Genomic DNA, 144,179 nt, shown 5'->3' with positions numbered 1-144,179 from the left:
AACTAAATCAAGATTAGGTAAAAGATAATCCTTTTTTAAATGAATTATGAGGGAGAAATCTGTGCCAGAAACTGGGAGGAGTGAAGGCAGTACATTGTTTCTACATTCTGTTTGGAATATAGAAACAATGTAATATATATGTTGAAATGTTGGAAACTTTTTGAACCATTAACATGTTCTTACTTTTGAGCATCATGTACTAAATAATGTAATATAAATGATGAGCCCGGGTGGCTGGGCGCTCCCTTAAAGATAAGGTGAGGAGCTCGGCCACACGGGGGGAGCTCGGAGTAGAGCCGCTGCTCCTCCACGTCGAGAGGAGCCAGCTGAGGTGGCTCGGGCATCTGCTCCGGAGCCTCCTGGGCGCCTCCCTCGGGAGGTGTTTCAGGCATGTCCCACCGGGAAGAGGCCCCGGGGAAGACCCAGGACACGCTGGAGAGACTATGTCTCTCGGCTGGCCTGGGAACGCCTCGGGATCCCCCCGGAGGAGTTAGAGGAAGTGTCTGGGGAGAGGGAAGTCTGGGAGTCCCTGCTCAGACTGCTGCCCCCGCGACCCGGCCCCGGATAAAGCGGAAGAAGATGGATGGATGGATGTTTGTTTCAGATTAAGACTATTCCTAGTTTCCCACTGTAAACGTTGTCATCGTCCATGCGAGTGCCTGGCTCCCATGAAGCCTCACACTTCCCTCTGTGCGTTACCCTCGGTGACGCAGGTCGGTGTCGGTGACAGATGAAGCCTCTCCGCAAGAGTTAGAATGAAGTTTATTTACGCAGTGGAAGACTCTGCAGGAGCAGGACTTGGACGTTTCCCCCTCGCGCTGCGCCTCATCTGAAAGCAGACAATCAGTGAAATTCCTTAACATATGCAATCATCCATTTATATGTTTATACAAAGTGTCATTTTGATCAAGTTCAAAAGTGGGGTGTAAATCAAGTAGTGCGTTATCTGAACAGCGCGTACAAGTCATACAGTAAAAATGTGGTAATGCATATTTATGATAACCTAAACCTACATAAACCTTTTGGCCTCTGTGGGGGTGATAAGACTTTGGCGCCTGAGGAGGGCCGATAGCAGGACGACAGGAAGAGTGATCGCGAGAGAGGAATGAGTCTTTCAAACAGATAAGTGCCCCTCCGTGCCAGCCCCTCCATCACTCTGTGTCAGGGCTTATCACTGCTCTTCTCTTACTGACCCGGCTCATAATATCACTGCTTTTTGGTGAGAGGAAGGCGGTCAAAGGTCCACCACTACACATTTTGAGCTTAAAGAAGACATGTTAGGCTTTTCTTTGATTATTTTGTGTTCGACCATAGCATTATAGATCTTTATTTTACATGTTGTCCATTGTAAACCAGAATATTGATCTAAAACGGCTTAATAATGGAAAGGGGTCCATCGACTCGTGTGTCTATTTCTCTGTGTTAACCCTGTGACGAGCTGGCCCCTGTCCAGGGTGCACCCCGCCCAAGGCCCAAAGTCACTGGGATAGGCTCCAGTCATCCGCAACCCCGAACGGGAACAAGTGGTAGAAAATGAATTAAAAATAAATAAATAAATAATTTTCTTTTGTTTGCTTTTTACACCATGTTAGTTTAATTTATTTGAATGCTTTTACATTTTTATCTTTCGTAATATAGTTTTATGATTTGATTTGACTAGTTTTTTTGCTTAGGACTTGTTGAACAAAAGCTATATTTTGTATTAGTTTCTGTATCTCTTTAGTTTCAGATTTTTTTTTTCTATTGTGTAGCACTTAATAATGAAAATAATGAAATATGCTATATAAATAAAGGATTGGATTGAGAAAATGTGTCATTTTTACCTCTCTTGAATTGGATTTTTGGCCAGATCATTGCAGTAAGAAGTGAAGTGGGCGGAGAAGGGGGGTAGGTGAAAACGGGAATTGTCTGAGCACTCAAGCCTTTAATGCAGGACGATACAGGGTCACTCAAACATGCACAAATCACTCAAAAATAAAACTTATGATGAGAGAACACTGAGGAGACTAAAGACAGTTGGTTAAATTAGGACAAATAAGCATAATAAGTGAAGTTAACCTCAAGAACATGCCTAAATTAGAAGGTGCTTAGTATAAAAGAGGATTTACATTTAGATCATTGATGGCTTGGTTATGATTATTTAGCACAGAGCACACAAAGTAGAAGGTTTGTGAGCATATTTGTGCTATCGTGCTTCAAATCTGGTTCAATCCCTTTTCAGTACTAAATAATACAACACAAAAGTAGAAAAGGGGAAACAGGTGAAATTAAAACACTGAATAGTTCTGGAAAGGAAAAACCAGCCAACAACAGCGATTAAGTGTAGGCGTCAAAAGAGTCTGTGCAGCACATGAGCCAAACGTGAGGAGATCTGAGGAATATATACGTTATTATTCTTGGCACAAATGTAGCCTTGTTAAATTTCAGCTTAAACTTAAATTCACGATTCAGTTTCAGTCCTTGTTAATGGGATTGCCTTCCTCTCATCATTTCATACCGTCTTGTAATGAAGCTGCATTTTGGTGATGACCACACACTGCAGCCTCGGGCCCCCCCCCCCTGCTCCAGAGGCCCCACCTTCACGCCGCCCCGGTCCCAGTGTCAGGGTGATTGAGAGGGGTTATCAACCTGGACACCTCCTTTTCTCCTCTTCCTCCACACACAAAGAAAGCCCTGGGAAAAGACTCAGGAGAAGAGCGTTTCGAGCGAGTCAAGCTAATTCATATGTTCGAAATGGCCAGATTTACTCAGATGTGGCTGTCAGAGAACACAGTAAAACATTGATAAACCGATTACAGCCAATGTTGTTTCGGCTTTTCGAAGTGATTCATTGCTGTCCAATAAGGTATTAGTAAATTTGAAAGCGGCCTTTATGCACACTACTCCATCTGTTCACAGTTACTTATGGCAGGATCATGTTGATAAATGCTGGGATTAGTGTTTCAAATAAAAATCATCTTCAAAGTGTCCTGCATGGCTCTTCTGCAGGAGCGCTCTAGAATGTAGAAACGTGTTTTACATGCACAGCCAAATCTGACCATTATCTGATTTCTGGAGTTGCATCTGTAATAGTAATCAGATTTCTTTGATTGTTCCCAGGTTTTGATGAGGGAAATTATTGCAAAATTAAACAGTTACTCCTTTGTGTGATGTAAACACACAAAGCATTAGATCTAATTGTTTGGTTTTAGTGTTACAGGCCATGTAAATGTGCCACTGATTGAACTGCTATTCTGTTCTGAATGTTTAGATTTCTAGAAGCCACAAAAGTTTGTTGATTTGAAAATATAGACTGACCAAACCCCAAATGTTTATATATATATATATATATATATATATATATATATATATATATATATATATATATATATATATATATATATATATATATATATATATATATATATATATATTTTATGGAGCAACATGTGTTTAGTCCGGATGTGCAAAAGGCTGACATCATGTGGCCAAAGTGTGTAATAACACAGGGAAAGACAGAATGGCTCAGAAGTACATTAGGTCATGAAGTGTAGAGCTTGAGTACATGAGTTGTACTATTTAAACAACTTAAGGCAGACTTTAGTTTAACTGTGAATATACTGAACTTTAAATGTAACAGACTTTATTTGCATTTCTTTAACTCAAGACATCAGTGGGAGCCTGTAAATACTATCCACTGCATGCATCACATGAGTACATCTGATTCTGATCGCCTGAAGTGGACAGTGCTCTTTTCCCTTTTATTGGCATAATGTTTATCTTTGTGCAGCCAGCTCTTATTCTGAAAAAGCAGATGCATGTGGGCCAAAAACAACAGTTTCTACAGCTCATCACACGCAGAGGTCATCGCACACAGAGGTCATCACACGCAGAGGTCATCGCACACAGAGGTCATCACACACAGAGGTCACTCAGCTGTGATAAGAAGCCAAAATACACTTTACTAATCTGCTTCATCTTGCGATTTATTGACGATGAAAACTTCAAAAAGACCAGAAACTCAAGCCACATTCATCTCCCTCACCATGGCCAATGCAATTTCCACTGTGGGTTGGAGGCGAGAGGGAGGGGCATGCTGGGAACTGTTGCATTCAGGCCATTAGGAGCAGTCCGCAACAAAGCAGCTTCTTATTCACTTTTTATTTATTGTTAAATTATAATTTGAATGTATCGTTTTCAATCAAACTGTGTTTAAAAAGAGCTTTTCCAAACCACATCAACCCCAACACATTAAGTATATATACACACGCCCACATTATGCACAATAAGTATACATACACACTACCACATTATGCACAATAAGTATACATACACACGCCCACATTATGCACAATAAGTATACATACACACTACCACATTATGCACAATAAGTATACATACACACGCCACACATTATGCACAATAAGTATACATACACACTCCCACATTATGCACAATAAGTATACATACACACTACCACATTATGCACAATAAGTATACATACACACGCCTACATTATGCACAATAAGTATACATACACACGCCCACATATGCACAATAAGTATACATACACACGCCCATATTATGCACAATAAGTATACATACACACGACCACATTATACACATTAAGTATACATACACACGCCAACATTATGCACAATAAGTATACATACACACACCCACATTATGCACAATAAGTATACATACACACGACCACATTATGCACAATAAGTATACATACACACGACCACATTATACACATTAAGTATATATACACACGCCCATATTATGCACAATAAGTATACATACACACGCCCACATTATGCACAATAAGTATACATACACACGCCCACATTATGCACAATAAGTATACATACACACGCCCACATTATGCACATTAAGTATATATACACACGCCCACATTATGCACATTAAGTATATATACACACGCCCACATTATGCACATTAAGTATATATACACACGCCCACATTATGCACATTAAGTATACATACACACGCCCACATTATGCACATTAAGTATACATACACACGCACACATTATGCACATTAAGTATACATACACACACCCACATTATGCACAATAAGTATACATACACACGCCCACATTATGCACATTAAGTATATATACACACGCCCACATTATGCACATTAAGTATATATACACACGCCCACATTATGCACATTAAGTATATATACACACGCCCACATTATGCACATTAAGTATATATACACACGCCCACATTATGCACATTAAGTATACATACACACGCCCACATTATGCACATTAAGTATATATACACACGCCCACATTATGCACATTAAGTATATATACACACGCCCACATTATGCACATTAAGTATATATACACACGCCCACATTATGCACATTAAGTATATATACACACGCCCACATTATGCACATTAAGTATACATACACACGCCCACATTATGCACAATAAGTATACATACACACGACCACATTATGCACAATAAGTATACATACACACGCCCACATTATGCACAATAAGTATACATACACACGCCCACATTATGCACATTAAGTATATATACACACGCCCACATTATGCACATTAAGTATATATACACACGCCCACATTATGCACATTAAGTATATATACACACGCCCACATTATGCACATTAAGTATACATACACACGCACACATTATGCACATTAAGTATACATACACACGCCCACATTATGCACATTAAGTATACATACACACGCCCACATTATGCACAATAAGTATACATACACACGCCCACATTATGCACAATAAGTATACATACACACGCCCACATTATGCACAATAAGTATACATACACACTACCACATTATGCACAATAAGTATACATACACACACCCACATTATGCACAATAAGTATACATACACACGCCCACATTATGCACAATAAGTATACATACACACGCCCACATTATGCACATTAAGTATACATACACACGCCCACATTATGCACAATAAGTATACATACACACGCCCACATTATGCACAATAAGTATACATACACACGACCACATATGCACACACATTGCAAGAATGAATATAGATGAACCAGTTGTGAAAGCACCTTCAGAGGAGTCACCTGCAGCCACAGGACAAGGACACAGGACCCAAAGGAGATGAGACACCAGTATAATTCCAATGCAATCCAATTATCCAATCATTCTCAATTTATATAAGAAAAAAGTGCATTACGTCATATTTCTAGTACTTAGTGCACTATTGGCACCAAGGCCACCAGTGCAGTGATTCAAATGATAGTTTCATACTTTTTATAGTTTTCAATTGTCAGTGTTTAAATCTGGACAGCAAGCAGCCCAGGGTTACAGGGGTGCAAAAGGGTGCATCATGTAAAGGTGTTTGTAGTGTCCAGTAAAACAAAGACACTTAATGGAAGTATTGTCTTTGCATCTCTTTGAATCTCAGAAACACCCTCAGTCAGATTGTTGTTCAGAATGTTCCACAGTATGACATTAAACCTATCTCCATGGAGACAAGTGTTACCAGGTCAAACAGGTTAGATCTGGGAAGAGGCGAGCAAACCAATCGTGAGAATGAACGCTTTTCAATGTATTTTTGAGATACTAAAAAAACAAAACTATAATTGACTTTGGAACGTTCCAGGCAGAGCAACCGCGTGGAGACAAACAGATGACGGACCTCCACCAGAAAAGTCACATGCATGGTGCACTTTTCTTAAATAATTACGCTTAAACTTCTGGCAATGTTTTTCTTCTTCTCATTCCTGCTCGGACCAGTGGACAGAGCTCTACTTATTGGCTGCATTTAGCACAAAGCTGATTTAGCCTCGATGACAACCCATAGCGAGGAGTGAAAGATGATACACACTCTCCTCTCCCCCTCCTTAAACTTAACGGCCTTCTTTATTAGCGGGCCGGTCCGACATCCATTCTCCTGACACACTTCTTACCTACATAGCTCCACCGTGAGCCAAACTTAGTGCGCCGAGGAGGAATTTAGATCATTTTGGAGAGAGAAAGTCCACGGTGTCTGGCCCGTGGATCATCGCTCACACACTAACTGCCCTTTATGGCTCGCACAGTAGTGAGGCCCCTTATACGCGGAGGGCTTCAAATACTCCGGGATAATCGACCATCATTTGACCATTTGACGTGGAGGAGAAAAATGCTTAGTGAGATTTCCTTAAAAGACAGGGGAAAGTGAATTAGGAGCATTAAAAGGACAGGTCGTTCGTCTTGATTATATATTTATAGATTCATAAACGTAAGTCCATCTCGCCTCTATATGTCTTTATAAATATAAGATAAGAAAAGATAAGATATGTCTTTATTTGTCCACACATGGGGAAATTTCATAGTAGATACAGAAGAAAGGAACACTCTTAATAGAAAACAAAAACTCTTTTAACAAAACTCCTATGTACAGAATCTCTCATATTCTTAATAGGGAAAAGAGAGAAGAAGAAAACTTAAAAAACAAACAAAAAAAAACTAGAAAATCGTCTGCGTCTCTCTCTCTCTCTCTCTCTCTCTCTCTCTCTCTCTCTCTCTCTCTCTCTCTCTCTCTCTCTCTCTCTCTCTCTCTCTCTCTCTCTCTCTCTCTCTCTCTCTCTCTCTCTCTCTCTCTCTCTCTCTCTCTCTCTCTCTCTCTCTCTCTCTCTCTCTACTGGCTCTGTCATAAAATTCTAAAGAATAAAGTCTAAAGAATTCCGCAGACACAACTAATACTTTTGAAAATTCGACAAATCTGCAAAAAGTTCCAAGATCGTAATGAGGTATAACATGTTGAAATCGGTTGAAGCGTTAAGGAGTTGAAACTGGCTAAATGGAAAATCATGGAAAACATAATAATAAAAAATATGTGAAATACAAGAACATATAGGGTATAGGATCTGCGTGACATCACGCAGACACTCAATACAATTAAAATTAAAATCAAAATTAAAAAATAATAAAAAATCAAATAAAAAGATAAAAATAAGCTAACACAGGACAAAATAATACTAATCATAGTGGTAAAGTAAACACTCTTATTTGCAGCAGTTCTATGCACATAAATATGAATATAAAGGGGAAAGGTCAGCGCTGTGAGATACGAAAGGCAGGTAATAAATACAGCTCTTATTGGGATGTTGAAAATTGGTTATTTTACAAACGATAACTAAATGTGCATCTCCTATGACGTAGTCTTTGTAGCGCGGCTGCAAATATCACTCTTAGTCAATACAACAATTGCAGAAAACAATAGTACAGCAGCTGAACCCAAAGTGCAGGAGACGGCGTGGCAGCCAAGCGCATACTGTGGGCCTGAAGATAATTGTGGGATACTTTTGTTTCCAAGGTCATTTGCAAACTTTAAACTAAACGCTGGGGGAAAGTACATGCGTAGCCGGAGCTGTTTTGAGGGAGATTGACAGTAATGTGCAATGCTTTCTACATAAACACATTCATACAGGCAATGGGGGTGAAGTGCCTTGCCAAAGCACACTAACAAGTAAGATTAGTTGCTATCGCTGTCTCAAAAGGCTGATAAAAGGTTGAAACGTTGCTATGAGACCATGCAGTATTATTGATGACTGCGCTTTATATCAATCAGTCAATAACGCTTTATTTCAGACTCAAAGAGCTCAAATAGAACAATTTAAGAACAATATGATAACATTCTACAGTCCATTTGATTCCCCATGTTTAGTCCTGACTCTGGCACCAGCAGGAGGCCGGTCCATGTTTAGTCCTGACTCTGGAACCAGCAGGAGGCCGGTCCATGTTTAGTCCTGACTCTGGCACCAGCAGGAGGCCGGTCCATGTTTAGTCCTGACTCTGGGCACCAGCAGGAGGCCGGTCCATGTTTAGTCCTGACTCTGGCACCAGCAGGAGGCCGGTCCATGTTTAGTCCTGACTCTGGCACCAGCAGGAGGCCGGTCCATGTTTAGTCCTGACTCTGGAACCAGCAGGAGGCCGGTCCATGTTTAGTCCTGACTCTGGCACCAGCAGGAGGCCGGTCCATGTTTAGTCCTGACTCTGGGCACCAGCAGGAGGCCGGTCCATGTTTAGTCCTGACTCTGGCACCAGCAGGAGGCCGGTCCATGTTTAGTCCTGACTCTGGCACCAGCAGGAGGTCGGTCCATGTTTAGTCCTGACTCTGGCACCAGCAGGAGGCCGGTCCATGTTTAGTCCTGACTCTGGCACCAGCAGGAGGCCGGTCCATGTTTAGTCCTGACTCTGGCACCAGCAGGAGGCCGGTCCATGTTTAGTCCTGACTCTGGGCACCAGCAGGAGGCCGGTCCATGTTTAGTCCTGACTCTGGCACCAGCAGGAGGCCGGTCCATGTTTAGTCCTGACTCTGGCACCAGCAGGAGGCCGGTCCATGTTTAGTCCTGACTCTGGGCACCAGCAGGAGGCCGGTCCATGTTTAGTCCTGACTCTGGCACCAGCAGGAGGTCGGTCCATGTTTAGTCCTGACTCTGGCACCAGCAGGAGGTCGGTCCATGTTTAGTCCTGACTCTGGCACCAGCAGGAGGCCGGTCCATGTTTAGTCCTGACTCTGGCACCAGCAGGAGGCCGGTCCATGTTTAGTCCTGACTCTGGCACCAGCAGGAGGCCGGTCCATGTTTAGTCCTGACTCTGGGCACCAGCAGGAGGCCGGTCCATGTTTAGTCCTGACTCTGGCACCAGCAGGAGGCCGGTCCATGTTTAGTCCTGACTCTGGCACCAGCAGGAGGCCGGTCCATGTTTAGTCCTGACTCTGGCACCAGCAGGAGGCCGGTCCATGTTTAGTCCTGACTCTGGGCACCAGCAGGAGGCCGGTCCATGTTTAGTCCTGACTCTGGCACCAGCAGGAGGCCGGTCTGTGCAGAAGAACGTGCCCGTCTCCAGGCCTCCGCTGTGGGCTTCATGTCGAGCTGTGGCTGGGCTTCACCGGCTCTCATGACTCCAGCGTCTCGGGCCCTATCGGGTTACCCACAATCCCCTGCTCGGCTCCTGGTTTCACTTAGAGCGCCGTTTCATTATTTCAGATTTATCACTGCCATGTTTGCCAGTTGCCATGTTTTTCTTCAAATGTGATTCATGGCATTTAATGCTGACAAAGCAGGACATTTTAAAGGCAGGATGCTGGAGGATCAGGGGGGCGTCCAGAGTTGCCCGTAACACGCAGAGGTTGTAGACCCTATGGATTGAACAATAAAACATAATTACTGAGTCGTAGCGTGCCTTCAGGGCCCCACCCAGCCTTTTACCCAACCATGAGAAATGCATGACAATTACAAAATACTCTTATTGATGGACTAATAGCTTTTGGCTTCACCACAACACATTCATTGCATATTTTATTATTTCCAGCCCTTCCAGATGCCAATGGGACTGGCATGACAAGGGAGTGGATCGGTCTAGACTGAAATAATTCATCTTATAGTTAATGATAATCACTTTTGAACCACAAAACAAAGGATGGAATTGTAACAAAAGTAGTGCCTCACCAAAGCACTGGCTCATTCTTGCAACACTTAAAGACGTGTGTGAAGTTTCCTCTCCCTTTCAGTTCATGGATTCACACTGTCAATGAATGCAATCATTTTCTATCCGTTAGTCTATTGAGTGTCGTGAGCAAACCTCTGAACCAGAGGTTACAAGGGCATCATGGGAAACCTGGCCTCATACTTGTGACATCCTCATGGCTCCAGCCTTCAGTGGGTGAGACTCCTTCTGTTTAACATCCTCAGAATCGACCTGGGTAGAAGAGCGACTTCTCACGCAGCTCTTTGGGCTTGAAACAGTATTCAAAGCTCCTGCAGCGTCAGGAACTGATTCTGCTGATTTCATTTAATTCTCTGCTTAAAAAGAGTTTAATTGAAATGTGCAGATGTCATTTGTATTTTACATGTATATATTTTACAAATTAATTACTTTGTTTTCTTCTGTTTTAGTGTTGTTTGACTCTGTTGTGGTGCCAGGTCAAGGGACTTTCCTGAGAAATAAAGGTTTAAAAACACTGAGACATGTTTTCAATCCAAACTAAAATGAACGTTTCAGTCCTGGCCAACTAAAAGTATAATCACTGTTCTATTCTGTTCCATGTAAACCGCAGTCAAAAAGGCAAACCAAACACTAACATTTATCAACAAGCATATGGGAGCGCTAGATGAAGATAAAAGTTACAATTTCAAACTGCTGTTTCACAATCTCAATGACCATCTCCGTCTGGCACAGCAAACATCACCAAAGTCCACAAATCCCCCATTTCTTTACAGTCCGACCATTTAATCGCATCATTATCTCATCTGCAGCTGATTCACAAACAATGCCGCTATTGATAAACTGAAATAAAAACGGGGCGCTTGCAAAACAGCCCAGATGCTTTTATTGGGACATAGATAAACATCGGTGACAGGAAGAAAAGCTAAACTTGTTTTGTAACTTGCTTTCCCCCTGTGTAACCCTGCATTTAATCTGCCAGGGGGGCTCAAGGGACCATTTAACAGCTCGCTCTTTTGCCGGAAGCATTCTGGTGCTGGGATGGGATGGGGGGGAGCACGGGGCAAGCAAGGAAGGGGAAAGAAAGCAAGAAAGCAGGCTTGGATTCACCCTCTATTAGCATAATAGAATTAGCGTGAGCGACAAAGGCGGCATTACAGCGCCCACGGTGGCATTTGGAGAAGATCCAGCTCTTTTTCCTTCTGGGGCCGGACCTGGTCACTTCAGGCAAAAAGGAAAATCTGCTCTTTGTTCCCGTTTTTTCATGGGACTTGCCAGTTTGCGACGAGCGCAGTGAAAAACACATTGTAGATTGTAACGTGCGTGGTGTGCAGGCTGTGGCTTGACCGCCCTGTCCAGAGAGGATTATGGCTGTACCAGGGCGTCTCAAACGGTGGAGCGGGGACGACCGGTGGCACATTGGGCCCGCTTCATCTAGTTCAGTTCATAGTGTGTTGTCTGAGGCGCTTGTTTTGGTGGTACTGTCACTAGGACTGCAACGAATAATCAACAATTACAAAGAGCAGTCTTCACATTTTGATTATTGTAATTCATATCTGGAATGTACAGACTCGACATTAAAAAATACACCTTTTTTGTAAGTATTCTTTACATTTAGAAGCCTTCAGTCACCGTAATTCAACCTTTAGTTGGTTAATTTAAAAAGGCTACTTAAATAATCGTCAGCTGCAGCCGTAGAACTAACAGTGTTAAGCTAAACTATCTTCTTTATCGATAGTTTATAGTCCTGTTTTTACTCTTCGGGCCAGTCCCAACATGAGTAAGGTGTAGCATTTCTGTGCAGTAGCTTGACCGGCCCATCTAAAGGGATTACATCTTCATAACTCAACGGGACGGGGTGAGACTGGCCCCTCCCATGACCTCAGGCCTCCTCTCACTTCTCCTTCTGTCCCGTTCGTTTATGGTCCTGCTCCTCTCCCCTGTCACCCGTCCAACTCTGCACCTCTTTTAGGTTACACTGTCCCTGTGATGTAATGCATTTGCAGAGTCTTTCAGCTGCTCTGCATCAAACAGCACTCACAGGCCTGAGTGACAGAGCCGTGACCTAATCTGGGGTTTGTGAGGGTGTGTTTTCAATGTCCGTGTTGTGAGACTGCAAGAACAAAGAGCTCAGAGACAGCTTCAACTTATTTTGTGTTTATTTGTCTTGACAATTGCATGCAGCACGTTCTCATTTGCATCCAATTATTATCATAACTTCAAGTGAACAGTTTTTATTCCGCTGGCAGATAATTTATCAAGTGAATAAAAATATTGACACCAGTGAGATTCCAAATTGAATTATTATTCTGGAAAAGTCTTGCAATCCATCAGGCTTTCTTTAATGGCTCATTGCTTTACTGATAATGTAAGCAAATTACTATTGCCATTGGTTTAATAAGATTAAATCAAATAATAAATCACGTTTAGCTCTACGAATACAAGTTGAATATATTTAAATCATTAAATGGAATATTTAAAAGGCAAAATACCTAACTTTTTTGCCTAAAACAAAGCATGCGTTTTTCATTGTGGCTGGTTTTAGTTCACAAAAGATATGTGTTCTTACTGTGAACGAGCTTGCATCTCCACAAACCAAGCCTCTGGCTTGTTTCCATGGAAACACTATTTCTTTAGCTATAATATTCCACAGTATGGAATAAAACGTATGGACAATGTTCTAGTTTTAACTTTCCATGGAATTATCCAGGTGATTTCCACCTCCAGAGCGTGACACACTGAGCTTTAAAATGGAACATTCACTCTCTGATGAAGAGGATGTGTGAAAGTGACTGACACAGTCTGTGTGTGTTGTGTAGACCTCTGCTGCCCTCTTGTGGACACATGGCAGTATAATTAAACATGCTGGATCTGTTCATGACTGTAATCTCAGATGGGACATGGGGTGGTCTGTGGAAGTGTTTTAATGGGGCACAGGGAGTGACAAAATGGGATATTCCAGACTGATGTCTTGAGCAGACTCTGTTTAAAGTGTAGGATTCTTGAGTTACTGTAACAGAACATTATAGTCCGAGTCTGAAGGCTGGAGACAGAGAAGTCCACAGCAAAACAAACACATCAATGTCAGGAAAGGGGAATTTGAAGAATGACTTTATTGGCTTAGTGCACTACTTATCCACTTATGTGGCTTAATGTGATATATTCAGCACTTTACATGAAATGTTAAAATGTTTTGAGCATAATTAGATTTAGAGTAATGCACTGCTACTACATTCACAGCCTCAAGATATTTAAGATACAAATGGAAAGTGATTAAAAGTTAACTCTGTTTGACTTTACAGTAGTGCATTTACTCTCTGGGTACATTTTGTGATTACGCAAACAGAAATTCAATGTTTTTGAAGGTTGAGTTTAAGCATCTCACTTGTAGCTCTTTTCTTTGGCCTGAAGGCTTTATTAGACAGGAAAGTTTAAGCATGAAATGGGGATGAGAGTCAGGGGAGGACATGCAGTACATTGTCGGACTTTTAGAGTCGCCATAGCACACCTTTAGTAGTTTGAGCTAGTGAAGGTTTTATTCATTTGCTTTATCCACATAACACAAACATTTTACCAAAGGGAGTTTCTTTTTAATATATGAAGAGTTTAATTGCAAAAACAGATGTTTCTGTCTTGAATGTTTCATGTTGATACCATCTTATAAATATAAATAAGTGATAATAATAGTAGTTGAGGGTATTTGCTCAAGAAGGAATGGAATCATATTTTTAATTGCACTAAAATAGACTTGTTTTCTGCTTTAGAGTAAATTGTAAGACCAAGACATTTTTTCCAAATAGCATTAATCATTTTTTGTTTTTCTTTACAAACTCTTCATATTTTGCATTATTAAATTAAATCAGGATTACTTCGTCCCACTCTTTTCGAGCAAATTCCATTTTGTTTAGAACATTTTCAAATACATATGTGATTTATTATTATATGTGCTTTAAGAACTATATGAAAATTATACCTGATTAACAGCTCGAAATAAAGCAAATCCTCACCTTAATCTCCCTCATTCCCACATAACAACACTAAATAATAGTTTTAGTTCATGTGTGCAGAAGCATGAATCAAACTAAGTAGAAGACGTTTAAACTAGGGCCCTAATATGGAGTTTGTCAAGGAGTTATGTGGACATGTTTAATTATCTTTATTTTGACAGTGGTCCAGAAACACACATGTAAAAATACAGCTGACTTTTGCATAATTTACGGGGGATATCGAGGAGCGGTCTCAGGGGGGCGCTGTCAGGAGAGCAAAGCCGTAAAGCAAAGCACATGACTTACGACCTCAGACTGTAATGTAGATACAATTTCCGTTTGATTAATTGCCGTTTCAACTCAAGCGCTCGCCGGATGTTTTGCTTCGAGGTCCAGGGGGGGGGAGAGAGAGTTCGGGGGTCCCGTTTGGCCGAGGGGGCGCGTGGTTGTACCCTGAGGAGTGACGTCCGAAAGGGGCTGAAGCTCCAGCTGTTCGGGCCTCGCCTCATGGGTCCAGTGTGTGTCCGGTCGCTCTGCAGAGGGGAAACCTGAAGAGAAACACAAACATGGCTCTTGGTGGGACGCGCCCCTCAGTTTGAGACACGGCCTCCACAGCGGGACGGGCTCGGAGGCGCGCAGGAAGGGACGAGTTTGTTTTTTTTTTTTTTAATGAAAATCCTCAACAATCTCTTGATCCACTTATACGTTTGTAACATGTTTTTTACTATAATTATTGTTCTTCATTTCTTCTTCTTTCTCTTCCTTTGTGATTTCTTTTTGTCCTTATTCTTCCTTCATGCTTCTTGCTTTTCCTTCATGTTGTTTCCTTCTTCTTTCTTGCTGGTTACTTCTTGCTTTTTCCTTCTATATTTTTCTTTCTTGCCGTTTCCTTCTTCTGCTTTCTTGAAGTTTCACTCTTCATTCTTTTCTTTTTCACTTTGTCTTTATTCTTCCTTTTTGCTTCTTGCTTTTCCTTCATGTCGTTTCCTTCTTCTTGCTTCTTCCTTCTCTAGTTTACTTTCTTGCTCCTTCTTGTTTTCCCCTTCTTGAGTCTTCTAGTTATCTATATTTGGATGGGACAGTGAGCGGCGGGTAACGGGGGGTGGAGAGTGGGGTGAGACATCCACCTGGGCTGCTAATATTTCATCCGTCATCTAAAGAACATGATCAAAGTCAGACGTACATTGCTTCAGAAAATATATGTAATAAATAATGATAATGACGACCACTTTAGAGCGTTATTTAGAGTCAATACAGAGTCACATGATGCAGACGTAAACTCTGTTTAGCTCCTGCAGCTCTGGACAGACGTGCAGCTCTGGACAGACGTGCAGCTCTGGACAGACGTGCAGCTCTGGACAGACGTGCAGCTCTGGACAGACGTGCAGCTCTGGACAGACGTGCAGAACCGGACAGACGTGCAGCTCTGGACAGACGTGCAGCTCTGGACAGATGTGCAGAACCGGACAGACGTGCAGCTCTGGACAGACGTGCAGAACCGGACAGACGTGCAGCTCTGGACAGACGTGCAGCTCTGGACAGATGTGCAGAACCGGACAGACGTGCAGCTCTGGACAGACGTGCAGCTCTGGACAGACGTGCAGCTCAGGACAGATGTGCAGAACCGGACAGACGTGCAGCTCTGGACAGATGTGCAGAACCGGACAGACGTGCAGCTCTGGACAGACGTGCAGCTCTGGACAGACGTGCAGCTCAGGACAGACGTGCAGCTCAGGACAGACGTGCAGCTCTGGACAGACGTGCAGCTCAGGACAGACGTGCAGCTCAGGACAGACGTGCAGCTCTGGACAGACGTGCAGCTCTGGACAGACGTGCAGCTCAGGACAGATGTGCAGAACCGGACAGACGTGCAGCTCTGGACAGATGTGCAGAACCGGACAGACGTGCAGCTCAGGACAGACGTGCAGCTCAGGACAGACGTGCAGCTCTGGACAGACGTGCAGCTCTGGACAGACGTGCAGCTCAGGACAGACGTGCAGCTCAGGACAGACGTGCAGCTCTGGACAGACGTGCAGCTCTGGACACTGTGGACGGTAATGCACTCGATGGTCTTAGGCCTCTGTCACCGCTCTGACTGTGTAATTGTTGAGACTGCGGTGAGGATTTCCCGACTTGCACTTGACATCAACATCATCTGTAGCTAATTCCCCTCCGCCGTGGACGTTTCCCATCATGCTTCGGTGCGTCGGAGTCAGCTCGTGAACAGGCGGTTATCACACGTCTCCTTGTACTCTCACAGGATTTGTAGTGTCACGTATAAACAGACATAAAGACACAAGACCACACCGAAGACAGACAAAGAAGCCACTGAGTCCCCTTTGCTTCGGTGGGTAAACATGTAAACATGAACAATACAAAGGAGAAATAAGGATCATTTTAGCTTTAAATGTGGTCTTATGAGTTTAACCTCAAAGTCTTATTAAAAAGGAACAAAACAGCACCACAAATGTATAAAGAGCATAAAACATTAAGAGTGTGGAGAGTGAAGGAGTAATCCATGACATTGTGACGCAGAATTGAGCATCTAAGCACAACGTGCGAGGAATACACATTATATTATTATTTATCCTTATCAAATCTGACTTTCCTGTGTGAGTTCTAGACCGATCTCTTGTAACTACAGCAAACACGGAACAAACTAACAAACTGCTTCCAGAAATATATTTTAATACATATTTTGTCATTGTAATCCTGGTTATTAAGTTATTTTGTCGCCCAAAACGTTCCACTTTATATGACATTAAACTATATTACATGTATTTAGTTACACGTGTTTTGCTGAAAAAAATAAACAGAAAAAAAAGAGTATTCTTGGATAAAATAGATACGTTTAATGCCGTACTGTGGAACATATCTACACCAGAAAAGTCGCACCTTTATGTAGAACTTCGAACTTTACTCTCCGATGATGACATTTTCTACACAGGTTGAGCGCTACCAGAGCACTACAACGGCAGTCTCACCCATCCACGAGTCATTTGTGGGAGTTGATAATAGTTTGCGATGGTGTGGTAATGGGGCAGAGATCCGGTGGGACCCCTATGGACCCCCTCCGCCCCCATTACCTCCGACCTACTCCCTCTGCACCATTACTGCGGTTTCAATGGGAGCGTGTTGTACTGTGGCTGGGATACGCCTGGTTTAACACTGACAGTCACTTAGGATCAGAGAAAGAATGAAGCAACGGAACCTTCAACATCACCTGAGGCTGTACTTTAAGGGGCCTGGCAGTGAAGGAGGGAGGGGAGAGAGAGAAGGAGAGAGAGAAGGAGAAGGAGAGAGAGAAGGAGAGAGAGAAGGAGAGGGAGAGAGAGAAGGAGAGAGAGAAGGAGAGAGAGAAGGAGAGGGGGAGAGAGAAGGAGAGAGAGAGAGAGAAGGAGAAGGAGAGAGAGAAGGAGAGGGAGAAGGAGAAGGAGAGAGAGGAGAGGGAGAGAGAGAAGGAGAGAGAGAAGGAGAAGGAGAGAGAGGAGAGAGAGAAGGAGAAGGAGAGAGAGAAGGAGAGAGAGAAGGAGAGAAGGAGAAGGAGAGAGAGAAGGAGAGAGAGAAGGAGAGGGAGAGAGAGAAGGAGAGAGAGAAGGAGAGAGAGAAGGAGAGGGGGAGAGAGAAGGAGAGAGAGAGAGAGAAGGAGAAGGAGAGAGAGAAGGAGAGAGAGAAGGAGAGGGGGAGAGAGAAGGAGAGGGAGAAGGAGAAGGAGAGAGAGGAGAGGGAGAGAGAGAAGGAGAGAGAGAAGGAGAGAGAGAAGGAGAAGGAGAGAGAGGAGAGAGAGAAGGAGAAGGAGAGAGAAGGAGAGAGAGAAGGAGAGAAGGAGAAGGAGAGAGAGAAGGAGAGGGAGAAGGAGAGAGAGAAGGAGAAGGAGAGAGAGAAGGAGAGGGAGAAGGAGAGAGAGAAGGAGAAGGAGAGAGAGAAGGAGAGAGAGAAGGAGAGAGAGAAGGAGAGGGGGAGAGAGAAGGAGAGAGAGAGAGAGAAGGAGAGAGAGAAGGAGAGGGAGAAGGAGAGGGGGAGAGAGAAGGAGAGGGAGAAGGAGAGAGAGAAGGAGAAGGAGAGAGAGGAGAGAGAGAAGGAGAAGGAGAGAGAGAAGGAGAGAGAGAAGGAGAGAAGGAGAAGGAGAGAGAGAAGGAGAGGGAGAAGGAGAGAGAGAAGGAGAAGGAGAGAGAGAAGGAGAGGGAGAAGGAGAGAGAGAAGGAGAAGGAGAGAGAGAAGGAGAGAGAGAAGGAGAGGGAGAGAGAGAAGGAGAGAGAGAAGGAGAGGGAGAAGGAGAGAGAGAAGGAGAAGGAGAGAGAGAAGGAGAGGGAGAGAGAGAGAGAAGGAGAGAGAGAAGGAGAAGGAGAGAGAGAAGGAGAGGGAGAAGGAGAGAGAGAAGGAGAAGGAGAGAGAGAAGGAGAGGGAGAGAGAGAAGGAGAGAGAGAAGGAGAGAGAGAAGGAGAGGGGGAGAGAGAAGGAGAGAGAGAGAGAGAAGGAGAAGGAGAGAGAGAAGGAGAGGGAGAAGGAGAGGGGGAGAGAGAAGGAGAGGGAGAAGGAGAAGGAGAAGGAGAGAGAGAAGGAGAGGGAGAAGGAGAGGGGGAGAGAGAAGGAGAGGGAGAAGGAGAAGGAGAGAGAGGAGAGGGAGAGAGAGAAGGAGAGAGAGGAGAGGGAGAGAGAGAAGGAGAGAGAGAAGGAGAGAGAGAAGGAGAGAAGGAGAAGGAGAGAGAGAAGGAGAGGGAGAAGGAGAGAGAGAAGGAGAAGGAGAGAGAGAAGGAGAGAGAGAGAGAGGAGAGAGAGAAGGAGAGAGAGAAGGAGAAGGAGAGAGAGAAGGAGAGAGAGAAGGAGAGAGAGGAGAGGGAGAGAGAGAAGGAGAGAGAGAAGGAGAGAGAGGAGAAGGAGAGAGAGAAGGAGAGAGAGAAGGAGAGGGAGAGAGAGAAGGAGAGAGAGAAGGAGAGAGAGAGAAGGAGAGAGAGAAGGAGAGGGAGAGAGAGAAGGAGAGAGAGAAGGACAGGGAGAGAAGGAGAGAGAGAAGGAGAGAGAGAAGGAGAGAGAGAAGGAGAGAGAGAAGGAGAAGGAGAGAGAGAAGGAGAGGGAGAGAAAGCAGTGTAAGAGAGTTATCAGGGAAACTTACCTTTTCCTTCCGCCTCCGTGTGATGTTGTCCTGGAGGAGGAGAGGGTGAACTCGGGGGCGACAGAGGTGGAAATGGTCTAAGCACATGTTCAGGACGTCCCACAGAGAAACTCGAGAGAGCGAAAACAGCACTTAAAGTCTAATCAACCAAAATGAGTCACGGATTTACATTTTCAAGTTTTCTTTCACATATCCTTTGACATATATTTTTATAACCCAACCGGATGGATGGCTCGCTAGTTGAATAACTGACAATAGCGACAAAAACAGTAGTATTATGTAGTATTATTGAGTATTATGTCAAGTGTTTTAGGAGTTATGTGACTCACCAGTTCTCTAAAGCTCCTCTTAAAACTTTTGTTAGAAAGTATCACATTTTCTTGAGCTGTGAAACCTACCTGGATGACAGAGGGTGCACAAAGTGCTATTGTAATGTATTATAAAGTGCACATACTGTACATTTAAGACCATATTGAACAAGAAGTACACAAAACGCAATAGCCTATTCAGCATGTTGATGTGTGTGTGACTTTATAGCCTATATACAGACTCATTTACTACTAATAAAAGCCTGAACATGCGAAGTAATGAGGCCATTTCTATTATTATTATTGACTTAATATAAAATAAGTTGTAGATATTAAATAGCTCGTCACTACTTCAACAAAAAAACGGAGAAAACCAAAGCCAAAAATGCCACTGGGATAAATAAAGTATTGAATTTATTTGAAAAGGACATTAAGTACAAGAGAGATGACACTCACAGCCAAACAACTCTCAGGTACAGTACATTTGCTCAGGTTTGGACTTGCCCATCCTCATTACAATCCTCCGACAGCCTCAAAGGATCATGGGAACTCAGTGACCTGCGGCTGCCTGGGTCTAGCTCCACCGATTCATTTACAACAGGCTGTTAATTCCTCTGTGCGGCGCATGCAACACCAGCCATTTCCATCTCTCCTACAGAACGCACTGCTCTTTCGTCCACGTCCAAACACACTTCATCTTGTTTTTCTGTCGCCCTCGTCTTTGAGTCTGAGGCCCCAAAAGAGGTGGACGCCGGCGGGCAGATGGAAGCGATTGTGAAGGGGGGAGAGACCGAGAGAGGTGGAGAAACAGAGGCTGGCACAGAGTTTCAACCAAAGTCTAAATATGAAGCAGTCTTTAGATGTGAAGAAAAAGGAGGAAGAGGGGGAGAAGTCTGGGAGAAAGGAGGAGGAAGAAAAGAAGATTTATGTGAAAAAGGAAGATGGATGAAGTAGTTTGACTGCAGTGCAATAGAACTAACTTTAGGGCTTTTCCTTTCTCTCCATTTTCCTTTATTTTGCTTTTAGGTTAATGCTCTCCCAATTAAAAAAAAACTTACTATACTATGACAGAGTGGGCAATGTGATTGAAATGTATTGGTTTGAATTAGTTGAGAATTAGTTTTTTTGTGTGTGTCATTTTCATTTCAAAATGCCACTGTATTTGTTATATAAAAAGTATTTTGGCATGTGTATAAGATTACTATTTCATTATAAAAAATAGTATAAAATAGTATAGAATAGTTTGCCCAAAGATACAAGCACAAAAAAACTAAATTCAAGACTAAAATTCTAGCATTCGACCGAAAGCTGTGATTTGTGTGCAAATGCATAGTCTTTCCTCATTTGAAATCACAGTATTCACTCTAGCCCAGATTTTGGCCCCTGCCCTCAATCTGCTGGTCTGGCGTGCCCCTCATCGGCCCCTCCTCGGCCCCTCCTCTGCTGGTGTGGTGCCCCTCGAGGTGCTTGCAGTGGGACAGGTGCTGCATACAGATATCTCACTGAGGTCCCTTCTCCAGAGGCTGGCCCCGCTCTCCGGCAGTCATTCATTAAACCATTACAGCAGCACAATCCACTCATTTGTGTGGCCCGCGAGGGTTTTCTTCTGCTTCTCGGACCAAACAGACGCAGGCCAATGAATAAGTGCAAGGCGCTCAAAGCACAGACCTGGCCAGAAGGCTGCAGGCAGCTGTTGGCGTGGCATCTGAGCTAAAAAGCAAAGCGATTAATCCCTGAAAACCAGTTCCAACAGGAAGTTATTCTTTGGAAAGACAGTTTGATGAATGCACCAACATTCAAACTTAATCTACCTGGCTGCGGACTGGGCCTTGCATGCTTTTGAGTGCTGATTTATTAGCTCCTGTTTTAATCATGGACAGTTTTAATAATGGGGTTTGGTGGGATTGATAGAATGGAAACAGCGCCCTCTAGTGTTAAACAGGTGAAGTTCCTTTTTTGCGTGCCTTTATTTTATCATAGTTTATAGTTTTAATATTGTTATTCATTGTTTTTTTTGTGCCAAAGCAAGTTCAGTTTGTAAATTAATTCACTGACAATGGGAATAAAACTAGTTCTGAGACTTGTGTCCAACTATAGAGCTATTAAAGGGCCCGTATCCAATTTTGAACCATGTCATTTTAGTTTGAGCCCTGCCCACTTAGTCCTTTCTGCCACTCAAACTGTTTCTCATGACGCCACGAGCCGCCATTTTCCCAGAACAACACATCACACCGTTTGCATCAGTGTTTGGATCATGCATTTCATATTCAAAGACATACATTACAATAATATCTAGTGTTAAGTAAGGTCAAAATTGGACATGATTTGACATTTATCACGCATCAGAAGGCAGCTGCGGTCCATCTCGATATTTCTGATGCGTTTGTGAAAAAGGCTGAATCATCCATAGGGTTGAAACAGCGGCGGAAATGAACTCGCTCAACATTGAGGAAAAAGTTATTATTGCTCCATGATACAGAAACAACCGTGTGGGATTGTGTTGTGCAGTTGATTGCATTCGCTTCTCCGATTGCCACCAACTTTTTGGGCATATGTCACTATTGATAACCATCACCAGGACTCAAGTGGCTGGGATAGTGTCAAGCAGATGATATATATATATATATACATATATATATTTTATCATCTGCTCATTCATACCTACTACCCACACATACATTACAGTAGATAACGAAACAGGAAAAAATAAAATGCAAAAAATACAAAACAGCAGAAATGACATAGGACGCAAGGCATAATTATTCAAAAGGCATATTCAAAAACTACTATTATTAAGATAAGATAAGATATTCCTTTATTGTCCCACATGGGGAAATTTCATTGGTGCAACGCAGGTAGATACAGAGGTAGATACAGAAGAACAGATCACTTATGGGAAGTCTGAAAAACACTTTTAGTAGAAGATCTCCTATAAATAAATAAAAACTCCCATAGACAAATAAATAAATAAATACCATTGCATGTGATCCCGACAGTAATTCCACATGAATATGTGTCACGACAGCACATAGATTGCACATGAATTTCACAGTAATTGCACATGAATTGCACATGAATTCCAACAGCAATTGCACATACGACAGAATTGCACATCAGTATTAGGTTAGGTCAGTATTGCGACGGGATAACGTGACGATCTCCTTTGTGTAAACGCGGTACGGCGCCGGCCGGGGGGCGGGGCCGGAGCCGGGGAGCGGGGCCGGAGCCGGGGGGCGGGGCCGGAGCCGGGGGACTCAGAGCCAAGACACATCGCAACGACAAGACGAAAACACTCAATCCAGCCGAATAAAGTCAAAACAAGTTAATTTAAAGCGATTCCAGTGCGTGTCCCGATCGTTCGTGAAGTTCCTCTTTCATTGAGATTTTAAAACGTTGCAAACATAAATTTGAACTCATCTTTGCTCTAAATGTTTTTGGCAACTTACAATCAAAATGCGTCTTAAAATGCATAAATTGTACATTTAGTCAGATGTTTTTGTTGCATTACTTATACTCATAACTATGCATGATGTATTGTTGAGCATTTATTTTAACACATTTAACCCATGATCTTTACATCTTTAATTTTCTAAAGGTTTTTGAGACACTGAAGGCGCCAGTCTGACCTGAGAACAGGCAAGGCAAGGCAAGGCAAGGCAAGTTTATTTGTAGAGCACATTTCATACACAAGGCAATTCAAAGTGCTTCACACAACAGGAAAAATGCATTCAAATCACAAAGAAATTACAGAAATACAATAAAATTAACTAAATAAAAAATTATCAATCCAACTGATTTTCTAAACTAATAAAATCACAAACAAAAGAGAAGAGTGCAAAGAAAAAATCCTTTCAGTCATATGCGCAGCTAAACAAAACTGTTTTTAGCTTAGATTTGAACATTGTCAGAGTAGAACCTGTCTCACATCTTCAGGAAGACTGTTCCAGATTTTAGCTGCATGAAACTGAAACGCAGATTCCCCATGTTTAGTCCAGACTCTGGCACCAGCAGGAGGCCGGTCCATGTTTAGTCCTGACTCTGGGCACCAGCAGGAGGCCGGTCCCTGAGGTCCTCAGAGTTCGAGATGGTTCATATGGCACTAACATATCCAAGATGTACTTTGGTGCTAGGCCATGGAGAGACTTGTACACAAGCAGAGCTGCTTTAAAGTCTATTCTCTGAGCCACAGGAGCCAGTGCAGAGACCTGAGAACAGGACTAATGTGATGGTACTTCCTGGTTCTAGTCAGGACCCGAGCAGCAGCGTTCTGGATGTACTGCAGCTGTTTTACAGCTCGTTTGGAGAGACCAGTGAGCAGGCCATTACAGTAGTCTAATCTACTGGAGACAAACGCGTGGATAAGTCTCTCTAAATCTGGTTTTGACACTATATTTTTGATTTTGGCAATGTTTTTTAGATGGTAAAAAGCTGCTGATGTTATTGATTTGACGTGGCTATTAAAGTTCAAGTCTGAGTCCATTATTACCCCCAGATTTCTAATTTGGTTTGTAGGTTTTAGAGCGAGACTCTGGAGGTGACCGCTAACACTTTCTCTTTGTTTCTGTGGGTCAAAAACGATTATTTCAGTCTTGTCTGAGTTCAGCTGGAGAAAGTTGTTTTGCATCCACACACTGATCTGTTGGATGCAGTGACAGAGTGAATCTACTGGTCCATAGTCACCTGCCGATAGTGAAACATAGATCTGAGTGTCGTCTGCATAATTGTGATAGGACACATTTTCACTGCGTATCAACTGACCCAACGGCAGCATGTAGAGGTTGAACAGAAGGGGACCCAGGACTGACCCTTGGGGCACTCCACAGGTCAGGGTCATGTGGTCTGAGACACAGCTACCAATTTCAACAAAGTACTTCCTGTCTTCCAGATAGGACCTTAACCAGTTTAGGGCAGTGCCAGTGATGCCCACCCAGTCCTCTAGTCTCTGTAAGAGGATCCCATGATCGACAGTGTCAAAAGCAGCACTCAGATCTAACAGAATTAAGACTGAGGCTTTGCCCGTGTCAGTGTTCAGGCGGATGTCATTTGTCACCTTGACAAGAGCAGTCTCAGTGCTGTGATGAGGTCTAAAACCTGACTGAAAAACATCAAATGAGTTGTTTATTAAGAGGAAATCTGTGAGCTGTTGGTAAACAACCTTTTCAAGGACTTTGCCCCAAAATGGCAGATTAGAGATGGGCCGGTAATGACTCAGTACTGCGGCATCAAGACTGCTCTTCTTTAGGAGAGGCTTTATGACCGCAGTTTTCAAAGACATTGGGAATGTTCCAGATTGAAGCGACATGTTAACTATGTGAGTGAGTGGTGCTAACAAACTGTTCAGCACAGACTTTAGAAATTTGGTGGGTAACACATCAAGGCAGCATGTAGATGAACTCAGACTGGTGATGATCTCATGGACAGTTTTGTCAGTTACTGGTGCAAAGTGAGTTAGCTCTAAGTGTCTTGGTGGTTTTAGGGTAATTTTTTGCATTGTGGGATTTATAGCATTTTTAATGCCCTGAACTTTGTCATTAAAGAATAATGCAAACTCATTACACTTGGATGTGGAAATGAGTTCTAATGGCAGCTGAGCTGGAGGGTTTGTTAATCTGTTTACTGTGGCAAACAGGACACGCGAGTTGTTACTGCAGCTTCCAATTATTTCAGAAAAATATCTTTCCCTAGTTCTACATAAGATTAGGTTGTACATGTTCAGCTTTTCTTTGTAAATCTCTTTTTGAACCTGGAGCTTTGACTTGCGCCATTTCCGTTCGGCCCTGCGGCACTCCCTTTTCTGTGCCCTGACCGAATCATCATTTCTCCACGGCGCCTTCTGCTTATTTTTAACCATTTTAGCCTTTATAGGGGCGATGGTGTCCAGAACATTCAAAACACTAGATGTAACAGAGTTCAACAAATCATTTACATTAGAACATGAGATATTTTCAAAGTTTATCATTTCCATAAACAGTGCACCTGTGCCATCACTTATGTGTCTCCTCTGAACCACTGCAGGACCAACCGGAGGTTTGGGAGAAACAGACAGGTCGAAGAAGACACAGAAATGATCAGACAGAGCAACATCGATCACATTAACATTTGAAATATTTACCCCCTTTGTAATTATGAGATCTAGAGTGTGTCCTTTGCTGTGGGTGGGGCCTCTCACATGCTGAGTAAGACTGAAGGTTTCAAGGACAGCATCAAGCTCTTTAGCGTTTCTGTCACAAATATTATCAACATGCACATTGAAATCACCTGTAATGACCAAACCATCAAAGTCTGTGCATATGACTGAAAGCATCTCAGTAAAATCATCAATAAAACTTTGGCAGTGCTGGGGAGGCTTGTATAAAACAATGAAGAGAATGGATGGAGACCGTTTTAGCTCCATTTTAAAGGATACATACTCAAATGATGAAAACACCCCAAAAGACAACCTGCGGGTAATTATTTCATCTCTAAAGACAGCACAGACTCCACCCCCTTTTTTGTTTTCTCGTGTTTCAGATTCAAACTTAAAGTTGGGTGGAGCAGATTCTACCAGAACTACATTTCCTGTGTTTTTGTCAAGCCATGTTTCAGTTAAAACATAAAATCAAGATTATAAGAAGAAATAAAATGATTAATTAAGAGAGATTTGTTACATAAGGATCTGACATTTAGCACAGCACGTTTCAGACTAGTTTCAGTGAGACTGGGCTTTATCTTTTCACAGGGAATATGAATCACATTTCTCAGATTGGGCCTGACTCGCATTTTGTTTTTCCATCTGTGTGATGATGTGACTACAGAAATAGCACTAGGGGGGGGGGCTCTTTTTACATAGGGCCCCGGGTTGGTTTGATTTTTAATGTGACAATAAGTCCCGGCAACGCTGAGACCCAGTGCATCCTAGCTATGGGAGATACCAGGTAAAAGGCGAGGTTGGATGGGTGGTGGGGCTTTTGTAGCCAAGGAGAGTTTGGGACCAGGTGAGAGGCGAGGGGGGATGGGTGGTGGGGCTTTTGTTGGTGTAGTCGGCATAGCCCTTGCTATATTGGGCGTGAGTGGAGCCATCTTAATGCCTGATTTGATCAGACTTTCAAAATGGCTGGGAAGGCCCATGGGTGAGAGTAGAGATGAGAAGGAGAATGATGAATCTTTAGTGGGAGTAGATGTTGCAGGGGGAACCCAGGGCTGGTGTGAAGGCAGGGGCGATGACAGGGATGTTGTTGGGCTTGTCACAGATGGGTCCAAGGCCTTTGAAGATTGTTCCTTTGCTGGAGGCGGTGGAGGTGAATGTGGAGCAGCTGGAGCTGAATCCTTTGCTGGTGGTGGTGGAGCAGCTGCTGATGAATCCTTTGGTGGAGGCTGAGGTTGTGGTGCTTTTGATGTTGAAACATTGGCTCGGTCTCTGGCTGATGGAGCAGGAATTCTTCTCTCATTCCTCTCTTCTCTAACTATCTGCTCAGGACCCTGTCCAGGCCCAGTCCAATGCCTCAGAGCGTGGAGCAGGTTCTCTGTCAGCACCCTCACTCCACCTCTGCATAGGTGGGGGCCATTTCTCTTAAACAGGTCCTCTCGTTTCCAGAATAGATAGAAGTTCTCAATATAGTGTAGTCCTCTCGGGGAACACTCTTTGGACAGCCATGTGTTCAGCTGAAGAAGCCGGCTAAACTTGTTTATCCTCCTGTCGATGTTTGGAAGAGGTCCACTTATGAATGTTTTGATTTCCATTTTATCAAGCACGCCGAATAACTTCAAGAAGTCTTTTTTCAAAACTTCAGTCTGTTCCCGCCGCATGTCCACTGCACCCACGTGCACAATCAGCTGTTTAGCTCCTCCATGCTTAGCCATAATATTTGGAAGGAGTGACGTTATCTCAGAAACAGTGGCGCTTGGAAAAGAATGTGTGTTTATCTTTTCATGCGTCACGTGACTTATCGCGCAGTCCCCAACTAAAACAATCTCCGTGACCTTGGCTTGTGGCACAGTTCCTCCTTGCTGTATTTTGGCCACGTCATCTTTCCTTTTTTCATTTAATTCCATCTCTGAAAGTGGTAAAAATCTGTTGGTGAGCTGTATTTTAGGTGACTTCACGTTATCTTTGTATCGTTTAGGCTTTGCTCCAAGTTTGTTCCAAGAAACAGCCTGGTCTTTCTGGTTTTTAGACAGTTGTGGAAACGACACACAGTCACTGCGGTTTAGGTTGAAAGTAGCAGTTTTTCTTGTAAAAAGTGTGCTCTTCTTACCGTCGGTTGACACAGGAATGGTATCGTGAAGAACTTTTTCAGATTCCAAAACAAATATCCGTGTTTTCAGCTCATTAATTTCTTGTTGATATTTCCGACAGCGTTCACAGTCTTTCTCCCTTCTTCTCACGGACATGTCGCTGGCGTCAGATATGTCGTTAAAACTGGAAAAATGTTCTTAAAATCCTTGGTTTACTTGAAAAAGTCTAAAGCAAAAATGTTTGGAAGACAAAAACTGATTAAAAAGCAAAATAAATAAGGAAAGCAGCGATAGCAAGCGGAGCGAGCAAAAAAGCGTGTGCACTCTTCGGAAGCAGGATACTACAGGGACAATATACAGTAACAGCTCAATAAAACAGTTAAAGAGTGTTCTGAAAGCCATAAATGCACAATTATGACAAGCCAAAATGGACAAATGTTAGGGGGAAAAAAGGACTAAAGATCAAAGTGTTAATATCATTTTATTGTACTCCATATATACATATATCTTTTCTCTTGTTATATTTTAGTTTAAAGCATCAGGCTCGTAGTAAACAATGAACAATAAAAAATAATGACACTGTTACAATTCTTCTTTCAAAATATCCCATTCCAGGCGTTTCTCCTCCAAAGGCCGGACAGTAATATTTTGTTTCTACAGACGAGCAGCAGAGGTTAAAATGACACGAGCGGCAGTTGTTTTTACAGTGTGGCTGATTCAAAGTCAATGGATTTTTACAACATCAGTATGACATTTCAGGTTGATGGGCCAAGTCAAACATATACTACATATATATTCTGAATTCAATAACACACTGTACATTTTATCCCACGTATGAAGTCTCCATTCAAACACAGCACTGAGTTTATAAACCATTTCCGGCGTGATGAGACCGGCTGCACATGTATTTGGAGAAACATTTGTGGCATTATTCATATGTCATTATTTATCCGATCATACAGAAATTATGATATTGTTGTATTAAATAAATTACTTTGATGGTTTTCACTTGTAAATAACACATTTTCCCTAATTTTGTATCAATATTGTTCTATTAAAATGTATTTTTTTTTCTATAAAGACACATTATAAGTGGTGTTCAAGATTAATTTCACTAATATAAGCGGGTCGGATGTTAAACGTACATCTCGATTTGATCAAAATTAGATTCATTACACATTCTATATAAGATACTACTTATAGTTTTGTTTACAGCGTGTTCAATTTTGTAAACATGTTTATTTCTTTAGCAATTTTTTTTAAACAAATAGTGCATTGATTGTCAGTTGCCAATGACATTAATCTTTTCCTGTAGCTAATGTTAGCGTAATAATGTATTCACCATAACACATGTACAGCCATATTGTAAAAATGGTCTATAGTGAATCATGTAAAATGTATATATAAAAAAATAAAGACATTAGCCTGCTGATACTTGACAGATTACTTATCGTTCGATATCTTATTAAATTACTTTTGACAGCTTATCTAGAGGACAATCTCATTAAAGAACAGCAAGAATGACAGGGATGCAGTGAGTGTCTTCTGCAATACAAAATTAAACACCTAATTTGGATTGATGGAGCCGGTCAAGAATTAGCTGCATTTATTCAAGAGCTGCAAACTCCCAAACGAGGCTAATTAGAGGACATCACTGGAGCAGTAACGGTCAGAATCATCTCTGCAAATATAGATATAGTGCCTCCTGTGTGCAGCGCGGGCGAGTTAATGACCTGCACAGCCGCAACGGAAATGTACGGCAAGATTAAACGATTTCACAAGGCTTTGGTCACACGAGAGCTACTGGTTATGAGAAAAAAATTATAAAGGATTCGACATTTTCAAAAAATGCTGTCGATTTGGTTAAAATGAAAAGTGCAAAAAGTAAACTTTCAGGCATTTGGTGCAAACGAGCTTTGCTTCCTCCAGCAGATCCAGCATCATTCAGTTTAACACGATATGATTGGTGAAGTATGGGTATTATTTAAGATTATATTCTTTTATGTACGGCATTAATCCCTCTTCTTTTTGTCTGCAATGCCAACGAATGGAATTGAAGTTTGAAGCAAATTTGTTTCTCTAAATACCGTATTTTCCGGACTATTAGTCTCACCTTTTTTTCATAGTTTTGGCCGGGGTGTGACTTATACTTATATATTTATACTCCGGAGCAACTTATACGTGATATTATTTGTTATTTTCACACTTGCAACTGCATTTCATACTCCAGTGCAACTTATATATGTTTTCTTCTTCTCTATTATGCATTTTTTGGCTGGTGCGACTTATAGTCCGGAAAATACGGTAATAGATCTGGTGTATTGTTTCAAGTCAGATGAACTTAACAGTCCTTATTGATTAGAACCAGGCTGAATCTATCAAAGTGTTCAAAACCATTCTACACATTATAACAGCTGGAAGTGTAGAAAATAAAGCATAGTAAAAAAACATTCAAGAATCAATTTCATCAAACAATAAAACACAATCATAAACAATAATAGTCAACGATCTGTGTGTCCAATCGACCTTTGAGAGCATTTAAAGTGGGGAAAGTGTTTGGAAAGTGTTGCATGCAAACACAACGCACAGTGGCGATATCAAACAGCAAAAACACATCAAACCACAACCAGACTTCAGTGACATGGACAAAACGCATCTTTCTTTTTAGTAGGAGGTGCTGTTCCTAAGGTTACCACAAGGGTCCATAGATACTGTACACAGAAGGTGGCCTGCACCGGTAAGTACTACTCCCACATCGTCTTGTAAACGCTGAAACTGTGCGTGCTTTTAAAAGTAGATGAAAAACCTGCTGATATGTTGAGATTTCCATGTGATATAACTTGTGTCCCATCAGCATTGTATTAAAGATGCACTTTGTAACATTTTTGTGTGGAATAAAACACGCATTTGTACTGTTATCTAGGTCACCTCTCCATAGATCTGACCTGACAACATCACCTGCTTGCCTTCATGAAGATATATACGTTTAGTGCCATTCAGTGGGACTGTCCAGGGTCAAAACTTTACATATAATTCTTACAAAAAGTGTACATACGACAAAAACAAAACACAAACTTCCTCAGACTTGAGTATTTATCTTTAATTTAATTAATTTCTTTGAGCACAGATCAACTTCTTTCTCGTTTCTGAAAGCTCAAATGTGCAAAGTTTGGAGTTTTGGGACCAGACCGCTCATTTTGTGTAATGTGGACAGTCATGTACTTACTCTTTGTAAGCTTTATAAATGAGATCCCGGATTTTATATGGGCAAAGCATCTCCATGAAGACAAGCAGGTAGTAAATCCTCCTCCAGAAATGTTACGCAGTGCACCTTTAAATTCAGTAGTTTATCATTATGAGCCAAATTCTTCAATAAAAAATGGCTTAATTTGTCACATTTTACCTGTTGTTTCTCTGTCATACTGGTCATGTCATATGCCAAAATAATCTTGATTTGGCCGTTTTGACGTGATATCCTTCATTGAAAACGTTGCAATCTTAACTTATGGCACCGAAAAGCATCCACAGTTTACGTTGTTTACAATATCCTTCTCCCGTCCTCACTCGGTGCTCTCCGAACCCACTTCCACCTCGTCGTCTGGCAGTAGATTGTCCAGGACGCCGCCTTCTCCCCGGAACAGCTCCTCCATCAGAGCCTCTCCCGCGGCGCCGGCCCGGGACGCCCACAGAGCGGCGCCCTCTCTCAGCCCCAGCGTGCGCAGCAGCCGAGCGTAGTCCAGGAAGGCCGCCTCGATCAGCTTATGTGCAACGCAGGTCAAGGACATACGTGTCTCAGAGGTTATAGCACAAAACCTCTACAGAACTTCACGTAGGAGTGGGTACTGTCCTGATGCTATACGAATCCCGATACAGTCCACAAAATAATGAATATCACTGTGTCCGAAACGTATCCATCGAGCTCCTTCTTTGAACCACTTTTGACTGGTGACATCTCAAAAGAGTACCGCACTATAAGGCGCACTTAAAAGCGTTGAATTTTTTCCAAAAAAAATACTTTATAATCCAGTAAAAATAAGTGCGCCTTATTTATGAAAAATTATCGAAAATAAACCATTCATTGACAGTGCGCCTTATAATCCAAGTGCGCATTATAGTCCTGAAATTACGGTAAACATTTTGGAGCTGCGCTGACCAATTTGTTTGTCCTTGTCGAATTCACGTCTCAAAGAGAAAATGCTGACAGTATTCTTTAATCATTTGTGTACAGCCCTCGCCTTCTTCAAGGTCCATCCTCACTCGATACTTCATTTAACCTAATTTATAGTGACAAGCTTTGCCCAGCGCTGTCCGGTGTTATTTATCACTGTGTGGAAGTGAGCCAAAACTGACCGATGAGCAAACCAGGGGTCAAGCCTTATATCCACTGAAGGCATTAAAACATCAAGATTAAATACAGTTTGAGGTGGACAACAGATTTAATCAGCTGAGCCTTTCCCAGGGTACTTTATTTATGAGGTGATGCGAATTGTAATATGTAAAACGGGTTGCACGAGGATAAAGTGCAGGTCTAAGGTTTTAAAACGCACAAATATGTTCATATTCAGACTCATATTATACTTATTATGTTTGTGCAGACTGATGTGTCATACAAGATGCAGAATAAGGAGACATATTATGGCAAAACTATGCTATGTTTAAGCAGGGCTGTCAAAAGTATCAAAAATCAAGTACTAATCGATACTAAAACTAGCATCAAAACTAGATACTCAATTGAACAAGTATTGACACAAAAAAGTACATAGTTTTAGAATTATCTCGAGCTTTATTAGTATCAAAATTGAGCGCTTTTAACCTGAAGTGAGCAGACCAGTTTCTTTTATTATATTTGTTTTTTTTTTATTTAAATGGAATAAGTGTTAAATACTTCTGCTCTTTTGCATGTCCCAGGATGTATTATTATTTCTGTGAGCTTACATTTTGATCAAAGACTAATACAAATAAAAAGTAGACAAATGACTAAGATTGCGCGGAGCATTTTACTTACCAACCGCTGGAGTTTTAACTCTTTTGTCACATCCTATACTTTTGATTATGTTCCATTTGATCTAGTTTTATACCACATCTTTTAGCCACATCAGAGTTCTTCTTGAGCTAAAAATGAATAAATGACACGATATAAAAGCTAAAGCGTGTTATTAGTGTCCAATGCAGGAGTTTCATCAGCCTCCATTGTGTAAAAGCTTTCCCGTGTTCGCTCGGCGCTCAGTAAAGAATTAAGTAAATACCTGTTCTAAATGGCGTTTCGTAAAAAAGGATATTGGTCGTGTCGTTGGCCTCCATCACCCCAGACTTCAGACAGGCCTCGATGAAGAGAGCGGCCCGATCGAACTGTCGCATGCTGCCGCGGAAACACAGAGGGGTAAATGTGTTAAAATATCATCACTGCAGCTTTGAAATGTGTGAAGCTGAAGCATACATCAACCTTGTGTTCTACTAAGTGCTAAGCGGTGTAAGTGAGAGGAAGTATGGCCGATCGATGGTGAACAAAGGACAGATTAAGACTAATTTGAAGCTAAAGAGGCCACATGACGAATGCCAAAACTAAAGTGTATACTGTATATGAACGCTGGTGCACGTTTCCATTAGAAGTGTTCTCATCAATGAACCCCCAGAAAGTGTATTGGAAAAACAGAACTTTGAGATACAAATCAGACCGATGCAAACCGTCTTCATCTTATGTAATTAGAAAGCACTTTATCTATTGCAAACCTTTAAGAAGTCACTGTATGACTCTTTGGGGTGAGTGGCTGTGCAAGGGTGGTCCACATCTGCTTTAATTTTACATCTGAAAAAGCAGTTCTAAAGCAGTTCTAAAGCTGTGCTAGTGGCCAAAACGTCATCCATGTGGATAGTGAGGTGCCAAAGGGTTTGTGAGCTAGATTTAAACACATAGTTCCCTCTTTCCAGGTTTTACAAATCAAGTACATCGACTTAAAAGTATGAGGTTATCCTTTGTCCTTATTTTTAATCAAATCCTCCCATCTAATCCAAGTAACTTAGTACTTTAAACTGCAAATTATACCTTATTAACGCAAAAACTGTACGTTTGGTCAATATTTTACAGTAGTAATTGATAATAGAAATACGTTAATTAGAATCCATCCATTTCTACCGCTTGTTCACTTTCAGGGTCGCGGGTGACTGGAGCCTATCCCAGTGACTTCGGGCCTTAGAATTAATTTCTCTAGTTAATTAGAATACTTTACCAAATATTTTCATAAGTAAGTGTTGAAATTGTACATCTTGGCCCCGGAGCCTCACCTGTGGAGCATCTCTCCCACTCTGAAGAAGCAGCCGAGCGACAGCAGCACCAGGATGGCCTTGGACTTGTGGTTGACCTGAGGAGAGCACAGATGCTCTGCCCAGCGCTTCAGGACGTCCGAGCTCTCGTTGGGGTTCAGACGCACCTGGGAAACGTGACAAAATTCAAAACTGGTTTGATTGTAATCATGTCTCTAAAATGTATGGGCTCAAAACAGAATCATTAAAGGTCCCATAACATGCAAAATCGACTTTTCAGAGCTTTTAACCTTCTTACATTGCTATTTGTGCTTCATATATGTACCCAGAGTGTTTTTTTGATTGATTCCCTCAGTGTTTAGCTATATTACAGACTATCTCCTTTCCGCGAATCTCCAAACTGACGGGCGGTGGGAGCAAGACCGCGTCATAAGGGCAAGCACGCGTCATAAGGGCAAGCACGCGTCATCATCCCCCCTCACCCTCCCCCCTCTCCACCCGCCTCCCCTCCCGCCTGCCGCCTCCCGCCCACTTCCCCCCGGCTCCGCGCTGCTCCAGGCTCCCTTGTCTCCCCATACAAGCCCCAGAGTTTTTTCTGCTTCGATTTACGACGAAACACGGTTCAAAGAGGCCCAAAACTTCATTAATGATATCGCACTCTTTACTATTATCACAATGGTGAAGGTTTAAGATAAGATAAGATAAGATATTCCTTTATTGTCCCACATGGGGAAATTTCATTGGTGCAACGCAGGTAGATACAGAGGTAGATCCAGAAGAACAGAACAGATCACTTATAGGAAGTCTGAAAAACACTTTCAGTAGAAGATCTCCTATAAATAAATAAAAACTCCCATAGACAAATAAATAAATACATAAATACCATTGCATGTGATCACGACAGTAATTGCACATGAATATGTGTCACGACAGCACATAGATTGCACATGAATTTCACAGTAATTGCACATGAATTGCACATGAATTCCAACAGCAATTGCACATATGACAGAATTGCACATCAGTATTAGGTTAGGTCAGTATTGTGAGTGTTCAGTACTAACAGTTTTTGTTATAAAGTCTGACAGCAGCAGGAAGGAAAGACCTACGGAACCTTTCCTTCACACAGCGAGGGTGGATCAGTCTCTCACTGAAGCTGCTCTCCAGAGCGGAGAGAGTGTCCTGCAGGGGGTGACACTCATGGTCCAGCATAGATGTGAATCTAGCCAGAACCCTCCTGTCCCCCACCTCCTGCACCGAGTCCAGAGCACAGCCCAGGACGGAGCTGGACTTCTTGATGACTCTGTCCAGCCTCTTCCTCTCCCTCTCTGTGATGCTGCTGCTCCAGCAGGCCACACCGTACAGGAGCTGATGCCACCACAGAGTCGTAGAAGGTCTTCAGGAGTGGCCCTGTCACTCCAAAAGACCTGAGTCTCCTCAGGAGGTAGAGCCGACTCTGGCTCTTCCTGTACAGTGCGTCTGTGTTATGAGTCCAGTCCAGTTTGTGGTTCAGATGAACACTCAGGTACTTGTATGAGTCCACTCTCTCAATGTCCCTTCCCTGGATGTTCACTGGTGAGGGGGCAGTGGGGTGGCGTCTGTGGAAATCCACCACCATCTCCTTGGTCTTCCCCGCGTTGATGAGGAGGTGGTTCCGCTGACACCAGTCCACAAAGTCCTGCACCAGTCCTCTGTACTCCTCGTCATCGTCGTCCGTGATGAGTCCGATGATGGCAGAGTTGTCAGAAAACTTCTGCAGGACACAGCTGTCCGTGTCATGTCTGAAGTCTGCAGTGTAAAGGATGAAGAGAAAGGGCGCGAGGACAGTGCCCTGGGGCGCCCCCACACTGCAGGTCCGAGTGTCAGACACACAGTTCCGGGCTCTCACAAACTGGAGTCGGTCTGTGAGGTAGTCCAGGATCCACTCTGCCAGGTCATACTCCACACCAGCCGTCTCCAGCTTGTCCCTCAGGAGCAGCGGCTGGATGGTGTTGAAGGCGCTGGAAAGATCAAAGAACAGAATCCTCACAGAGCTGCCAGGCTTTTCCAGGTGAGAGAGAGAGCGGTGCAGCAGGGAGATGACGGCGTCCTCCACTCCGATGCCAGACCGATATGCAAACTGCAGCGGGTCCATGGCTGAGCTCACGGTGGAGCGGAGGTGGTCCAGGACCAGCCGCTCCAGTGTCTTCATCAGGTGGGACGTGAGAGCCACTGGCCTGAAGCTGTTGAGGTCTTTGGGGCGCGGTGTCTTAGGCACAGGTACCAGACAGGAGGACTTCCAGACCTGTGGTACCACCCTCAGCTTCAGGCTCATGTTGAAGACATGCTCCATAACTCCACACAGTTCATCTGCGCAGGACTTAAGGAGCCTGGGGCTGATGCCATCAGGTCCTGCTGCCTTCCTCACTTTAATCCTCTTCAGCTCACTCCTCACCTGTGCTGCTGTGACAGTCAGTGGTTGGCAGGGGGACCGTGTGCTGGGGGGATGGGTGAGTCCAGGCGAAGTGGGGAGCTGATGGTCCGGGGCAGAGAAGTGAAGAGGAACAGATGCAGTGCATTGTCCAGCTGTGGAAGAGGGAGCATGCAGCTGTGCAGGGGGAGGGGCGGGTAACCGATCAAACCTCAAGAAGTGAGCATTTAAATCATCACCCACTGTAGATCCCCCTCTGTCTGGGCAGGGGGGATTTTGAAGCCCGAGATGGTTTTCAGGCTCCTCCACACTCCCTGAATGTTCTTTTGCTGCAGCTGCTCCTCCATCCTCCTCTTGTAGCCGGCCTCAGCCTGCCTGATCTTCCTCCTCAGCTCCTTCTGCACAGTCCTCAGCTCCTCCTTGTTCCCTGACCTGAAGGCTCTCTTCTTCTCCTTCAGCAGAGCCTTCAGTTCACGGTTAATCCATGGCTTGTTGTTTGGAAAACACCGCACCGTCCGGGAGGGAACAATGTTCTCAAAACAGAAGTTGATGTAGTCCGTTATGCACTCTGTGATGGTGTTGATGTCCTCCCCATGTGGGTCATGAAGCTCAGTCCAGACAGTGGTGCTGAAGCAGTCCCTCAGAGCTTCCTCGCTCTCAGCAGACCACATCCTCACCTCACGGGACACCACAGGCTGCCTGCGCACGATGGGTTCATACACAGGCCTCAGATGTACAAGGTTGTGGTCTGAGCTGCCCAGGGGAGGGAGGGGGGAAGAGGAATAAGCCTCCTTGGTGTTGGCAAAAAACAAGTCCAATGTTCTATTCTCTCTGGTGGGGCAGGTAACATACTGGGTGTATGTTGGTAGAACAGAAGAGGGAGAAGCGTGGTTAAAGTCACCAGAGATGAGGAAGAGAGCCTGTGGATGCTGTGTTTGCAGCCTACAAGTGCAGGAGAGCAGTGCTTCACAAGCACTTTCAGCATTGGCAGACGGGGCCACATAGACTGCGATCAAAATCACATGTGAGAACTCCCGGGGCAGATAATATGGCTCGCCAATAGTTCAATATCCTTGTTACATAGCTGCTCCCTCACGGTGCAGTGTTCGGGTTTGGACCAGCTCGTGTTCACATACACCGCCAGACCTCCACCTCTTTTCTTCCCGCATTCTCTCGTTCTGTCCGCCCGCAGCAGATGAAAATTGTCCAAACCTACAATAGAGTCTAGCATTTCTGCCGTTAACCAGGTCTCTGTGAAAATCAAGACGCTGCTGTCCCTATAAATCCTCTGGGACCGCATGAGGCTCGCTATTTCCGTCATTTTATTTTGAAGGGACCTCACGTTACCCATGACTACGGCGGGAACGACTTCCTGTTTTCTCCTCTCTTCTCTCGGAGTTTACGTCCAGCCCGTCTGCTTCGCTGCGTTTTCCTTAGGATGTCCGCCGGGATAACGTGACGATCTCCGGGTAAGACGACTGTTCTCCGCAGTTTCATGAGTTCCTCCTTTGTGTAAACGTGGTACGGCGCCGGCCGGGGGGCGGGGCCGGAGCCTGGGGACTCAGAGCCAAGACACATCGCAACGACACGACGAAAACACTCAATCCAGCCGAATAAAGTCTAAACAAGTTCATTTAAAGCGATTCCAGTGCGTGTCCTGATCGTTCGTGAAGTTCCTCTTTCATATAAACGTGTATATAAACGTGTACCGACGACACGCCGTACTTTAGCGCGGCCGGAGGGCGCGGGGGGGCTGGTGGGCTAGCTCAGAGCTAGCTCACGTCACAACAACACAACGAAAAACGCTCAAATCCAGCCGAAAAAAGTCAAAAACAGTTGAATTAAAAAACTATTCCAGCGCGTGTCCCTATCGTGCAGTAAAATAGAAAAAGCATACTAACTATATTTACAAAATATAGGAGATAAAGCACAATAAGTGTGAGAAAGAAGAGAGAGCGTTTACACCGGGCTGCCAGCTGTACCAGCGCCTTATGACGTATCTTTATGTGGCAGTTGATGCAGCAACCGGGAAAATAAACGGAGAGAAGTTCTATCCGATACCGAAAAACCAGGAAATAAGAGCACGATGGACATAAGACTTATATATATGCGCACGCTGTAGAATAACAGTTTTATTTAATCTCAAAGTAGACTCTTTCTCACTCAGTCGCGCGGAGCGGCGCACCGCGGAGCTGACAGCTGTGGGGCACACACTACGTCACGGGTGGGCGGGGCACACACACGCTCTGAGACTACGTCACGGGTTGGGCGGGGGAGCCAGATCGCTCTTCGCAAGGGTGGGGGCGAATAGCAAACCAAGCCGTCTGCATTTCCGGGTTGGTGAGGGGGTCCAAGGTCTGGGTGATATTTCTTAACTATTATGTTAAGGGTGTTGCACAACCCTTATTATGATCAATTATACACTTGGGATAGACTACGAAACGTGAAAAAAGCATGTTATGGCACCTTTAACAATAAAACGTCAAGCTATGTCACGTTATGTTATGATGAGGCATGTGTGTGAAAGCTCTGTGCGTATCCTGGTTTGGTCCAAGTTTGAGCCTGGTTTAGTCCATATTTAGACTTGGTTTGGTCCTGCTCTAGGGCCTGAGTTAGTCTCAGTTTAGCCTCAGATTGACTAAGTGAGTCTGCAAGTGAGAATGCAGCCCGATTATGTATTTGTCGTCATCATATCTTTAGGAAGTTGACAAGAAAGAGTGAGACAAGTCTTCAAATGTACTCAACCACTTTCATATCAATAATAGCCAATTCATTTATCCATGGGTTTCAAAATGTTGGCAAATCTGGACGTTAGAGATTAACAATTTAAAACAAAGCATTTTAGCTTTTGAATGGGGAAAAGTCCTCAGGAAGCTGAAACCCACAAACTGCCCCAGTGTCTGTGTTTATCCAAATGAATGAAGGAACGATCAATGCATTTTCACACAGCCTCTCTTTGTACTCTTATGATACAATCCTGCATGTCCTGGTAAATGTGTGTGCAGTGTAAATATTGCTCCATATCTAACGCTTCCTGTTGATGGATGTGTCACGCTGAGTTACCTTCGCCAGCCAAGCAGCGCGGTTCCACTCCCCGTAGGTCTGAAGGTACCGACACGCATCTGCCGCCTTGTCAATCAAGCACAGCAGCTGGACTCCCTCTGACAGACACATAGAGACAGAAAAGTAGGTCTTATTGATGTGCAAGACAGCAAGACAGTCAATACCGCCCCATAGAACTAAAAAGTGCACACGGAGCAGCTCTTAGGGTGTCAAAATATCAAAAATCAGGCAGGAATCAAAAACTAAAACTGGTATTAAAAGGAAAAAAAGAAGGGATAAATCACAGAGACAGGACCAATTTCGACCTTTTCTGAACAGTTTTAGAATGATCTTTTAATAAATATATTGTGTAAAAATATTATTGTCATGTCAAAATGGTATTGAGTATCAAGTCTTTTCATTAGTATCGAGGTTGAAATTGTTGTAGTTCTCTGGTATTGCATATTTATTTGTGTATTCCTGATAGTTCTGAGGAAGAAAATGGAAAACTACCAAAATATTTTAAATTATTTAGAGCCGTCAATCTATCTTCTTCCGCTTATCCGGGCCCGGGTCGTGCGGGCAGAATCCCGAGGCATTCCCAGGCCAGCCGAGAGACATAGTCCCTCCAGCGTGGGCCCGGGGCCTCTTCCCCGGGGCCTCTTCCCAGTGGAAGATGTAAAACGTAATATTAAAAATACATGTATAGTGTTTGCAGTTGCAATAGTTCTAGTAAAAAGGAACCGTTTCTAGTTTTCAACTAAGTTATAATTATGTTATTTAGCTAGTTATACTATTATGTAATCTGTAGTCGAGAGGTAATTAGATTTCCTAAAAAACAAATCCACTGTACACAAGTATGAAGCAGAACTGTACCTGCGAGTTTGCCGTTAGCGATCATGTTTGTGGCCACGAGCTTGATGGTGGACTGTGAGGGTCCTGACGAGGTGATGGTGGTGACCAGACATGCTTTGAGCGAGTCGCAGTAGTAGCTTGTGTTGTCCGCACTCGTCTCCAACAGCAACTGCACCGCTCGATCCGTCTGTGACAAGAGACAGGAATGATGAAGTATAACAAGTATTATGCCAAGACACGCATAGATTACTATTTTTACATTTTATAAAGAACAAGGTGAGAGTGTATTGGGGGGAAACAACTGTATAAAATAACGTATCAAGCATTACAATAATCTCAAAATCAGGAAAACAATACTTTGCATTGATAAGATTGTAAGATTGTGATGCAGAATACACACTTCTCCAAGCGCGAGTCCAGTCACACTGGCCTTCAACCTAAATCCGCAATGCTCTCCTGTGAGATTCTTTTTCCTCGTAAGCAGCAGTGACACCAGTGACCAGATGGATTTTCGGGCAAGGAAATCAATATCCAATCGATACATTTATTCAGCATTGGTGCGCTCACAATGCGCTGTGTATTAATGCTAATTCAGCATCTTCTGTCTCACCTGTGGAGCTTCTCTCCCACTGTGTAACAAAAGGTGACAGGAAAAACACTAGGAGGTTACGGAGAAGAAAGGACCCAGGCAACCACCGAGACGCTGCAAACAATGCGGAGTGTCCTCGGGAAATTATGCTGATTATCTCCTCTTTTCATCAGAGCCAGAGAATGGCGGTCGGTAGCTCATAGCGGGGTCAGAGGAGTCGCTTATAGGAGGCATGTTCTTTCATCAGAGAGTTTCCTGATTGCCTAAGAGCGAGCACCGCCGGAAAACTGAAAGCCCAGAGCCTTCAGTGAAAGGTGTCTTAACTCCCCGAACAGATGAGGCTCCGGGGACAAAGGAAGCGGCACTTATCCACTCGCTTGCATCATTAGCTTGGACAGAAGACATATATCCTTAGCCCCATAATGGACACAAACACAAACGCACAGCTGAGCGGAGGGAGAGGTTTGTGTAGGCCTGCTGGAGACTGGAATGTGCTGCTGGAGTTTATGCAGCGACCAGTTTTCTGACGCTACACGAGTCATTGAAGTTTAAGTTAGAGTAAAGTAACTAAATTAAATGAGTACCGAACTGAGCGTGTATAATATGCATTTATTTGAAAAGAGAAAAGACAGTGATGGTTGAATCCTACATGGTATAACTTCTTCTTATGTTTTATTTTTTATTCATTTTTTAATATGACCCAAAATAGTCAGGCTTTTTGGCATGAATTATTAGTAGCGGTAGTAAGTAGGGTTGCAAAAAGTTCAGATATTAATCAGATACTAATCAGTTCCAAAACTAGTGTTAAAACGTTACATACAAGACAAAATTGTACGTTTCCTGAACAGTTTTAAAATTATCTTCTTGAGCTTTATCATAACATAATGAAAGTACTGCCATTTTGTGTTGAAAGTTGTATCAAGCCTATTCCTTAATATAGAGTTTGAAATGTTTGTATTGTGACAACACCAAGTAGTAGTAGTATGTCTTCTAAAATATTACTTTTACTTATAAAAAAAATCCTTCAATCCCATGAATATAATACATTTAAAACACATCTTAGAAAAGCGCTGATATTGTATTGTAACTGAGTCAGTGGTGCAGTTCCTACCTGTCCCAGCAGGAGGAGCTGGTCGGCACATTTCTTTGTGTGATCATAGCTGGAGCGCTTGACTTCCTGCAGGTGAACTCTATCCAGCTGGAACTTCTGTGGAGCACAACAAACAGAATGATTCATTCAACCAGCTGCAGTTAAGCAATCAATACAAGTCAATACAAAATAACTGACACTGTGACCTTTTCTGCAAATATGTGGGAGACAAAGATTTCACTGAGATGAAAAGCGAGATTTAAAAAGTCATTTCAAGACTTTTTAAATATTTAAAGCTTTTATCACATCTCGCTCCGCCGTTCCATTATTCTTTTCAAATTATTTTTTTTATTACTTGCTCTCCGTTAAAGATCATCTCGCTTTGTTCTGAAACATCTAATCAAATCAGAGTCAGTAAAACAGGGCTGTGGAAAGTGAAAACGCGACCGATCCGGCTGTGCCATGCAGCGAGTTGTGTGCATGTGTGCGTGTGTGTCTGTGTGTGTGTGTGCATATGTGCGTGTGTGTCTGTGTGTGTGTGAGTGTGTGCATGTGTGTCTGTGTGTGTGCATATGTGCGTGTGTGTCTGTGTGTGTGTGTGTGTGTGCATATGTGCGTGTGTGTCTGTGTGTGTGTGTGTGTGTGTGCATATGTGCGTGTGTGTCTGTGTGTGTGTGTGCATGTGTGTCTGTGTGTGTGTGTGTGTGCATGTGTGCGTGTGTGTCTGTGTGTGTGTGAGTGTGTGCATGTGTGTCTGTGTGTGTGCATATGTGCGTGTGTGTCTGTGTGTGTGTGTGTGTGTGCATATGTGCGTGTGTGTCTGTGTGTGTGTGTGTGTGTGCATATGTGCGTGTGTGTCTGTGTGTGTGTGTGCATGTGTGTCTGTGTGTGTGTGTGTGTGCATGTGTGCGTGTGTGTCTGTGTGTGTGTGTGTGTGTGCATATGTGTGTGTGTGTCTGTGTGTGCATGTGTGTCTGTGTTTGTGTGTGTGTCCGTGCGAGTGTGTGCGTGCATGCGTTTGTATCAAATGCGCGGCTTTACTTTATTATGATGAATCCTTGTGCGAGCCACAGCCCTGAACATAAATTCTACAGAGAGAGGCCAATTGAGTTTAGTAACTTGGAGTCGGGGGTATTAGTAATTATGGTCAGAGTGCTGCCACTGGAGATGTTTTATGACAACAAGAGATGGATGCAGACAGAACTGTGCAGCTATGGGATTACAGTGAGGGCTCAACAACAGCAGTATTGAAAAAGACCATAGTATTTGCTTCATTCATTTGTCTTCCTTCTCTTACAGTGTTAACTTTATTAGCTTGGTCTTATATTGAGAAGTTATGGGGGCTTGGGTGGTGTGCACTCAGGAATGAGTGCCAGAATATCTGCGCAATGCAGCTCAATCTTGAAAATAGTTGGAACAGATAAATAGCTGTGGATTGGGGGAAATGGGCATTTTTAGAGGAATGAAAGAAAAAACATGGCACAAACAGGTACGAATCATTCTTAAAAGATCTTAAAAGTAGGAGCATAATGTCTCCTTTCAGTCTTATTATGATCAACGTTTAATATGCATGTTTACTTTTATAGTGAATAAAAATGAAAAACAGCACAATCTCTCAGTAAATTATTGAAAATATTAAAATTAATTCCTTTCCTAGCATAAAGTGATCCATTATGCAAAACTAGTACCTTACATTTGAATGACAGGTTAGAAAGGTTACAATTTTCATTTTTGCACAAAACTGTCTTCAGGCAGAACACACTTATTTTTCTGAACACATTTTTTTGCATTTGCATTGTATATACATTTAGATGAGTGATTGTGCAGCTGGAAAATGGTTTGGCAAAAGGAATAAATCTATGCCTGGCAGTGCAGATGGTGAGGTTTAATTGTTCCTTTAATGCTTCACTTGGGGAAAATATGGTTTGCTGCTCGAAGCAAATGCTGCAGTGAATAGCACAATTACTTATGAGCGGAGTAACACGTAACTAATAATTATTACTCTTCGTCTTCCTAATTTGTCCAACAATGCTTGCAATAAAAGGAAAACATTTTAAAAAACAAATGTGTTGATGTCTGGCACCTCCTGCGTGCTGACTAAACTGTTGAGTTGAGATGATTTTGGTGATAATAAAGCCCAATAAATCTTCAGGGCTCAAATTCCAATCCCGGAACAGAGTGGATAATTAAAGAGAAAAACAGAAGGAGAAGAGCCTTGTACAGCCAAGTCATCCCCAAGACGGATGAGTCCAAACAGAATGTGAGATAACGTCATCGGTACGACTGTGAGAGATTGATGTGGTCGATGTGATGTTTGCCTTAAAAGACCTAGTGAGACAAGTCTATTATCTTATCCTAGTAGTACATAACACACTATTGCATGCTCCTAACAATAAATTAGGAAATATAAGACAGTTTAATTGGATTTGAAAGGACAGTGAATGGATCAACAATGCTTGGGTGTTGGCAAGTACAGGCCTTTTGGAGAAACGGGAACATTGTCAGTAGTAATTTAAATGTATTTGAGGTTTATAGAATACTTCAAATAGTTCTCACACATAAATATTATCTCACGTTGTAGTGTGTAAAATATATTCAGTTATAACACAGTAGTTACTAGGGTTGTGAAAATGTCGATACAGCGATATATCGTCACAGACTCCGTATCGATACGCATCTTTTTAAATTTAATTATTTTATCGTTTAAAGGACACATATTATGCAGAGATGACTTTGTTGAGCTTTTAACCATGTCATAACACTGTTCCCTCATCTAAAACACACATGGAGTTGTATTAAGCTTCATTCACTCTTGTTTGATGAATCCTGGTTAGAAAGTCCTCTCCCCTCCGAGCATCAAAAACATTCAATTATAAATTTCCCCGATGTGTGACGTCATAAGTCGAGCTCGGAGAGTTTCTGCGCTTGTTTATGAGTCTATAAATCATCACCTGACGTATTCTGAGCTATTCTGCCATCAAATCACAATCATTACAACTGCGTGGCAACATTAGCATGTCTGGTAGCATCTGATCTGCAGCCAGTAGATGGAGCCTATTGTCAATTCCTGGCGTGGGAAAAGCCAGAGTGACAATGTTATTTTAGTCAAAAAAACTAAAAACATTTAGTCCTAAACATGAGGCCAAAGTAAAGGTACTCAGGGGGATGTTGAAAGGCCAATAAGAATCCAAATAATGCATAATATCTGTCCTTAAAATGAGCAAAACGTGTATAATACTCCAGAAACATTTCAACTGCCTCTATTCAAATGACAAATAAGGCTTTAAAGAAGGGGGAAAAACTAAATGTTACCCTTTTGTGAGAATCCATCAGCGTCAAAGGTTATTGCGGTGTGAAATCTGTTCATCAGTGTTAGAACCGAAACCAATTGAGCAGTTGATAGATGAACATGCAGTTGGAAGTGGGCCGCAATGAAAAGAACAAATAAAATGCAGCAGTAACAGTAGAGTCTTTTGTGTGATGAGGGCAGAGCTGTTGACTTCGAAGGTTGACCGCTCTGTCGGTTTATTTGTGGCTCTGAGACTCCTCCAGCGGCTTCTCACTGTGATTGTTTGTTTGCAATGTTCCTGTGCATATTGACTCGGTGAACTGTAATATGGTGCAGTGTTTTGTGATGCACTGACCTGAAAATAGGAGCTCTCACAAAGGACGTCGTGGCAGATGTCCAGGTGAATCTGAGGTGACGGTGGAGCCTCTTCATTTTGGTTCTCTCCGGTCGTCAGACTGAGGAGCCGGGCCTGAGCGAACGACTGCAGGTAATGGGACGCCACGGTCCAGAAGTGCAGGTCAGATTCGTCTCCAAATAACCTGAAAGGAAAAACATGGTTATTCTATATAGTACCCAAGTCCAAGCCAGTGATTCTAAAGCCTTCCACACAAAGTATCTCCTCAGAAAATATAAGTCTTTCACAGTACTGGTGACAGCAACAGGAAAGGGATTTAACTAGAACAGACGAAGGACTAAAAAGGTCTACATCAGGACTTAAGCTGGCCTTACACTGTGCAAGTTTTGGGCTCTTCTATGCGTCTGTGTCGTGCAGTGTACGGGGGTTTACGAGATGCAACGGCTGATCATACAGTCGCAGGGATTTGTCAAGAGTCATAGAGTGTTGCAGAAACTGAGTGAAAAATAAAAGTTAAGTACAGCTGCCTGCAGGCGTCAGTAAACACACTGAGGGGCTGAAGCGGAGCTAGAGACAGGGAGGTGAAACCCGGGGCACCACAAGCGCTACTGACCCGCTTCAGAACAAATCAACGCACACATGAAAGACAGAAAAGGTTTGTGGTGAAAGCCTCTGACTTTAAACAAAGCAGTGCTAAAGTTAACAGTGCCAGTGGTTTGCTAACGGGTTTCTAGGATGTTTGGGGAAATAAACCACTTTGTACGATGAGATGTTGGGACCACAGAGGGGTTCAGAGCGCTGCACACGGGCCTCCTCTGTCTCGTGTCCCTCGTACAGTGTGAGCAGGTAAACGTGTACCTTTATTGCTCCGTACAATAGCTCATACTCCCGTGGTGAGCTCGGGCTCTCCTCGGATGAGATTCAATTGCACAGTGTGAGTTTGAGAGTAATTTGAAACAACTTCAAAATCTTACAAAAATCGCACAGTGTAAGCCCATCTTAAAACCGGTACAATCTTGGACTAAACCAGGTCTAAATTATAGCTCCGTTTGTGCAAGTTGTGCAAAAAAAACATGTTTTGTAAGATCCTCAGCACAATCATCAGTATTTTGTTCAATGGCTTAATGATATCACTCATACGGCCTACTACACTAGCTGTTGCTAGGTTACCTGACCATGTTAACAAGGGCATGAAAACCTGTGCGCAAAAGAACTCAATGCACCTCTACAGTTTGATTCAAAATGTTTTGAATTAACCTTGAGTAAATATAAAGCTTGGTTGATTGAGGGCCTGCTGATCGTAATTCTTAAACAAAACAGGACAATTGTAGTAGTAAAACAGAACTAAGTCATGTCTTAACCAGGACTAAACAAAGTCTTAACCAGGTCTAAACCAGGACAGAACAAACTAGCTAATCATTCAAGTCAGTACAAACAGGCTTGAAAAAGGACCTACTTAACTTGATCCAAACCAGAACTAATGAAAGACTAAACTTGATTTAAATAAGATGTGGCCAGTGTCAATTAAACAAAAAGAGCCAGAGTTTGACACATCAGGTAAAGTGCCTTAAATAAAACAGCACACACGCGGAGGATTCTGCATATTAAGTGAAAGGGCTGCTCCAATTTTCAGATTTATGCTCAGAGGAGATGAGAAGTGGGGCGCGGATCAGAGCTGCTGACACAAGCTCAGACGAGTCATGCCTTAACAGAACACAACTGTAGTTACAGCAAAGATACAGCCAATTATTTTGTTGAGCAATGTAACTACTAAAGTGAGTTAAAAAATAAACCTTAAATGACATTTTGGAGCATGCGCACTTCCGCTTGAGTTCTCAACTCGGCGAAAAATCGTCCATTACGCCTTTAAGGGAATACTTTATTTTAGGCTACATTTATTAACATACACAACTAGCTGGTAATTCTGCATCACCTTTTTCGGCTGCTAATTTGGCATTTACTAACACTTTCCCTAAAATACTATACCACCAACGTTCCCTCTAATTTTTCACATGTCTGGGCAAACACACAAGCTTCCTGGGCACACTGAGGACCACTGTGAGCAACATCAGATGTGCCCCCTGTGGCCACACACCAGTATCACACGGCACGCCTGTTCAAAACCATGGATCATAGCAAGTTACATTAAAATAATCAAATTACAGCAGCAATTTCTATTAGTTTACTTTTATTACAAGAAATTAGGCCTACTTAAAATGAAAAACACAAAAAACCTGTTCATGAGATGTATAGCAGTAATATGTGAGAGTCCTGCTTTGGCCTGGCTGTGGTCCAGTGGCACAAGCCATTCCATCCTAAAAGAACTAAATTTCTTTTTACTTTGGCTTGGTGAGTGGCTGTGTCCCAGGCGCTGCCCATTCGTTTCACCATGATAAGAGTCTTTTAACTCTGCCGCATTATTGTTAGCTAGTGAACCTGCAAGGTGCGTATGGGCAGGGTTATGCACTATCAATGCTCTGATTGGCTGTGTAGTGTCCCCCGCGGTCGTCCGGCGTACCCCACCCGCGGTCCGGGCACCTGTGGTCCGCTGCGCTGGGGACTAATTAGACTAATTTCTCAGTGAATAATATTCACTGAGTGAATATGAGTCTGAGTGAATATAGAGAACACGAGTTACACGACGTGTCCCGTGGACATTGCTACTACTGTCCACTAGAGTCTTCTACAGTGTCAAACACTTGCGCTTCATTCTAGATATTAGATATTAATTAATAAGTTTATGGTGAATAACATTTTCTGCGCGCCATAGATTTTCTTCTGCGCGCACTATGAGCGAGCAGTGCGCAATTGCGAAGGCGCGCAGCTTAGAGGGAACAGTGTATACCACTATTCTATATTATAGCTCATTAGTATAATGTTGTGTTTGTTAATAATGGTGTTACATTATGTAAGTGCTATATAGAATTTAGTTTTTAGCAAAAGCCCATTTTGAGATCCTAATTCATGCACACAAATGTGAAACTAATAAGCTGTAATAAGAAGTTTCAGAATAGTAAATGTCGAATTAGCAGGAAAATGTGTTTTAAATTAATTAGAGATGAATAAATACAAAAGAATCATCAAATTATCCATTTACATGTTGTCGCTGCAAATGAGCCACTTAAAAAATATAATTTTTACCTTATGTGTAAGAGAACGGCACAGGTTACAGCACAAGTTTGACAATTTATGTCCAAAACCAGACCTTTTTCAAAATAGAGCACTTTAAAGAATACAGGGCAAAAATTCATTATTCATAAACTATAAATGTTGTTTTTAAGTTGGGAGTAAGCAATTATGATTCTGAAAAGAGGTCTGTAACAATAAACATGTTGTTTCTTGAACATCCATTACTGGACTCTAAATCTAGTCATGAAAAACACCTCAGCTGTCAGAACATCGCAGTTTGTACAAAGCCCTGACATGTTCAACCCTTCGTACCTGGACACCAGGAGGCAGCGCTGCAGCAGGCTCAGCTCAGGGTCCAGAAGCACACTCTTCATGTCACTGTGGAGCCAACCAGAGCAGAGCGTCACTCACAGCAATAGACAATCACAATCTCCATCCACCAGAGTGACACTTAGAGACAGACAAACATTTGGACACAATTGGATATAGGTTTATAGCTCAATGGATTACTACTCCTCAAATGAATACAAAAGTGCAAGTTAATGTTTAATGTTGAATTAATCAGACAAAAGGCCACACATTAATGCTTTATTTTTCTGTACCTGAGAGATCATAAGATAAGATCATAATTCTTACAGTTAGATAGTATGTATTATGAATATATACAGACTTTAATTCACACACAAACACAGCTTTCAATGTCTTATCTATGTATTAATAAGAAGTCTACATGTTGGGGAATAAAAAAGCACTACTGAAAATATGTTTTTCACACATCCAGAGTGACTCCTTATGTAACATTTTCATAGAAGTGTATTCAGATATTTGAATATTTATTTTACATTTCCAAAATAACCAATATACATTTAACATTCATGATTCTATTTGACATATTTATGATTTCAATAAATAACATGCTACAATAGACAATTCCAAAAAGGAGAGGGAAGACGCAAACACCCCTCATTACAAAAGTATAACAATAATCACGCTTCTGCCAGACTTTATTCTTATTTATTGGTAAATCCATTGGTCTATTAAACTTCACTATACAATATAAATTACTGCATTCCTTAGTATTGCTTTTTCATTCTTCCCCCCAATGCATAATAACATGGCACCACATAAACTATATTTCTTTGTACTTTAGTTTAAACCATTTCACATTTGGACATTGTTTGAGATCTTCGTTCAGACATTTCCATTTTTGGACTCCACAGACAGACACAGAAAAGCTTTTCCAAGTTGTTCGGACTCTGGCCATTTTGAAAAGGTGAACTCTCCTTAAATTATACATATTTTCCCTTTCAATAAAATGTAAAAAGAGTATTTTTAGGTAATAGTTTGTCATTTGCCTTATACATTATTTGTGTGGTCTGAAAGCTAATCATTTCCTTGAGTTTTAGAATGGTTGAAGTAGTAAAAAACTGGATGAAATCATTCTTTTTTTCACAGTTTTTTTTTTTTAGCAATTTTTGTTTTGCTCAAGTTTAGAGATAACTTGTTCCTGTCAAACCAGGTTTTTAATATCAGCATTTGAGACACCATTTCAGAAAGTAAATGTTTTCACCAGCTCAAAATAAATTGGTGTTGTCTGCAATAAGACAGATTAAAATAATTGCAAAAGTATAAATAAATATAAAATATAAAAAAAGTAAATATATTAAATGAAAAGTTTTGTTCCCAAACCAGACCATTCAGACAGACCACATTCAATGTTTGAACATGATGAGCTATACTCATTTATTTGAACAAACTGTGCTCAATTTGTAACTCTTTACCCTTTCAGAGAACATCCAATAAAAGAGAACGAAAAATATCACTTTTATATGGTCCATTAATCGAATCTGTCACATCGGGTCTTTTTTAATCGAGAGGTCGTTAGGCAATCAGTCAGTAAAAGCATGTGGTTTGAAGCAGAATTCATTTAGGAGAAATCCTTTAGCCATTTCTTTGTGTTAAAGGGGACACACATTAGATTCTATTCTGAAATTATTACTGAAAGTCATGTTTTTGTTTTTGCATTCATTGATGAAAAACACTAAAAACATCCAAACAAATATAAACGATTATATGCATTATTATAGGCAGAAATCTTACTTCGACAAAGAGTTGAGCTGCTCTTGTATCAGACCTTTAATCTCATTTTTCTCGCTGTAGTCCCTGAAAAAAAGAAAAAAGTTTAACGTTCACTCAATTGCACCCACTGGCCTGATTAGACTGCTGCTTAATAAGACGGTCTATGATTAAAACATCGCTGTGACACATAACTTCATTCACACACATTATGCTGAGGTCAGATAACACCGTGAGCCGATATCTAAACATGCCGACTTGTGATAAGAAGAGGAACCACTTTAACAAGACTTTATTACTGCTTCTACACTTGCTTAAACAGGCAAAGTGGGGATTATTTTAATTTGAAAGTGATAAATTGTTCACCCGGGAGGTCAACGCTGTCTTTATAATTGCTTCTGGGTGGCACAAGTCACTACGTTGAACATTGTTATAGCTCAATAATGGGAAACAGTAGAGGAGTAATGGGACTTACACTTGAGTGATGTCCATAGTGAAGGTGCCGGACCAGGGCTGAAGGAGCAGGAAGGATTTGAGAGTAAGGGCCGCTCGGGGCAGCAGCAGATACGGACACCACACAGGATCTACAAAAACATGAACATACACAATGCAAGTAAAAGTGCAGCACTCCGCATCAGGGACAGTTGTTCGTTTTTGTATTTTTTCTATTTACAATACACAGTAGATTGTTGCATAATGTTTGCTGTTTGCCAAATATGCACATGGACACATAATAGTTTAATTTGTGTCAACCAAATGATTACCCCTATTCATGAGTTTCAGGCTATTGAGTTGAAGGACTTTTTGAGCACTTTTCCTCATTCGACATATACAATATTTTGAAATGAAATGCTTAATAGCTACAGTAATGGAGGATGGTTGAATAGAGTAATCACTTACAAAAACTACGCCTTCAAATACAATTGGATTTACAAAAAAAGACAAGTTTATATTTGTGACGATAATCCTAGTAAATTGAGAAAAATGTGCCTTTGTATTTGGGTAATTATAATTTGTAGGTTATTGTACCGCCTTAAAACAAGAGAGCCACTGTAAATGAGTGGCTTGTTTTGTAGCCTCACATGTCATATCTCAAAAAATGCAATCATGTTTTTCCCTCTCAGAGCCTTGTCTCACCGGTCAAGTCCTGCTCGTCCATTCGATAACTGGCAGACTTCATGGCCATCTCCAAAACCCTAATGCAGCCGTCGTCAGAGGCCAGAACCACTTTATCTGAAGTGCACCAGTCGATGTCCAGGATCCTGTAGTTTACATTTCGCCCTATTCTCATGCTGCTGACCATCTGAACCTGCAAGGGACCAAGAACAAACAAAACATGTGGTCATTGGAACAGAATAAAGGACATATTTATTTATTTTGCACAGCAACAGAAAATGTATTTGTAAAAAACAAGTCAAATATTGATATTTTAAAATTGTATAAATTGCTCTATTCACCATTCCTTTGTTGAGACACTCCTTTGGAGTTAGCTAGTGGACGGGCAGCGCGGAAGAAGTAGTTGTACACGGACACAAAAATGGCGGAGACGTTAAAAGACGCACCAGCAACATTTAAGTCCAAAGTATGGACTCACTTTGGCTTCTATAGCAGCACAGACGGGACAAAGCTTGAAAAGGACTATGCAATATGCAAGAAGTGTTTTCCAAAGTTCGGTACACGGGAAACACGACCAACATGCATGGCCACCTCTCGCGGCATCACCCGGAGCTGTGTGAGAGAGCCGTGGTTGTTGTTGGCTCAAAGCCGATACAGCCCGGTGTAAACTCCCTTTTACAGGCAAAGCTGCCACCAAGGGCAAAATCAATCACAACTGGGATCACTGTTTACATCTGTAAGGGAGCTACGCTTTGACATTCCCTCTCCAAAATACTTTGCTGAAAAAATTGTTCCTGCACTTCACGACCAGACCCGAGTTAAAGTTGAGTCTGCCCTTGATGTGACAAGTGCACATCGAGGGCCACAGAGTCCTACATGACATGACGGTCACGGTATATTTAATAAACGAGGACAGGGAAATTAAGTCGTATGCTGCAAACCCGAGCAATGCACAAAACCCACACTGGAGGGTGTATTGTATTGTGAGGTACCCAGTGATTCCCTGGAGGAGCTGGTCAGCCGACAGACGGACATGGAGAAGCTCAGAGTTACAGCGGGGCAGCACCATTCAAACAACAAATAAAAGCAATTTAAAATGGATCCTAAAGTGCACAGGCAGCCAGTGAAGGGAATATAAAATCAGAGTGATGTGCTAAAATGTTTGTGAGCCATAAAAAGACAAAATGTGGCTGGACTTTTTTTTGGGGGGGCGGGTTTGAAGTGTTCGTGTCCCTCCTGATGTCTTTGGGTGGAAAACCAGCCTTGCAAAATTTTAGAAATCGACCCGAAGATTCTATTTCAATTGAACAAATAAAATATCTTATCCTTAGAATTAACATTTGTATAGCTTATATTCTCCATACAATAACAGCAGCCATGATGGAGAGTGACAGTATGTATCTTCTTAATCAGTGGCACCACATCAGAGTGGTAAACTGGACCCTGTCGCCTGGTCACCGGTGCATGTGGGAGGTCAACAGATCACTGGAGCATATCGGAGCTCCATCTTGCATTTCTTCCCCTGCTTATACCTTTTCCTCCCTCAGTTTCTGTGCTAAAGCTGTTGCTCTGCAGACCCATACATATGTTGTCTAGCTTCAACCATTAGAGACTAATACCAAGTCTTATCTCGGCTGCCCTGAAGGAATTAGTCTCTGAAGCTTAATGCTAGTGTACCATAATACACTGGCATTTTCATTGATGCTGGGATACAAAATACACCGATCCCAACAAGTGATCAAATTATAAAATTGGGGCAAACAATACTTTTCATTGCACTGTATATTTTATTTATGTACATATCATGTCTATTTTTAACTTTACTTACCCATTTTTAATATCCGGTAGCTATTCATTGTCCATTGTTTTTGTATTCATTGTTCAATGAACCACCAGGACAAGTTCCTATGTTCGTGAATCCTGTTCATTGACAAATGGCAATTAACCTTATTCTGATTCTGATTCTGAATACATTTTAACCACAAAGTCAGCGCAGGTGGATTATGGTTAACCAACATATATATGTTAATATGTTAAATTACTTTCTAAGGTTCAGAGGGACTGCACCTGATTCATATAAATATGGTTCCATGGGTGGTTAGTGCAACAGTATTTATCAAGGCCAAAAAGTACAGACATTTTGTGTTTGTATCTTGACATTTGCATGTTTTATTCGCACATAAGTACACATAAGTACAGACTTGGCAGACCCAAGCGCATTGTGAGGGTCTGTTGGGAACGTCTAGTAGAGCCCTCTGTCAGTAGGGTATTCAACTCGCACCTCCGGGAGAGCTTCTCCCATGTCCCGGGGGAGGCTGGGGACATTGAGTCCGAGTGGCCCATGTTCTCCGCCTCCATTGTTGATGCGGCTGCTCGGAGCTGTGGTCGCAAGGTCTCCGGTGCCTGTCGTGGCGGCAACCCCCGAACCCGGTGATGGACACCGGAAGTAAGGGATGCCGTCAGACTGAAGAAGGAGGCCTATCAGGCCACTCTGGCTTGTAGGTCTCCGGAGGTCATCGACGGGTATCGGCAGGCCAAGCGAGCCGCGGCTCGTGCTGTCGCAGAGGCAAAAACCCGGGCCTGGGAGGAGTTCGGGGAGGCCATGGAGGAGGACTATTGGTCGGCACCAAAGAAATTCTGGCAAACCGTCCGGCGCCTCAGGAGGGGGAAGCAGTGTCTCACCAACACCGTTTACGGTGCGGGTGGAGGCCTGCTGACCTCGACTGGGGATGTCGTCGGACGGTGGAAGGAATACTTTGAGGACCTCCTTAATCCCTCAGTCACGTCTTCCGAAGAGGAAGTAGAGACCGGGGACTCGGAGGCTGGCTCATCCATCACCCAAGCTGAAGTCACTGAGGTTGTTCGCAAACTCCTCGGTGGCAGGGCTCCGGGGGTGGATGAGATCCGCCCTGAGTACCTAAAGTATCTGGATGTTGTAGGACTGTCTTGGTTGACACGTCTCTGCAACATCGCGTGGCGTTCGGGGAGCGTGCCTCTGGACTGGCAGACCGGGGTGGTGGTCCCTCTGTTCAAGAAGGGGGACCGGAGGGTGTGTTCCAACTACAGAGGGATCACACTCCTCAGCCTCCCGGGTAAGGTCTATTCCAAGGTACTGGAGAGGAGAATCCGACCGATAGTCGAACCTCGGATTCAGGAGGGGCAGAGTGGTTTTCGTCCCGGTCGTGGAACACTGGACCAGCTCTATACCCTCCATCGGGTGCTCGAGGGTTCATGGGAGTTTGCCCAACCAGTCCACATGTGCTTTGTGGATCTGGAGAAGGCTTTCGACCGTGTCCCTCGGGGTGTCCTTTGGGGGGTGCTCCGGGAGTACGGGGTCCGGGGCCCTTTGCTCAGGGCTGTCCGGTCCCTGTATGACCGGAGCAGGAGCTGTGTTCGCATTGCCGGCAGTAAGTCAGACCTGTTCCCAGTGCATGTTGGACTCCGCCAGGGCTGCCCTGTGTCACCGGTTCTGTATCTATATATATATATATATATATATATATATATATATATATATATATATATATATATATATATATATATATATATATATATATATATATATATATATATATATATATATATATATATATACATACATACATACATACATACATACATACATACATACATACATACATACATACATACATACATACATACATACATACATACATACATACATATATATATATGATATATATATGATATATATATGATATATATGATATATATATATGATATATATATATATATATATATATATATATATATATATATATATATATATATATATTATATATATGAGATATATATATATATATATATATATATATATATATATCATATATATATATATCATATATATATATATATATATATATATATATATATATATAATATATCATATATATATATATATATATCATATATATATATTATATATCATATATCATATATATATATATCATATATATATATATATCATATATATAATATATATATATATATATATATATCATATATATATCATATATATATATATATATATATATATATCATATGAGATATATATATATATATATATATATATATATCATATGAGATATATATATATATATATATATATATCATATGAGATATATATATATATATATATATCATCCATCAGTAGATTTCCTCATATGGAAGTGTATCAAGTATAGCAGAAAACATACATTTTGCCGTAGTAAATCTGGAATAGGCTGTAAACCACTGTCCTGAAGCAGCCGACAGTTACAAATGGTCCCCTGTTCATCTCTGTTATGGGGCCTAATCCAGTGATGCACAAAGAGGAACCATCAAGTCTGTATGCGACTCCCAAAGCCTGCTGTAGTGTAGATTTACCTCTTTGGTGTCCCAGACCTCCGCTCCATCTGTGTACATCACCAGCAGCTTCTGGTTGCCTTTTCCTGGAGCAAAACGGATCTTCTTCACCCATCCTCTGTGCGTTGGTATGCCCCTAATTTCAAACAAAGGGAATTTTAAATTATTAAACATACATTTTCTCCACACATAACTCTGTTCCTGACCATCTTTCAGAAGCATCTAATTATGTGTTTTATGTTGTACTTATGTTTTATGTGCTGTTAGCATGCTATTGTTGTTACCGTGATGGCAAAAATTCCCTCTGGCCTCCGAGAGATGTAAAAATTGCATATAAACTCATCATGGTGAATATTTAGGATGCTCAGAAGGCATTGGGTAAGTGCTGTAAAAACATTTTGAAGACCGTAATAATCAGCTACAGTGCTTTAAAACTCCAATTCGACGAAGATAGTGATTTATATCGTCACTAAAACAAATATTTAGAAACCGTTTATTAACATAAGTTGAAAAGGAATAATAAAACATCAATGTGAGTAATTGGGCATATGGAGGTGAGTATTCAACAAGAGGGTTGGGCCAAAATAAAAACTATGCTGTATGTACCTCGACAAACGAGCTTTGAGGTCCCAGAAGTTCAAATTGCCATCCACATCTCCAAGCACCAAAGTGTCTCCTTTCCAAGCGATGCAGGCAATGCTACCCATACTCCCCTGTAACAGAAGAACAGAAACATATTAAGAGTAGATCCTACAAGTTCAGTGTCTGTGCCGCTTATACAATATCAGATTAAGGAATGGAACCACGGACTGCAAACAACGCATCTGACAATCAATACAACAAAAACATAAATTTCTCACTTGCTGTACAAATGTTTGTATTGGATCTGGAGTTAGATTGCTGTAAAATGAAAATCATTCAAACCGAAAAAGAAAATGTCAGTTTGAAAACTCATTACAGGCCGTGAAGGGAGAGCGAGTGTTTGGACTTCAGGTCTGTCGTGACATTTTTTTTGTGTAGAACCAAAGGTGATCACAGGATCCTTTTGCAGGGCCCAGAGGACTGGGTGGGCATCACTGGCTCTGCCATAAACTGGTTCAGGTCTAGAAGACAGGGAGTACTTTGTTGAGATCTGTAAGTGTGTCAGACTGCATGGCTTTGACCTGTGGGGTCCCCAAGGGTCAATCCTGGGACCCCTTCAATTCAACCTCCACATGCTGCCGTTAGGTCAGTCGAGTGTCCTACCACAACTATCCAGACAACACTTCTTCACTGACGGGAGGTGAATATGGACCAGTGGATTCACTCGGTCACTGCATCCAAAAGATCAGTTTGTGGATATAAAACAACTTTCTCCTGCAAAACTCCAACAAGACTGAAATTATTGTCTTCAGCCTAAGGGAAAGTGTTATAAAAACCTATAAATAAAAAGTAATTAGGATTCTATTAATAGTAATTAATGGACTCAGATTTGAACTTCAGCGGCCACATCAATTCCATAACATGAATCCACAAAAACATTGCCAAAAACATTGCCAAAAACATTGCCACATTGCTCATGGGCCTCTCCAAACAAGCTTTAAAACAGCTGCGGTATCTTCACACTGCTGCTTATGTGCACTGTTCTGAATAAATAATAAATACATTAATTGGGGTAGTTCAAAACACTTGTCTAACTGCATACCAACAAATATAATAACCCTCTAAATACTCAAGGCAAATCATTTCAGTTTAAATTTTGCCATGATAAAAGATATAGATTCTCAAAAGAATAGTTGCATACACATGAGCAGCAGATAAAGAATTTAAACTCCATATAGATCATTATCCTCTCTGTTAATGTATGAGTGAGCACAAAGTAAATATACAAAATAAACAAGTCAGTGTAATCCCTCATTCTTCCAGAAGTGTGGCACAAAAATGCAGTTTCATTCAGTTCAGTTGTAGTCATCTGGACACTGTTTTTTTGAGAAACAAGATGTTTCGGCTCTCAAGGAGTTGTCAATCTGTGGATCTAGTCAGAGAACTCGAATATTTATCCTACTCTGGGCTGCATACGTCCTGCACACCGGGCAGAACCTTCTGATAGGAGCCTTTGTTTGCATTATTACATTTCCCCATGTGGGACAATAAAGGAATATCTTATCTTATCTTAAACTAATCGTCTTTGTTACCCTTACAGCCATGTAATGGAAATCCTACTGTTAGCTGGCAGCAGCTCCCTCATTACCTCTGGGGTGGCAACGGGCTGGGATAAGCCTTGGCCACTCGGATACTAATCAGGTAAACAAGGTTGAATCCTCTGAGTAAAGCCCCAGACAGGAGCGCGCACAACTGCATTAAGTATCTGAGCATCAATATTAAAGCTGGATTAAAGTTGATGGGACAAAACTTTCGAAGCGTGGTTTCAATCAGTTTCTAGACAAGGAGATGAAGATCCTCGATCATTCTGAAAGCACCATAAAACCTTTGGGCTATGCAAATCTTCTAGCAATGAATCTACAGCCGACGTCGAGATAAGGTTGTATAAATTCCTGGGCAAACATCCAGAGACTGTGAGGCATTTCAATAGACGCAAAACCCAGCGTGAAAAGATAGACACCAGCACACAAATGGACTCCGAAATCAGATGTGTGACAGAAACGTTCCGCTTTCTGCCAATTTAATGTCCAACAATGTCAACAGTTTTGACAACTCAAAATACAGTAGCAGATAAGAATGAATGATACAAAATAATATCCCGCCATTCTCCCCACAGTGCACAGCAGAAAGTTTGCTGCTGTACATCGTGGCTCAGTGAGGAAGCCATTTCCAACAAGTTATGAAAAGATAAATCCAACTACAGCAGAAGCCAGAACTTGAGGTACATGCAATAATAACATAGTTTGTGGCGCAATCGGAGGAAAATACAGTCTTCCGTTGACACAGCAAAACACAGACAAGAGTCGCAATTATATAGTCTCCACAACAGTATCTAAATTAGTATTCCATTAATTAAAACAAAACAAAAGTAAACTCATCATTTGTAGCTGACTCGCTGTGTTGTCACGATACTAATATTTCAAACAGAATTTAGAAACTAAGGGAAAGACTTGATACCCATTTTTATTCCACAACAGAACGTAAAAGCCAACTAAAAATAATATTCTTGATTCAACTAATAATTTAATAAACTTAATTGAACTGAACCATTTATTTGAACTCTCTATTGGTAACATTTAAACAAACAAATGAACAAATGAATACAAGAAAGTACTGATCCATTTAAGAAATAACATGTGTGTTTTGCTCATCAGTTTGAACACCATATCCAGCTGCGAGCATCTGTATGACTTGGATATGGAAGAAAGATTGGACTTATTGTGTGTATTATATTTTGATATCTCAGCCCAAGTGCAGTAATATAAGCACTAAATGCAGCAGCCTTCAGAATCTCCCACTGTTTAACAAAGAAACACAATATGGAACCAGATGGAATTTCACTGGAATCCCACAGAGCTCCCAGGATGATGAAAATAGTGAAACAGGCTCACAGCATTGTATAAGAACTGTGTTTTCTCATGAGAGATGCATTTACAGACAGCACAGTTCAAAGGTGAGGACTGACTGACATGTTCAAACATAATGGCGTCGTGTGAAATTCATATAACATGGGTTGGAGTCACTAAATCACTCCAGAAACTCGATCGACTTGAACTATAAAAATTTTTAAGAAGATCAGTCAGCCACATATTAAAAAAAAAAAAACAGTGCATGACCAGTACATAGTATAAAACTTATGACAGCCTGAAGCCTTTATAACACATGCTCAAAACATATTACACAAACATTGCAGCAGTTTACCAAAACACAACAGTATCTAAATTAGTATTCCATAAATGAAAACAAAACAAAAGTAAACTCATCATTTGTCGCTGACTCGCTGTGTTGTCACGATACTAATATTTCAAACAGAATTTAGAAACTAAGGGTAAGGCTTGATACCGATTTTGATTCCACAACAGAAAGCAATGTTCAACTTCAAGTGATATATATTTTCATCTGTTCTTGATTCAATTTAATCATTTCATCAACTCAATTGAACTGAACCATTTATTTGAACTCTCTAACAGTAACATTTAAACAAACAAATGAACAATACAAGAAAGTACTGATCCATTTAAGAAATAACATGTGTGTTTTGCTCATCAGTTTGAACACCATATCCAGCTGCGAGCATCTGTATGACTTGGATATGGAAGAAAGATTGGACTTATTGTGTGTATTATATTTTGATATCTCAGCCCAAGTGCAGTAATATAAGCACTGAATGCAGCAGCCTTCAGAATCTCCCACTGTTTAACAAAGAAACACAATATGGAACCAGATGGAATTTCACTGGAATCCCACAGAGCTCCCAGGATGATGAAAATAGTGAAACAGGCTCACAGCATTGTATAAGAACTGTGTTTTCTCATGAGAGATGCATTTACAGACAGCACAGTTCAAAGGTGAGGACTGACTGACATGTTCAAACATAATGGCGTCGAGTGAAATTCATATAACATGGGTTGGAGTCACTAAATCACTCCAGAAACTCGATCGACTTGAACTATAAAAGATTTTAAGAAGATCAGTCAGCCACATATTAAAAAAAAAACAGTACATAGTATAAAACTTATGACACATGCTCAGAACTATCACTATAATAAAATAAACATGTGTGAATACAAAACTGAGCAGCTTAACTAAAAGAATAGCATGTCTTAAGTGTGATGTTTGTACTCACATCGGGAGGTATCCGAGCTCCATCTTTGACAGAGTTTCCTTCCACAGTGATGTGGTAAACCTGTCCGTCTGTGTCTGTGAACACAAAGTGCTCTCGGGCTGAAATGGCCTGGCTCGTCTCAGACTTACTCTCTGCGTCCTGGAGGAGGCTTCAGAGGGTAATGAAAACAATAATGTCAGTCTTGGAGGGACCACCCATATAGAGTTCACAGAAAGGCACCGTCATAGAAAACAAGATTACTTGTTTGGCTGAAACGGAAACAAAACACACTCCTTTTTTGATGATATATATATTTTTTTTAATTTAAACCTCACTTAAAGGACACATACAGTATTATGCATGTTGCCTTTTAAACATGCGCTTGAGTATCTTTACATTGTCATTTCATGTTTTAGAACTTAAAATAATGTATATACTGACAATAAACAATACTTTATATCTGTGAGGCGATCGCTCATCAGTATTTGTGTTAGCACACCATTTACTGGTAGCAGAGGCTTAATTACCATGACAAAATAAACAAATGCTAGCTTGAGCCCAACATGCTAATGTAGGCATGCAGTTGTATGTCCAGCTATTATTAATATTACTAAACATGTGTGAATTAAGCTGAATACAAGTATGATTCTGATGAGAGATCATTGTTATAAACATGGTTAAAATAAAAATACATTATTTTTGCATGTTTTTGAGGAAATTGCAGAAATAAGAAGGCTAACTATTTTACCACCTGTGTCTTGGAGGCTAAATAATTAAAAAGCTAGCACTCCTTCTGCTGACCTGATGACTGAAGACTCAACAGTGGTCTGCTCTGCGTCGGACACGGTCTGTCGGGCCATGGCTTCTCTGGCGGCTATCTGCTTCTTCTTCAGGCTTTTCAAGTTATGGGACGGGGACCACTCCTGTTCAACCCATGGACAAAGATAGATATGACCAACACACCAAACCAGCTACGACATTAGACATTAGTTGCGTCCGCCTAACATAAAGCCACTCACACTTTTAACAAACACTATTGATCTACAAGGGAAACTGCAGGCAAAGGATCTATACTTTGTCCATCCTTCAATGTCGCTAGGGCAATCTGTCAGGGGCAGTTCAATATTTTGCTATAACTCCTTCAGACAATCTTAACAGACATCTTAACTTTGGTTGCATGCAGGGTTTTTTGCTACTTGTAGTTTATTGTGTAGCCTGAACAAGAACTTTTCTCCTGTGTGAGATCAAGAAAGTTCAATTTTCATTAACATATCTGAATATTTAAAACAGAAGGGATGTTATACATATATAATCCGTATATTCCGTACTATAAGTCGCACTTTTTTCATAGTTTTGGCCGGGGTGCGACTTATACTCCAGAGCGATTTATATGTGATTATTATTTGTTAGTTTCACAATGGCAACCGCATGTTCCATGTTGATTATTTTCACACTGACAACCACAAGAGGGCGCTCCAGGATCTAAACGACACAGAAGAAGAATCAGCACTTCTTCTACCTCCGAAGTTTGTTTAGTTTGTTTAGAAGTGACACAGAGGAGGAAGAATTCAATGGATTTAGTGATTTGGGGTAAAACTGATGCTTTGGTAAACTTGTTAGCATGTTCTTTATGCTATAGTTATCTGAATAACTGTTCATATGTTACGTTAACATACCAGACACTTACCACAGTTCTGTCTGTGCCTCATGTAGCTGAAGGTGTTAGCGTTAGCATACGTAAACCTATTCATGCTCTCTAATCTGTTATTATTTTAAATTGCATTTCAAGATTAAATGTCAGTTCTTGGTCTTGGATTTTATCAAATAGATTTCCCCAAATGCGACTTATACTCCGGTGCAACTTATAGTCCAGAAAATACGGTATATATATCTTGAAGAGCGTCTGACAACCAGAACCTCAGTACAGTTTCTGGTGTATTTTTGTACTGAAATGGCAAATCAATTCAGTATCTCCAGTCAGCACTAATAGTCAACCATGACATCCAGTATGTTTCCTACTACAGCTAACTCTATAGGGGCAGACGACAATGATTGCACACACAGTAGATAAAACATACAAAGCATGTAGTAAATGCCAGAGGTCCACAGTGGAGAGCCATTTCCCAGCACTCATAGCCTTTTTGTAGGGGCAGTTGTGTGACTTGAGGTTGAAATCAATATGGAAATAAGACAATATGAGTCTTTGGAAGGGCAGCGTGTATTATTAAGGTTATTGCCGGATTTATTCACAGTGCAGGGTGATTTTACTGCTCACTGTAAAGTTTGCCCAGCATAAGTCTTCCTTTATGAGCGTTTCTTTGGCCTAATGAAGATGCCAGTATTGAGCTTTGAGAAATTTAAGGGCTAATCTTTCAAATTGCCTTCAGTACACAAACACAAGCTTGGGAATGTGTCAAAAGAGTGCAAAAGGCCATTAAAAAGAGAAAGTCAACAGAGCATGTTATTATGGCCCCGAGAGTAACTGCTGATGTGATGCATAATATTGGAACCTTTGCCCTTTCGGTAATGACTGTTCACTGTACATTTGTTTTTGGAGAGAACAATTTGTCAATAAAAAAAGTCTAAGACTGCTTTTGAGACCTTAGCCTTGGCATGTCATGTAGTACGCTTTATTTTCAACACAAGATAAAGTTTTAGTTGGTATTAGGTGTGTTCGTGGTTAAACTATTAAACATCACTAAATGCTGAACTAAAAAATGTTGCTCTTGTCTTGTTTTCTACATATAATTAATATACGTAATACAAAATTGTGCTACATTGAACTCCAGGAATAATGGGATTATCTCATAAAGACTGCACAAACCTGAATGACTATACAATATTTATAGACCAATACTAATCATATCATATTTTATTTTACTTGGTTCTCATGTTGATGAAGAGAACGGACTGGAAACTATTGATCTTTTAACAGCTCAAGCTAAACTATTGCTAAGAGTTTCAACAAATGGTTAAACAACCTTTTGAAATGTGTCTAATACAAAACACCAGAGGGAACAAGGATTGCAGTAGATGTATAAAACAACGGTAGCCATCATAAAAACTGCCCAGTGAAGGAAATTTGAATGAATGCATGACTTTACCAGTGCAGTGACGGTGGGGAAGTTCTTAGCCATCTCCCTTAGAAGTGTCCCAGTGCGGATGTCCCAGAGCTCCAGAGGCTTGTCCCTAAACACCACCACCAGGTACTGTCTAAAGATGGCAAAACACAATACAAGGCACTCAAATAAGCTTTCATGTCTTAAATACGTGAATCTGTATTTATTAGTGTATCGGGGACAGTGCATATTAATGAAAATGTCCGTAAATAAGCCAGAATTAGGAACATTAAAGTCAACCAAACACACACACACACACACACACACACACGTTCATGCTCACCAGTTGGGAATCATTGGCCTATAATACTGACTGTGTTCACCATTGGACAAATAATTAAATAAGTTGTTAAAAAAAACTGTTGGGATATTGATAAATAGTGTATGATACAGTAAGTGATCACTAGTTTCTCGAAATCTACGCCGTGGCAATCCGTATCTTGCACCATTGTTTTTAATTATTCTTTGGTGCCGGGACAGTCTAGTAACTTCTGTCATTGTTGGCATGACGATAAACCCATGAAAAACGAGCTCTGAAAACAGCCATCTGCGTATTGTTGTACAGTGAGCCCGTGCCTTTCACAGCATGGACCTCTGGCCAGGCTAAATGATGAAACCAGCTCTGAGGTGGAAATTGGCAAGAAATAATAATCCTAACAAGCTTCCTGGCTCACAGTACAAGACGATTCAGAGGAGCAATCTCAAACCTCCAGCCGCTCCACGGGGAAGCAAGGTATACAAAAAGGTGCTTGGTGAGGAACTTAGCAAGGCAAGTTTATTTGTAGAGCACAATTCATACACAAGGCGATTCAAAGTGCTTCAAATAACAGGAAAAAATGCATTAAAATCACAAAGACATGACAGAAATTACTAAACAGATTAAGACCTAAAAGACAAGAGTGTAAAGAAAATAATTTCTGTCATATGCACAGCTAAACACCTTTGGTTCACTAGAATAAGAACAGTATTATTATTTACAGGGCAACCAAAACTTCTAGCTACTAACAGGTGGCCAAAATAAGTCAATACCCAGATATGAATCAGTATTAAAACAAGATACTCATTAGATACTCATTTGAACAAGTACAGATGCACCTACATAGACAAACACACACAAATATATAAATATGGATATAAATATACATGTTTTTGTTACATAGAAGCCTGGAAAACATTACTGCTTATGTTGTTTTTGTTGGTGCTGCAGAGGTAACTTACTTGAGATGAGACACTTTAATCATCTCGATGGGGGGCTCGTCGTTGCCACGCTCTCCTCGGAAAGCAAAGCACCTACCTGGAAAGCGAGCGAGAGAAGGGTAGAAGAGCCGGAGAAGATAGAAACAGACAGGGAGACAGAGACAGACAGGGAGCGAGATGGAAAGAGAGGAAGAGTGAGAATGGAAAATATATTAAGACTCCCATCAGTACAAAAGCCTCTATCTCACTTCAGTCTGACGCCTGCCGGCTGCAGTTTCATCTGTGTCTGGCAAAAGCGCAAAGTAAAACATAAAACACTTCGGCTGGAGTCCATATCAGAAGAACAAGATGGAATCCAGTCGTAGAAGGTAGAGCTGGAGGTTGAGCACTTTGTTTTTTGTTTATTAAGAGTACCTTTTTGTGCCTCACACTTGCGTTGCATGTCAGTAACTCTGGGATAAATAAAGTGATTTGAATTTTCTAAACTGAAGTATAAATTATGTTCTCTTTGTGTCTGTGTCTTTACTCACTTTAAAGTATGCCATAGTAAAAGTGTAGCTAAATACTGGAGTTATGTTCTATTTCATCACATTTTCAACCAGTATTTGATATGACTAGGTAAAATCAAGCAGAAGAGTAGCAGTGGAACAGTTCTCTGAGGCTTGAAGCTGAAATGGCTTTGACAGAAATGTACCACTTTGGCTTCGTCCCCCCCCCCCAAAAAAAAAAAAAAAAGACTGCAATTAGAGATAGGACTGCAACTACCAGCCATAGCAACCAATCGTACAATCACACAGAGCATAATAGTGATTGTCATATTAAATTCAACGCACAGAGAAAAACAGAAGAAAATCATGAAATGACAATCACAAGATGGGTTTCATTTTCTGGCAATGTGACTGTCACCGTCGTTAGCTGAAAAAGCCAGCACATTGCGTGGTATATTTGTAGTGAAACATTCAGTTAAGAGATTAGACAAAGTCCAATCAAGACAATGTTTGTGTACCTACAAAGAGAGTGTTTTACTACTATTCACCACTACTCTATTTAGTTGTGACATAGCCTGCACCACAAATAGTTAATGCACAGTATAAACACCATCTACAACTGCAATGTCCATTACAACTATGTATTTTACAACTATGGCACCTTGTTCAACTACAATGACTTCTACAACTGCAATGTCTACTACAAACAGATGTGTAAACCATATGTGCCCTACACTATGCCATAAGCATAAAATATAATAATATTATTACTATTAACTTTTTTATTAAAATAAAAAAGTTAAAAGTAAAAACATGTAGTGGATGGGACACGAGGGGGGGGGAATGTGAAAATTTGTGATGGGATGTGTTGGTGGGACCAATTCACAGTTTACACTTTACATTTAGACACAACTCAAAACATCTTCTCTTCTTGTAACATTACTGTCAGTAGCTGCCCAAGACCTCCGACATATTCCCATGTCTCCTCTGTAATGTAGCTATATATCCACAGTGTGTATTATGCAGAGTATCAAGGTGCCCCGTTTAAACTAAGCAACAATGCCCTTCAGGTGTGGCACATGTCCTGATCTGATTTTTGGGAGGTTGGCCTGTTTAAAATTGTACAATTGACAGGATTGCCTGCAGCGTCTGGAGCCAGGGGTGACCTCAAAGTGTGGAGAGGAAACACAACAATGTGTACTGAGCGGCATGATGTGGTTTAAACATACAGACGTGAGGACACAATAGGGATTGAGCGAAAACCCTCTGTGTAACTGTGTAAAGGCTCAAGAATAGTAGTAGCAGCAGCAGTAGCAGTAAAGCAGAGTAGTAGCAAGTAACAAGCAAACTCAAAATATCAATATTGTGGTATATCATGATGAACTTCCTGGCAATACATGTATAGACAGAGAGATGTGTATAATGATACTTATTAAAAAAAAAAAATCATGATAAATTGCGGAGTTAAATAATTATTAACCTGTTGACTGCTGCATAAAGGCTAAATCTACAGCTGAAAATGTGAATTATTCAAAAGACAATTGTATTCTGATATTAAGAACATTGTGAACATTAAATTCCAATAAATGCTGCTATTCTACATAATCAGAACCTCAATTTACTAAACTTTTAATACACTGTTTTAATTTCTTTTATCAAGCAAAGCATATCTTAGTTAATTACTTTCACTGTTCTTAAGTGTCAATTACTGTGATAAGTAGTCTATATTTACATGTCACCTACCGTATGTTCTAATCAAGTACTTTTTCAAAGACTAATGCAATCAAAGGACGTTTTTCAAAGTTAGACCTGTGTTGGCTCCTAATTGTAGATTATGGAAAAGTGGTGCGGTAATGGCACCTGTCATGTCACGCATGTATAAGTAATGTGCAATTGCCATCCGTAAACATGATGAATATTTATACTGCATTTGAGGCTACACCAAACGGGACTAATTTTCACTCCTGACACGTATCACACGTACCTCTCTCCTCCTACAGAAAATATCTTCAAATTTACGAAGCCGAATATTCATCCTACCAGCTGCCATTGTCAAGACAGGAAGCAGCCAGCAGGCACAAGTTTAATGACTGTATAGTTTTCATCATCCAATTGTAATTTTGTCTTATTTAGTATTTTTTCTTAGTTTGAGAGAAACCCTTAATAAACGTTTTGTTTTAAAAGGCTGCACAAAGGAAACTGTTTTTAGTGATTGATTGATTGATTGATTTAAAGATTGATTTAAAGATTGATTTAAAGACTGATTTAAAGACTGATTGATTGATTGATTGATTGATTGATTGATTGATTGATGTCTATATGAAAGCAGCTGGCCGCAATTCAATTTCTTTTGGGATTAATAAAGTTTATATCCATCATCATGAATCATTGCTATTGGCAGTTTCCTACAGGTTTTGCTTCTATAAAACGTTACATTTGCTATTATTTGTGGATATAGCAGTAGCGGCTGGTCCATTAAGGGCGCCCCCTGTCAATCTGCCAACTACGTACATTTTTTGGTGTCTAAAAACAATATAATTTATTCAGAAATATCTTATATTCTTATTAGTGTAAATGTGTTAAATAATAATATATATCCATATATATATCTATAAATAGATATAGATGTATACTTTGTTTGCGCGCCGTGCACTGCTGCCTGGCACAGTCTGCGTCACTTTTCTACGTAGCCGTGGGGCGGTTTGAAAAGCGCCCCAGAGCCTCATAGAAAATCAATGGGGATTTTTAGCCAATCAAATCACGATCAAAAGTGACATACGTCACTATGGTTTTCTCCATAGGAAAATAGCGACTTTGGGGCGCTCCAGAAAGCGCCTTTTGACACAGACATGAGCGCGCGCCTACGCGGAAGTGCCACACGCGCCGTGTTTTCCGTGTTTACGTCTTAAAACTGCATCTACAGAGTCTGTGACAAAAGGTACGTCCAAAACGACTCAGAATGATCTGCTCAACTGTTTCCTGGCTTTATTTGTGTTGAAAGTGGCTGATTTCTTATCAATCCGAACCACATGTGTTTGTCAAACTCCGTGCTCCGTTACCATGACAACAAACACGCAGTTTTTTTTAGTTTATTACTTGCATAAGGCTAACGCTAAGCATTAAGTATCGCTTAACTTCAATTAATAAATACATGCTTTTGTTATTAGAAAACCTAAGAAAGAAAGCCATAAATGACAACTTTCCATACAGCAATAATGGATGTGATGATTAAATATAAAAATGTAAAATGTTACACATGTAGTTCAGGGTAACTAATGCCACTTTTTGTATTTTTTTGTGTTTTTTGCTTGTGTTTTTATTTCCTTTTAATGTAGTAATTGCTACTCTGCACAATAAGTGACAGTGTCACTGAGATTTTTTATTTGCTCTTTTGGAGTGGAAATAAAGTGTGTTTACTTAATTAATTCAGTTGTAAATGTGTATTTAAAATATGTATCCATACAGTCAATGTTAAAAATATCAATTTTGGACATTTAAAAAAACAAAAACACGGTCATGTCATATAGCCCCCCCTATAATTTGTACCACCAGCCGCCACTGGGATATAGCTTGCAAACTTGTTAAACTGCTGACATGGTGTCTAAAATATGTGATTGTTATGATAATCACATTTTATTCTTGATTACATTGTAAGCCAACCAGTTTGAATTGGCTTTGTGCCGCATGACTTTTGTAATCTTTGATGTTGTATAAAACCTGCCGTCTGTCCTCCAAATCATAAAGTCATGAAGCCAAGTGTGAAAGCCTCTCAGCCCAGATCTATTGCAATCCTCTTTGCACTCAGCACAAATTAAATTGATATTGATGCTTTTGTTCAAACTTTCTAGTAGGAACAACTTTCCAAAAAGTTGTAAGAGAAAATACAAAGACAGGCATCACCAGTCAATATCAAACAAGCTCACGCGAGCACACACACACACACACACACACGCACGCACGCACAGAGGGAGAGCAATCTGCCCCGGGACAGCGCTTGCACGGTAAAGGAGACGTGTTCAACAGCGTGCAAGTGTTTCGAACAGTAAATCTGGCAAAACATTTTATCATCCTCCTGTAAAGAACATAGAAACACTTGTTTATGCAGTAAAGAAACTCACATGTGGAAGATATAGCCTAAACTGAACTGAAATATAAGAGCCTATATTAAGCTTTCTAAAAACAGATGCCATAAACTAAATTAGGCAACAGTTGTGCAGTTAATCTATCATTATTTTCAATAAACAATAATTAAAATACAACATTAATTATTCCGGAGGTTTTTTGTCACCAAAGTGGGAATAATGGCATTGAAATTGACATTAATTCAAGAATTGTGACAGAATTGTGATGACTACTACAATGTTTTATACACAGACATAAAGTGAATGAACAGCAGGGTTTTCAGTCACAAAAGCCCATGTAAGAAAAATGACTTTTAATAATCATTTAAACAGAGTGCCCCGAACCTTTTATTTGTAGAAAAAGATTCAGTTGTAGTCATCTGAATACTGTTTTTAGAGAAACCAAAAATAATAATAAAGTATCCAGATGACGACCACTGAATCTTTTTTTTCTACAATGGAATGAGGGATTACACGGACATAAATAATTCAAAAGCAAGTACCATGGGAAATTACTTGTTATACAGGTTGTGTAGTTCTTCTCTTTTTAAGTTAAAGCTTATGAGTAGTTTTTAAGTCTTCAAAGTATTTGAACAAGTATTTGTTGGATTTATTAAAAATGTTATCTATACTAATGAAATAATTAAGTATACTTTGGCTGTGTAACCTTTTGTCCTCTTCAACCTTGCCCTGGTGTCTACCAGGGGGGAAGAGGGGCAAAAAATGGAATACCTTATACGTGTGTGTGTAAGTTTCAACATGACGTAAGATCTCGCTGAAAAGGAGAGGAACAGGTATTTTTCCTCTCCAATTAAGGCAAGGGGCCAGAGATGGCAGACAAATCCCTGCTGAAAGTCTGAAGCAGCTGTTTTAACATGTTATCTTCAGTGTTTTGTCTGAACTGCTATTTGACTCCACCCCCTTAGATCAGTTTCACACCATGTGTTGATGACGGTCTTAATAAAAAAGGGTGAAATGGACAGGGGGCGTCAGAGGGTGGGTCAGTAGAGACTGCAACGCTCTTTCCCCTGATCCATTCTCTCACCAACATAATTTAACTTATTACCGTTTCGTTGTTTCTTCTTCTCTCTCTGTGTGCATTAATGATTGGGTTTGTGCAGAATTAGACCTATCAGTATTCAAAGTAACTGTGCATAAGAAGCTACTCCCTTGTGCAAAACAATAAACAGACTTTTAAGAAGACAAGACGAGAGGAAATGGGACTGCTCCCCTTAAAGTGCTGTTGTTGAAAATGCAGGACAGGTGCTGCCCAGTGGCCGAGTGGTTAAGGCGGCAGCACACATGCCAGGCTCCTCCCTTCTCTCTCATCTCCAGCTAATACAAAGCCGTGTGTGCTCCCTGAGGTGAAGTCGGTAGTGCGCAGACTCACCTGTGGGAAGATCGACATGCTGCAGCTCGTTTCGTACCAGGCCCATATTGTTCGGGGCCGAAGTGGCAAAGGACAAGAAACTGGTCAGGCTCACCCACTCGATGCCCCTGTGCACACATACAAAACAACTTGGTCAGACGGAAAAGAACTAAAGAAAAGAAAACGTCTGCAATGTGGATGACAGAATAAAACGCCTTAAGGTGCTTATAGACATGCCATGGTTAACCGATTCCCCCAGAGAGTGCTTCTCAAACTTTCTCAATTATCCATGCCCCTCCACAGACTCAAGATATTAAATTGGTATTATAACTGAAAAAAATATGTAATATTTGTTTTACTATGTTGCTATGTTTACAGATGCCTAAATTAACCTGAAATAACCATAGCCTAGTTTAATTCAATAAATGCATTTTTAGTACCAGTGTCATTGTCAATATAATAGGCTTTCTCAGATTTGGAGTCTTTCATTGGTTTGAAGCCCTTCGAGGCAACTGCTGTTGTGATTTCAGGCGTTACAAAAATAAATTGAATCAAATGAAGTGACCCAACACAGAGCCTCATCTGCTCCGCTGGGCACTTGCCAGATTTACAGTGTGAAATTAAACACTGAATAGTTTCCAAAAGGTCCTTTCCGATTTTGGTTTCAAAACCCTGAAATGAAAGATGGGTTGTTTTTCCGATTTTGGAATTCACCTTAATTCATGTTTATTCACATCGTCTTATAGATCAGCGTTCCTCTAGAAATATATTGATCCAGGGGTAGATTCTCCTCACATGTTTTTCCTTTTTTTATCATAATAAGACACCTGAGTCACATACAATCATAGTTACATTGCCAAACATTAAAAAAAGAGCCAGGGTTTCTCAGGAGAGTTGTTTTTGGGGTAAGGTCGGCAAATATTGCAAAAATGTTTTTCCGTCCAGAGACAGCAGGGGGCGACGACAGACATTTCAAACGCCCCAAAAATATATATTTAACTATCCCGGGAACTTACAAAGACATGCAAATGAGGTGAAAATGTTTCTTAGTTATACTTTAAATTAAAACAAGATGAGGGCAAAAAAATAAATACAAATATATTCTTCCCGGATACAAAATAAAAAAAAAAAACATTTTAAAAAGTTTTTGGACTCATTTTGGTGAAAATTATGTTTTATTTTCTCCCTGGGTCAACCGCAGTACAATCTTCATCATTGGTCTTTTCTGATTTGTTATTCTTAAGATCCCAGCCTTGTGAGAGGGTTCAGCTAAAGGAACACAAACTCAGCTCTAACGAGATTGGAAAAAGCTGCATGATTAATTAGTGGATTTCTCTGCTCAATGTAAATGAGATGCTAAGTAGCCTTCTCCTCTGTTATTGGCTGTGTCGGGGCCAAGGACTCAAGTTAATTTCCATAAAACACATCTCAGAATTATCCTGCTTTCAACACTTGGATGTGGCTTCAGTGTTGATTAGAGAATTGTTTTGCTTTGGTGGTGAGAGTCTGGGCAAACAATTAACAATTAGTCTACATCATTGATATTTGAAAGCCGGTTTGGGAAATGTGGTAAAAGGAAGAATGATAATGCAGCATAATAGTCTTTACAGTCATGATTTTATATAATTTAAAGGGTCCACTTTTCTGGTTGAGATCAAGCCAACTTGTATGCCCCCATGGAGATGTTATTGCTATGCCTGGAACGTTCCTCAGTATGGCATTAAATTAATCTGTATTTATTTTTTTTCTTTTATTACAGAGGTTTAATTGCTAAATAAAACTTGCATTCTTACTGTAATAGGAGTCACATCTCCATGAGATCCGATATCGATATTGATAATCTAGCTTTATTTATCTATAAGTACCCGGTAGTACGGCTGTGCAATGAAACTCATTTCTATTACGATTATTACGTGCGGCGATTACAAAAAAAATGCGTAATCGAGAGGTGACAATGAATAATGACTGACAGCAATAACACACCCACACGAGAGAGTGTCCTTAACCTGTCTCGCGCCAGCTTGATTTGTGTCTCACTCTGAATTGAGTTCTTCACATGAATCAATCTAAAAAAAATTAAAAAAAAAAAAAACTTCAAGCTGCTTGGTCGAAGCGTCAAAACAGTGTTAATTTAACACTGTTTTAACCAGTGTTATCCAAGCGCTATTGTGTGCATCTAAAACAGGCCTAAGTACAGCTTTAGAATAAATAATTATTGAGTTTGAGCAGTCAACAGGTCTTTGATATCAACATCCATGGAGACAAGCAGCTGGTGTAACCTCCACCAGAAAAGGTACATAGTGCACCTTTAATTATGGCCATGAGATTTATTTTAGTTACTCTCTATGATAAATGAGGTACTCCTTGACGAACTGTCCTTGAAAATTATCCCTGGGTGCTACAACTTCAGCATGCAAAGGACAACACATCTCAATTAACAATCCACAAAAATGCATGTTGTCAAGTCATAGATACAGACAACACAGTTCAACAACTATTACAACCATTTATTGACCACATCCATACCAAAATCTCCTTAAAGGTAATGTTTTACTTACGTTTCAGTAAACATTAGTACCAATTTTGTGGACTCTTCTCATTAAAGTGAATTTGTCTTTTCTCCCACCGATGCTGTTTGCTTCAATAAATGTTCTATCCCTTTTAATTACTTCAGTCTGATGCTTAATTAATCCTAGTTTATTGCTAATGTTATTGTGCTGTGTGTATATGTCCAGTTGTTTTATTGTGGAAGAGACTTGAGGGCTGCTGTTTTGGCATTTCGATTTCACTTTCTTTCAGTGTGACCCATTGACGTTAATTAAACAATTAGATCACAAGAAGTAGTGGGTGGAAGTGAACTTTCTTGCTTGTTGGCCCACATTTGAACAAATAGTTTTGGGATGTTTACTACAATATAAACAAAGCTGCCAATTAGGACGTTAAAACAACACAGCTAAAATGGTCATATTTTAGCTGTGTTGTATTAACAATTTTTTAATGTATGTATTCATGCCTGTAAAGATGGTGGAGGGCTGCTGACAGGCTTTTCATCAGAACAAAGTAAAATTAATATCCACACAGTGTATGCAGGACAAGAAATCAATACGCCTATTTGCTTGTGCACAGTCTGAATGCAGCTGGAACCAATAGCTACACATTGGCTTGTCACTGACAAATTAAGTAAAGGCAACGGTAATGAGTTCAATTAATGACATTTCTATTAATCAAATGAAAATGTATGTTGTAGCACTACAAAAAAGCTAACCCAAAAATCAAATTAAGCATTTGCTATATAGTGTTGAGAATGCTGTGGTGAGACATTTCAAGTCAACAATTCCCTATTAATACTTAGATATCATAATAGTGGTTTGTTGGGATGAATTTAATTACATGCATGGTTAGGCAGCTCAGGGACAGAAGAGGGATAGTGAATAGTGGGCTCTAATGTGCTCTTATTTAGAGCAAAACAAAACAAACTAATGTTTGTGATCAAACCTGCTGCTTAAAGGACACGAGAGAGCGCTATATTCATTAAGAAGCCAGTTACAGTCACTGTAGCGCTGATGAATGAAAAGGTTTGCATCAACCTTGTGTTGGTATGCTTCATGCAAGGTTTAAGAGTTGTTAAAAGGCCACAGAACCTAGCATTGTCTTCTCTGATTGGGTGCGGTAGGGTTATTGGAACCTCACAATTTGAGGTTTGCCAGCTGCGACCAAGTGTGACAGAATCACAATGACCCCACAGACATGAGGAGTGCCACCAGAAATATCCCCTAATTAGAATCACTGCCCGAACTCGTGGAGAGGCAAATCGGACTTATAATCGTGCAAAAAAGTCTCTAGTGTGCAGATGGCCTTAGCGTTGTCAAATGCACAAACAACTTAACAGGAACAAAAGTGATTGTCTATAAAGTGATAGATCCACATATTAGACTCAAGATGAAAAAATGCTGTGACAGACAAAAATCTGCTTTAAAATGTTTTTCATGGCAATATAAAGGTAATTAGACATTTATGCAACTGTAGCTGATTTTGAGCGGAGCCAATACAACAAAGAGCTGCTTAATTAGAATCAGAACAATGTCAGAACCCAATTTACCGTGAAGCTAACTACTCAAACATTACAGGAAATTATTTTCCTTTAACAACCTGCCCTGAGACTCTGCTCTGTAATCATATGAATGCCAATTGCCTGTGCAGACACTAATGAGGCTGAAAACAATCAACACTGATCAATATGCACTCTGACTGTGGACGGCGAGGTTCATTCGACCTGTCATTTCACTGTGCGGGAGTTCTTCTGAAGTGGAGCGAGACTGTTTACTACACGCAGCCGGGAAGACTTCTCCAGGGCTCTGCTGCTGTGAGTCAAGCCAAAATTAGATATGAAAGAACAGTGATCAGTTTGCTTTTGAAAAATGGCACTAGTGTTTGACAACAAAGAAATATATTTTTAATTTGTCATGTTTTTTTTAATTGTGAAAGGGCCACTGCAGAGTCGGAACTAAATAAATGAATAGTAATGTGTAGTTTGATTGACAACAATGATTTAGTATAATTTAAAACACTACACTATTTATAAAGCCCGGAATGAACAACTGCCAGAAAATATTCAAATCATGTTAAGCAATAAAGTATAATTTAAGGAATCAGTTTAACTTTAAGAAACTATTGATTCGCACGACATGGACAAATGTGCATCTCATGACACAGGGTTGATTTATGGAATAGTCTACATGAGGAGCTAAAGAGATTTTTTAATATATATATAGTATTGAAACTTGCTCAAATGAGTATCTAGTTTTGACATTACTTTTAGTATTGATTAGTATTTTTAAAACAAATGTTTCAATAATTAGCAGCTTAATGATAAATTTGAGCCATAATCACCATTTTTTTTTAGGATAAGTTTGATTATCCACAAACTTCTTCAACAGGTACATACCATAATGAATACAACACTTTTATATTTGGCCATTGAACAAATGACATCAGCGGCCCCTAAAAGCATTGCACCATTTTTCACATCTTACCTGACTTCACACGAGTGCACACTGAGTTCTTTGTGGAGCAGCCCACTGGTGAGGTTATAGACCAGGACAGAGCCATTACTCGTGCCTGCAACACAAGACAAAGTGCCGCCTGTGAGAAATATGACATGGGAGTAAAGAAAGGTCAATGTTACTTATCTGAGCACTATCTCCCCTCTCTGCAGCGCCCAGACAGCCCTGTGTACCCCATCACTGTGGCTGCAGATGCATGATACAGGCAGTACATCAGACTCCTGTCACTCAGCTCATAGCCCGAGAGCTCCATGTACATTTTCATCAGCCTCTGGGACCTTCTCCTCCATCTGTTTGAACACCAGCGATGACGTTTAACACAGACGGGAACCGGCACCCAAGAGATTTTATTAAAGACTCAAAACGACAGTAAAGCAAATCTCTAAATTAAAAGAGGGGAGAGTTTGGTACCGTTCTAGTTCTGGTTTAGTCTTAGATAAGGCATGTATGCAGGCAGTGCAGCAGACAGACCTTGTTTCCTTCTATGTTAACATTTTACAAAAGCCCAATGTGATTCTTAGATAACAGTCATATAATAAAATGTGAGTGTTCATTACTGTCCTCAAGCCATTAATTTCACCACAATTTTGTTGTCAAATCAGATTTACCATACCTTTATAAATGTTTCAGAGGGTTGTAATGGGTGTTGCTTTGTTTTAATTATTGATTATAATAACTCCTTATTTGTAAAGTCCTGTTTCTCCAACCTTTCCTTCAACATATCAAAGCTTTTCTTTTACAATCTGGTACCTTGTATACCTTTTGTTACCTAGACCTTAAATCTCAGGTCGGTGCTATTTGGCATGAAACCTTAATAAACCTTCATAAGCAAACCAGTTTTAAAACCTTTGTTTTGGTGATTGATCAGCTCTTTCCATGCCATAAGCACAGATTATCCTCTTCCTCCAGCTGACTCAACCGTTTATTCTCTGCCAATAAGGCCTGTACGGGAACCTCCGGCACAACATTACTCTCAATATTTTTCCACTGTACTTTGTACTCCAGGTCACACCAGTACAACAACGTGATGATTCGAGCCTAAATTAAGTCATTTTTCAAGAAAAGGTAGGCCCAATCCAACTTTTTCTTTTAGTAGTGGTTGAGTTTTGAATTGGATAGATATTTTTAACCATACCATATAAATCTTGAGATTGCAGGAAATTGGCAGAAGCTGGAATAGATCTCAGAAATCTGCGCAAAAAATAACTCAAAATAGTTTAAATCCTTTGACTTAGACTGAAATATTTATTTATAGAGGAAAAAAGGGGGATATAGTTTTCCCCTTACGTCTTTATGGAGGACCACGCCTAAATATTTGAGGGAATCTGTTAGCCATTTAAATGGATCAAAGTAAACAAGAGGGGGGACCAAACACAGACCTGCCTCATCCCTCTTTCCAAAATCAGTGGATCTGTAAATTGTAATTCCTAAGAGCCCCAAACATTTTTATTATTAAATTTTCTATTTGAAATTTGTGGAGCAATTTAAATAAATAAGGTCAGCTAACAGAGTCAAAAGCTTGCTCAGAATGCAAACTTACTATTGCAGCCTTGTTTTGTTGTTTTTGTGTATGGTTAATTATATGTAAGGATCGTCTTATATGTTCGTCTTGTGTTTGTATCATTTTCTAAATTTGATTCACTGCATGAACCTCTGATACAAATGGAGTTGGACGTCTTATAATGAGCCAAAATAATATGTCTCCACCAGTCTGTGGGCCTCTGCTTGGCTTATATTTCAATTTGCAGCCTTGAATTAAAAGATTATGGACACACCTGCTATAGGTGGAAGTCTATTGCATAGTCTATTGTCATTTACACATTTTTAATTGATTGTGTGCTCAATTCCTGCATAAATCTCACTGGTTTCATAATACTTTAGAGACTGCAAATAAATAGAGAACACTTATTTCTAATCAATGGCTATGACCTTGGTGTGAAGCCTGAGATACATCCGGACACGTCTGCTTCTCTAATTATCCTGGGTGTGATAGGGATTGACTACACGTATGTTCACGCTGCACTGGGCGGCCTGGAGACAACCCCATGTGGCTCAACATCTGGAGGCTGCAATAGGCGGTGCTGCACAGTGGGCATCTATTGCCCCACACAAGGGGAACAGCTGGAGGGATCAGGCAAACAGGAAGTCAGTAGGTGGAAATAAACATTCAACACATAATTTACAGAGTTTTTCCAACATCTACCCACGATCATAAAAATAAACTGACTTTATGGTGGTAAACAGCTGTAAAGCTAATTTAGTTGGCTTCAAGATTAAGTTTAGAGTTGAGAATTTAATAAATAGCAACAATATGTTGACAAAAAAAAGAGAGCTTGTCAAGTCGTTTATTGATGTGCCACCTTCAAGGCAGGAAACATGCACTGAGAAGACTGAACTCTAATTAAAAATGAGTCATTGTTCTGTCAAACCTACATCTTGTATGTAGCTGTTGTTTTTTACCAATAACCTTATATATATATATATATAAATATATATATATATATATAAATATATATATATATAAATAACGGTTGGTGGTGGTGTGTGTGTATGTGTGTATGTGTATATATATATATATATATATATATATATATATATATAATGTAAACTTAAAAAGTTGGTGTGCTTTTCAATTCATATTAATGGGTTTCATTCCAAAAGCAATTTTTATTAAAACTTTTGCAATAACATATTAACATATTGTTTGACAACAGTGAATGTCTTTATCTCACCTCAGCTGCACTGGGGAAATCTGAGGAAAAGGAGTTCAAATGAAAGGATTTAAATGGGTTTGTGTGGTGTCAATATTGATAATTATTTTGACAGTCCACTGGCGAAAAGAATGGATCTAATAATTATTTTATTTTCCAACTGTGTTTCCTTTCCAATGCAAATGCTTGTTTTCTATAGTTTAGGCATAATATGAAATGCACTTTCATAATATCTGTCAAATGCAAGCTGAAATGGGCTGTTTGTAAAATCGAAAGTGTTTCCCCTTCATCATTCTGAGGTGACATTTTACAGGTGACGGAATATAACCACCAATGGAGTAACAAAGCAGTAATTTCTAGTAGTTTCTCTACAAACTTTTCTTTGTGCTGTCCAAGATCAACTTTATTTACTCCAGTGCGGGGAACAGAACGGTACCTTATTCATGCCTTTCTTTTTACATTTGCTTTTTCCTTCCCTGAAACTCGAGCAGCAAAAAAAGGCTTTAGGCTTTGTGTAATGGAGCTGTCAGGAATGCAGCAGATTACAGGTTTTCAGACAGGAGAGCAGACACCGGTGCTTGTGCGTACTGTGGTTGGCTGCACACCTTCAATTAGGATTCGTTTGGAGAAATAGGCCAAACAAAGAAAATGTGCCACAGGAAGTGGAGTAAGAGCGAAGAGAAAACAAAGAGTGAATAGTACCAATCTGTAGTGAAGCTCGGAATGGCAGTTTAAACTCTCGCTGCATTCACACAATCAGCGGTTGCCTTATCTCTACAGCACATTGTGTAAAGGTGGAAAAGCGTCTTCACCTTAAAAGACATGGGTTGATTTGGTTTCTTCACATAATGGCAACGTATAGTAAAAGCACAAAGAGACTGCGTGGCCCTGAAATGTTGACATCGATCGATACCAAAATATCGTTATCCTAATATCAATACTTATTAGCAGCCACAACTTTACATTTACTTTATAAATTACTTTATAGTGACTAAGGTGAAGTTAAGTACACTACTGATGGAGACAATCTAATGGCTGATCAAATGAGGCAAAACAGTATCTACATTTAAGAAAAGGTTTGGTGTGAAAACTCTAGTATAGATGCAATACCAGCGCTCATGATTAAGGACAAAACATAACTAAGGCTTAAAATGGCTTCTACAGTTTGTATCAAAAGTACATTCAAAAGTGTCAATATTGGCATCAGAACAAAAAATTGTAATACCTCTAAATCATTTCAAGCAGTGCTCACTCATGCACAAGCTTGTACATTTTCTGTGCACTTTTTCAGTTTGCGCACGGTGACCATACACATTCTGTGGCTGTGACCCAACTCAGAGGATCCTGCTGAATCTGTGAATGGATTTATGAAACATTCCCTAACCCTAACTCCCTCAAACGGAGCACATGAGTGAGTCCTGGGTTTAATGAAGCGCAGAGATACAACATTACATTTGTCTTTACGCACCGCACCCTTTGATTGGCCAAAATGATTCAACCTGACCATGCATGTGTAATGCTTCTGTGTTTTGGTCCTTCTTCCGGGTAGCGCTAGCTCCGCCCGCGCTACCGCCGCCCGCGCACATTCAGGGATTGCGGGGACAGCATCCCTGAATGTACGTAGCGAGACCCCTGCACATGACCACATTCTAATCGCGTACGTTGCGATTAGCAAATCGCATTTGATCACATCGCAATTTAATTGCAAATGCAATTAATTGTTCCACCCGCGCTAGCGACGCCCGCGCTAGCTCTGCCCACGCTAGCGACGCCGCGGCCGCCCGCGCTAAAGCCGCCCGCGGCCGCCCGCGCTAAAGCCGCCCGCGGCCGCCCGCGCTAAAGCCGCCCGCGGCCGCCCGCGCTAAAGCCGCCCGCGGCCGCCCGCGCTAAAGCCGCCCGCGGCCGCCCGCGCTAAAGCGCCCGCGGCCGCCCGCGCTAAAGCGCCCGCGGCCGCCCGCGCTAAAGCGCCCGCGGCCGCCCGCGCTAAAGCGCCCGCGGCCGCCCGCGCTAAAGCGCCCGCGGCCGCCCGCGCTAAAGCGCCCGCGGCCGCCCGCGGCCGCCCGCGCTAAAGCGCCCGCGGCCGCCCGCGCTAAAGCGCCCGCGCTAAAGCGCCCGCGGCCGCCCGCGCTAAAGCGCCCGCGGCCGCCCGCGCTAAAGCGCCCGCGCTAAAGCGCCCGCGGCCGCCCGCGCTAAAGCGCCCGCGGCCGCCCGCGCTAAAGCGCCCGCGGCCGCCCGCGCTAAAGCGCCCGCGGGCGGCCGGCCGCCCGCGCTAAAGCCGCCCGCGTCCGCCCGCGCTAAAGCGCCCGCGGCCGCCCGCGCTAAAGCGCCCGCGGCCGCCCGCGCTAAAGCGCCCGCGGCCGCCCGCGGCTAAAGCGCCCGCGGCCGCCCGCGGCCGCCCGCGCTAAAGCGCCCGCGGCCGCCCGCGCTAAAAGCGCCCGCGGCCGCCCGCGCTAAAAGCGCCCGCGGCCGCCCGCGCTAAAAGCGCCCGCGGCCGCCCGCGCTAAAAGCGCCCGCGGCCGCCCGCGCTAAAAGCGCCCGCGGCCGCCCGCGGCCGCCCGCGCTAAAGCGCCCGCGGCCGCCCGCGGCCGCCCGCGCTAAAGCGCCCGCGGCCGCCCGCGCTAAAGCGCCCGCGTCCGCCCGCGCTAAAGCCGCCCGCGGCCGCCCGCGCTAAAGCGCCCGCGGCCGCCCGCGCTAAAGCGCCCGCGGCCGCCCGCGCTAAAGCGCCCGCGGCCGCCCGCGCTAAAGCGCCCGCGGCCGCCCGCGGCTAAAGCGCCCGCGGCCGCCCGCGGCCGCCCGCGGCTAAAGCGCCCGCGGCCGCCCGCGGCTAAAGCGCCCGCGGCCGCCCGCGGCCGCCCGCGGCTAAAGCGCCCGCGGCCGCCCGCGCTAAAGCGCCCGCGGCCGCCCGCGCTAAAGCGCCCGCGGCCGCCCGCGGCTAAAGCGCCCGCGGCCGCCCGCGCTAAAGCGCCCGCGGCCGCCCGCGGCTAAAGCGCCCGCGGCCGCCCGCGGCCGCCCGCGGCTAAAGCGCCCGCGGCCGCCCGCGCTAAAGCGCCCGCGGCCGCCCGCGCTAAAGCGCCCGCGGCCGCCCGCGCTAAAGCGCCCGCCCGCGCTAAAGCGCCCGCGGCCGCCCGCGCTAAAGCGCCCGCGGCCGCCCGCGCTAAAGCGCCCGCGGCCGCCCGCGCTAAAGCGCCCGCGGCCGCCCGCGGCCGCCCGCGCTAAAGCGCCCGCGGCCGCCCGCGCTAAAGCGCCCGCGGGCGGCCGGCCGCCCGCGCTAAAGCCGCCCGCGCTAAAGCCGCCCGTGTCCGCCCGCGCTAAAGCCGCCCGCGTCCGCCCGCGCTAAAGCCGCCCGCCTCCGCCCGCGCTAAAGCCGCCCGCGTCCGCCCGCGTACATTCAGGGATCGCGGGGACGCCATCCCTGAATGTACGTAGCGAGACCCCTGCACACGAGGCATACGTTGCGATTAGCAAATCGCATTTGATCACATCGCGATTAAATTGCAAATACAATTAATCGTTCCGCCCGCGCTAGTTCTGCCCGCGCTAGCGACGCCCGCGTCCGCTCGCGTACATTTAGGGATCGCGGGGACGCCATCCCTGAATGTATGTAATCTAATCGCGTACGTTGCGATTAGCAAATCGCATTTGATCACATCGCAATTTAATTGCAAATGCAATTAATCGTTCAGCCCTAATTCAGACAGACGCGTGCATGTACTGCATCTATGTGTGTGAACAGGGCAAAACCTTATACTGCTGCATGGAGCGTCTGCTCTTCCCTTTCTATCCCGTGCATCAAACCCAGTGATAATCAGCTTATGTGTAGGTAAGATCTCACTCGTAAGTCACTTTGCATGGCCCTTTTCCATTTTGGGGGTGTGGAGAGGGCGTGATGTGACGTGGGTTCACATGTGCTGATTCGAGCTGCAGGTGGGTTCTATAAAGTGCACGGAGGGTTTTATAAATCAGGAGTTTCTGTGACATGCGCCACAAGAAATTACGCCCTTGCTCAGCAAAATTCCTACACAATCCTATATAAAAGAGGCCCTGATCAAAATTTATTTTTAAATCATCTTACAACCATATCAAAAGTGCTTAGCTCGCAAGTGATTGGCCAACACTTATGCTGTTTTAGTTTCTCAATCAGACAAAAGTTGAAAAACACCATTGTATACATTGTTGTTCAATGCGGCTCCACAAAATGATTTATGTTGAACTATAGCGGTCTGTGAGGACATGTTCAGTAAAAACAATGCATCTCTATGAAACCGCGTTGGGCTGCAGTGATATAATTTATCTGAGTGTCTACTGCACTGAGGGGGGCAAGTGTCTTTGAGCTATGATTAATTTATGTGGAACATGTCATTGAACTAAGCGTAGCCCATTTCACCCTGAAGAGACTCAAAAACAGGACTATATTAGATGTCTCCCCCCAGGGCCTGGAGACTGGTTGTGGTAGATATGAGGAAGAGGGTAGCGGATGATGAGGATGATAAAAGGGATGCCGAGGAGGAGATGGGGAAGTGGTGGGTCGCAGCACACACTGAAAGCGGCCGTACCAACTACATGAGCGTTTGAATGGGGCAGATGGTGCACTGATTGGGAGCAGGGGAAGTGCCCAGTGCCATGGGGGGCGCGTTGATTGAGGCTGGAGAGCAGGTGAGCCCTGGTGTAGTAGTGGACAGATTGGGTGGAGTTAGGTCTTCCAGGCTGAATTTACGCTAGCTTAAAAGGTGGAATGGCCGTTTTTTTGGCGCCAAATCTGAGTCTCATTTCCTTGTCGCGTGGACTGCCGATTAGTACTGCCACGTGTCAATCATAGAACGCACCAGCTGCTCACCTGCAGCCTCGTTCTGGCTCGTCCCCAGGGGAGCAGCACGTTTCCCTGTGTCTAAGCGCATGGATCTATCATAATATAGTTCCCTCAGTGTACAGGACGAAATCAAGACCGAGAAAGAAAGTTTGAGCTGGCTCAGAAGAGACGGAAATCTACAGAGACGAGAAATGTGATGCGATCCGTCGCGCTAATAAACAAACGCACGTCTAGCCGCGAGGCTTTTCTCTGGTTCCGCATGAGTTGAGTGCGCATGCGCAATTCCGCTTGAGTTCTCAAATGGGCAAAAAATTGTTACGCTATTACGCCTTTAATTTCACCCTGGAGAGACTCAGACAAAAACAGAAAGAAGCATTTAGCTAGCTTAAATGCATGGGTTATCTGGCACTCAGATCCGGGCAGAAAACATTGCGATTATGGGCGTGCCATAATAGATGGATAGAGTTTTCACCCCCCTAAAGACCCGCTAAGTGGCCCTGATTTTCAAAAACTGATGCTTAATATCCGGAAGTCGTTGTTGTTGTTGTGTTACCTTAAATGGCAGTTGGCAGCCAATTTAAAAAAAAGTGAGGAACAGAAAGAAAGAGAGAGAGAAGGAGAGAGGGAAAGAGAATTAGAATGAAAGAGAGAATTGAGAAGGAGAAAAAGCGAGAGCTGCAAATGCTCAAGTCACTGGAATGGAACGGCAGGGGTGCGAGTCCGCTATTGATAAAGCGGTAGCCTGAGATGGGCGGATACTGAAATGTGTAGTTGACAGGGGAGTTGAGGGACACGCTGTGACTGCTGAAGCACCTGGAATAATGGCTTCTATTCGCCAAGAGATGTGGTGAATGATATGGGACAGAAAATGAAGCACCCGGGAGTAATGACAAGGGGAGCTAAAGACAAGCAGGGGTTGACTGTGAGATGTGGGTCACAGACGGGAGCAGGACGGGCAGAGGTCGACTGTGAGACATGGGTCACAGACGGGAGCAGGATGGGCAGAGGTCGACTGTGAGACATGGGTCACAGACGGGAGCAGGACGGGCAGAGGTCGACTGTGAGACATGGGTCACAGACGGGAGCAGGACGGGCAGAGGTTGACTGTGAGACATGGGTCACAGACGCGAGCAGGACTGGCAGGAGATGGGCAAAGCAAACATGGCCCGGAAGATAAGGGGACGATAATTGAGAATTGCTAGAACCACCACCAGTATTTGCTGAGAGACGTGACGATTTACTAGGGGTGGAGAGTGTGTCGGGTCGCCAGGATGAAGGCAGTTCAGGACAAACGTACAGGGCATAGTTGGAAGATGACCGTCGCCTTGCCAATACCCCCCAAAATCAGAGGAGAAGGCAGCGTCCATGTCAAAGCGCAAGGAGTCAGAAGACTGAATGATGTCATAGAAAAACAAAATAGTGGTCCAATCGTGGAGGAGGGTAGGACCAGAAGCAAGATCAGACCGACACTCATCGAGAAGGGAGGGGACGGAGTTAGCCAGGTCAAGCAGCCTGGAGATGAAAGAGCAGCCCAGGAATGATCCTCATAACAAAGTTGAGGTGGCCCAGGAGGGACAGAAGTTGATGAATCCTCGCCGTGGAGGAACGCAGCGAGTCGGCTCAGCTGGGAGGGATCCAGGCACTACCCTGGAGGAAGCCCCGGCAGACCCGCGCGCAGGCGGAGCATCGGCCTTCGCAGTGAACATGCGCTCTTCTGAGCCGGAGGATGGAAAAAAGAGCCAAAATCTGACATGATATGAGTCGCAGTCAACTTACAATCGAAGCACAGACTGAAAGCGGCCGGGCAAACTATATGAGCGTTAGCTGTAAAAACCTGTCTAACTTAAAAGACATTTTGCCCTTCATTTGTTTTATAAGGTCTTCTGCGGTTACTCACAACTGAAAAGTAGAAAACCCATACTTTTCCCTCCTCATAACTCACTTAACTATATTTTATGCACCAACATTTTATAAATCAAATGTGTCGTCGGGAGAAACTGTTGCGGTGACTAATGGCCAGAAAGGAGGACATTTTGACAGTAAAATTACATAGATAGGACATTGCAGAGGAGGACCGCAATACAAACTCTTACTGTGAGCCTTGACATTGGTGTCCAAGCAGTCTAGACAAAGAAAAAAGATGTGACGTCTTTCATTTCATAGTTTTACGTTTGTCTCCTTAAAATGAATACGGTATTTTAAATGTGGTTTTGAAAATCTGACCCTGATCAAGGTAGACTAAAACCTCTAAATGCTATGGATGGTCCGATATAGATTTTTTTAGTCAATACCAATATCCAGTATTTGTTTGGATGCTGATATTGGCGTTGACGTTTAAAAATCGACAGCAAGGCCAAAATATTAAGTTTACTCATTCAAAATGTACCGTAATCATGGGGTATTAAAGAATTTGTTGCATGTTTGTCTTCCATTTGAATTTGAACTCAAAATATAAAGCTAAACATCTGCTTAAATCTCAATATAGGAACAATATCAAATACCAAAATTACCACCAATATATTAACCATCAGTAATAAATTTAAGAAAATCTAAAAAGGTGACAGAAATAACCATCTACATTAAAACAACAACATTTACGGAGACTTTTTTTTGGTAATGTGTACCTTTTGTTTTAGTTGTTTAGTTTAGTTACCTTTTGTTGTGTTTGTTTCACTAATTATTAAACCGGCTGGTCCTCCTACACATGTATCATTTCGGTTTAAATAATTAGAACTTTTAACACAGCCCAAAAGAACTGTGTGTGTGGAGCAGAAAAGTTTTGCAAAGCGATTTAGTCAGTACCTTCTGTCTTGATCAGTCTTTAACTAAACAATTAAACACAACAATCAGTCAATGTTGTGTACATCCCAGCTCTTCAAAGATGAGAGCGCTGTCCATTGCGGCTTGTTTTCATCTACTTACCAGAGGCCAGTAACGGTTGGTAGTGGCTGATGTTTTTGGTGGTGAGCGGCGGACACATGCGGAGGGCAAACGGAGGCAGAGGAAGTCCAGAGAGCAGACCAGTCAACAGGAACTTTAGCTGGACCTCGTGTTGGTTTGAGGAAGGAGGCGTCGTCTCTCCGGCTATCAGGGTCTGACCTAAAATAGAGGACAAGGAATTATGAATCCATTGTTGATGATAGTTAAAACGGGCTGAAAGCAACGAAAACCTCCTAGTAGAAGTTAAGAGTTGGCTTCAAGTCTAAATTTGTATCCTGGCAAAGCAGAAAAAAGGTACACAGATTTTAGTAAATGACAGGAAAAGTGAAACTGAATAATGGATCACACTGAAGTCAACTACAGAATATACTATTTAATGTGATGAAACTTTTAATGTTGGCTGACAGAGTACACAAAATAGTACTATCAGCCAAGTTTTTTTCTCATAGAAACCCTTTACTTTTTACTGAGTCATTAAGCTTTATATGCTGAAAATACAAGTTAATTAGAAGCTATTACAATTTGTGGCTGAAGGAGATAAACAACAATTGGCTTTAGTCCATTCAATTAAACTGAACTTCTCAAAGTTTAATTAAATACTATGGATTTTTTTGTTTCAATCATTAAAACTTGAATGACACATTTTCTTAACCACATACTATTTCTTTATCATTCTCTTTTTCGTGAGTACCCTGTCAAATTCAAAATACAGATTAAACAAACAAACACAGGACATCTCAATAAAAATACAAATCAAATAATCAACAAACATAAAAACACACTTACACTTTTGGATAAATTCATGCAAAGCAAGAGCACCGGCACTGTGGGTAGTCCTTAACCAGTGCTTTAAAATCATTAAAAGGCATACAAAAAACTTTTTTCCTGACGAGGTATGTCCTGAGATCTACTAGACTGAGTTAAATGTTTTATGTTTAATTAGCGAGCCATGTCCTGTTGATGATTGTTTGAGTGTAACCAAAAGTTTAATTGTGGTATCATCTCTGTTTAAAATGCATGGCAGCTCCGGGATAATGACGTGTGATCATGATGAAGCTCTAAAACAAACAACACAGGAAAGTCAATGGGTCATGCTATTGTTTCCGTTGTTTATTGTAGGATTTGTAAGTGGAGGCTACATAAACATTTATTGCCAATACATTCAGTCACAATGCTGGACCTTTTTGCTCTAATCATAAGAATATTAAGCATTTAGTAAGTACGTACACTATACTTATACCATACAATATTTTTGTTTTATTTTTAAGGCAACACCATGGGGCTTTCTAGAGATAGCATGACGTTTTATGTGGAATAGTAGACAAAGTAACTACATTTTCTCCAGGCCAAAAATTTACATTTTTGTAACCCTTACCATATTTTCTAACCCTGGCTAAAAAGTTACGTGGTTGAGGTTTAATCTGATATTCTGCATTCACTTTTTGTGATGAAATTTCATATTGATTCATCCCATTTCTATAGAATGTTGTCTCCCTAAAAAAAGGTTGTTTTTTTTTTTACACATTTTCTGACCATAAACAATGCCAGACTTTTAATCGTTGCCATTTAACAGAACAACTAGTTCAGTTCATAGTTCACACATTTTAAAATGAACTAGTTCAGTTCATAGTTCAATATTATGCTATAATGTTTCTACATTATTTCCACAGCCCATATTCAACCACAGGCAGCAATTATTTTATTAGTTTAATGCTGAAACTATGTGTCAGATTTCATCTTCATCCAATTTTGAATCCTTACCCAGGATTTACATTCACATTGAAGGGACAGTCTTCACTAGAGGCAAAGTTTGCACAGAAATGCAAATTGTTCCCATTCTCACCGACATTATCATAAAACTCACGTAACTGGTCGTAGGGCGACCGTGCTGCTTTTTGTTTTGATGCGCATGCGCAGTGCGGTGCGACACGCAAAATCTCTGTCTGCGCTGTCGGCCTCTACAACTTTGGAGCTCTCACACTTGCCAGACATAGGCTCTTTTTGGGCAACATAATGTGTGTTTTTCGCCTGGAATTCACTAGAAATCTGACACCTTATTGAACTAAATTAAAAAGAATGAACATGCCGTTCACAGACACCAGAAAGAACACGTTTAGTTTCGTTCGTCGGCAGTAATACAGTGCGTTCAGTTCACGTTCATCAAAATTATTAAGCACTGACATAACTGAACTAGTCTACTATTCATTCATCATAATCATATCAGTACGTGGTTTTCCATGATGACTGACTAGTTTGTGTCTCTAGTGCCTGGGATGAATAATAATAGTTAAATTCAATACAAACACATGCATCACAGTAACAGTGGATAGGCGCTGTGATTAACATCAACACAAGTATGCAGCAGTAACATCATTAGTTTGTCATTTGTTTATTTGTATTCTCCCACCACTAGCTGCATGCCAGTGTACTGTCAAACAATCTATCAAATTTTAACAAGCTTCTACAACTGTGCAAGTTAAAATTCCACTATCCTGCAGGGTAAACTCTTCAAAACACAGGCCTTTATTCGCAAACTGTCATTCTGAGCTGTAGCTTCAGGCATTCGACGGCCTTGGAGAACGTTTGTGTGTGGCAGAAATACAAAACCCTCCCTACATTACAAGAAGCACTCCACCTCCCCAAGGACCTCTACTTCTCTGACAGTTTGACTCGAAAATTGACTGAATATCGTGCTGCCCGGTGGTCGAGTGGTTAAAGCACAGCACACATGCGTGAGTTTGAATCCCGACCTCAGACTATGTACAGCATGGCCTCCCTTCACTCTCATCCCCCATTTCACAATTTCATTTCTTATCTAATAAAGCCTACGGGCATCTAAATCAGAAAAAATAGAAGAAAAAAACGAATATCATTACAATTTTATTATTCATATTTTGGAATCCTACCGGGAGAACAGATTGTATTGTAATATGTTGCAAGCAAGATTTTGAAGTGGAAACAGAAAGGCCAGAGTACCCTAAGGAGAATGATGCTGTCCAGTCGAGCGCTCCTTTGTACAGCAGCATTAAAAGGGCAACAGAAAGTTACCCGTAGGCCCAAAACATAAGAGGTAAAAACTAGGGAATAGAACACAACTCACATCACAAAATACTAGACTTTGAATTCCCCCTGTGGAGTTTGCAAAAGTTAAAGTGCTTACAGAGTGTCAAGTTAACTATTATAACTTGCCACCAGATGGGACAAGGACAGAATCTGAAACGTCCTCAGCCCAATGACTCTCCTTTTACCATGTAGACAGAAGCACTGTCCCTAGTGGAATATTATTGCTGCGTTTCTTGAGGGTTCTAAAAGGTGTCACAACAGGTGGTCAGATGAATCAACATAGTGGAAGAATAAATTATGATGACAAAATATAGTAGGCTGGGTGCTCCCTTAGAGATGGGGTGAGGAGCTCAGTCAAGGGGAGGAGCTGAGGTGTTTCGGGCATGTCCCACCGGGAAGAGTCCTTGGGGAAAACCCAGGACACGCTGGACAGACTGTCTCTGTGAAGCCTAGGAACGTCTCAGGAAAGGAGCAGGAAGAAGTGCGTGTGCGTGTATAATTTCTCCATTATATGTCACATAATATATAAGTCTTACGGGTAGATAACTGATTGGTAGAGCTGCAACGATTAGTCGACTAATCTTGACTAATCAACTATACTACTATAAATAATCATAGTTGAACTTTGATAATCACAATCGTTATTTGCACTATGCAGACTTTAAAACACATACAGAAAGCCATTTAAAAAAAATAAACAACAGCACCATTATTAAATCAATCATTAAATCATCATTCAAAAAATATCAAATTACATCAATAATTTAATATTAATCATAAATAATCTCTTTCTAGAAGCCTTCGGTCACCTATATTTCTAACTTGACTTTGTTAAAAATGTATCTAAAGAAAAAGGAAACATTTGTTTGATTCGTCGACTAATTTGAAAAATAATCGCTGGCTTAGAAGACTTAATTGCTTAAGTGTGTATTCCTGTATTGTCCAAGTACGATTCTCTTACCTAATTCAGTGGTAAACCTATTCAGGCAATGTACTTGATGCATTTTACATGTTTCTGCAAATAAGATCATTTTCAACACGGTGCATATTTATCTTGACTGCACAATGATTCCAAACACAAACACATTTATATAGAATAAAAAGTTTGTTGAAACAAACATTGACTCGGCATTTAACACCACTTTTATTACCCAGTTGTTTGTCTGTGATGTACTTTAATCTTTATTTGTTGCCCACAGCTGACCAGAGACCGTCGCCATAGAATCATACATTCTGCCTGATAAAAAAGGTTCTGCAATCATTTATTATAGTCAAAAGGCTGACCTTCCATTAGCCTGCTCTAACACAGCAGAGCAGGCTAAAATGTTTTGAATGTTTGTGAAAAGGTTTGATTTTTTGGAGGGTCAGTAAATGTAGCCAATAGTTAGTGTGCGGAAAGACAGGCTGTGGGTTTGCAGCGCATGTCTCACTTCACTATGACTCAATAGAGAATATTGCTGTCCTAGGGCAAGGCATTTCAACCGCATTACCTGTGACAGTCACAGTGTGTGCCTGGCAGCAAATGTCATTCATTTTAGCAGCTCCATGAGAAAAAGGTGTCTGAACATTTTGATGTATGTGCTGTATATTCCACTTATTCATAATGGACTCTGCGACACAACAGGCACATGGGGGTTTAGAGGATTTTTTACAGTGCATAACTGTGCAAGATTGAACAGGTTGGAATTTTACATTAAGGGCTCTTGGCCTTATGTTGGACAGCAGCAGAAAGTATAACGGAAAGTATAAAAGGTATAGAGCGAGTTATCTGAAGATTTAGTATTGAATCATGAGTATAATCTACCTTTTCACATACAAATTCACAGTTTCCTAGTACTTTTCTGCATTGGTAATTGTTTTTGCATTACAGTGGAGTCTGGGTAGCTCATAACATGCTAAAAGCTTGTAAAAGCTTTCGTTGACTAATCGATTGGCAGGACTTGTCTTTAGTCAACCAAGAATTTCTTGAAAGTCGACAAAATCCTAATAAATAAAAATATTTTTAATTCTTGTAAGATATGCCTATTCACAGTCGAGATGAATAAGGGAATAATTTCCTATTTTAACAGATGAACTCACTATTGGACAGTTGAGCCATTTTAATGTATAGGTATCTTTCCATTTGTGTGTGACAAACATTCTATGTTTCAATCACCCCCTCCCTCATAATGGTTCGGTCCACTCCTCCGCCGCTTGGGCATATGAGCTGACAAACCGGAGATAAAGACGGACTGAAAAAGAGGAGAGCGGACAAACATGTGCGTTTATGGTGCTTTAAGTCATTAAAACAAGCAGCACAGAGAGGGACCTTGTCATTATTATAAAACTAAATGGAGTCCGGGTCTTGCCAGGGGCACTCTCTCTCTCTCTCTCTCTCTCTCTCTCTCTCCTGGAGAACAGCTCTGTGTTCGTAATTGCCATCAGCATTCCCAGAGCTACTTGACAGTCTTTTTTTTACATAAAGCAACGGCAAAGAGAAATTATTATAAATATAAAAGGAAATAAGACATTAATTGACAAGGAAAGCAATGTGAGGTGCAACATCACAGTGAGACAATGTGCAAATTACCTCTCAACCAAACGAGCAGAAAACTATCACTATCAAAGCAACATAAAGCAGAAGTTCTTGTTTTACATAGTGTCAACGACAGATAGTTTATTTTAACCTAAACAATATTTTCATAAATTTTATAGCGGTGTGCTGCCCGGTGGTCGAGTGGCTCCAAGTGCAGCCGCAGTATCATGAGTTCAAATCCCGACGACGACGATTTACTGCATGTCTTCCCCACTCTCATTCCCCATTAAACCCTGACCTCTCCTGTGTAATAAAGCCTACAGGCAACAAAACCTTTCAAAATATGTTTTATAGAATTTATAGCAGTGCCTTGTCCTTACCTATCATGCTGTTGAGGGACAGATCCTCAATCATCTTTTGGTTTGGACCCAAAGGAGCTCCACAAAAAGCCACAGGGGAGTAGAGCGGCGACAGGCCAGAGCTGTGGGACAGAAGAGAGTTATTAAACATTACACAAAACATAACATAATTAATGAAATGGAAAGACATAATGGTAGCAGTTAAAATATGAAGTTGTTCTAAATCACAAAAACTGACTGACCAAATGTATACTAGTGGTTGGTGCATAAAGTAATTATCTCCAGTCCAGGCATTTTTTTTGAATATGTCCTATTAGCTGCTGGTCATAAGCACAATAAAGCCTATCTGAAAGAAAAAAGGGTTCAAATCTAGCAAAGTGGTTTCTCCATAAATAACCCACCGTCATTTATCGGCATGTGCAAGGCAAGTGACAACATTGGCCCACAAAAGAGTGTAGCAGGAATTATTAGTCATGTCAGTACAAACAGCCAGTGCCAGAACCTCCTTAAAGCATTTGTTTTAAGCTTTGTGAGCCAAACAGACAGACTGGAAGGCAGAATGCTAAACAACATCGCAGAGAAGGATTTGCATGTGAAATGAATTTACTGAAAAGACAGCTGGCAGCACGGGACCAGCACTGAAACGCAAATAATTCACATTAATTTATGCTATGAGAACATTAAATAGCAAAAGCAATTGTTTATTTTGTTTAAAGAATTATTGTAGTCGTATGAAGAGTCTGTCAATTCGAAATACACTCATTTGTGCTACTCTAACGATCTTCTCCCAAATGAGCAAGTCAGTGACACTTTTATGTTCAAAATATAAACTCGGAAAGCACTTTGTTTGCTTTCCAAAACGCATTAAAATAAAATGTCTTTGAGAGTTTAACACAAATTTGCTCGATGTGCTGAAGGGCACGCGTCTCACGTTTCTATCACAGGGAAATTGCCACATCGCCAATGCTTGTAGTCATCTTAAGTTCACCTCCTACCTGAGCAATTTAGTAAGAAATCTAAACTTAGGTCAAAGGATTATCCCCCTTTAAGCCCCTGTGAGTCATTTTACAAAGTATCTTACAGAAACCTTCCTCACTTCAGGCTGTCACACTCTGACAAATCTTTGAAGTTTTAACATATGTGACATAAATGGGCAATTTAGTGTGTAAAATGTGGATCAGAAATGGAAGGGTTTGAAATTTTCAGCTTATGTGTGTGCCCAAAGACATAACAACTGTGTCTGTACAACAAAGTTCAAACATCTAATCCACTGTGCCCAAGATATGCAGTTAATCAAAGCAAATAAATATAATCCAACCATCGTATGCAGATTGCAATGATCAGGTTTATAAATCCAAATCCTAGGTCTCAATCCTATGCCAGTAAAAACGTGTGGTTTATAGGGGATTCCAGAATATGGAGGAATAAATTCTCAATAACAAATGCATCAGGAATGTTCTACACTGTGTGTGTAAATGTCTTGGTTGAGGTTGAAGTCTAGGAAAATGTGAAATAACCACAAAAGGACAAGGTCTCTTTTGAGGTCATTTTCAATCGTTTCAATTATAAACAATGTGTGTGCAATTCTATTTTTAAACAAACATAAAAAACACAGACATATGACAAGAAGCACATAATAAATAAATAAAAATCTGTCAAAACAATCCAATGTAATTTTTTCCGATATACTTGCTATTCAAATGTTGCTCATCCCCATTTAAAGGTCAACTATGTAACTTGTTCTTTGAATGTTCCACAGTATCACATTTAAGTGTTCTATTCTGCATATATTTAAATACAGATGTTTAATTACTCCATGACCTGTAACTTGGCTTGGTGGAATGACTGGCTTGTTTGTATCTTTAATGCAATACTTTACGTAATCATCATAATATATATTTTTTACCAATACGTATGTATATATGTTATAACCGGTCCCATTTGGGCTGTTGTACCTGGGATTGACTGTGGTCTTGCCGGAGTGCGCTTTGAGCTCCCACAGCATGACTCTGCCGTCGCTGACCATCAGGGCCGCGTTGTTTTCGTTCACGGGGCAGATGACCATTCGATATGGGCGCACGGTCTTGGTCACTCGGATGGCATCGCACTGAGAGCGCAAGTCGTACACGAGCTCCTGCGAACTCTGCTCCGGATCTGAGAGGAAAATGAGAGGCATAAATAAACTACTGTGGAAAAGACAGGCTCGTTTTAAGAAAGCCCGAAAGCCCATATTTTTGCTATGGTTTGGATGTACAGTGATCTAACTTGTACTCAAGATTCAAGAGTCTAGTAGTACAGAGGTAACTTTACCAGGGACACCAAAGACTACATGGTTTTATTATATTTTACAATCGTGTACGGGGATAGTGTGGAATTGTATCATGTTTCCACAATTTCCGATGGGCGTAATTGACAGAGGGCTTAACCAATCAGGCTTGCGAGTATAAAACAAACAAAAAACTAAAAGAGGACTAAGAAACAGCTCAGATTTCTGCAGATAATAAACTAAATGATAAATGTGAGGTAAACAAGTTAAACATATATTATTGAGTGAGCATCTGTGATTGGGTCATCCCTAAATTAGAGGTTGAGGACTGCCTTGCCAGTCAAGAGACTAATGCTTCATCATTGAACCCATTGAACCTTACTAGAACTTCAAAACAGTTCATTTTTAGGGAGTATAATTAAGATTTGATTTTGTAAATGGAGCAGAATACATTAAAGCAAACCCAGACCAAAGTGAATTATTTACAACACAAGTTATTCTCGGATCCCACTGAAACTTTTCCACAATATACTACGGAATGATGGAAGTAAAATTAAATAATAATACATAATGATGTCAGGAATAATTGAGCTGAAAGATAGATACGCTAGGCAGTCCACATAATGAAGCAGCTGGGGAAAAAGAAGACACTTAAATGTAAGGTGCGGAGAAATGAAACAGTCAAATGATTTAAGTTAAGACTCAAGCGCACATTAGACACTCAAAGTAAGTAAATGGTGAAGAATGAAAGAGCAGGTGGGGATAAGTATTCAACCTAATGTCACATGTGAATGAGGTGGAGACATCAGAAGGACAATGAGGTCCCGTTTCAAAAAGCTGGTAAAAACAGTTAGGCCCTATTCAGAAGGGATAAGTTTTACCTAAATGTGAATGACCCCACGATGTCTGAGTTTTTTTTTTTGTGAACATTCGCACGGGAAAAGCAAGTTCAGTAATTCACTCATTTTTACGGACTTAATTCCTGAAATGGCGGACTGGAAAACACATTGAAATATAATACAAACATTTTAATTTATCCATCTTGCCAGTGTTTGTAATAGTTTAAATTACTTTAGTTTGTTAGCTGTGCTGTAGTGTGAGAAGTTTATCTTATGACCACGTTGTTACGATCAGATATCAAAATGACATCCACACGATCAGATTTCTTATGAAACAGCCAGAGCTTCTCTCTTTTAATCCATTCAAGCTGACACAGTCCCTTGATTCAAAAGCATCCAAACTATCCAAAATGCTGCCCAGTTTTTTCCGCAGTTTGTTTGGTTTCTTTTTTTTAGAAACTGTAATACGATCAATATAAGATTCAAAGCAACTAGAATTACCCGAGGACTTCTGAGTTTGCTGAAATACAGTAGGTAAAAGTTAAAGGAATATTTACTGAAAATTTCACAGAGATGGACGATTCGCACGGGATTAGAAACACAGATGATGTTCCTAATTATATCTGAGGTCCCAAGGTAAAACTAATCCCTGATGAATAGGGCTTTAGACTTCTGAACACACACAGGAGCTCAGCTGCAGATTAGCCAGGACAGGTACACTGGGATTTGATAAAAGATCAGTTTGAAACGATCCCTGCAGTCCAGCATGGTTAGGGAGGCAAGGCAATTTAATTGCCTTGCCGCTTAATAATTGAATAATATCTTCTTTGGTCCATATATTGGTCCATGAGTGGTAGAATTTTGTTTTTTTTATCTGGACACGTTTATTTAATGGCAGTAGGCAGTGTAAAATGGGGTGAAGAGCAGGAAGTGACATTCAGCTGATTCTTGGGTGTGGTGCCCCCAGTGGTAAAAGATTTCCGTTTTGAGTTCATGTGTTTTTGTCTGCTCAGAGCTTCCGTAGTTTCCTCATTGACTTATCTACAGTCACGTGCTAGATTGTTTGAGCCTCTAAACTGTCATTTGGTTCTTCGAAATATCTGTCTGTAAGTATTGTACTGTTAGGAGTAGACCTATTTGCTGTATATCATCTAAAAGTTGTGAATATTGGTGAAATTTGCGATAAAATACAAGACGCGATTAGCATTGGCATGTCTATGGCATTTTCAATGCATGTTAGCATCAAGCTAAGCGCTAATTTGACACACGTTTTTATTGGGGTATTTAAGCCAATGTTGTTCTTTTCTACATCATATTTACCTAAAATGTATATATTTATCAAGCTATGCATGTGTTGTGTTCATTCAAATGTTGTAACATGATTGTAATATGCTGCTATTTTTGTATGTTACAGTTCTCTTTCATAGCATTCGTTCGATGTCTCACTATGGGATACGCCCCCTCGCGCGTATTCACAGAAGCACAATACCAATACGCCAGCCCTGAGAGGCTGGCATTGCAGCGTCACCTCCTGTCTCCACACAGGACGGACATTTTGCGCTGACTATTCAGTGATTCCTGTTCTTACCACTCCAGGTAACAACCATGACAGCTGCAAAGCTAACGGTCTCTCCCACCACGGAGATGGACCCGGACGGCGCAAGGTTCTGCACCTGCGGAAATAAAATCTCGAGCAAAGACACACACCAGGTCTGCTCGACGTGCCTCGGGCTGGAACATGCCCGCGTTGCACTTGACAATCCCGGCTCGTGCCCGCACTGCTCCCGGTTCACGGTGAAAAGTCTCCGCCACATACTAGCACGCCAAGCTAGCCTGTCGGAGAAGGACCCGGTCATGACTGAACCCGCTACCGCAGCACACCAGCTCGGAGCCGCGGTTCAGTCTGACTTGGCACCGCTGGGCCGGAGCCGGAGCTGGGGCTCTGCGTTGGAACTTTATACCCCGCTCGAAGACGAGCCACTTCTCCTCCACTACGAGGAGGATGATGGCTCCTTTGGGGACGGGTGTTTGGTCTCAGAGGACGATGAGGACTCTTCCTCCTTCGTTCCCTCGGCCCAAGGCTCTCCGCTCACGGCCCAGGTCAGAGAGGATAGAGGGGCTGCACAGCCGCCACTAAATTCAGACCTTCACGACGTGTGTAAACGCACCGCGGAGAGACTGGATATCAAATGTTGCAACATGATTGTAATATGCTGCTATTTTTGTATGTTACAGTTTTACAGTCAACGCTGCAGTAAATATCCAAAACGGCAAGAGGCTTCCTGGTGTTTATTGGAGCAACTGTTAACTATCTGTAAAGCTAGTTCCTAAACACTAGTGGAGACAGAATACTTGGGAATTTATTATCAGTAGAGATATATATATATATATATATATATATATATATATATATATATGTAGTATATGTCTATACTGGAGCTATCATGACAGGGATGGTATATTATTTAACATTGATATCAGAGGCTTTCCATGTTGGCATCGCTCTAATATTGAAAATGAGTCGGTGCTGCTCGGTGGCAGAGTGGATGGCACACATGTTCTCTATGTAGGTTGCTGTGCGTCCTTTCCGGGTCACATCCCTATTTCATACTATGCCGTCCTGTCTAGAGGTGGTGTTTATGCAAGTTTCAGAAAATCTAATGTAATCCTTTTTTAAATGGTGCACTTTGAGATCTTTAATGTCATAAACTGATGTCAAAACAAGATATTTAGGCTTTTATTATGCCAAAACTAATAATACGGGCTTGTAACTATTCCATTGGGCAACAGAATAATGTGAATGTAATGGACATAATTTTCAGGAAATAAATTGAAATGAAAGATTTCCTCGTGAAAAAATGGTCTTAGATGCTGATTGTGCATAGAAAGAACAGCTGTTTAAATAAAAAGACACATTAAGCATTAGTGAAGTGCCTATATTTGGATGTTGGGTTTAGGTTGTTTCCACCTCACTGAAATGCAGATTGCATTTGATGCTTTCAAAGGTGAAATCCTTTTGTCAAACAGTTTTGTTTTGTTTTTATAGATGGAATGCCTGTGGGAATTGAATTAATTTGGTTCTCATGTTTTTCCAGGCCATATTTTTTGCTAAATCAATTTAATGACTATTGGGGCTTGCTTTAATGAAGCCTAAGGGCCAAAAAATCTATTTTAAAACAAAAACCAAAACAAAGTTTATTTTTTTTAATGTTGCAGATATTTGGCACCAATTTCTTTCTGCACTGTTCACGTCTCTGTGCCCAAGTGTCATTCCCAGTTTGTCCTTAGTGCATCAGATTTGACTTTTTGAACAAACTTTTAATACATAAAAGTAGAAATAGAAGAGCAGTTATGCTAAAAGATGAGATTATATCCCAGATAAACACATGGTGTTATTTCTTTACAAAAGTGAAAACTTACTTTGTGAACTTAACTCCTATTTGTGATCTTAATACCGGTATCGGCAAATATCGATTATTTGCCGAAACAGAAAGACAAATATAGGATATTGGGATTTGCTCCAAAAAAAAAAAAATCAATGGATACATGTACTTAGCTTGTTTTGTTTTTAGGAGCATTATAACTTACATAACAAATGCCATACATAAAATAACGCCTCTACTTAATAACAACAGACCTGATGCATCTTCAGTGGTGGTGGAGCGACACACACGGAGAGTGATGCACCCGTTTTCATGGAGACAGTACAGGGCGTCCCGTTGAGCACAAGGGATCACCTAAAATCACACAGAAAAAAAGAAACAACTCGCACTTTAATAACATTTTGCAAAATGTTCAGTAATAAGAAAAAGTCACCTTCAAAATAATAACAGTGTTTTAGTCTGGCAGGTTACAATGTCAGTAGCCACAACAGCAGGAGGGGCCCCTGATTTAATGGCACTATCAAACATGTGGACTACACTGATTTACCATTAGACGTCGCAGGAACCAAAGATACATTTAAATTATAGTTTATTGTGGTAAGGCTGACAGTAAGGCTGAGCTAAATATTGACGACTTTGACAGGGTACTGCCAAGATACACTGTGCTAGATTCAGCCTTAATGCAATAGTCAACTGGTACTTGTGTGTATAACTGCAATGTAATAAATTAACATGATAGCCAAGAAGTCTGTCATGATACATTGTCCATATTTTGAGCACATCCCTATTGATGACAATGACTTAAACCTTTAATGAGATTGCAAATCTTTAACCCTTTTTGTCAATAGTCAAACTCAGAAACCACATACTAAACCAGGTCTGTACTTTCGTAAGCTCTACGTCGACTTGACATGCTGCATACATTCCGCACACTCTGTTCATGAGAGACCTACATTTGTTTGCATTTCCAAGTCTCTCCCAAGCCCCTAAATCTTCCCCGCTTTCACCGAAGCCGTGTGATCATTCATGCAAATTGGCTGCATGACAAGCACTTTATAACACTTAGAGCGAATATGCTTGGACCAGGCTCGGACAAGCTGAATAATACCAGCCCAGCCGCTCTCAAGCTGGGACTTTAGGGCCAACTCCTGGACAACAAAGCCTCGGCACCTTTGAATAATAACAAGCGTGTAAAAAGATTAAAACTAAATTGCTGTCAAGACACATAAGATAAGATTTGTGGGTAAACAACCATACATAATAAACTATGGATGCGAGTTCATGACACAAAAGTCATTATTTTGACATTTTCTTGCCACTTCCGCTGAACAATTTTGTCTGTCACGCTCCGTATTTTAAAACATCTCGGGCTGTTTTGTCAGGGACTAGAAAATGCTGCAATTTTCTTGTTAGGGCTTATCATTTTGTACAAATTTGAAAGTGCAGCAATTTATCAAAAGTGTCGTCTGACATGCATCTGCTAAGTTTGCATATTTGAATGTATTTATGGAAAGCCCCTGGAGACTCGTTTTCAAGGGGGACCAGAAACCTGCAACAGTAATAACATTGTGCCACAGAATGCCTCGGTGACATCTGAAGACTTTTCTGTATACAGATTGTTCATATCTACCAACGTAAATCATACGAAAATTAAAAGGTTCACCAAATTCAAGAAACAAATGTAACTAATTTAATGCAAGCACCGTTTTAATGCAATAGATATCCAGTCCAAAACCAGGCTACAAAGTTGAGTCTCAGGTAAAACTAGCTTTTCCATTACCAATGTGAAAAATCCTCCATTTCCTTGTCTTTCTGCATTTATCGTTTTCATCTATTCAAGTAGAAGACATAGGAACCTTCAGTTTAAAAAGGTCAGTGGACTGCTGGCATTGGAAAAGAAAAGTGCAAGTAGTTGGCGCCAAACTTAAGTTTTAATCAGGACTGGGTCGACCTGCTGAGCCACTATCAGAACGACATTAGTCGAGAGGGAAGAGGGGTTTATCAGCCACAGCAGGAGGAACTACAGCCTGGTGAAGAAAGAACTACAGGAGCCTGATTTCTTAAAAGCACCTGCAGAAATTCAGCAGAAACTACAAGAAACCGCGACGATGGTTCATCTGAGGGAATAAAAATTATGTTGACGACCACAGACTAAATCCGGCAAAGTCTTAGCTACTTTTATCTCACCTGCAGCAGGGAGCTAACCCATTTTAAATCTGCACAGTAAGGTTCTTTTATAAGCAGGGCACAAAAACAAGAGCTGGGATAATATCTTACAAAACCAAACCAAAGACAACCACAATAACACAAAACATGGTATACAATTATATTTTAGTAATGATTTATGCAGTATTCTTGCATAAAGAAGAATACTGCGCCATGCTTTGTATTAGGGCTTCAAAATAAATCACAAACAGCTGAGTTGAAGCAAATATCAAATCCAAAAGGCTGCAATTATTTAGATAGGTAAGATTTAAATTGAAATCCTCTGCAAATAACAAAATATCCTCTTTTTATCCAACAGCCCTGTACTAGACTTCTACAAACATGTTCTGAAAGTCATGGGATTCTTCTATTAGTTTATGAGTTCATATATTAGTCTTTCCTCAAATGTTGACGCTCCTGAAGCTGTTTATAAAGTGCACTCTGAACAGAATCCCATTGTTTAACCATATTGCAAATCTAACTGTATTGCAATACTTCAAATAAATTTATTATAATTCTATTTTTCCCCAAAATCGTGCAACCCTACTCAGTAATCTTTTCAACAGTTACAATAATTAGTCAAATTAAATACACACATCTGTAGATATTTTCTGAATACATGAACATTCTGATTTTTTTTTTTTTTTAAGTTTTTAAATGATTAGACATTTGTGGCTGATATGCAAACCATTATTATTTGTATTACAATGTATTTATATAGTGCATTCAGGGCACCCAAAGCACTTAAAATCCCTTGACAAGTCTTTGGTACGTATGACCAATGTATATTCCAAAGACATATTTAAAAAAAGCTAAAAAAATAATAAAAAAAATCACTGTTTAAATTTATGTTACATCCCAATTATAAATACAAGATAAAAACCCCACATGAGAATAGTCCTTTTGTTCCGACATGTCTTTCCATGTCTACAATAGTCTAAATGTAACAGTACACAAATATTACACATTTATAACGTGTGAGGAAAATGATTCAGACAAAAACAATCCGTAGTCCTTTCTGATACCAAAGTTAAGGCTCCAAACCTGTGTGAAGGGCACACCCGAGCGCTCGATGGCCACCACTCCCACAGTCTGGCTCAGCTCCAGGTCCAGGATCAGGATCTCTCTGGGGTAAAGCAGCAGCATGTGGTTCCTTTTGGATGGAAGGTAGGACAGCTGCAGGCAGTCATTCAGCGTCACAGCCTCCGCACTAAAAACACAAAAGCGAAACAAAGATCAGTTTATTCATTTGAGAATATGGCACGGAACAGTTGATACGTGGACTTAAAATCCACATGGGAAAACGGTTATTGCATCAAATTACATCTATCAGGTAAAGCATAAACACATCAAGCTCGGTCTCAAAACAACAGCATGAAGAGGCAGCATGAATCGTTATAAGAAAAAAATAAATCATTGTGCTTTTTTACTTTTATATCATACATCAAATAATAGCTGAAGTAAAAAGTTCCAGATTTTTTGTCTGTATTTTGGTGTTATGATGTAATTTTACAAAATACATTTTACACATTATTGAATAAGATACACTTTTTGAGCCCTATGTATATGACATACAAGTCTTAATATTTCAATTAAAACTATCAACTAAGTATTACGAAGTACAGGGATGCGGGCGGAGTAAATAATAGGTGAAAACTGAAATTTTCAGATAATACAGGATTACTCAAAATACAACAGGACAATTTTGCATATCATGTCCAATTAAATGATAACAGGAATTGCTCTGGTGTTGTGGTCGTATGAAAAACGTTAGCGCTTCAGGCAATTCATTACATACAATAAAGATATACCTGATGGAAAGATTAAGAAATTACAATGCAACACCTTTAATACAGAATTATTTTATGTCCCACCCACAGACCATTACAGAATACTAACTTTAAAAACATCTATACCAGGTTGCCCTCACAATAATGTTTAAGAGAGAAACACATAGAAACAAGGTAAAAAGTAGATCTAGGTCCATCAATCACTCCTCCACCTCACAAAAAAATACAAACTTTACAGCGCCTTTGGGATCATTATCGTCCACAGAAAAGACCCGGTGGATAAAAAGAACTCGACGGGAGCACTGGAAAAGATGGTGTACTAAATCACAGCAATAACAGTGGAAGCGGCTGCAGCAGCTTCCAGTGGAAAGGACAGAAATATCTTAGAGACGTACGAGATCTTAAGAAAAACCTGCGTCGGGGATTCGAGGCTGAGATGCAAAACAAAAGAAATGAGTCCTTGGAAAACAAAGTTACTTTTTGTGGCAAGCCCTTTAATTATCCATAGAAACCATTGTATTAACTTCAATAACCACATCCTTAAAATAAAATGTTTGATTTTGACTGTGAACCAGTGGAAAGATTTTTAAAATGTGTTCAATCGTCTTGTTAATATGTTTTTAAAGAATTGCATGAAAGACAGATTTCAAAAACATATGGTATGATTTATTTTCTAGTGGATGATTTAAGGGATTACATTTTGCTGCAGCATGAATGTTGTACGTGGATCCCACCGAGAGCTTAATTACTTTAATTCTGGCTCAAAGACCACCAGCAGCAGAAAAAGCAGCTGGAGATGGTTCGCTGCATGGGAAAATTAAACTAGATTAAACAGACCAACTTCAAAAGCAAGCACAATGTCGTTTTAGGATTATAAAAACAAGCATTATTCAAATTGCCTTGCAAAAACGACAATTAGTTCCCAATTAAATTATTGTTTGTAGCAACTAACTCAAATGAGATTTTCAGAAATGATAATGTTAATTGTGCTTTGTCATGGGGTTGTCAGAGCTTAAACACTAAAATCAGATTGCTATTTGACTGCGATAAATTGCTGGGGAAAAATTATAAGTTGAAGTCTTGAATCTTGTTGAATGCAGGAAACCTTTTTCTAAATGTACAATATTGTTAAAAAGATGAGCTGCTTCCACATAGATAGCGGAATGAAACACTTTTGTTCGTATCCATTACAAGTTGTAGTTACTTAATCAACCTTTAAAGCTCAAGTCTTCATGTATTACAACAAAATAAGATAAGAATTCTCCACTAGTGCACATAAAAAGTCCCCACAGTGAATACCGGGACGAGTCACAGTGAGAATGCATGTTTTTCAAGGTATTAGGCAATAAAACCACCCTTAAATTATGATTAAATGCAAGATATACACTTAACGCCATGCTGTGGAACATTCCAGGCACAGCAAAAACCTCAAACAAGAGGTTACAAATCGACCACCAGAAAATGTCAATGTCTAATGCCTCGTCTTTCCTTCATATTCAGTCCAATCAGTATTGGACAACATGATTACTTACTGAAATATTCAAATCCCCACATCTGCTGGTGGCGGTAAAGTGGCAACGATCAAAACAATCCTGCGGTTTTGAAATGACACTAAATGCTAAAGGAGCACATATTTTACTAGATTATCGGCTGCTAGGGAAGACAGCAATTTACATGATATTGTGTTGGACAAAGCACGTGTCTGATAAATGACAGTACAAACCGTGCCGTGTCTCAAATCCTCATCAATCCTTTGAAGCACAACAGGGGGAAAATAAACAACCTTTACATAAGGTGGGATTTTATACAGCAATTATATTTGACAAGACAGAGCTAAGGAAAGAAGTGTCACAAAGAAAAGGACTGCAGTGAAACGGTGAGAAGGAAGTAAATGAACAATGACATTTTGGGTTTGTCATTAGGAACACTGCAGCGGTGGGCATCAGATGTGGAGTTTTTGGGAAGAATTTATCTCCTTTTCACTGGCGCACAGAAGGCAGATTAAATAATGTGTTGGATGAGACCGCACAATTTGGACAAGATACAATTACCATAAAACAATTCTGTATACCTATCGCAGAGTGTGAACCAAGTCATTTTAATTCCAACCGTTTCAGCTTCGTTATGAATATATTTTTAGTAGTTTGAAGCTGGTACGGTAGTCAAGAATCAAGAATCAATATATACTTTGCACTTTTTTAGCGTACAGGGTATTTGCCTTAAATCTCCAACATGTGCCTACAAGAAAAGACATTTAGCTTTTTCTGAACACATTAGTGTGAAAAAGGAACTGCAAAAATGTGATTACGCAGTTCTATTATGGGATTGTAGTAGGGTTGTGGATTTTGGAATTTGCTGAATTTCAAATGAGATAATTTGGGGGAATTTATCATTATTATATTAACACTTATATAGCACTACATATCAGCTTAAAAGTTGCTCTGTTCCTCTGAGCTGCTCTGGTTTCTTTACAGCAACGGCCATGCAAAAGCCATATCAGCTGTAACTAGGGCTGCACAATATTGGAAGTTATTTCAGTATGCGAAATGGCCCTTAATCACTGCAATAAGGATAATATTATGACATTTGAATATACAATAGATAATATAGACACACAAAAATTACAAATAATGTTTGTACCCTATACCGATCAAGACGTAGCGTTTTATAGCTAGAAATATTCCGTGGTAAATATTGCAATATCAATCTGATACTGATAGCAATTAGTTTTGTTCTAAATTGATTTGAAACTTCTTTACTATGAACTAGGAACAATTTTAGATTATCATTATTTTCTTTCGACCTCAGTTTGAACTAATATGAATACCGTAGTAAATATTTGAAGAAAACCTAAAATATGAACAATGTATTACAGAAAATGTTGGGTTTTTGGGGGAGACATTTTAAGTATTAATATTTTTGCATGAGTATCAATACCTCTGTCAGTAACAATATTTGGTAATGATCTGCCCATCACTACTATCCTCATTTCGGACTCACGCTCCAAACTTGGACTTGAGCAGAGACGTGAGCAGGGAGAGAGATGAGTGGCGTTGGGAAACACGTTGAAGAGGAGAGACGGTTTTGTGGACGTTCGAGCAGTGCTAAATGTGGTGCTAATGTGGGGCTAACAACAAGTAAACAAACCTCTGTAATAGAAACATCCAAACAAGTGCAAACCAGGACAGATCAGGAGCTACAGATAAAGACACAGGTCAGGTCTCACTGCAGTGTAATAAAGCATTAACATGACAGTGTGAAGCTGCTGTGAGCTCCTGCTGGTGCCAGAGTCAGGACTGAACATGGGGAATCTGCGTTTCAGTTTTATGCAGCTAAAATCTGAAGATGTGAGACAGGCTTCTACTCTTGACAATGTTGAAATCAAGGCTAAAATCTATTTTGTTTAGCTGTGCATATGACTCAATGGATTTTATTTGGACTCATCTCTTTCATGTCTTTATCTGTTTGGAGAGTTGAATGCATTTTTTTTTCCTGTTGCGTAAAGCAGTTTGAATGGCTTTGTGTACAAATTGTGCTCTAAACTCGCCTTTCCTTGCCTAAGCCTCACTAAAGAACTAAAGCACAACCTCAAAATAAAAACATGTTATACATAGAGTAAACTGCAATTAAGAATCAAAAAATATGTTGATCATCTACAAAGTAATTCTGGCTGATTCAACATTCATCCTCATTAAAATTACTAATTAAAAAGGAGGCAATATCAGACAATTCCAAATAAAACATAATGTCGCAGTGTGAGGAAATGCCCTTGATCATGTGAAGTATAATGAGTGTTTCCATCCATAAGACCATCTCAGAACTAACATTTCCGCCTGGTGTTTGACGTCTCCTGTTACATAATAATGAATTGGCTTAGAGTCTCTGCATTAGTCGTCTCACACGTTCAAAGTAAATCCAGTTCCATTTCAACCTAAACCCATTAATCTCATATTAGCGCTTCCTTTAATCATCTGAGTAAACTGGAGACGTGATGAATCGTTCGGCCTGCTACAGTGTTCCTCCAAAATAAATAAGCTGTCACGATTTCCCTTCAACAGATCCGTTTCCGTGCCAAAAACGAAGTGAGCAGCAAATTGGGGAGTGTTTAAGAAGTGGCGACCTCCACGCGCAGCAGCTGAGTCAGCATCATTACGCTGAGGCGAGCCAAACACAGCCTGTGGGCAGCAAACGCTAAAATAGGACATTAAAACTGATGGTACTAATGCCATCCCAGGTACTGCATATAGACAGCAATGGATGGGACATACTCTAATATTACAATGTTTTCACTACTCACCAGAACTTGTGTGCTAAACAACCAAACTCAATCTATCTTTGGCCCCAAACTTGTCAGGCCACTCTTGTCCCAGTCTACCTGCAGCTAAAAGAACTGATAAGGTGTGAGCGGTGGTCGAGGGACATTCAGGGACATTCAGGGTCATCTATCAATTAGTTTATACAAGATCAAGTATAGAAAAGTGGCGTGGAGAAGAGGAGATGGACGAGCTGGTACGTGCATGTGCGAACTCTGCATGATGCCGGAAGATGTAAAGTGCTAATATAGTTTGAGCTGCAGAGTTTAAAAAGAGGAAATACTGCATTATATCTATAACAAAAATACAATAGCTTATGATGGGGTTTTTCAGAATCAGAATCAGAAAGGGTTTATTGCCATTTGTCGATAAACACAAACAACAAAACATTGAACACTGAATACAAAACAACAACAAAACATTGAACACTGACCATGGGACCCTGTTTGTCATAATGACGGACTGGCAAAAAAAAAGTATTTGATTTAATAACTCATAACACAGAGCCCTATGTTCCAAAAATGTACCGGTATTTATAATTCGCCACTATTGTGCTTTTGTCTGCTGTATAGTTATACTCTATGACCGGGGTCCCCCAACCACCGGGCCACGGACCCGGGCCGCACAAAAACAAATACAAATGGAAATAATCTATCAGTGACAGCATCTTTGACGTAACTTGACACGCTAATAAGCTTGTTTGTGGATATATAATGAAAAGCCTTATAGGAAATTGCCAATGAAATCCATTAAATATAATGGCAAGTATATTATATCTCTGTCTTGTCCTGCGTGAGAACATAACTGATCCGTGCATTATACATGATACGTCATCGCGGATACATCGCATCAAACACGCTGCCCAAAAGTAGAACCACAAGCTCGCGAAAATGAGTAAAAACAAAAGTCTTTGGAGAGCGTTTTTGCAAAGGGGAAAAGGCCAAGTGAGGAGCAGACGAGGAGTCAGCAGGGATTTTGGAGGACACGTCTCCTGGGCCAGAATTCTGCAACTGCTATGCGATCAGCTGTTTTTACTTTTACAAGAGTTTGAGCGCTATTTCCCGTGCCGTGACGGCAACAAGACAAAACTACAGCAGACTGGATTTAGACACACTGTGGGTGTCATTGTCTCCCATCAGTCCTACATGGGACCGTCTCATTGCACAGAAACACGCGCAGGGCTCCTACTGTGTGTGGTGAGTTGTAATTTTTATGCACTTATTTTTGCCATATTTATCTGATGAGCTTCCCCCAGTCAGAAGAACAGTGAGGTTATGTTACTCCAATTCGGATCTTTTGGTATGGTACACTTAATAATGTACAACCGCGTCTTTTCCTTTCCTTTGATTCATGTGCAATTAATGTGAAATTCATGTGCAATGTGCCGTCGTGACACATGTTCATGTGCAATTACTGTCGTGATCACATGCAATGGTATTTATTTATTTATTTTTATCTTTATTATTTTCCCTTGTTGGGAAATGGGAGGTTTTGTCTATGGGAGTTTTTGTTTATAAGAGATCTTCTACTGAAAGTAGAAAAAGCTTCAGTTGTAGTCATCTGGACTCAGTTAGAAAAATCTACTGAAAGTGTTTTTCAAACTTCCTATAAGTGATCTGTTTTTTTCTTCTGTATCTACCTGCATTGCATCAATGAAATTTCCCCATGTGGGACAATAAAGGAATATCTTATCTTTCCGAGCTGAATCGAATGGAAGCCTAAGCACCGCCCACTTCCGAGCAAGTTAACCTGACCGCGACATAAACTGGCACACCGGTCCGTGAAAATAAAACCTACATTATTCCGGTCCGTGGTGCAAAAAGGTTGGGGACCCGTGCTCTATGTCATCCATGAATCATTACATTATATTTCAAACATCTTAGATTGCAATATTGATCAATAAAACAACCTAATAAAAACCTCTGGCTTGAAAATGCAGCGCTGATTTGTGCCGGCCCCTTAACGGAACGTCGCCCTTTGGAGAGCTGCAGTTCAAGAAAGGAACAGAGTGTCACCAATTAAGGCATAATAGTAATAATAGTCCTGTAAGTGTTGCAGATACAGGAAGAAAGCAGCTCCATAAACTCTTCTATACTCGAATAGAGAAGATATAATGTAGTTTATGTATTAAAATTACGGACCACATCTCTCAGCGATAGTTAAACTAACTGCAACAAATATATTCAAGCCTATTATCCAAGACCATTTGAAATAAAACCTAGCAAAAATAATAAACATAAGGGCACACATTAGTAGCACCAAAATAATATGGTATATTTGCTTTGGCCCTAATTTTTAAGAGTTTCTTGTTGACAAAGAAAAGCAACAGTACATACCGGTACACAAATCAGCTTGTCCTCTGTGAAAGCATTTGATCGACCTGTGTGCGCCTCGACACGGCCGGGCGTGGCACTACTCTGGAGTGTTTAAATATCACGCCATAAACCTCTTTCTTTGACTATCGCTGTTTGGAAGAATTAATTAGCAATTGGGATCTAAACCACTATCACCGGGCAGGACACTATTTACTCCCTTTACACATTCTTTCTGATCATCTACCGTATTCCGGCTGACACACGCTGACAAAAAGCTGAATCAAAATGAAATATATATATTTACACAATAAACAGTGATCCCTCACTATAACGCGGTTCACTTTTGGCGGTCTCGCTGCTTCGCGGATTTTCATCATGCATTGTGTTCTGCATTCTGATTGGCTTAACAGTCTCTCCGCGTCTTCTCTACCTGTGTGTCAATAACGTTATGGATTAATATGTACACGTACGTAAAACCGCTTGCCAAATTGAAGTTGGCGAGGCCGGTGAGAGCGCGCGTGTGAGCGGCGCGAGAGGCCGGTGAGAGCGGCGCGCGTGAGAGGCCGGTGAGAGCGGCGCGCGCGAGAGGCCGGTGAGAGCGGCGCGCGCGAGAGGCCGGTGAGAGCGGCGCGCGCGAGAGGCCGGTGAGAGCGGCGCGCGCGAGAGGCCGGTGAGAGCGGCGCGCGCGAGAGGCCGGTGAGAGCGGCGCGCGCGAGAGGCCGGTGAGAGCGGCGCGCGCGAGAGGCCGGTGAGAGCGGCGCGCGCGAGAGGCCGGTGAGAGCGGCGCGCGCGAGAGGCCGGTGAGAGCGGCGCGCGCGAGAGGCCGGTGAGAGCGGCGCGCGAGAGAGGCCGGTGAGAGCGGCGCGCGTGAGAGGCCGGTGAGAGCGGCGCCGCGCGTGAGAGGCCGGTGAGAGCGGCGCCGCGCGTGAGATGCCGGTGAGAGCGGCGCCGCGCGTGAGAGGCCGGTGAGAGCGGCGCCGCGCGTGAGAGGCCGGTGAGAGCGGCGCCGCGCGTGAGAGGCCGGTGAGAGCGGCGCGCGTGAGAGGCCGGTGAGAGCGGCGCGCGTGAGAGGCCGGTGAGAGCGGCGCCGCGCGTGAGACGCCGGTGAGAGCGGCGCCGCGCGTGAGACGCCGGTGAGAGCGGCGCCGCGCGTGAGACGCCGGTGAGAGCGGCGCCGCGCGTGAGAGGCCGGTGAGAGCGGCGCGCGTGAGAGGCCGGTGAGAGCGGCGCGCGTGAGAGGCCGGTGAGAGCGGCGCGCGTGAGAGGCCGGTGAGAGCGGCGCCGCGCGTGAGAGGCCGGTGAGAGCGGCGCCGCGCGTGAGACGCCGGTGAGAGCGGCGCCGCGCGTGAGAGACCGGTGAGAGCGGCGCGCGTGAGAGGCCGGTGAGAGCGGCGCCGCGCGTGAGAGGCCGGTGAGAGCGGCGCCGCGCGTGAGAGGCCGGTGAGAGTGGCGCGCGTGAGAGGCCGGTGAGAGCGGCGCGCGTGAGAGGCCGGTGAGAGCGGCGCGCGTGAGAGGCCGGTGAGAGCGGCGCCGCGCGTGAGAGGCCGGTGAGAGCGGCGCCGCGCGTGAGAGGCCGGTGAGAGCGGCGCCGCGCGTGAGAGGCCGGTGAGAGCGGCGCCGCGCGTGAGAGGCCGGTGAGAGCGGCGCCGCGCGTGAGACGCCGGTGAGAGCGGCGCCGCGCGTGAGAGGCCGGTGAGAGCGGCGCGCGTGAGAGGCCGGTGAGAGCGGCGCCGCGCGTGAGACGCCGGTGAGAGCGGCGCCGCGCGTGAGAGGCCGGTGAGAGCGGCGCGCGTGAGAGGCCGGTGAGAGCGGCGCCGCGCGTGAGAGGCCGGTGAGAGCGGCGCCGCGCGTGAGAGGCCGGTGAGAGCGGCGCCGCGCGTGAGCTTCAATGTTTTATGGAGTATTTCATTGTATAATAACTGTAAAAAAATAAAAGGTTTCTACTTCGCGGATTTCGCCTATTGCGGGTTCGTTTTGGAACGTAACCCCCGCGATAAACGAGGGTTCACTGTACACACAATGACCTCTGCAGAGTCTGCCCTGAGTCTACAACATGTCGAGTCGGATTATCCCTGATAAAATAGTGATAATTGAACAGGGAAAGTTAAACATTAAACAAATTAAGGTCATTCATAGAAATCACAAGTGGATTTGTAGTTTGAATAGAAATTACGTAATAAACCACTTTATATTTAACCCACAGAAAAAATTCAAACATGAAAGGACATCATTGAGGAGTGAAAAAAGACAAAGCAGAAGGGTTTTACATGAATTAAATAGATGAACAAATAAACAAACATAGGGCGATGCTGTTTGTCTTAATCGATTTTAGGTCTCATCTATTTAGAAAATTCTGCACCAAATCTTTCAAACTTTTCAGCTAGCTACAAACAAACTCTGATGGCGCTTTATATATAATGTATAAAAATACATTTGAAAAACAATATATATTTATTTTATGCTATAAACTTGTATTGAAGGAATAACTGATGTTTTTAACAAAATATTCAAAAAAAATCCTTCATCTAAACTTGTACCACTGCATTGTCTAAATCTATGGGAAACAGTGAAATGCCAATCACCAGATGGAAATTCAACTAAAACTATATTTTTGCCAATTCCACTGACATACAGAACAATTTTATTCTCTCCTGGAAACTAATCCTTTCTGAAGCGGCCTTCAATCTGACCCGAGCATTAGACCCTCCATTAGCCGTGTTCCATTAAAGTCTTGACAGAGCTTTGTGGCCACTTTTGCCTCAGGGCAGTTTCTACAAAGAATATGAGCTATACTTAAAATTCAGTGAGGCCGGACATCATTGTGCTGCTGCTAAAACATGTATGAACTATATTATAACATGTAAATTAACTGTATTATAACCCAAAGCATAGAGTGACTACAGTGTCTAAAAACTGGCAAACCGTAAATAGGCATCACAAATTCTAGTTATGCCATTTTTGCTGCTTGTACTATCGTTAAAACTAACAATATTCATAATAAAAGTTGTCTCGAAGATAAAACAGAAACAATTCAGTAAAATCATTCAAATAACGGCTTACTGTGCCTCAGCAGAACTCTGTGGGAATCATTAGATCGTATGATGATATAACCGTGACTTAATCCAAGGATATCATTCTAGAATAAACCATAGGAGCGGTCAACGTGCTCAGAGATACTCACGTGGGCTTCTCGTTGGTTATGAGAACTTTGACCTTGTTGAGGGCCTTCTTGGCTCCGGTGGGGACGGAGGCGGCAGCAGCAGGAGCAGGTTTGGTGTGGGCGGGGCTAGCGTGAGGGCTGGCGATGTAGACCTTTTTCCCTGCACTTCCTGGAGGTTTGGACGGTGTGAAGTCGGTGATGAACACTATCCCTTCGCTGGTGAGCACTGTCAGGATTCAATGCAACAGAAACAGTTATGAGATACAAGCAGGGGACTTAATCAGTTATTCAGCAGAAAAGAAAGTGTTTTGGGCCCAAAGCACAAACCAACCATGCTTATTAAAGGATAATTATTATTCATTATTTGCATTGCTATCAGCCTTTAAACTTGCTCTTGAGTACCTTTAGTTGGCATCTCATTTAAACGGATTAGACGGGAGAGATTCCCAGAAGAGTGAGTTTGATGCTCGGTGAGGAGAGGATTTTTATCGAACTAGAGCGATTGAAGCTAAATGCTATATCTATGTATGTTTTTCATGAGGAACTAATGTTGTGGTTATACGTTTTTTTTAAGTAAACATTGCATTTGTGTGTCATTTCAAGCAAACCAAACCATGCTTATTAAAACAAACCATAGTAGATGATTAAATAGAATAAAATTGGATTAGTTCTTTACATTTCTGAAAATCCATTTTTAAATGATCATCCTATTTGGGATTTTGAAGAGTCTAATAGATCCATGAGTTTATCCCACAACATTGAGGTTTTAAAATATACACTATAAAAAGGCAGACAAAGCTTTTGTAACTACCATAGTTAAAATGCGCTGTACCAGATTTGTACACTCTTGAATATGAGAAAAAAACAGTTTGCAGCGTTTTTTCCTCACCGGTTGTTCACCGGCCAAGCTAGAGCAGGGTTTTATAATCACTGTAAAACTAACAACAACTGGCACGCTCACAGCGCACAATCTGGTACTTGGATGATAAAGTGATTTACGGTTAGGCTGAGCAAAATAATATGTCTATTTGCCATAACCCGACCGACCCGCTATGAAACTAGCCGACTGAAAAAACAATATGAGCATTTTGTTGAAAAAACTTCAAAATCTTTTATTTTTCAATTATTTCGCCGACTCACCGACCGGTCTTTCCTGAACCACCGTGTTGAATATTTTTGATCTCGCTTGTAAACCTGTCTTTCATCCCAAAGGACTGATAACACACTGCGCACCGCATGCGCGACTTCATTTTCAGACATGTGACTTTATCAAAACAGACCTCGCAAAGGAGTCATTATATTTCCTTTTCAAGTTGATTAACCCTTGTCGGCGCCACTGACATGTCCATTGTAATGTGAGCCTCTGTCAGGGTGTGAAATTTGACTTACGCAAATGCATTCTGGGATTGAAACACGCCCAGCAGCGTCATCACAACAAACATGGCGGCGCCCGTGTCCCCCACATGTTTCCCCCGCTCGCTTTCGCTACCAAAATAAAGGATAGCGGCGTACAAAAGGTTGATTGAAATATCTTAAAATCGTGAGATTTAGTCTCCCGATCGGGTTGACTGTTGAAGCCTGAACCCTGGTGGTCAATCCGAGTCAAAAAATTACAAAATTTCGATCTTTTTTTTTTGCCTTCAAAGTAAAAAAAATAAGAATTTGGCTACCGTACGACCCACTTAAAAAATGTTGACTCGGGTTACAGACTTGGACAAATATGTATCAGGGAGAGAGTGGTAAAAACGTTTAAGTCCATGAACTAAAATATTGCTTAAAGGTGCCATAACATGCTTTTTTTCACGTTTCGTAGTCTATCCCAAGTGTATAATTGATCATAATAAGGGTTGTGCAACACCCTTAACATAATAGTTAAGAAATATCACCCAGACCTTGGACCCCCTCACCAACCCGGAAATGCAAACGGCTTGGTTTGATATTCGCCCCCACCCTTGCGAAGAGCGATCTGGCTCCCCCGCCCAACCCGTGGCGTCGTCTCAGAGCGCGTGTGTGCCCCGCCCACCCGTGACGTAGCCCCACAGCCGTGTGCTCCGCGATGCGCCGCTCCGCGCGACTGAGTGAGAAACGATAGAACTTCAGATCAACACTATTTATTTTCACTGTTTATTCTACAGCGTGCTCAGAACAGATACATCTATATATATATATATATATATATATATATATATATATATATATATATATATATATATAAAATCTTTCCTGGTTTTTCTCTCCGTTTATTTTCCCGGTTGCTGCATCAACTACCACATAAACCTTCACCATTGTGATAATAGTAAAGAGTGCGATATCATTAATGAAGTTTTGGGCCTCTTTGAACCGTGTTTCGTCGTAAATCGAAGCAGAAAAACTCCGGGGCTTGTATGGGGAGACGAGCCTGGAGCCAGCGCGGAGCCGGGGGGAAGTGGGCGGGAGGCGGCAGGCGGGAGGGGAGGGGGGTGGAGAGGGGGAGGGGGAGGGGGGATGATGGCGCGTGCCTGTGGTTATGACGCGGTCTTGCCCCACCGCCCGTCAGTTTGGAGATTCGAGGAAAGGAGATAGTCTGTACTATAGCTAAACACTGCGGGAATCAATCAAAAAACACTCTGGGTACATATATGAAGCACAGATAGCAATGTAAGAAGGTTAAAAGCTCTGAAAAGTCGATTTTGCATGTTATGGCACCTTTAAAATGGGGGGGAAATATAGACCAATCAAAAAACTTCAAAATACTAAAAAAAATAAATGTTGAGTTCTCAATTAAGTTGACTTCTCAATTAAAGTTTGTCATCTCACAGAAAGTGTTGCAGTGAATGATCAGCTCTCTATTCACCACTTTAGCATTTTAGTAATTGATAAACATGCACCATTTTCCAGCAGATGACACATTAACATAGCAGCAAACACATTTTAACACAATACATATTTTATAAACTGAAAACGTACAGGCCATGTTAGAAGGGTCAAAAGGGTCGAAGGAGAAGGACAAGATGTTCTCTGCATAGCTCTTCTTCCAGAGTTTGGTTCCTGTGTCTCCGTTCCACAGGACGATGTAGTTCGGAGGATGAACTGCCAACAGCAGGTCCCGAGAGGCATCCTGATTCCACAACCACACCAAGTCTGAAAAGACAAACAAGACTGAAGTCTTAAGAGAGTCAGGACGGTCTGTTTAACTCAGAACTGCCAAAAACTGCACTTCTTGGCAGGGCCAAGTTACCGAGTTACTTGGCAGTTACCGAGCTAAGAGAAGTTTCTTCAAAGGTACTGCTGCATCTCAATAATGTTATTAAAGTAAATAGAAAGCGTTCAATATAATATAATAATAATATAATATTCTGATATGGACACTTCCTCTGCCTTGTTCTGCCTGAGAAAGATATCTGTTTTAAGTATATTGTCTCAAATTAATGTATTTTTAACTATGACCCAAATAATTGTGACAAATAATGTTTTTTTAACAGTTAATTGATTATTGATTATTGCTTATTGTGATTCAGGTCACAATAGGACTTAAAAATATAGTGAGAATTTTAGAAGCAAAGATTAAAAAATTTCGACTCCATCCATAATTATACAAAATTAAATGTTTAGTGTCTGTTTATTATACCACATTAACTTACTTTTTCATTTTGAAAATGTGCTGTCATAACAATGTTGATATACTAACTAGAGGAAGAGATGTATTATAAACTGTGAATGAAAGGATAAGCATTTCACTTTTTGGACAAAAAATGTGACCGCTTATTAAATCGTGAGGTTTCTTTTTCCAATAAATGTAACACATTTGCTATCGTGACATTCAAAGTAATCTGCCATTTCAGTGTGGTTGACCTTGGATGGGTTTGGAGTGCTCCTGGATCTCGCAGTGGGCTGTCCCGCTGACAACGTCCCACACGATGATCTTCCCTGAGGCATCGCCGGAGGCCAGCCGCAGACAATACGGCGAACTCAAGTTGTGATAATAATTTTCTCTGGACCATTTCACCTGCATTTAAAAAATAAGAGGTCAATTTTAACGGTATTTTTAGTGTAAATGAATAAGGTTTACTGAAGAAAAATAAAAGAGGAGCGGTAGAGTAAAATTGAAGGTCCATCTGTCAATTTGAACTACTTCTAAACTTGTAGTTCTCAGCCAGGTCAAGGAAGAGAACTTTTGTAGTTAGATTTTTTTTATCAAAATGTTTTTGTACAATTCTGAAGCTCATTTAAAAAGACACATAACAAAAAACATAAACGAGCACAATAACACATTGTAGTAAACACATATTATTACTTTAAAAAACGTATTTTCCGGACTATAAGTCGCACCGGAGTATAAGTCGCACCAGCCAAAAAATGCATAATAGAGAAGAAAAAAAAAACAAATATAAGTTGCACCTTGGACAAAACTACGAAAAAAGGTTTGACTTACGGTAAATACGGTAAACAAATAATGGTAGAAAAGGCTAGTCATGTGGACAATGTTTGAGAAATCAACTGCCATCCCAGAGTAATTTTCAATCTGAAGGTACTGGCCTGAGTAACTGAGAATTTACACTGCCCATAGTCCTACACTAAGAGAAACTTGCTTACTTCCTACTTCCTAAAGAGCTTTCCTTCCTCAGAGCTGCCAATTACTTGACCAACATTTGACTGGATTTGAGTTTTTAAAGTTTGATGAGGCAGTTGTAAACAGAAGGTAAGTTTTGGATGCTCCTTGCTCCTTTCTACATTGCAATGGATTAAATACTTTTGATCTTGCCTCAGAATGAACCCGTTAAAAGTACATCGTGGTGCCATGTTGACTAAAATACTTTAGTCAGTGAGAGCAGACACGTATTGGATAGAAAGTATTCCTCCTTGGTTCCGTTAAGCGATCCCAAATCGTGGTAGTTGACTTATGGATGTATATATTTATACTTAAACATATTCTATCCTTATTTACGTGCCTCAAAAAAATGGTATCATAAAAAAAAATTTATATTGTAAGTATGAAAGCTCGAAATCCTGGTCATTTTAAAAGACGTATGACGCCAGCAGAGAACTTTCCATACATATTTTATTGAGAATGCATTCCTCATGAATATTGTAAACAGGATTTTTATTGTAGATGCTATTGCAATAAAGCTTTTGTTTCTTGAGCTGATCATGAGGAATTGCCCGTCATTGTCTGTGCCGCTTTGGAAGATTAAAGTGTGATTCAGAGTGAGAAATGTGAGCAAAGGATTGAGCCGCTATGGTGATAATCACTCCTGGATTTATTAGACCATTATTTACTCTAATACACAACACACAAATAAAGCAAATCTAAAGCTAGAGAGCGCTCCATCGGTGAAAGGCTAGCTTTATCTGCTGCTGTGGCTGATTGAAACACAAGGGTTCCCGGACTTATGAAGCAACTTTGCCCAAGGGGGCACAAAGTTAACATAAATAAAAGCCAGGGAGAAGGATATAAAGAAAGGGTAGTAGGTGTGTGGGTGTGTTTGGAGTTTCCTGAAAAAGGTCTCAAATATCAAAGGAAAAAATATATGCAAAGAGCTTTACTAATCTTTAGCATAAAACCTACTTCAAACAGGGTCTGACGTTAAGTGTTTATTTATTTTTTTGTTCAGTGCGCTTAAAGAGTAGCAGACAAATTGTAGCAAAAAACTCTTACCAGAGTTAAGATTTAATGACGTTTTACAACTATTTATTATTATTTTCAACTTGTCAGTGGTTGTTTGGTTGTGCAATCATCTGGATCAATGATAAACTCTCTTTCATCAAACACGTACAAGCATCTTAAATTGTAGAAAACAGTTAATCCAGGCTACATTTCTCTCAGTGCTGGATTATGGCGATTTTCTATTCTACAGCAACAGACTTGAAACATCTGAACTCAGTTTTTCATTTAGGACTAAGATTCATTACAGACGATGGAAACAAACCCACCACTGTGAATTTTACTCTCAGGTAAGATGGCAATCATTGGAGCACTGCACACAACACAGAACTTGGAAAAAAGCTTTCTGCAACTTCGAGATTGGATCATATTTTTTATTATCATTTTATTAATGTAAGGCACTTGTTATACATTACCCACAAATTACCCTCTTGCTTTGCGTGATTTGATTACATATTGTATCCGTTTTAATATTATTGCTTATTGTTGGGTTTATTGAAATTGGTCTTGATATTCTGTTACTCGTTTCATGTGTGTTTTGTAAACACAGGGTACCCATGAAAAAGAGAGCGTCTATCATTGTGGTCTTTCTCTGTATAAATAAATCATGAATAAAATAAAGCGTAGTAAAGTACATGTAGTACAGTGATGAATAAACACAATACGCTAATCAGAGAATTTACATAATAATAATATGGTCATCATGCATATTCCTCATGTTCAATGCCATCTTACCTTGACAACATTGGCTTTGTGCCTCTCCAGAACCTGGATGGTCTGTGAGGTCTTTGGGTCAATGATCAGGATACTGGAGTGACATCCCTGAGCTATAAGCCCCTGCCAACCCCTGGAATGACAATTCATTGCATTTAAAACCCCAATATAAAGCTGAAAAAGAACACAGTAACCATTGAACAATTTTAACTTGGTAACAATAAATTTCCTTATGTAATAGTATTATCATTATTAATTAATTAATTAAGTATAAGATAAGATAAGATAATCCTTTATTGTCCACACATGGGGAAATTTCATTGATACAACGCAGCAGATACAGAGGAAAAGGACAGATCACAGAAAATAGGAAGTTTAAAAAACACTCTCAATAGAAGAACTCTTATAAACAAAAACTCCTATAGACAAAACCTCCCATTTCCCTAAAAGGGATGGAGGGGAAAAATGAGCATGTCCGCCGGGATAACGTGACGATCTCTGGGTAAGACGATGGTTCTCCGCAGTTTCATGAGTTCCTCCTTTGTATAAACGCGTTCCGTACGGCGCCGTTACAATCATCGGCAAGTATAAACTAAACTAATTAAAAGGTGGAATGGACGATTTTTTCAGCAATTTTTTTATCATATTTCCTCGTGGCGTGGATAAATCATTTGTCCTGCCACGTATCAATCATAAAACGCACCTACCGCTCACCTGCAGCCGCGTGCGGTTCGTGGCCACGTTTCCGCGTGCCTAAGCGCATGGATCTATCATAATATAGTTCCCTCAGTTTACGGGGCAAAATGAAGACAGAGAATGACAGTTCGAGCTGACGCAGAAGTGGACAGAAATCTACGGGAGACGAGAGATGCGATGCGCTCCGTTGCGCTAATAAACAAACGCACGTGTGTGTTGTATCAGTCCGCACGGGGGAGTGCGCATGCGCACTTCCGCCTGCGTTCTCAAATCGCCGAAAAATTGTCCATTGCGCCTTTAAGGTTAACAATAGGACTATAACTAAGACATTACCAATTACAATGTCTATTAATCGCAAATCAAACCTTATTACTAATGTACAATGACATTTTTTAAATACAATTAAATATTATTTTGTCAAATCAAGGTTAAAATATGGTGATTGAAGGCTTCTAGATAGATAGAATAATTATATTTACAGATAAACTGTATTACAACAATACAGACAACAATACAGTAATACAATAATAAATTGACTATTCATGATTATCAATTAATTTCTGCAGCCCTTGTGAACATAGAGGCTTTTAATCTTAACAGTAAAGAAGAAATAATCAAGGTAAACAATGCAGAAGTAAATGCTGTGAGAGGAGAAACCGTTTTGGAAAGGAAAGAGAAACAAATGGGGGGAATAAAAAAGGGTTCTATTATGAATTAGTCACAGACAGTTGACTATACCAAATGGCTCAATAAAAGCTCCACAAAGCAACATTCAATAACATATAAATCTGATTTACACTACAGTAGTTCAAAGTAGTTTCACTAAAGCCACATAGTAGGTAGGTATGTCAGAATCCACCAGAGGCGCACTAACCCTAACCCCATTCAGCCAGCAGTGGTCACAGCTCCTCTGCACAACAGCAGCATTGAGCAGCACTGGCCAGCAGTGGTCACAGCTCCTCTGCACAACAGCAGCATTGAGCAGCACTGGCCAGCAGTGGTCACAGCTCCTCTGCACAACAGCAGCATTGAGCAGCACTGGCCAGCAGTGGTCACAGCTCCTCTGCACAACAGCAGCATTGAGCAGCACTGGCCAGCAGTGGTCACAGCTCCTCTGCACAACAGCAGCATTGAGCAGCACTGGCCAGCAGTGGTCACAGCTCCTCTGCACAACAGCAGCATTGAGCAGCACTGGCCAGCAGTGGTCACAGCTCCTCTGCACAACAGCAGCATTGAGCAGCACTGGCCAGCAGTGGTCACAGCTCCTCTGCACAACAGCAGCATTGAGCAGCACTGGCCAGCAGTGGTCACAGCTCCTCTGCACAACAGCAGCATTGAGCAGCACTGGCCAGCAGTGGGCACAGCTTTTTGGCGGAAATTTGTGGACACTTTTGCCTCAATATGACAATCTTAAAACCTGAATATCTCCCTTGATTTTTGGGATAATTACTTATTCAGTAAAATATTACACTCTGGTTACCATGCCATTTCTGATTATGTAAATCAATTGTAAATCTCACACTTATTGTTTTTCTTATATAGCTACACATAGCATTCACAAGCTACTCTTTTCTCTGTGCAAAGCTATTCAATGCATATCACATGACAGAGGATGCCCTTCCTACATGCAAAGGATACAGCAAGTAGGCCTAACTGTCGAGATAAATTCAGATTTTCTATTCTCTTTGTAACTTGATTCGATTAATGCATGCCGAAATCTCACATAAAAATACAAACGCCATCTCCTGAGCGTCATAACATCCCCGCATCTGTCAGAAGGAGACCAAGCTAACAAATTAAGCTAATCACTGAGCAGCTCTACTCACCAGTCCACAGCGGGTTTATTCTGCAAATTTAGAGTGCCAGTCAACGTCCGAGCCGCTAGTTTAATGTTGACTGTGTAAGGAATCATTTTTGAAGGTTAGTATCCACGCCACATACGCGATTATTATCTAAAACACGGTTAAGAATAGTTAGCTTCAATGAATCGTCTGTTGTCAATTTTAAAGCGGAAGTGCTGGTGTGTTTCGAAATTTAGCTCCGTGTAGGAACAACGTGATAGCTACGAGGTTCCTTGGGGTGGTATATTTTCTTTCTATCTTTCTGTTCTTTCTTTCTTTCTCACAAAATACGGTTTAATGTGTACAAATAAAAAAGCTGGATTTATAAAGATCACATTTGTATTACACAACTACCCACATAAACTACCAACATAACACTGGCCCAAAGACTTGTTTAGAGAGGATAGCTTTAGTGTGAAATGGGTAGAGAGAACGTAGAGACATTTGGCCAATGGTTGAGAATATTAACTAACCCGTCACTGAGGTGGCAACAACAACGCATGTGTAACACCCATGGATCTATTATATTATCAGTAACACCCCAAATCACCACATGTGCAGGTGAACACCACACTGCAGAAAGGACGTGTACAGATGTGGGCTGGCTTCAAATAGACATTTTGAAATTTAGAAAACACACTGTAAAATAGAGTATATCATCATATTATTGACTAAGCATAAGATGAATTTAACTAGCCTGTCATAAGTTAAAAACATTTGCATTGATTATTCTTCATGGCATTTTTAATAATCAAATCACTAAAGCGTAAAATCCGACAACAACAAAAGTAGCCCATAAGCAGAAACATTTATTAGGATATTGATGATATCCTGAATGTTGTTTTGATGAGATGCAACATTTGAATATTAAGTATTGAGCTAAATAATTAAAACAATAAAATAAAAGCTGCAGAAGGAGCTGGAAAACATCAGATCCATTTTAGCATCTATAGTCTATGTGTTCCTCTGTGGATGGACTTTATTTCGGTGGGTTTGGAGGTTGGGGCATTTTCTCACCTGCAGACAGGCTGTTGACACCATGGCGGTCTGTCGGATGAGATTACAAAATGCAGGGGAGCACAACAGATGGCTTATAGCCACTGCAGTTTCAGTAATTCATCTGTAAACGACTTGATCTCTGTTGGCACTTCAGAGTCTTAGCTCACTCCTTTTATTCGGCCAGGTTATCTCAGTTTTCTCAAGTGTGCACTATAATGATGCACAACAACTAAGTATTAAAACCAAGGCAGAATATTTAGATCATAGTTATACAGGTTTACTAAACAATAATGATGAATGCACAAATAAATAAAAATACAGATTCATTGCAATGCTTATTGAAACAAATTGTGTATCCGTTGATGATTTGTGTGGCTGAGGAAGTGGTCATAATTGCACTGATTATTATTAGTCTTTGTTATAATTGCTTATTATGCATGTTCCACCGGCTGGCCCCGTGTCCACATGTTTAACGATACAGATTTCTGTAAAATAGTTATTATACTTTCTCAAAAATAGCCTGAAGCTCTTGACAGATTTGCATGTTCATTGCCTGTTGCTTGACTACTGATTAGGCTGTCACACATTGAAAACCATTTTACATTGGCAGTCAATATACATGCCACAAACCCATTGCTTTTATCATAATTACGGTCTTTATGAGTATCACCAAGCTCAAACACTCCACTTTCATTTTCACTTGCCATAACAATTAACAACTCAAAACTAAATGTATACCTTTTTTTTTTTTTAACTCGAAATGTTGCCTATAAACAAGCAGCTGAAACACATGAATAACTAAGGTTGCATTTATTTTGACATTGTTAATGATAGCGCAGTATAATTCAACCATATCTGGAAGAAATATGCCTTCTTTTTCTTTTGTAAAACATTGTATGTGTGCCAGCCAACTGTTCACTTAAAGACGATTTGCACTGACACTCTAAACAGGAGGCAGGGAATACCAACGTACCAGAGGGATTTCTCATAAGAACGATTTGATTAATGTGGTACTCGACTCCAGAATTAAATTTGCCTTGATGTCCTTGGCGAATTGCATGAAGAGGCTGCCAAGAATACTTCCAGAAATGTCACAATATCTTTAACAGTTGTGTTTGCATTGTCAATTTGATCAGGAAAAGGCTCGCTTGTCTTATGCCCTTTTGGCCAAAAAAGCAAATAGTAGTAGTAGTAGTAGTAGTAGTAGTAGTAGTAGTAGTACTAGTAGTAGTAGTTGTAGTTGTAGTTGTAGTTGTAGTTGTAGTTGTAGTTGTAGTTGTAGTTGTAGTTGTAGTTGTAGTTGTAGTTGTAGTAGTAGTAGTAGTAGTAATAGTTGTTGTTGTAGAAGCAGAAGTAGTTGTGTTAGTAGTAGTAATAGTATTAGTAGTAGTATTAGTAGTAGTAGTAGTAGTAGTATCATTCATTTTACTGTTTTAATATTCTAATCTATAACAGAAGTTCTGATCATTGTAACTGCAACAGTTTTTATCATTTCAAAGAATGTATTGCAAACATATTTATATTACAAAAAATCTGTAATATGCCAGTGTTTTTTGTTGTTGTTGTTTTTTTAAGTAATTTCTTGACTTTTTTCCAGCTATACCATTCCAAAAGTGAAGAAATCTGGCCTTGTAGAGGTAAAACATGCACCACACTGAAGAAATTCCCCTTCACGTGGACCAATCCAGTATTTTATAACTTAACACAAAGTTATAGCATTTTCAGATCATTATGTTATACTTTTACTGCAGAATGAAATCAAGTTCCGCTTTCTACAATAATTTATTTCATAGTGACACCTGTTTGTGTGATACAGGCCCAAGTGAGGTTGATTTCAGCTTTGCCTTCAGCTAAAACCTTTACCAGGCAGCCATTATTATACGGAGTGAGAGGTAATAAATCAGGCTTTATTTGTCTGCTCTGCTTCCTGTGGCGGTGAAGTTTTGGTTCAGCTGCTCTGGCCAATGGGACCTCAGGCATTAGACTGTAATAATGCTTCAATAATGGAAATGGAAATTACTGTTTGGACTGAGAGTGCGCTGGACTATTTATTACAGAATACATTTGCTGTCTGTTACAAGGGCCCAGTCATTCGTAGGGCCTGGATGCAGACACATTAGAATGCTTTTGTGAACACTTATTATAATTTACAAATGAAAGAGATGTAACAAAACATAGGGCTAACATGATCACTGCACTGTGAATGTAAATCATAATGCAGTACTGCTCAATGTGTTTTACTTCAGTGTAGCCAGAATAACACATTGTTTCAATTCCATTTCAATTTCATTTATTTTTGGAACAACTAAAATCACAACAGCAGTTTCCTTAAAGGGTGATAGTGAAATAGAGAAGCAGATTAAACAACGTTCACAGGAAATTAGTAATAGAAAATGTCCCTTCATCCCCTGTCCTTAGACTCTCATTCTTGGAAAGGAAAAACTAATAAACCCTTTGGGGAAAAGTAGAAACCTTGGGGAGAACCACAATGAAGAAGAGATCCTACTCCCACAGACGGACAGGCTTCAGATGGTCCAGAACTGACACGCTTCCATTTGCAGATAAGAGAGTTCCTCCAGGCAGATGAACAGCTGCTCATCTGGAGTAGAATGCATTCCTCCAGGCAGTCGAGGAGCATCTGGATCTACGGGTCAGAGCTGTGAGACGGGGCATCTAATGTCAGGTCGTCGCTGGAGCAGCATCAGCAGTGTCTGAAATAGCACAACAGGAACAGACACAGGTGAACTGAATATTAAACATTGTTTATAGGAAAAGAAGGAAGAAGGAGGATAGTGCTCAAGCTGCCGTACTTCCCCCAGCATAGTTGCTCCTAATGCAGCATAGCTAAGAAACTGTAGGTTTTTATTTCTTTTTCTAATTGGCCTGACCAAAAGGACCATAAGCTATTTCAAAGAGAACAATTTTAATCCTGGTCTTAAATGTAGAGACTGTGTCGGCCTCTTTAACATGGTCAGGAGCTGTAGCGTGGAATGAGGAGAGCGAGGATATGCAGTAAACCGTTGGGAATCAAACCCATGAGCTGCAGTGGACGTGGTACTTTAATCCTAAGACTATAGGTTTTACTCTTTACTATACAAGGGTGGCTAACTCAGCAACATATATAACATTCACTCACACATCCAGTGACTCTGGGATTTTACATTTATCATTCGCACACAGCAAGTAACGTAAAGAGCACACATGGAGTACATGCAGTTTTGTTTTGGTGAACCAAACCCTTGTACAAGTATGAACAATGCCCTTTACTATGAGTCTGCACTACATCAAATATATATATATATATTTTTAGAGGGCAGCTGTAGAATAAAATGAGCAGGTGAGTTCTCAAATAAATTCAGTCTATTGTATAAATTATTGTTGTGGACTTGTCCATATTACAACTCTTTCACCTGCTTCTCATTCTACTCTCGAATGCTGCAGTGCTGTTGCATTGTGACTGAACAAAGCAGCAGTTTGACTCTTTATGGGTATTCAAACCACTTGTGCTCAAGTTACACCACTTCATTCATTTACATTTATCAGGCCACAAACATCAGGCAAAACCTGTACTGTGGCCCTCGTCTATGGAGCAGCCGGCTGGAGGACCTCAGGGCTGAAGACTACATGTCTGCAGATTAATTCATATTTAACAACTGTATTATTAAGTAATACAGACTCTGCTGAATTTAACAAAAATGCTAAGAACGCTTAAACGCTCCCATAGCCATATATATATATATATATATATATATATATATAGATATATATATAGATATATATATAGATATATATATAGATATATATATATATATATATATAGATATATATAGATATAGATATAGATAGATGTAGATATAGCAATAGCAGACCCCAAGGACAAAGTAGGAAACGCCTCCAAAGGTGGTGGAGAATGACCGAGCCAAGGTCCTCTGGGACTTCCAGATACAGACAGACCAAATGGTAATGGAGAACCAACCGGACATAGTGGTGGTCGACAAGGGTCAGAGGAAAGCTGTGGTGGTGGACATTGCAGTACCATGGGATGGAAACATCCGGAAAAAGGAACATGAGAAACTAGAGAAATACCAAGGCCTCAGAGAGGAGCTGGAGAAGGCCTGGAGCGTGAAGTGGTGGTGCCCGTAGTGATCGGAGCACTTGGAGCAGTGACCCCCAAACTGGAGGTATGGCTTGAGCAGATCCCAGGAAAAACATCAGACATCTCGATGCAGAAAAATGCAGTGCAGGAACAGCAAAGATACTGCGCAGAAACCTCAAGCTCCCAGGCCTCTGGTAGAGGACCCGAGCTTGAAAGGGGGACCACCCACGGAGGGTGAAAGTTATATATATATATATATATATATAAGATAGATGGATAGATAGATGGGTGGGTGGGTGGGAAGTCCTTGCCCCAAGTGGAGGAGTTCAAGTAGTAAGAAAGGCAAAGCTCTCTATTTACCGGTCGGTCTACGTTCCTACCCTCACCTATGGTCATGAGCTTTGGGTAATGACCGAAAGAACAAGATCGCGGATACAAGCGGTCAAAATGAGTTTCCTCCGCCATGTGGCTGGGCGCTCCCTTAGAGATAGGGTGAAGAGCTCGGCCACACAGGGGGAGCTCGGAGTAGAGCCGCTGCTCCTCCACGTCGAGAGGAGCCAGCTGAGGTGGCTCGGGCATCTGTTCCGGATGCCTCCTGGGCGCCTCCCTCGGGAGGTGTTTCAGGCATGTCCCACCGGGAAGAGGCCCCGGGGAAGACCCAGGACACGCTGGAGAGACTATGTCTCTCGGCTGGCCTGGGAACGCCTCGGGATCCCCCCGGAGGAGTTAGAGGAAGTGTCTGGGGAGGAGGAAGTCTGGGAGTCCCTGGTTAGACTGCTGCCCCCGTGACCCGGCCCCGGATAAAGCGGAAGAAGATGGATGGATGGATAGAAGAATTGCCTTTAATAAAGGCTTGATTATTGGAACATGACGTCCTACAAAGAGCTTTGATAATAGGAGCGCCAGGGATGCTCTGTAAGAATCAATGCTTACGTTCAATATGTGCTAGCCCTTAATTACATAGAGTAGGGCTTTTCAACCTTTTATGATTGACGGAACCCTTTTTAAAATTTAAATTTTAAAAATATGCTACAGCACACCGTTCACTAAAAGATGATCAAATTACTCAAATTAGTTAGTAGGTGTAAATAATGCCTGTTCCACGGTGTCTGGCACAAAGGATTTTGTGATAGTTTTCTACCTTTTTAGGGCATGTCAAAATGGCAAATGAGTACATTAGCATGGTCGAGGGTGTGTGCAATTAAGATGCACATAGGGTTTAGGGAATGTACAATTAAAACAGAACTTAAATTAAATTACTTCTTTTTTGGTGTTTAATGACCCCTGCAGGACAAATAACAATAATAATACGATTTTCTTTCATATCTAAATAACTGTCAGTCTGCTAAGTCTGCTATTTTGTTTTCCTTTTTCAAGGCAATGTTTTTTATTATGTAATAAACCAGTGCAGCCTAATTATGAGCCACACACTATAGCTCTGGTTCTTCTCTTTCCTTTTGATTATTCCTGATCCTTGGAAGTGGACAAACCCAAACAGACAAATAAAACACATACACTCCTGCAAAATTCACCCTGGTTTTCCATATCAATCTATGAGGGTACATTTCTATGTTCTGTCTTCCTCTCCGCTCCTTCTGTCTCTGCACTCCCTCTGCTTCTCTTTTCCTCCGAGCTCCCTCTTCTCCTCCTCTCAGCTCCCCCTGTCTCTACCCTCCTCCTCTCAGCTCCCCCTGTCACTCCTTCCCTCCTCTCAGCTCCCCCTGTCACTCCTTCCCTCCTCTCAGCTCCCTCTGTCACTCCTTCCCTCCTCTCAGCTCCCCCTGTCACTCCTTCCCTCCTCTCAGCTCCCTCTGTCACTCCTTCCCTCCTCTCAGCTCCCTCTGTCACTCCTTCCCTCCTCTCAGCTCCCTCTGTCACTCCTTCCCTCCTCTCAGCTCCCCCTGTCTCTACCCTCCTCCTCTCAGCTCCCCCTGTCTCTACCCTCCTCCTCTCAGCTCCCCCTGTCTCTACCCTCCTCCTCTCAGCTCCCCCTGTCACTCCTTCCCTCCTCTCAGCTCCCCCTGTCTCTACCCTCCTCCTCTCAGCTCCCCCTGTCTCTACCCTCCTCCTCTCAGCTCCCCCTGTCTCTACCCTCCTCCTCTCAGCTCCCTCTGTCACTCCTTCCCTCCTCTCAGCTCCCCCTGTCTCTACCCTCCTCCTCTCAGCTCCCTCTGTCACTCCTTCCCTCCTCTCAGCTCCCCCTGTCTCTACCCACCTCCTCTCAGCTCCCCCTGTCTCTACCCTCCTCCTCTCAGATCCTTCGGTCACTCCTCTCCTCTCACCTGCACAGACAGTGGGCGGGTCAGTGTTACCTGTCTGTCTGCAGTGGGCCAGCGGAGAACTGGCACTTCACTCCAGTGAATGAGGCGTTTCAGGGAGAAAACACATTCTTACTTCTTCAATTTAATATCAATTCAATTAATTTTTGTAACGCCCAAAATCACAACAGTTGCCTCAAAGGGCGACAATGAAAAGCGGATTAAACATTGTTCACAGGAAATGAGGTCCTTAGGCCCTTCTTCTCTGCAGGGAAAAACTACTAAATGGAAAGGGAGGAGACGAGCACATGGGGAGAGAACAGAAGCCCGGGGCGGCAGCGGGGCTCAGAGAGGGACAGAGTGCATGGTACAGATAGCGGTCAAAGCCGTGCCTCCCCCTAAACCCGAGGCTACCGTGTGTGGGACCGGGGCACGGACAGACAGACTGCTCCACTCCTCTGCTGCTCTCTGCATGTAGAAATTAACCCTGCATTGGCTGTTTGTTTGTTGCTGAAAACACCTCCATCACATGTAATGTGTAATAAACTTCTCACGCCTCCCTGGCACAGCTCTGCACCCAGCACCTTGAGAAGCTCTGGTCTAAACTTTTAACCTTCATTCATGTGAGCAGCGAGAAAAGAACTAGTCAGTGTAATGACAGACCTGATGGCAGAGTGGCAATCTTCTGCTCTTGAAAATTGCTGCTTTTAAATTTGTCTATAGAGTATTATTACTCCATTGGTAATGTAGTGTCCACGTACAAATGTCAAAAAGAAACAAAAAACATAGGGTATGTCTGTAAATCAGTATGTCAAGTTAGTACGGGGGGTTTGCTAGAGGTTTTAAAATAAGTTTCATTTCATCGGAATAAACTAATAATAATTTATGGTGACAATTGACATTTCTCAAACTTAATATAATTTAATTACAGGGTTAGAATAATGGGAATGCTAACTTGCCTATTTTGCCTTTAAAATCTCAATTGGCTTACTATTATCCATCTGGCGTCCATCAGTGCTGTTTGATGCTTCATTCCCGGCGTATTCAACAGGTGCCATGGCAACAGCTTTAGCCATTTTTCGAATTTCCATGACATTGAATTAAAGTGTGAGAATTGTCCATAATGACTCAATGATTACAAGGTTTGAATGAATGTAATGCAGCTTGCCGTATGTGTTAGCAACAGATTACAAAAAAGCACTTTGGAGAAAATACTATAGTGGCCATGTTATTTTCCTCTGCCCGTCGTCAAGCATACATTAGGGTCATTTCTATTATCTGAGGGAAATGGATGGTGTCTCTACAAGATTGTAATGAAATGTCAGTGCAAAGTGGCAGAGCAGTGCAGGAGGGGAAGCTAACCGTGCCCATTTGAAGAGGGCAGTGGAGTGATGTGGAGATATGGCGTAAATACAAAGGTTGGAACAGGTTATGATATCGATTCGAGATTTTTCCAGGAAAAACACAATGCAATACAATGCAATAACAGTGTGTTGAGGGACAGAGAGAGATTTACTGTTAGCATAATGATGTTGCAAGTAAAAAGTGTTCCACAAAATTTGATATTTTCATTCCTATTTGTTTCAATTGCCATAGGAACATGTAAATGATAATACAAACTAAGTCTTCGAATGACACTACATCCTGAACTAAACCAAATTTAATTACAGTAGGTGACTATAGCACCATTTTTTACTCACTCACAACATTCTGTTCGAGGCTTGATTCTACAAAGTGGTTTTGGGAGTCCTAGGACCAAACGGAAAAAAGGTAGTAATGACTCGTAATGGCCCGAACTATAAAAAGGGCAATTGTTCCCCTTTAAGTTCAAGCCTAAGTACTTCTACGTACTAAGTATAAGTACTTCTTATACACACTTAAGTAACAGATAAAAAATATACAAAGTAGTAGTTAAGTAGTTCTTATTTGAATCAATTAAAGGAGACATGTTATGCTTTTAGTACTTAATAAACTATAGCATAAACAGATCATTAGTTCCCACTGGAATTTCCCCATTGTGGGACAAACAAAAGTTATCTTATCTTATTTTGTTACAATAATGATCAGCAATAATGATCTAAAACGCCTTCAAATATCATCGAAGAACTGCAGAACTGATAAATTCATAGTGGCTTTTCACCAAAACAAGCAGCACATTTTCATTTGTTTTGTTTTATTGTTGAAATATTTCTGAACCTTTCTTGTAAATGTAAATTAGTGGGCAGGGATAGGGGGTGGGTGAAAACAGGAATTTTCAGAGCTTGTAGGACAATACAGGATTACTCAAACATGCAGAAATCAATCTAAATACAACTCTCAATAAATCCAGGATGAGAAAACACTCATAAAGGTTGATGAGGTCTTATTTAAATTAAAATGTTGTTTGTTCGTGGGCTGATAACATCTTTCAATCATTCTTTTCCTTATGATGGCTTTTTCCTTGTGATAATTACAATGTGCAAAATTATCTTCGTTCATCCTTACTTTGGACTAGCTCAAAGGTTACACTATTTTTTGACTCATGTAAATGTATTATATGCAACAAGCGCTCTAATGAATCTGACCTATTTAGTTCTACTTTGACGTCCTTAATTTCTTCCTCCCTGTTGATTTGTTATTAAGATCCAATAAACAACAAGGTGACCGACATGAAGTGCTGTTAAAGTAAATGATGCCTCTCCTCAAGCGAGCGAGCAAAATAAATGATACGCCATATGTGCCATATGTTTCAATAACCCACTACATAGTTATGTGTTCTTCATTAGACACTGTTGAAAGAGTGCGCTGGTGAAATGCACTGATAAATCTCCCAGTGCAGGATCAGCGCTATGTTCTGCAGCCGTAGAAATCATTTTAGTCATTATAATGCATTTTGTTTTGTGTAACTCTCATATTTTAAATTGTAAATCGTTAGAACAAACTGCCTTTTGCAGCTGTGGTTGTATTTACACTTCCTAAGTACAAAAACATTCCCAAACAAATACATTGCCAGCTTTTAAACAATCAAATTGCATCTACAAATCTCCCCAATATTACATATTTCTATAGATGTCATTTAGAGTTAGAAGTAGGTATTATTAGGAACATTTTAGAACCATATTGTGAACACATAAATTAACACAATCTCTTTGGCTTAATAGATTTATAATCATGGCTTTGGAGTTGAATAGCATTATGGTATGCCACATTTGTTATCAAATGGTCCTTTGAAAAATTGAGGAATAAACTATATTCCGTGACCTTCATTTTGTTTGTAATCATGGATAATTCCTGTTGCAAATGTCCAAATCATTGTTCACTAAAGACACAAGACAATGAAACACCACAGACAGATGCTTTCCCTCGAACTCTGACTTCTCTCTATTGGATTCCTCCACTCAGGCTGCTTTAATTAGGTGGGCATAATAATAAAGAATATTGATTTAACACTTAATTTAAGTGGGGCTTTTCATAGACATTTTTTTGTACATTGTAATTGCCCAATTATATTCTTATCTTACAGTAGATTTAAATTGTTTGTCTTTAATGCATGAACTTTTTGATTTTATATAGCTTGTTAATGTTAATTGTCTTGTGTTGCACCGAATCACCAAAACAAGTTCCTTTGTTTGTGAATTTTATTCATTGGCATTGGCAATAAACCTTTTCTGATTCTGATTAATTAGGTGAGCATAATAATAAAGAATATTGATTTGACTCTAAATTGAAATGGGGCTTTTTATAGAAGAAAAGAGATTAGCCTGAGAATGGTGGAGGAAGAGCCCTGTCCTCTGCTTCTTCACCTGTGTGACAGGGGACGCTGGGACAGTATTCATTTGCTAATTTCCTGTTTTAATCTGCTCCTCTATTCCCCTGCCGCCCTTGGAGGAAACTGCTATTGTGATTTTGGGTTTTTCAAAAATAAATAGAATTAAATTGAATTGAAATTGGAAGTTCCAGGTCATCATGTTAAAATAAAATAAAAATCTGGTACGTCTGTGATCCTCGAGTATTTGCAAGAGGAAATTGCTTTCAGGACTTGGCCTTGTGTACTAGGAAATTCAAAAGATCATTAGCATTTTACATGACAAAATATTGGCTTGTTTATAACCAAAGTGCAGCTGATTTACCACTTACACGCTACATTTTCTGAATTATACATAAGTTTCCTGATGTTGCCATCACTTGGTATTGCCACAACAATCACACCTCTGCTGTTTATACCCCACCACAATGTCTGTTTGCCATTACCATTCTGTCAGTCTGTATCTGGAAGTCCCACAGGATCTTGGAGGAAAGCGGAAAGTCAAATGCAAAAACTTTCAATAACAGCACATAATAATTTAAGGAGTTTTGATACACATTCAGTTTTGACACAATTTCAAACCATGCATTTTTCAGCATGCCAGAGAAGAAAATTACCAAAATATTTTTAAAGGTGTGAATGGATTAAAGTTTTCTGGGACAGTTATCTAAATACCTCTATGTATGTCACATCTGTCCAACCAGGAAGTACAATTATAAACTTCAGCAAAATATATATAATATTTATATATAATAAAATATATAAATCCAAAAACTAATTATATAAACTACTAAACTATATATTACGCAAATGTGTAACCGGTCATAATATACACTCTTAAGTCAGCAACCGTAGGCCTATATGTATTTCTGTTATAAGCATGCTTCACCCAAATTGCCCACACCATTTATAGTAACATAATAATAATACTACATTTATCCTCTACTTGTTCATTCATATACCATACCTTTTTAAACAACAAATACGTCATCGTGGGTTTTGATCACCATATGAATGCTGCAAAAGTGAGCAGATCTAAACATGTTTGTACGAGTGTATGGAGTCGGTTTATGGCACAATAGCACCTCCATAATTTCAAATGAACGCAATAACGATAAAACCAAAGCAATGTGAACAAACTGCACTCACGTGTCCAATGGAGCGTGACTTCCAATTTGAAGCAGCCATCTTGGACCAGGCACGAGTTAGCGGCTAATTAGCACAGATTCAATTAAGTTTGATGACTTTGCCATAGACTGGATGCATTGCAGCACTGTGTTAATTGGCCAGTGGAGTGACGCAGGACGTGAGTAAGTGAGTAAATAAGTGGAAAGAGCTATTTGTGCTAAAAGTAAAACAAAATTTAGTTTGCACTTCCAGACAGTAATGGCATTTTTTTACGTCATTTGCCGTTTTTGGACCGCTGAGTAAAAGACAATGGAGTTAGAGGATGTCTCTTTCCTTCCAGTTTATCTATCCATGTTTTATTTTCATTTGACTTTACAAGCAACACAGGAATACACACTTGTTTGCAATATTGGCTCCTATTGATTGAATATTAACATTGAGCTGAGACTTTATTACAAACTGCTCTGCACTTGTGAATCCCATCTGCCACAGGATTGAAGCAGGGTAAACTTTAAACTTCACTTGGAAATATTGTGATTCACAGACTAAATGTAGAATTCTTTGACATCTGTCAGTTTAACTCAAGCGCTTTCTAATGTGTGGTTGGGAAAGGTACTATATTGAAAAGAGAAAAACATTGGTTTATCGATTTATACCTAAATATTCTTAATTGTTCATAATGATATGTATAAATTGGTCAAAATCAGTTGATGCATTATTAATTGGTTCAAGCAGAAAATATTTATTACTAATTAAATAATATACTTTTAAAAGATTGTATTAATCAATTGGTTAATGCATTTGTTCAAGAAGAAAATATTTGCTACCTCAATGGGTTCATTTAAAATGACTCCATGTGTAATGTGTTGCAAGTTAATACGAAGTCCACACAGTGTATATATGTAACAGAATTATATAAAATATGATTAAACACAATCATCATCAAGAGGGATCACACTCCTCAGCCTCCCGGGTAAGGTCTATTCCAAGGTACTGGAGAGGAGAATCCGACCGATAGTCGAACCTCGGATTCAGGAGGAGCAGAGTGGTTTTCGTCCCGGTCGTGGAACACTGGACCAGCTCTATACTCTCCATCGGGTGCTCGAGGGTTCATGGGAGTTTGCCCAACCAGTCCACATGTGCTTTGTGGATCTGGAGAAGGCTTTCGACCGTGTCCCTCGGGGTGTCCTTTGGGGGGTGCTCCGGGAGTACGGGGTCCGGGGCCCTTTGCTCAGGGCTGTCCGGTCCCTGTATGACCGGACCAGGAGCTGTGTTCGCATTGCCGGCAGTAAGTCAGACCTGTTCCCAGTGCATGTTGGACTCCGCCAGGGCTGCCCTGTGTCACCGGTTCTGTTCATAATTTTTATGGACAGAATTTCTAGGCGCAGTCAGGGGTCGGAGGGTGTCCGGTTTGGGGACCACAGGATTCCATCTCTGCTGTTTGCAGACGATGTTGTCCTAATCCTTTAATATCCACACAAGGGGAAATTTCGTTGTTACAACGCAGTAGAACAGGAGGAAAGGACAGATTATAGGAAGTTTAAAAAACACACTCTTAATAGAACTCTTATGAACAAAAACAAAAAGACTCTTATTAACAAAACTCCTCTCCTATCTTAGGGGAATGGAGGGGGGGAAATAAAATAAAATAAAATAGATAAATAAAAAATTAAAATAAAAACAAAGATACAAATCAGATAATAATAATAATAATAAAATAATGATAATAGAATAAAATAAAAATAAAATAAAGTAAAAATAGCTAGCACAAGACTAGGTAATAATAATTTAGCAGGTAAGTAAACCGTATAAAAAACAAAATAGAACACTCTTATTTACAGGTATTGCACATGGTTAATTCAGTATTGCACATGTATATGATGGTATTGCACATGGTTACATCAGTATTGCACATGTTCAGGGCTAGCAGCGTTTGTTATAAAGTCTGACAGCAGCAGGAAGGAAAGATCTGCGAAACCTTTCCTTCACACAGCGAGGATGGATCAGTCTCTCACTGAAGCTGCTCTCCAGAGAGGACAGCGTGTCCTGCAGGGGGCGACACTCATGTCCAGCATAGATGTGAATCTAGCCAGGACCCTTCTGTCTCCCACCTCCTGCACCAAGTCCAGAGCACAGCCCAGGACGGAGCTGGACTTCTTGATGACTCTGTCCAGCTTCCTCCTCTCCCTCTCTGTGATGCTGCTGCTCCAGCAGGCCACACCTACAGGAGCTGATGCCACCACAGAGTCGTAGAAGGTCTTCAGGAGTGGCCCTGTCACTCCAAAAGACCTGAGGCTCCTCAGGAGGTAGAGCCGACTCTGGCTCTTCCTGTACAGTGCGTCTGTGTTATGAGTCCAGTCCAGTTTGTGGTTCAGATGAACATTCAGGTACTTGTATGAGTCCACTCTCTCAATGTCCCGTCCCTGGATGTTCACTGGAGAGGGGGCAGTGGGGTGACGTCTGTGGAAATCCACCACCATCTCCTTGGTCTTCCCCGCGTTGATGAGGAGGTGGTTCCGCTGACACCAGTCCACAAAGTCCTGCGCCAGTCCTCTGTACTCCTCGTCATCGTCGTCCGTGATGAGTCCGATGATGGCAGAGTCGTCAGAGAACTTCTGCAGGACACAGCTGTCCGTGTCATGTCTGAAGTATGCAGTGTAGAGGGTGAAGAGAAAGGGCGCAAGGACAGTGCCCTGGGGCGCCCCCACACTGCAGGTCCGAGTGTCAGACACACAGTCCCGGGCTCTCACAAACTGGGGTCGGTCTGTGAGGTAGTCCAGGATCCACTCTGCCAGGTCATACTCCACACCAGCCGTTTATTTTGGTCACAGGAACTGTATATTTGGACATTGCTCCAAAAACAATAACACTCGAAATGCAAAAAGACTGGAAAAAGTGTAGGCTGAAGCTTATGCTATTATTGTCATACATTAACCATGAGGGACAAAACAAAATTTTATAATCTCCTCAATTTAGCCACGGACATTATTGGCAACAATGACCACCAATCTTTGCAGGCAATATTTGAGGAGACTGCACAGGAAAATATCTGGTGAACCAAATCACTTCTTGTTCTCAGAGTTTGAACTCTTACCTTCAGGTTGATGTTTTAGATCTATTCAATTTAAAACAAACCGCTACACTTTCTCCTTCTCTGTTCCTGCTGCAGTAGCACTTTTAAACAAGAATACCGGTGGTTGACCAATGTTGTTGTAAAAAAACATTTGTGCTTTTGATTTGAAGTTATTCTAAAAAATCCAATGAATATTATGTGTAAATACCGGTACTCTTATTTAGTAAATATTTTTATTTCTATTGCAATGGGGAACTATGGGATTTTAATAACATTCAACTGAAAATGGGTGGTTGACAATTTTAAACTTATTGATATTATGGTTGTCTCTGTTATATTTATACATGTGTGTTGTACTGCATTTAAGTGGTAACAGGCTCATGAACCATAGACGTGTGCAGTATTTCTATCTTATTTGGAAGTTGAAATTGTATATATATTATTAATTCTTATGAATTATGTATTTGTGTAATGCTCTGAGTGGTTTTGATTATGTGTGGAGTTTATGTCATTTATGTCAGTTAAGTGGTACTGTAGGCCAGGACAATGTCCTCTTAGGGACAATAACATTTTCTTTACCTTACCTTATTCTGTTGACCAGGATTTCATATCTTGAGGAGAAAGTTGGTATCACTTTATTTTATTAGCTTTAAAATGCTCAAATAAAGGCTTAATTCATTATGAACAAATGGTCTACAATGAATTACCAGTCGTTACGCTGTATAATCTGAAACATCTTAATTAACTGACATAAAAGGCTGCCAAATAATTGCCAAAAGTGAAAATATGACCCGAGTATCCTTTATAGTGGCTGCGATGTGTATTTCCTGACAGAAAGAAAGGTCACTCCTCTCCCAGGAGAGACACGCTGAGCTGCTGTTAGAATTCTGACCCAGAATGTAATGATTTTGATCTAACACTTTCAGACACATAAGTCTACACTGCCCTTGTTTTGGCTGTTTCTATCTGACGCGTCTTGGCCCTTAAAACTGGGCAGAGACAGTGCAGTGATGATGGCGGCGAGAGATGTGAGCCAAAGGGGCTGATGGGTAATCAATCACGGCAGCCGCTGAAATGGGAGCAGGTTCCAGTAGAGTGATCGCCGATTGGGGTGAGACGGAGACGGTGAGACGGTGAGACAGCGGATGGAGGTTAGAGAGATAAAGAGCAACAGAGTGGAAAAGACGAGCACTGAAGCAGATCTGCAGACAGGAGCAGAACAGACAGGAGCAGAGCAGACAGGAGCAGAACAGACAGGAGCAGAGCAGACAGGAGCAGAGCAGACACAGGAGCACAACAGTACGGTGTACATTTTAGGACATTGTCATTCCTCGTTGTCACTTGTCGTTTTTTAGTCATTTGTCAGTTGTCATTTTCGTTCGACTTTTTACTTTGTCATTTCTCATCTTCGTTCGTCGAAGATGAGAACGTTCGACGAAGATGAGAACTGACAAACTCTTTAGTTTGTCAGTTCTCATCCTCGTCCAAGGAAGACTAGAAATGACAAAGTAAAGAGAGTCGACGAACGAAAATGACAAACTAAAGAGTTTGTCAGTTCTCATCCTCGTCCAACGAAGATGAGAAATGACAAACTAAAGAGAGTCGAACAAGGATGAGAAATGACAAACTAAAAAGTTTGTCAGTTCTCATCTTCGTCGAACGTTCTCATCTTCGTTCGACGAAACTAAAAAGAGTCGACGAACGAAGATGAGAAATGACAAAGTAAAAAGTCGAACGAAAATGACAACTGACAAATGACTAAAAAACGACAAGTGACAATGAGGAATGACAATGTTCTAAAATGTACACCGTACAATAGGCAAGAGCAGAACAGACACAGGAGCAGAACAGACAGGAGCAGAACAGACAGGAGCAGAACAGACAGGAGCAGAACAGACAGGAGCAGAACAGACAGGAGCAGAACAGACAGGAGCAGAACAGACACAGGAGCAGAACAGACAGGAGCAGAACAGACAGGAGCAGAACAGACACAGGAGCAGAACAGACAGGAGCAGAACAGACAGGAGCAGAACAGACAGGAGCAGAACAGACACAGGAGCAGAACAGACAGGAGCAGAACAGACAGGAGCAGAACAGACAGGAGCAGAACAGACAGGAGCAGAACAGACACAGGAGCAGAACAGACAGGAGCAGAACAGACAGGAGCAGAACAGACAGGAGCAGAACAGACACAGGAGCAGAACAGACAGGAGCAGAGCAGACAGGAGCAGAGCAGACAGGAGCAGAACAGACAGGAGCAGAGCAGACAGGAGCAGAACAGACAGGAGCAGAGCAGACAGGAGCAGAGCAGACAGGAGCAGAACAGCAGCAGAGCAGACAGGAGCAGAACAGACAGGAGCAGAACAGACAGGAGCAGAACAGACAGGAGCAGAACAGACAGGAGCAGAGCAGACAGGAGCAGAACAGACAGGAGCAGAGCAGACAGGAGCAGAACAGACAGGAGCAGAGCAGACAGGAGCAGAACAGACAGGAGCAGAGCAGACAGGAGCAGAGCAGACAGGAGCAGAACAGACAGGAGCAGAGCAGACAGGAGCAGAACAGACAGGAGCAGAACAGACAGGAGCAGAGCAGACAGGAGCAGAACAGACAGGAGTAGAGCAGACAGGAGCAGAGCAGACAGGAGCAGAACAGACAGGAGCAGAGCAGACAGGAGCAGAACAGACAGGAGCAGAGCAGACAGGAGCAGAACAGACAGGAGCAGAGCAGACAGGAGCAGAGCAGACAGGAGCAGAACAGACAGGAGCAGAACAGACAGGAGCAGAGCAGACAGGAGCAGAACAGACAGGAGCAGAGCAGACAGGAGCAGAACAGACAGGAACAGAGTAGACAGGAGCAGAGCAGACAGGAGCAGAACAGACAGGAGCAGAACAGACAGGAGCAGAACAGACAGGAGCAGAACAGACAGGAACAGAGCAGACAGGAGCAGAGCAGACAGGAGCAGAACAGACAGGAGCAGAACAGACACAGGAGCAGAGCAGACAGGAGCAGAACAGACAGGAGCAGAACAGACAGGAGCAGAACAGACAGGAGCAGAACAGACAGGAGCAGAGCAGACAGGAGTAGAGCAGACAGGAGCAGAGCAGACAGGAGCAGAACAGACAGGAGCAGAACAGACAGGAGCAGAGCAGACAGGAGCAGAGCAGACAGGAGCAGAACAGACAGGAGCAGAGCAGACAGGAGCAGAGCAGACAGGAGCAGAGCAGACAGGAGCAGAACAGACAGGAGCAGAACAGACAGGAGCAGAACAGACAGGAGCAGAGCAGACAGGAGCAGAACAGACAGGAGCAGAGCAGACAGGAGCAGAGCAGACAGGAGCAGAGCAGACAGGAGCAGAACAGACAGGAGCAGAGCAGACAGGAGCAGAACAGACAGGAGCAGAGCAGACAGGAGCAGAACAGACAGGAGCAGAGCAGACAGGAGCAGAGCAGACAGGAGCAGAGCAGACAGGAGCAGAGCAGACAGGAGCAGAGCAGACAGGAGCAGAACAGACAGGACTAGAACAGACAGGAGCAGAGCAGACAGGAGCAGAGCAGACAGGAGCAGAGCAGACAGGAACAGAACAGACAGGAGCAGAACAGACAGGACTAGAACAGACAGGAGCAGAGCAGACAGGAGCAGAGCAGACAGGAGCAGAACAGACAGGAGCAGAACAGACAGGAGCAGAGCAGACAGGAGCAGAACAGACAGGAGCAGAGCAGACAGGAGCAGAACAGACAGGAGCAGAACAGAGAGGAGCAGAGCAGACAGGAGCAGAGCAGACAGGAGCAGAACAGACAGGAGCAGAACAGACAGGACTAGAACAGACAGGAGCAGAGCAGACAGGAGCAGAGCAGACAGGAGCAGAGCAGACAGGAGCAGAACAGACAGGAGCAGAGCAGACAGGAGCAGAACAGACAGGAGCAGAGCAGACAGGAGCAGAACAGACAGGAGCAGAACAGACAGGAGCAGAGCAGACAGGAGCAGAGCAGACAGGAGCAGAGCAGACAGGAGCAGAGCAGACAGGAGCAGAACAGACAGGAGCAGAGCAGACAGGAGCAGAGCAGACAGGAGCAGAGCAGACAGGAGCAGAGCAGACAGGACTAGAACAGACAGGAGCAGAGCAGACAGGAGCAGAGCAGACAGGAGCAGAGCAGACAGGAGCAGAACAGACAGGAGCAGAGCAGACAGGAGCAGAGCAGACAGGAGCAGAGCAGACAGGAGCAGAGCAGACAGGACTAGAACAGACAGGAGCAGAGCAGACAGGAGCAGAACAGACAGGAGCAGAGCAGACAGGAGCAGAGCAGACAGGAGCAGAGCAGACAGGACTAGAACAGACAGGAGCAGAGCAGACAGGAGCAGAACAGACAGGAGCAGAACAGACAGGAGCAGAGCAGACAGGAGCAGAGCAGACAGGAGCAGAGCAGACAGGAGCAGAGCAGACAGGAGCAGAACAGACAGGAGCAGAGCAGACAGGAGCAGAACAGACAGGAGCAGAGCAGACAGGACTAGAACAGACAGGAGCAGAGCAGACAGGAGCAGAACAGACAGGAGCAGAACAGACAGGAGCAGAGCAGACAGGAGCAGAGCAGACAGGAGCAGAGCAGACAGGAGCAGAGCAGACAGGAGCAGAACAGACAGGAGCAGAGCAGACAGGAGCAGAACAGACAGGAGCAGAGCAGACAGGACTAGAACAGACAGGAGCAGAGCAGACAGGAGCAGAGCAGACAGGAGCAGAACAGACAGGAGCAGAACAGACAGGAGCAGAGCAGACAGGAGCAGAGCAGACAGGAGCAGAGCAGACAGGAGCAGAGCAGACAGGAGCAGAACAGACAGGAGCAGAGCAGACAGGAGCAGAACAGACAGGAGCAGAGCAGACAGGACTAGAACAGACAGGAGCAGAGCAGACAGGACTAGAACAGACAGGAGCAGAACAGACAGGAGCAGAGCAGACAGGAGCAGAGCAGACAGGAGCAGAGCAGACAGGAGCAGAGCAGACAGGAGCAGAGCAGACAGGAGCAGAGCAGACAGGAGCAGAGCAGACAGGAGCAGGAGATTATTGATATTGAAGATAGTCCTTGGACTGTACCAAAGTTTGGCTCATACTTTTTTACATTGTTTCTCAACTTCCAGCTTATTACATGAATGTATCTGGAATTCTATGCAACGTAATATAAACAAATTTCACTCCTTTATTGGGAGTTGAATTCAGTTTTAGGGCTAATTTGAGGTTTTTAGTATTCGATAATAGAAATAGTATTTCTTTAAACCATTTAGGAGGGAATTTAAGTGGGATAGATGACATAATAAAAGTAAATCTAGGTAAGAAATGATTTTTAATGGTCCCGCCCTGACTGTCCATCTTTGTTCATCCTCCCTCAGAGTCTATATGCCGTGCTTTTGACAGGATAACTGATTTTAAAATCAAAGTTTTTCCTACCCATGGGGGTCCACTGGAAGGGGGTGGTCAAGGTGCGACTGTAGTTAAGAAGAAAAGCCACGCTTTTAGCATAGTTACAATTATATATCCAGAGAACTGTGGGACAGATTGTTGTGGCTTTGTATAGTTAATAATATATCATCTGCGAATAAGGATTGTTGTGCCCATATAGTGCAGAGCAGGGGCTCTAATGCCAAAATGAAAATAAGCAGAGTTGCATCCCTGATTCGTGGACCGGTGCAAATAAATGGGGTCGGATAACATGCCATTGGTTTTTAGTTTTGTATTTGGCAGATGGCAGAGGGCTTTCACCCAGTTTATATACTTTATACACAAACCCGTATTTGGAGAGGGCAAAAAATAAATATTTCCTTTATATTCTATCAAAGGCTTTATCTGCATCCAGCGATAGCTCTGTCGCTGTAAGTCTTCCACACTCTTTATTACATGCAGCAGTCGCTTTAGGGCATTTGAGGCCCTGGCGGCCCTGAATAAAGCCTGCTCGAGCCATGGATCACAGAGAGAATAACTTTCTCCATCAGTTATTTTCAGTTATTTGGAAAACAACTTATAACCGTTATTTAATGCTCAAAGTGTAAAATAACTCATTTGTTGGACTGATTTTCTATTTTATCATTAAATAATAAGGTCAGATATGGTGCAAGAATATCTTGAAAACATTTAAAAAATCTATTGTGAAATTGTCGTTGCCTGGTGTTTTACTATTTGCCAAGGCTTTAATTGACGTGTTAATTTAGACTATTTGGACAGTTTTTTTTCCCCAAAAAGTTTCTATCTTTTTCTGTCAGGAAGGGTAAATTTAAGTTTTTAAAAAATCCTCCATATCATTCCCATTACAATAACACTCTGATTTATAACGATGAGTCCATGACTTAAATTTTTTTTAAAGAGTATCGAGTCATAAATCAATATATCATTACCATCAATTGTCAATTTTCAAGTTGTTTAAGTTAAGGCAAGCATTTTGCCTCCTTGTCACCATAAGAGTAGAATAGTGTGGTCTACAACTTCTGCTAATAATAAGTTGA

The 144,179-nt window shown here is 41.5% G+C and overlaps 1 protein-coding gene across 1 annotated transcript; it reads right to left on the bottom strand.

Moving 5' to 3' along the window:
- Window positions 1–28,580: 28,580 nt before the first annotated feature.
- On the bottom strand, window positions 28,581–122,524 carry wdr11 (WD repeat domain 11). Its single transcript, XM_072436521.1, has 29 exons — window positions 122,341–122,524; window positions 119,840–119,951; window positions 117,295–117,448; window positions 116,410–116,583; window positions 113,485–113,689; window positions 102,930–103,095; window positions 99,935–100,034; window positions 95,148–95,346; window positions 93,214–93,314; window positions 87,238–87,414; window positions 76,768–76,852; window positions 71,756–71,862; window positions 65,778–65,853; window positions 64,545–64,653; window positions 62,242–62,363; window positions 61,462–61,609; window positions 57,300–57,406; window positions 56,715–56,829; window positions 52,350–52,521; window positions 51,688–51,796; window positions 51,237–51,299; window positions 49,449–49,514; window positions 46,008–46,191; window positions 42,385–42,480; window positions 40,706–40,871; window positions 39,851–39,948; window positions 34,399–34,544; window positions 33,396–33,475; window positions 28,581–31,879 (listed from the first exon to the last, which is right to left on the bottom strand). Exons 1-29 carry the CDS (start codon window positions 122,424–122,426, stop codon window positions 31,677–31,679), a joined length of 3,726 nt encoding a protein of 1,241 aa, XP_072292622.1. The 5' UTR covers window positions 122,427–122,524; the 3' UTR covers window positions 28,581–31,676.
- Between the last annotated feature and the right edge of the window lie 21,655 nt (window positions 122,525–144,179).

This window comes from Eucyclogobius newberryi, unplaced genomic scaffold (assembly GCF_026437365.1).
Source record: "Eucyclogobius newberryi isolate DKJ021-1_F unplaced genomic scaffold, fEucNew1.0.hap1 SCAF_8, whole genome shotgun sequence".
Taxonomy (NCBI): Eukaryota; Metazoa; Chordata; class Actinopteri; order Gobiiformes; family Gobiidae; genus Eucyclogobius; species Eucyclogobius newberryi.
Note: the sequence above shows the minus strand (reverse complement) of the source record. Positions and strands in the feature narration are given on the sequence as shown.

Bases quoted from the DNA above. Each gene is read 5' to 3' on its own strand.
- wdr11 (XM_072436521.1), bottom strand. From the start codon at position 122,426: ATGATTCCTTACACAGTCAACATTAAACTAGCGGCTCGGACGTTGACT. The intron at 119,952-122,340 runs GTGAGTAGAGCT...TTGTCATTCCAG, and splicing joins AATAAACCCGCTGTGGACTG to GGGTTGGCAGGGGCTTATAG. The intron at 39,949-40,705 runs GTACAGTTCTGC...TGTGTCTGTCAG, and splicing joins CGCTAACGGCAAACTCGCAG to AGGGAGTCCAGCTGCTGTGC.